At 32.9% G+C, this 125,515-nt stretch overlaps 10 protein-coding genes, 1 long non-coding RNA gene and 1 pseudogene across 18 annotated transcripts in view; 7 read left to right on the top strand and 5 right to left on the bottom strand.

Moving 5' to 3' along the window:
• Positions 1–7,569: 7,569 nt before the first annotated feature.
• On the bottom strand, positions 7,570–14,065 carry LOC127243969 (uncharacterized). The gene is made up of 12 exons (XM_051264238.1): positions 13,914–14,065; positions 13,420–13,525; positions 12,730–12,857; positions 12,483–12,636; positions 12,199–12,308; positions 11,254–11,337; positions 11,121–11,169; positions 10,935–11,026; positions 9,884–10,019; positions 8,786–9,776; positions 8,593–8,703; positions 7,570–8,308 (listed from the first exon to the last, which is right to left on the bottom strand). The coding sequence occupies exons 2-12, from the start codon at positions 13,513–13,515 to the stop codon at positions 7,737–7,739; spliced, it is 2,523 nt and encodes an 840-aa protein (XP_051120195.1). The 5' UTR covers positions 13,516–13,525; positions 13,914–14,065; the 3' UTR covers positions 7,570–7,736.
• An 8,381-nt stretch (positions 14,066–22,446) lies between these two features.
• LOC127243972 (protein RETARDED ROOT GROWTH-LIKE) lies at positions 22,447–27,504 on the top strand. Its single transcript, XM_051264239.1, has 7 exons — positions 22,447–23,024; positions 23,128–23,239; positions 24,541–24,700; positions 25,388–25,536; positions 25,619–25,770; positions 26,438–26,552; positions 27,185–27,504. Exons 1-7 carry the CDS (start codon positions 22,615–22,617, stop codon positions 27,323–27,325), a joined length of 1,239 nt encoding a protein of 412 aa, XP_051120196.1. The 5' UTR covers positions 22,447–22,614; the 3' UTR covers positions 27,326–27,504.
• Positions 27,505–31,407: 3,903 nt separating this feature from the next.
• On the top strand, positions 31,408–37,762 carry LOC127243967 (uncharacterized). Its single transcript, XM_051264228.1, has 3 exons — positions 31,408–31,552; positions 31,703–35,626; positions 37,275–37,762. Exon 2 carries the CDS (start codon positions 31,765–31,767, stop codon positions 35,611–35,613), a length of 3,849 nt encoding a protein of 1,282 aa, XP_051120185.1. The 5' UTR covers positions 31,408–31,552; positions 31,703–31,764; the 3' UTR covers positions 35,614–35,626; positions 37,275–37,762.
• A 3,462-nt stretch (positions 37,763–41,224) lies between these two features.
• Positions 41,225–41,504, top strand: LOC127243750 (hydrophobic protein RCI2A-like). The gene is made up of 2 exons (XM_051263915.1): positions 41,225–41,305; positions 41,418–41,504. The coding sequence occupies exons 1-2, from the start codon at positions 41,225–41,227 to the stop codon at positions 41,502–41,504; spliced, it is 168 nt and encodes a 55-aa protein (XP_051119872.1).
• Positions 41,505–43,191: 1,687 nt separating this feature from the next.
• LOC127243968 (pentatricopeptide repeat-containing protein At5g55840) lies at positions 43,192–50,231 on the bottom strand. Of its 8 annotated transcripts, none has more exons than XM_051264236.1 (5): positions 46,711–50,231; positions 46,055–46,207; positions 45,875–45,978; positions 44,332–45,169; positions 43,192–43,647 (listed from the first exon to the last, which is right to left on the bottom strand). In XM_051264236.1, exon 1 carries the CDS (start codon positions 50,107–50,109, stop codon positions 46,831–46,833), a length of 3,279 nt encoding a protein of 1,092 aa, XP_051120193.1. In that variant the 5' UTR covers positions 50,110–50,231; the 3' UTR covers positions 43,192–43,647; positions 44,332–45,169; positions 45,875–45,978; positions 46,055–46,207; positions 46,711–46,830. The 8 variants fall into 8 exon arrangements, with proteins under 8 accessions (XP_051120193.1, XP_051120192.1, XP_051120189.1 ...); XM_051264235.1 differs by having other exon boundaries at positions 44,332–44,423; XM_051264232.1 differs by having other exon boundaries at positions 45,875–45,963.
• Positions 50,232–58,667: 8,436 nt separating this feature from the next.
• LOC127243975 (uncharacterized) lies at positions 58,668–59,852 on the bottom strand. The gene is made up of 2 exons (XM_051264243.1): positions 59,490–59,852; positions 58,668–58,830 (listed from the first exon to the last, which is right to left on the bottom strand). Exons 1-2 carry the CDS (start codon positions 59,793–59,795, stop codon positions 58,822–58,824), a joined length of 315 nt encoding a protein of 104 aa, XP_051120200.1. The 5' UTR covers positions 59,796–59,852; the 3' UTR covers positions 58,668–58,821.
• Positions 59,853–67,867: 8,015 nt separating this feature from the next.
• Positions 67,868–69,442, top strand: LOC127243970 (3-ketoacyl-CoA synthase 12-like; annotated as a pseudogene).
• An 894-nt stretch (positions 69,443–70,336) lies between these two features.
• Positions 70,337–73,210, top strand: LOC127243974 (uncharacterized). Its single transcript, XM_051264241.1, has 5 exons — positions 70,337–70,470; positions 70,826–70,897; positions 72,187–72,353; positions 72,521–72,632; positions 72,720–73,210. The coding sequence occupies exons 1-5, from the start codon at positions 70,432–70,434 to the stop codon at positions 72,942–72,944; spliced, it is 615 nt and encodes a 204-aa protein (XP_051120198.1). The 5' UTR covers positions 70,337–70,431; the 3' UTR covers positions 72,945–73,210.
• A 13,819-nt stretch (positions 73,211–87,029) lies between these two features.
• LOC127243973 (aquaporin PIP2-2) lies at positions 87,030–89,904 on the top strand. The gene is made up of 4 exons (XM_051264240.1): positions 87,030–87,427; positions 87,515–87,810; positions 89,336–89,476; positions 89,728–89,904. Exons 1-4 carry the CDS (start codon positions 87,139–87,141, stop codon positions 89,845–89,847), a joined length of 846 nt encoding a protein of 281 aa, XP_051120197.1. The 5' UTR covers positions 87,030–87,138; the 3' UTR covers positions 89,848–89,904.
• On the bottom strand, positions 87,299–88,141 carry LOC127243977 (uncharacterized). The gene is made up of 2 exons (XR_007837072.1): positions 87,929–88,141; positions 87,299–87,847 (listed from the first exon to the last, which is right to left on the bottom strand). It is a non-coding gene; the product is annotated as an uncharacterized LOC127243977 (long non-coding RNA).
• Positions 89,905–90,651: 747 nt separating the features above from the next.
• On the bottom strand, positions 90,652–94,010 carry LOC127243976 (molybdopterin synthase sulfur carrier subunit). Its single transcript, XM_051264244.1, has 2 exons — positions 93,803–94,010; positions 90,652–91,162 (listed from the first exon to the last, which is right to left on the bottom strand). Exon 2 carries the CDS (start codon positions 91,131–91,133, stop codon positions 90,852–90,854), a length of 282 nt encoding a protein of 93 aa, XP_051120201.1. The 5' UTR covers positions 91,134–91,162; positions 93,803–94,010; the 3' UTR covers positions 90,652–90,851.
• A 27,272-nt stretch (positions 94,011–121,282) lies between these two features.
• Positions 121,283–125,515, top strand: part of LOC127243982 (caffeoylshikimate esterase-like) — a 4,239-nt gene continuing 6 nt past the window's right edge. The window contains exons 1-2 of the mRNA XM_051264249.1: positions 121,283–122,025; positions 125,014–125,515. The exon at positions 125,014–125,515 is cut by the window's right edge and continues 6 nt beyond it. Of these exons, the coding sequence (XP_051120206.1) occupies positions 121,372–122,025; positions 125,014–125,361 (1,002 nt within the window). The 5' untranslated portion in view covers positions 121,283–121,371 and the 3' untranslated portion in view covers positions 125,362–125,515. The remainder of the gene's footprint in view (positions 122,026–125,013) is intronic.

Raw genomic sequence — 125,515 nt, 5'->3', positions numbered from 1 at the left:
GACCTAGTCTGGAAGACCATTCTTCCTACATATAAGAAAACTGATCAATTGGGAAAGTGGTCACCGAATTGGGAAGGACCATACATTGTTCAAAAAGATATTGGAAATGGCGCGTTCATTATTGTAAATCATGAAGGTAGAAGAGTACATGATTGTATTAATGCTAAATATCTGAAGAGGTATTATCCTGCCTTTTCAGATAACAAAACTGCCTGAAACCACATATTATTCAGAACCCATTTATGGGGGTTCGAACCTACTGGAAGGTTCATTTCTGTTAGTCATCGTGTAGTTGTGAGAAATTTTCTGTCTCTGAATCAGACTTTTCATCCCAGTGAGTGGATATTAGCTCTGGTTCTTCTTCAATAAGATCTTCCAAGTCTGGTCGGTACCTTTCCCATTGGCTTTGCATGTCATCTAGATCTTGGTGGGTACGTGCTTGCATGTCTGTTAGGGCTTGATGTTCACGGTCAACAATGGTACGCAATCTTGAAAAGACTTTTCGTTGATTGGAAAATATGTTATCCCAACCAAGGTCTGGAAGTATGGTTGCTGCATGATTTTCAATCATTTCCATGTGATGATGGAGATCAGGGATGCGGCTGAGGATGTCACGAAGAGGTTCATACCCCTCAATGACTTTTTCCATCAGGCGGATGACGCGATGAATAGTTCTTCTACCTCGTTGGGAGAATCGGAATTTGAAGTCTAGTTGCTTGAGTATATATAACAAGTCTTCTGCATGGCCTCCAATAGGGTGATTACCTACAAAGAAGGGTTGAAGAACACCCTCCCAGTTGCTTGATGGAACATGAGGTCGGTCATTCGCCATGTTTGTTCACACTTTCAGTGTTTTGATTTTTAAAATATGCCTGGGAATATGTTTCTTAAAATGTGAGAAACAGTGTGCTTTTAAAGAAGGAGTTTGGTTCGTTTCCTATAAAGCTGGGAATTGAAAGGTGATCCTTGTTTTGAGAGAAGAAAGAAAAAATGGATTACTAAGTCAGTTGTTGTTACAAAGGGGGAAATATTACAACAGTGCCCCTAGGGCAGTTTTTATCTGTGTCCATTTGTTTTCATCCCTGGATAGCCTTCTGGTATTGGCAGCCGTCTGATATCTTCTGATGAATTGGGATCGGGCTTGGGTTTTCAGCTCTTGATCCAATTCAGCCTCATTTTTGGTATACTTCTCAAGCAGATGCTGTTCATTGATAATTTGCTTATCCAGGGTAGACTGTTCTTTCCTCAGCTCCCGCAATTCTGCCTCCTTTTTCTGAATGGCATCATCAACCAGAGCTTTCGTGCTAAGGAGACCACCCAGTCTTCCAGTAGTATGCTGAAGGGATTCTCGAGTCTTGGCCAAAGAATTCTCCAGCGTTGTTTGATCGAAGTCGGGCTGGGGGGTTTCGGCTGACAGAAGGCCAATGACTACCACTTCAGTCTTGAGCTCTGTAAGTCTTTCCATCAGCCGATGCAGAATGGGGACGGCTGGTGATTCCGTTGGAGTGTAAAAAAGAAGGCCACCAACCGTCTGAATGAGTTTGTCCAATAAGTCGGACCTTAGTTCGGACAGGGGACGGTTAATGGCCTCAGTGAACACAGTCTGGGCCTCCGCTGGAACCGGAACAGTCGATAGGACGGCTAAGTCCGAAGGCCCCTGCAAGTCCTACAATGTCAATAAATATTCCAAGGGGGTTGCAAATTTGTTCAAAGAAGATATGTGGTACCTCTGGGCGGACTGTTGTCAGTGAGGGGGGTAGCAATGAGGTCGGTCGAGCTGGGCAGACAGCTGGTATAACAGCAGCCGACTCGTCGGCTGCTGCGAATGGTCGCTGAGGTGCCGACCTGGGTCCCTATGGAAAGTAGTATTGGAAACAGTTAGTGTTTTTCGAAAGAAAAGTTATGACCTGGATTGGTTTAATCTTACCAAATTCACAGAAGTCTCCGAATCGGATGAAGACATTTCTTCCATTTCTGGAGGTTGGGCTGCCACAGGTGGTTCTTCTGCCTGCCATTCAATGGCTAGGGGGGGCGCCGCTGCTGGTAGGGCGGTTGCAGGTTGGATGGCTACATCTAGAGCCACTGCAGCCAGGATCTCTGGGGCACCTTCGATTTCGGGATCAGCAGCATCAGGGATGTCGTTCTGAGGGTCAGCTTCGGCGAGGGCGGCTGGTTTTTCCTTTGATATAGATGAGTCTGATGCCATGTATGACGGCCGACCCATCTGGGAAGTAGTCCCCTCGCTGTCAGAAGAGACCCCTGCTGCTGATGGGATGGGTGAAGGTGTCTATGGAAAAATCATGAAGATGTTTGTTGTTAAATATATTAAGGTTGATCATCCGAATCTTAAGTCTTGCTGATAAGGAACTTACTGGTTCTATAGGCACTGTTGGTAAAGATTGTTTCCTGGTCGGGGGCCTGGCCCGACCACTCCTCGGTACGGGAGGAGGGGTTTGCCTCCGCGTCGGGTCCTCCGCCCGCTGCTCATTGGCAAATTGGTCTGGACCAAAGGCCCGATTGAATGGTCGGTTGGTGCTGGCGTCGGTTGCTTGGTCGGTGTCACCAAGGTCGGTTCTGGGGAACGAAATGAGTGAAATCAAAGTTATGATATAGTGAATTGGTTCACGGTGTTAAGAAACATTACCAATTCGGGGTCGGGTCCTTGCTGACGTCCTAGTTATTCCAAGGTCTGCTAGTGTTTGCTGGTCGGTCTCCGAAGTCGGGGGTGTTTGCAGCTGGGAAGTTTTTCTTTTGCGCGTGGGACCCCCAGATCCGATTCCCGGGGCGGTTGTTTGTTTTTGGGTGCTAGTATGTATCGCCGCCCCTAGAACCAGTCCTTGGGGAGGGAGGAGTACGTTCAGCAACCGACCCTCATCAGGGGATATCAGGGACCATACGACCGACCACCATTCATTGAAAGTATCTACACTCTCAGGGTTGGAGCGGAAGGGAATATAAGAATTGGAAATTATATACGTGGTAAGCTGGGAGATATAAGAAGGGATTGAATTAGGAAGGACTCGTCGGTCGGGATTTTGAAAAATTATTTGGGGACCCGCGACGGGTCCGGGGATACCTTGGCAACAGCCGAACTGACGCGCCATGAATTGAGGTTCATAGTTAAAAGTGTAAAAAGTTTTCTGCCCTTTTTTATCAAGTTTCTTGCTACTAAAAAGAGACCTGGGTTTGAGGGCGACGTCCCAGGCGAAAGGATAGGTGGGATGAGGACAAGGCTCAGGAGTCGGAAGCGGGTTTGGTACTGGAAAGGGCCAAAAATGGTCAGGAGCATAACCCGCATACTTTTTATACATAGAAAATCGAGAGTTACTGCGGGTATCTGTTAAAATGGCAGTTATTATTGGATCGGATGATTGGAGTTTATTGCGTCCTGAGCAGAGTCGGTTGAGGACTAATCCTAAATGTTTTTCAGATGTTGGCATAGTGGGCGGAGATCCTAAGTTAAACGCGTTGGGAAAGTAAAGACGGAACCAAAGTTCTAAAAACCAAAAAGGACCCGACGCGGCAGTGTCTAATTTCCTATTATCGTTATCTGTTAAACGAAGGCTAACCCGGGTGAGTCCTTCAAACAGATTGGCTAAAAATAGGGTACCAAGGGAGAAGAACCGACCTGACGCAATATGAATGGCCAGGTCGAGGTGAGAAGGAAGAACACTTTTGGAAGGAGAAACAATGATGTACCTACAAAGCCAGAACAGAATAAAGGCAGTGTGCTCCCGGTCGGTTACAGGAGTCCCTGGAGCCCCTTGCTGGTCGGTTGCGAACTTTGTCCAACCCCATTCCTTCACACCTTGTAAAGACCATCCCGGATGGTCTTCTGATGGCTCCTGCCCATCTAGGGCTCCCATTACAGGGTCTTCACCCACGACTGGGAGATGTGCGATCATGGCCACGTCCATAAGGGTTGGGCCAAAGGGGGCCGAGGGCAAAAGGAAAGTCCCATTTTCCGCATTCCAGAAGGCGGACATGGCCAACAACACCTTCTCATGCAGGTTGATAGGCATGGTAGACAGTAGTATTGCTTGGTCGATCTTTTGGGATCGCCATTGGGTCTGGAAGTGTTCTGCTACTCGTCGATACCAAGCACGATACAGATCTTTTGGGTCTGTGAGATGGGTCTTGATGCTGTCTCGGATGCGAACTGCTTGGTAGTTGGGATTGTTGATAGCCAAGGCGTTGCGAGATTCCAAAACTTCCCTCATCCGATTTGAATCTTCGGGAGTAGTGCAATATGGACGGATCGTCGGAGTTAGTACTTTCGAGGCTGAAAATGGACCTTCTGGAAGGGTTCCGTCGAAAGGAAGGGCAGGAATGTATTGATTCGCCATAGTTAGAATGTTTTGGGATTGTGATTCACACAGGCTTGTATTGCGAAGAAGGAATAAACCAGGAGTGTTGCAGTAACTGGTGTAGTTGCTAAGGGAGTTTCTCGAGAAGGTAGTGCTTTATGAACTTCCAAACATTTATTGGCGTTTGAAAGTCCCTTGGCGGCGGGCAAGTTGTTACGTACGAAATTTAGAATTAGGTTAAAAGCCCAAGGTAAAACGAGGAATGGGCCTGGCAATAGGGTTGATTGAACTGGCTGAAGGACACCGTGAGGAAATCAAGGAAAATAAATTTATTTATTTATTTCTAAGAAAAATTCAGGACGGAAGGTCTTCAGGTCGAGAGGTCCGCAAGACGGAAAGACCTCAAGTCGGAAGGTCTTCAGGTCGGGAGGCCCTCAAGATGAAAGACCTCAAGTCGGACGGTCTTCAGGTCGGGAGATCCGCAAGACTGAAAGACCTCAAGTCGGACGGTCTTCAGGTCGGGAGGTCCGCAAGACGGAAAGACCTCAAGTCGGAAGGTCTTCAGGTCGAGAGGTCCGCAAGACGGAAAGACCTCAAGTCGGAAGGTCTTCAGGTCGGGAGGCCCTCAAGATGAAAGACCTCAAGTCGGACGGTCTTCAGGTCGGGAGATCCGCAAGACGGAAAGACCTCAAGTCGGAAGGTCTTCCGGTCGGGAGGTCCGCAAGACGGAAAGACCTCAAGTCGGAAGGTTTTCAGGTCGGGAGGTCCGCAAGACGGAAAGACGATGAGTCGGAAGGTTTTCAAGTCGGGAGGTCCTCGAGACGGAAAGTCGTTGAGATGGGATATCCGCAGGTCGGGTAAACTGTAGGTCGGATAGAAGGAGGAGTCGGACAAACACGGAGGCCTTTGATCAAAGACAGGGGGCGGTTGATATGGAGGTCGGCCCAAGTGGGGTCGGGCGAAGAAGTAGGTCGGACGAAGGACGAAGTCGGGCCAAAAGAGCGGAAGGTCTGTGGTCGGCTCAAGGAGTGAAATATAGGGAATTTTGGTCTGCTGGGGACACGTGTCAGCATAAGAAAGGTTGGAAGACGGTTGAGAAGGAGACGTTGTAACCGTTCGGGTGACGGTTTTCAGTACGGTTTCCCAGGGAATATTTAAGGATTTGGATCATCATTTGGCAAGGCATCTTCAATCAACTTCAACAAAGCAAAGTCAGATTTGGGGATCACCACTTTAAATTTCAGTCTTTTATTTTCCAGTTTATTTTCTGTACCATACAGTGTTTAGAGATTCCTAATCTCAGGCACTAATTAATCAAGTTTAAGGATATTTTCTATATCTTTGAATTTTACTTTATTTTTGTTGAAAAATTACATCAACAATATATATATTTTTAAAATCCACCTATTTTTATTTGATATCAATTTATGCTAATTATATATATACCGGCTCCGGCTGTTAAGCATTTTTAGATAAATTGATTTTTTGTGTATGGTATGAAAAATTGTGTCAAAATATAGGGAATAGTTACGGTGTTAATTTAGAAGATTAAGCACCGTGCTGATTTTTCAGCACTTATAATATATAGAAACAACACATGTTCTTATTACACACAATACATGTGATGTTTGTTCAGAATTATATGGGTGTTATATAAAAGTATATCACGTACTAAAATCAATTATAGCATATATTGTTATTTGTATTATATTAATATAAAAGATGTGCTGAAAAAAATAATTCGGTGCGTTGTTTGTTATTTTGACTTTGTAACTTTTTGTAACGAGTATTTGAACTTTTTTTTTTATTTTTTACTTTTATAAGAGGCATGTCACGTCAATATAATAATAATAATATGTGGGACAAATATTTATAATTCCTAATCAATTATTTTTCACTTCTTGACTTGACCCATGACTCTTTTGAGTCCACTCTAATTTATATTTATTAATTTACAAAATTGTTGTCCTATATTGCCTTCCCTAGACTTTGTAGTCAATTGAATAATATAATAATATTAATAATAATAATACAATTTGAGAATTCTTTCTTCGATCTTAGGTATAAGTATAACGTTATGATTTAGAATTTAATATGATTTTGAATAATAAAAAAAAAATATTGATATACTTTTGAATTTTTTGGTATTATTAATTTTTTTTTAAAAAAATATTATATCAAATATACAATTTTTAATGTTTTGAAAATTTTGTAAAACTCAAAACAAAATTCAAACTTTTTATCTGGAAGGACTCGAATTTTTTGTGTAATATATTACATATTATATATATATATAGTTTTTACGAAAATAGAGAAAATAATGAATAATTGAAAATCAAACTGATTTGTTTGTTTTTTCAATAGCTAATACGTCATTCAAATCTATGTTCACTTTTCTTTTTGGGTTGTCATTGAAAAATATTCTCGTTTCTCTTTTAAGTACAAAATTATTACATTTTTGTTTTTTTTTTTACTATAAAAAGAAAAAGTAACAATTATTACTCACTTTTGTTAGAATCTGTGTCCAGTCAAATAAGCACACATTTACACGACGGAGGGAGTAGTATATTGCAGCTATTTAGGCCTTAGGGGTTGAGTGTTTTTAATAATTTATATTTTGGGTTTTGATATGCTTTTGAAGTGTAATAATTAATAGACACCATGTTTTATAAATAGATTTATATATATATATATATATAATTGTATACATGTTAAAAAGCTCTAAATCTCATGCACAATTATATGAACTTACAGTACATAATAGCAACCTATATGCTCTTACTATCCTAAGAGCATCTCCAAATGGTGCAGGGTTGGATTATTTGGGTCGGTTGTCTCCAATCGATGCCAAATCTTACGCCACTTTCTGGCATTAGCACTGTAGCTAACTCCAAATTGGAGTTGCTCTATATTTTTTTTAAAAAGAAAAAACTTTTAAAATTTTAAATTTTAATTTTAAAATTTATTTTTTATTTTTCTAAATTTTTAAAAAGATTATTTTAAATTATAAAAATAAAAGATTATTTAAAATAATATGAAAATTTGAATATTTGAAAAATAATACTGAAAAATAAAATTATGGTCGAAATAAAATTACTATAACAACTGCATATTTAGAGTTAAAACTAGATAAATAGAATTACATGGTAGAGATGGCCTAATAGAACTCATAGCAATCACTGACTAACTCTAACGAGCACTTCAATCATTCTCAAATAAATAAATTAGCTAATCAATCTATCCCCAAAACACAAACATCAACCAAAATGTTTTTTCTTTTTTTTTTTTTTTTCATTTCATTTGCTTCTCAGAACAGGACTGCACAGAAAGATTATATGTATCATTAAAGTTTTTGGAAAAGGTGAGTGTATTTGAAGCATAGATCAGGCCTCCCAACCTGTTTTTTAGTCACCACAGCCAACTAACTCACTACAGCCCGAACACTCGGGGCGCATAAACATCGCCCCTATTCAACACTACATCGCTATACCTGGACAAGTATGTGTTCCCGCCTCCTAATCTCTCGTTGCTTCCGAGCTCTGCTGCTTCCCCTTTATGTCGCTGCACTTCACCCATACTCGGATACCTCTCACCATTCGACATGTCTGTGAAGAAAGATTGGTGTTGATCCACTGCTCTTGAAGATAAACCGCCGTATATATCATCAAACCCGGGCAGCCGGTTATTCCTCAGGTGCCCTGTGTAACTTTCAGGAGTTATAGATGGGGTTTGGGAAGGGAACATTTGCAAGAAATTCGAGTCCTGGTTGGATGATTTCTGCTGCATCATGAGCCAAAGTCTTGATTCATTCTCCTCGAACGAGCTCAACCTCGGATTTCCTCCCAATGGCCAAGCTCCATAGCCCCCCGGGTTACTAAAACCATTTGTTTGTTTACCATTGGCGAAACTTAAAATTGTAGGATCGAATAAATCGGAGTCACGGTAGTTTGAACTGGCGTTAAGCCTGGTGGACATAGACGAAGTGTTTGTCAAAGGAACACCTGCAAAAGACAATGAGACAAAAAGCTCGGGTTTAAGCATTCATAGCACATTTTCTCGGAAAACAAAAAAACTAGAAACAAACAATCCACACTAAACAGGTTCCCAAAGTTATAGATACTCAGTAAAATAAGTAACTCTACCCAAATCTTAACCAAAAATCTGATATTCCGGTGGCAAGATTTGATCATTTCATAATATCTTACATGAGACACAGTATGCATTTCAAATAAACGTTTTGCCATCACTACTGTTCAGATTAACAAAAAAGAAAGAAGGCACAGACCTGACGAGCCACGGGGTAAAGAGAGACCTCGGTCAGTATTAGAAAACCCGGGGGGTGGATCCCTAGAGGGCACCGAGAATCCAGGTGGCGCTAAACATTGGGCCCTGTTTACTGTAACAACAGACAATGAAGAGGATTTGTTAAAAGAGCAATACTATATACAAGAAACAAAAATGAAAAAATGGACATCTACCTGGATACTGAGACTTGTGTAGATACAGCTCCTTTTTATCACTATAATCAGGAAGGATAGACCCGGCCTTTTGAGTTTGAAAGCCCTCTTGTTTAGCATAAGAATAACCAGCCTGGTCAGTATTTTTGGAACTCCAGGAAGAACCACCATAGCCATAGCCATAGGTTTCATCAACCAACTCGGATACACGATTAGGCACTGTCATGGAATCTTCACATGAATCAAAGTCAAGTGACATTATATTAGAAATTATACTACTTTCCACAGCATCTAAAGCAGGATTTTTCACGTTGTTGGTTGATGTGTCATCATCGTCTATTCTTCGCAAGTGCTCAACTATTTCTTCATTCGAAAATGACCGAGAACTTCTATAGACTCTATCAGACTTAGCAGAATTCTGAAACCTTCTTTCCTGGAAAGAATCATTTAATATGGAATTTACATTTCTGAAAGGTAGAGAAGCCTCGTCCTCATGATTATTTACACTGTTCTGATCAACGGTAAAATCATTCACAGACTGTGTCTTCTCAGGTAGCAATGATGTCAATGCTTGACGATCTGAATGTTCTGCAAGATATTCGGGATAGGAAGGACGAAGGGAAAAGGTATGACTTGAGCCACAGGTATCCTTCGATCCCTGCCTGTTGGATACTAAAGCACCATTCTGCAGTGGTTTGTCCGAACTATTTGTATACAAACCATTCCCATGGCAACCAGATGCAGACACTTCGAACAGGGAAGAGGCAGAGTACGATTCTCCTGACTGTACATCTCCGCTAACTGTTAGTGAGGATAATTTAGAACACATGTCAAGGAACCTTCTATCTTCAGGACTACTTTGATCTTGTTCATCATCAACACGATTAGAACGCCCAACAATATCTACAAAACTTGTCATTTTGTGGGGCGTCAAAATGGCCCCTTCCTTCTCTCGACAAGGAAGAGGGTATGTTATATCACATGTGCTATTTGCAGAACCATGGGCAGCATCCTGGTCGATAAAAGCAGAAGCAATGAAGGAACAAAAACAATAAAATATGGCAAATATTTTAGGACCTACCCAAAATTGATGCTAATTCTAGGTAAAAGGTTACTTACTGATATGCTACATATCATAGTAGATTTGTCAGTCGAAGAGAAGATACAATTGTAGGCATCATCAGCTGGGGGCAGCGTGTTGCCAGAGCGTTTTGCTGCAGTGTTTGTAGCACCAGCAATTTGTTGGACTCTACTCCTATTAAAAAAAACAACCATAGCAGTTAACCAGCAATAGGTCGGTACAACATTGCAAAAAATTGTTTCTGGAGCCACAGTACATGTTTCCCAGAGCATTGCGCACTATATGAGAGCTTGGTGTGGTAACTAGTAATTTTCATAATAATAAAGTTTATATATATATATATATATAAGTTTTGTACAATAAATAACAAACATAAATAAGTTTCATTATTTTTTCTTGTATATATATAAGAAAAGGTAAATGATGTTTGTGGGACAAACCAATGGTGCACTTTGATGCCATGGACTAATTTAAATGCCATGGTTGCACCACACACAAATATGATCAAGAAATAATCCTAGAAAATGTTCTACCTTGCATCATTTGATGAAAAACTATTTATGATACCAAATAAAAAAAAAAATGAATGGCCAAACCCAAATAATACGTATGTGTGTGTGTATGTATGTGTTAAAAGTGAAAGAGAGAAAGAAGCATAGATGACCACAGCTTCCAAAGAAAGCAACAACTGATCCACTAAAGGGAGAAAGGTACTCCAGTAAAGATTGCTTAATACATTCCGCATATCCTCTTATTCAAGCACATTGCTATTTATCAAACTAATAGACAAGTTTACTCATTTCCTTGAAGAAATCAACATTTTTTACATACATATTAATCGATTTCAGATAATTGTCAGCCAGACAAACAGAATTCAGGGAATGATCCATCAACCATAGCTACAAGTCATGAATGATGACTAACATAGCGCAACTTTGCCCATCGCATACTTATTGTGGATAGAGCATATACAATCTTGTTTAAATTTAGAACTAATGAACAGATTAATTTGGTGCAGCAACAATTATATACAAGTCTAGTAAGCAAGCAGTTGAATAATTTTTAAACCTTGGCTCTATCAAATGATACCTTGTATGAACCGCAGCAACCTCATCTTTTCCAAAACTATCTTCATCAGCCCCAATACTATGCAAATACAAACAAGAAGGGTTGTTGCAAGGCTGAAACACAATAACAATTATTCATCACTCATTGCCAGGAATGTTCTGCAAGAGGGTGTCAAAATAAAATTTAAAATGCTGTAATAATATATACCATGTTTTTCAGCCAAGCATGACAATATTTTGCAGTTCCGAATGATGCTCTGCACAAGCAATGTTCCACTTGCTCGTATCAATTCCAAAATAGCACATTATGTGGCAAAACCAAGGAACAGAAGATTGCTTACCTCAGATATCTACCTTCCAGGAAAAAACCATGAACTGATTGAATACATCGCAGGGCCTCTTCCTCTTTTGAGTATGTTATGTATCTGAATGGTGACAGTAAAGACAAGAAGGGGCAGACATATAATCAAGAACCAGATAAGAAAATGTTTGTTAATTGTGCCAGCATAAGACATTATAAAATTATGGTAGTGTTACTTGATGATTACATATTTTAATAACTTCATCAGTGGTATTTGCATTTCCCTCAGTAGAACGACTACCATGGAGATATTAAGAAAATGCTATATTTTGAAATTATCAGTGAGCATTCGAGGCGTCAAGATTCATCTTATTTATCCACTACTATAAAATTTCCATATCGGTGTAATTGTAAGATAAGTACACATTACAAAATTTTCAATGCATTGATAGGAAGTGGGCAAGTGCGTAAAAAGTAATATAAGTAGTTGAGCTTTTTCTTTATAGAGTAACCTCCGTGTCTAATACAATAAAAATTATACACATATAACACAACGCAAACAATTACACCGAAGGAGCTGAATTCAGTATCACATGAATCAATTTTTCTAAGATTTACGCCGTTGCACTTTACCTTTGGAGTTCTACGAAGAACATATAACATCACCAAAATAAATACAGAATAATCAATGCAACCAAGCTACTCCAATAGACTACGACGATAAATTCTTAGCTTCAGCAAGCCAGTTCACCGCTTATTTTACTATTACTTATGAATCCAGTTTATGTTGGTCGAGAATATACAATACATTACAAAGAAAAGATGGTTAGATGGAACTAAATCAAAATGCTGAAATTTAAAATTTTAAGGCCTAATTAATTGATCAGTCAGCTTAATTTCAGGGTAACATATTTAACCTAAAATGAAAATAATCACTTGAAACGAGTCACTTTCAAAAAATTAATTGGCAGATGTCAACACTCACGCGCTGCATGTGTCGTTGACAAATTGCTGAATGGCCCCACCAGCAGTCCTTGAAAGTGAAACTTTTGTCACTTTCCCATACTGACCAAAATAATCCTTTCGCAGCAACACCTGTTCCAAAAACATTTCCTCCTTATAACTGAAGAATGAAATCATCCATATTTGTAACTGTGATCATGATCTGAAGCAAATAAAAGTAGTTAACAGGAAACTTAATTATGAGAAATAAAAAACAAATCCCGACAAGTAATCCAAATCAATCAAACTAACAAATAAACTACCCACATCTTCATCAGCTACACTAAGAGGTAGCCCAATCACATATGCCATTTTCCGTTGAATCACTCTAACATTTGTCAAATCCTTCTTTACATCATTTGCCTTCGGCTTCGCTGCCTTTGGGGGTTTCGATTTCCTGTTAGATATTTTGGTCATCGTCCTATAAAAAGGCTCAACCAAGTGTTAGAACCGAAACTTATTTCAAATAATATATAAGGATTCCCAAAAAAAATAAATAAAGATAAGACACTACTTTTCGCACTTTGCTTGCATCGCCACAATTTTCTCCTTTTCATAAATTGTCCGACAAGCTGGACAGCGACCCTCTGATGTATCTTTCTCCGCCATATCTATTATGTGATGCCAACACCAAACACAAATCTGCAGAATCAGCAAACACAAAAAGTGCAACTCAGCCATAGCTTTCTTCAGAATAATTTAACAACACTTAACCAAAAGTGATAATTAAGCCATCTTATAAAGAATATTTCAATAAAGGAGAATCATGAGTTTAAAAAGAAGATTTCAATTAATGAGAAAGGCAAAATTCTATAATCTTCGGCGTCAATCTCCATCCAAAAACATAAGAATCCCAAACTTGTTTCATTCAACTTAAGAACTACCACAAGAGCAAACATCTACATTTACAAAACCGAAACCAAATGCATATCCCAAGCAAAGACAAAAGTGACTTATATGAAATTATGAACATAAACCCTCTTCACATCCAACCTAACCTTATACACAAAAACACCCCCACCCCTTCCTAATTTCATAAACCACTGCTGAATCGTATAACTAAGCATTAAAAAATCATCACAACACCATACCATTCATTGCCATAAATTACAATCTGAAAGAAATTTCAGAAACAAACACAAAATCATTCAAAATGCAGATAATATAAACAAAACAACAAACGAGTTCAGAGTGAGAACACAACCTGATAACCACATTTACAAGGCATGAACTGCTGGTCTGTCCAATCCATCTCCTCCGCACAGAGCGGGCATCTCTTCTCTTCTTCGTTGCTCGTCATTTCTTTCTTCCTTCAAATCCCAACAAAAAGAAGTTACAAACAGCAAAGGAAGAAATAAGCCAAAAATCACACCAAGAACTTAAACAGTGCCACATTTCGCCCAAACTCTTACACAAACATGCAAACACATTAAACCCCAACAGCATTGACAAACAAAAATTAAAAAAAAAAAAAAAACCAAAAACCTAAATACAAAGTAAAAAAAAATCCAAACCCTAATGCCATACAACACAAAGCAAAATTCCCCAACAAATGGCTGAAATCTTCATTGATTTTCAGATCAGAAACTCATCCCATTCAAGACCATAAACCCAAAAAACCATCCACATTACAGGCGAGGAGGGCATGGGAGAGCAGACAGTATAGAAAGGAACAAAAATGCAAGATTCAGAAATTACAGTGGTGGAAAGCACCAGGCTGTACCCAACCAGCCCAGACAAGCTATGCAGGCAGCAGACTTCTCTGAAGAAATGCAGAAAGGGAGAGAGAATGTAGAGAGAGAGAGAGAGAGCAGCGAAGTGAGACGAAGAAGTTTGTACGGGCACACCACAAAGCGATGATTGAAAGCCAGAGGATTAAGACGCCCTTTTTTAATGGATGGCCTTCTAATTTTTATTATTATTATTATTATTATTATTATTATTATTATTTTATTTTGTTTATAAAAAAATAGTGGAATTAAATAATATATATATAATAATAATAATAATTTTCTCACACACACACGTGCGGGTGTGTGTGGGTATTTGTGGTTGTGGAATAGTAATAAAAACTCAAAAGAAAGGCGGGGAGATGGTTGACGACGAGGATGATGATGATGATGATGATGATGGTGATGTAATCAATAAATAAATGTTTTTAGGTGAACGTTTGGAAATTGATTTGAATTGTATTTTAATTTTAATAATTATTTCATACTTGTTCCATAAATATAGTTTTAATTGGATTTGGCATAAAATTTAAAGAATATTAATATTATACTAATAGTTTGTAAAAAATATGGATAAAAGACTTTTTTTTGTCTTTGTGAGTGTATTAATGTAAAAAGTAGTGACAGTTGTGTAATAAAAATGAAAAAATAGAGGTAATTTTATGGTAATATAGATATTTATGAAAATAAAATTATTGTTTCGGGACGGACAAAAATGGTACACAAACTATTTTATTGAGACGGAATGAATATAATATAAATAAATATTACTATCTCGATAGAGATGAATCATTTTATTTGGAAATATGGATTTAGACAATATAGATTATTTATTTAGACAGTAAAGATCAATTATTAACTATTAAAATATGTATTTAAATATTTTATTGTTATATCTCAGTAAAATATATATTTTTTTTGTAACTAATAAAATTTATATAATACAAATAAAAATTACCAATAAAAGAATTTTGAATGGTGCTTTGTGTGAGAGATTATAAATTAATTAAATTAATTTATATTTATTAAATGTAATTAAAATAAATAAATTTATCAAAAATAGAAAGGAGCGTGATATTTTAAAATTAAATATTATTTTTAATAGAATATTAATAATAAATACTCTTTCGGTTCTATAAGAATTATTATTTTTCATTTCTATTTGTTCCAAAATAAGGATATTCTTTTGCTAAAATTGAATAATGGTATTACCTAGCTAGTATACTCTATCTGTCTCTAATATCGTATCACTGTTGTTTTAGATACAAAAATTTAAGCGAATATGATTAAAAAATAATTTAAAAATATATTAATAAAATCAATTACAATATAATATAAATAATTATTAATTAAAATTAAAAACAACTTATTAATTTAATAAAAATTTAAAATATATATTATATAATTTAAAATATAATTGAAATATAAATACTTTCTCAAAACAGGAAATGGGCATAATATAAAGAACGGCAAAAATAGAAAGTGTGACATGATATATGTACCAATTGAGTAATAAATATTCTTACAACTTACTTTTTCCGTCTCATAACAAAGTATCTATTTTTCATTTTAGTATGTCTCATAACAAAATATTCATTTCTTTTTTAGTAATTGTATTATCTAACTAACATTACAAATACATTTACAACTTACAATATATTACACAAATGTCTTGATAGTCGGTAAAAAGTATGGATAAAAGACTTTTTTGCCCTTGTGAGTGTATTAGTGTAAAAAGTAGTGGCAATTGTTTAATAAAAATAAAAAAATAGGGATAGTTTTAATACTATTGTTTTGGGACGAACAAAAATAGTAAATAAGACTATTACATTGAACGGATGGAGTATATCAAAATATTGGGTTTGTTTGTTTAGTGTGATTTGAAATTTTTTTATATAAAATAATGTCATAATATAAAAAACAATACTCAATCTTTCCGAGAAATTTAATCTCACCTTTTCATAAAAATGCAAATGAATAAGGCTAAATTTTCCGTAATCAAACATATTATTTAAATAAAAATTTAAATATAACATATTATTTTCAAATAAATTTTAAATCACAATTTGATTCGTGTTTTATTTTTAATTTTTTTTATGTAAAGTATATGAAATTATTTCAATAATATAAAATATATTAATATTTTATGTAGAATATTAACTTTGTGCTAAGATACAATATATATATATATATATATTAAGAATCATATAGAAAATATGAGTTCAATTTTTTTAAAGGGAATGGAGGCAAATTGTACACATTTTTCTTTTCATTAAAATTTTGGAGAGAGAAAAATTTTATTGAAATATTTTTAATTTAATTAACTATTTACTCCGTCTCAACTAAATTATATTATTTAGCTTAAATACAGAGTTTTAGGTATTGTATAGTTAGTAAATAATTAAGAAGTTTATTAGTAAAAATAATTACGATTTGATAAAAATAATTATAGATTAAGATTAAGATAACTAAATAATTTAATTAAAAAAATTTATAAATTATGAATTTTAAAATTAATTAAAGTATATAATTATATTTTCAACAAATGAAATGACCAATTATATGGAATAGACGGAAATAAAAAATATGAAACATCAAACACCTATTTTTCATTTTTTATATTATACTAAAAATCAATTTTACATTCAAAACATCACATCAAACCCTATTTATATCACATCATACAACTATTCAAATTCAAAATTTTTACTATTCAAATCCCAACTCAAAATCCAAACCCCCAAACAAACACACCCTTGAAAAGTATTATACTCATTATGTTTATTCTTCAAATTTCAAAATATTTATTTATTTATTTTATTCTACTGAATATTAAAATTTAGAATATTAATATATAAAAAAATAGTATGTTTCTTTTATTCAAATATTTAAATTTTATTATTTAAATTCAATAGTTTGTGAAAAAAAAAATTTTTTTATAAAATGTTCAATCTAATATTATTAAGGCTAAATTGCACAAAATCCATATGTAGTTTCATGAAATTGCACCAAATCCTCGTACTTCTAAAACTGCGTCAAACTCCTTGGTAGTTTCATAAATTTTGCGTCTAACTTCCTCAGCGGTTCTTATTTAACGGTATTTGACCTAAATGTGCTCAAATTGCGAATAAATTTTAGAATCTCAATTTCTAAACCCCTAAAATTACAAATATATTTATTTTTATATATTTAGCCTAAAAAAATAGTAAAAATAAACTCTTAAAACCTGAGAAAAATAACTATTTTTTAGTATATTTACTATTTTTTTTAGAGTAAATATAAAAATATATATATTTATACTTTTAGGGGTTTATAAATTGAGATTTTAAAATTTATTCGCAATATGAGCGCATTTAGATCAAATACCGTTAAATAAGGACCACTGAGGGGGTTAGACGCAAAGTTTGTGAAACCACGAGGGAGTTTGACGCAGTTTTAGAAGTATGGGGATTTGGTGCAATTTCATGAAACCACACGTAGATTTTGTGCAATTTAGCCTATTATTAAATATCAAAGTTAAATCAAAATGTTTCAAACAAACAAAAAAAAAATAAAAATCCATATTATATATATATATATATTTAATTTATATATCTAATTATACAACTATATAATTTAAAAGTTGAATATTTTAAATCAGAGTTATTATAGTATTTTTTATATCCGTTACAAATGACTCACTTTTCTACTTTTTAAAATTTATTCATCTTAAATATAATAAAAAACATAAATTAATTTAATAAATTTTTAATTTTTTAACTTATTTTTTTATCTATCATCAATAAACAAATATTTTTATTTATATTTAAAACTTTTATTTTTTATAAAATTAGTTTTAAATTAATTATAAAGAAATAAATATATTAGTTTATCTATTTATATTATATAAAATTTTATTATAAAAGATTATATTTATATGCATATATGTTATTAAGCTATAATCCGAAAAATATTTAAAATACCAACAACACTACTAATACAAAAAATAATATCATAATTTATCATTAATAACTTACCAATTTATGCTACTTAAAATACTGTATTTTTAACCAAACGAGTCATCCTTAATGGGACGAAGGGAATATATTTTTAAAAGTATTATAAAACAAATACTCCCTCCGTCCCATATCTATCTATTCATTTGTTTTTTCACGGAATTTTAGAAATATTAATATTGGAATATAGTAGAATTAAAAAAAAACTAAACTAACTTTATTAGTACAAATGTAATTGTTGATGTAATTTTTCAACAAAAATAAAGTAAAATTCAAAGATATAGAAAATATCCTTAAACTTGATTAATTAGTGCCTGAGATTAGGAATCTCTAAACACTGTATGGTACAGAAAATAAACTGGAAAATAAAAGACTGAAATTTAAAGTGGTGATCCCCAAATCTGACTTTGCTTTGTTGAAGTTGATTGAAGATGCCTTGCCAAATGATGATCCAAATCCTTAAATATTTTTTGAAGAAAACGTTCAGAACCGTCGCACTGTTTCACCAACCGTTCCCACCAGTTACAGAACTCAGAACTGCCTCTTTCATTGACACATGTCTTTAACCGCCTCGCCAACCGCATAACCCAACGACCGACCAACCGACCAATCTAGATACATAATCGGTCGCCAGATCAAAAGACTCACTGGTCGCCCCATCAAACGACCACTATTTGGTCTCTTCAATCGTCTGACCTATCAACAGACCTTTCTTCGCCCGACTTCCTTTTTCGACCGACCCCCATAGCAGCCAACCTTTGTATCAACCGACCCATTTATCCGACTGCGGATAATCCGACCTGCTTGCCCGACCGCGGACCATCTGACTTGCTTATCTGATTGAGAACCAACCGACTGAGAACCCACCGACTGACTCTGGATACCTTATTATTATTATTATTATTATTATTATTATTATTATTATTTGTGCGTAACAACATGCCTCCTCCTCAAGACTCCTAAGCATCATTTCTTATGATGTTTTAGGAGTTAGTAGGTTAGCATCCGAGGCTACATCAGCCTCAGATCCGACCTCCATCCTTTGAGGCTACGTTGGACCCGACCTCCATTTATCGCGGACTGGTGCTGGCCTGGACGTTGGTCGATCTTGCACTACCATTGTATTCAGACTCCCGTCCGACTTATTCCTCCTTTCGGCCACTGTTGTTCTGTCATTCTTTTGCTCGCCTGAAAAGTTATGGTCGGCGACCTGACCCGTGTCCGTCCATTCGGCGGGGTCCTCCTGACCTGTATCCGTCCATTCGGCGGGGTCCTCCTGACCTGTATCCGTCCAGGTTACGTAGTCCTCTCGATTTTTGTCCGTCCAGTCGACGTGGTCTTCCCGATCTGTATTCGTCCAGTCGGCGTGGTCCTCCTGACCTGTATCCGTCCAGGTTACGTAGTCCTCCCGATTTTTGTCCGTCCAGTCGACGTGGTCTTCCCGATCTGTATTCGTCCAGTCAGCGTGGTCCTCCCGACCTTTGTCCATCCAGTCGGTGTGGTTGTCCCGACTACGGTCCGTCCCTTCGGTGTGGTCCTCCCGACCATGGTCCGTCCAGTCGGTGTGGTCTTCCCGACCATGGTCCGTCCGGGCGTCGTGATCCTGCCGACCTGTCTCCGTCCATTCGGTCGTCCCTGGTCGGGCTTGTCCTCCTGTTTGGTCCTGTCTCCAGTCTGTCTGACTGGGTATATGCTCAGGAATGGTGTTGTCCGTTTGGGGGCATGACATTTCTGGCGGTGCAGGAACCGAATTCAACATGAATTTTGATTGCTCCATCAAGTTTTGCATTGCGTCATGTATTGCCTGCAGATTTGCTATCTGCTGGTCGTACATTTGCCGAAAACCTGCTGTCAATTCGGCCCGTAGTTGGGAAGCTTCTTCTGCCGTGATAAAGCCAACGGCTGTACTGTGGAATTGAAAATTTGCCATATGGATCAGCAATTTTCTCCCACTGTGGTCGCCAATTTGTTGATGTAATTTTTCAACAAAAATAAAGTAAAATTCAAAGATATAGAAAATATCCTTAAACTTGATTAATTAGTGCCTGAGATTAGGAATCTCTAAACACTGTATGGTACAGAAAATAAACTGGAAAATAAAAGACTGAAATTTAAAGTGGTGATCCCCAAATCTGACTTTGCTTTGTTGAAGTTGATTGAAGATGCCTTGCCAAATGATGATCCAAATCCTTAAATATTTTTTGAAGAAAACGTTCAGAACCGTCGCACTGTTTCACCAACCGTTCCCACCAGTTACAGAACTCAGAACTGCCTCTTTCATTGACACATGTCTTTAACCGCCTCGCCAACCGCATAACCCAACGACCGACCAACCGACCAATCTAGATACATAATCGGTCGCCAGATCAAAAGACTCACTGGTCGCCCCATCAAACGACCACTATTTGGTCTCTTCAATCGTCTGACCTATCAACAGACCTTTCTTCGCCCGACTTCCTTTTTCGACCGACCCCCATAGCAGCCAACCTTTGTATCAACCGACCCATTTATCCGACTGCGGATAATCCGACCTGCTTGCCCGACTGCGGACCATCTGACTTGCTTATCTGATTGAGAACCAACAGACTGAGAACCCACCGACTGACTCTGGATACCTTATTATTATTATTATTATTATTATTATTATTATTATTTGTGCGTAACAGTAATGACATTTTTGTAATATATTGTAAATTTAAAATGTATTTGTAATATTAAATAAATAGTACAATTACTAAAAAAAAAATGGATATATTTTTATAGACGGATTATAATGAAAAAAATAATAAATTGTTAAGGAACATACGAAATATATAATTATAATTTAATATTTTTGTCGTCTCCAAACAATTGACATCTTTATGACAAAATATTTAAAATAATAATATTTAATTAATTAATAATAATAAATTATGATATTATTTTATTATTTTTTATGTGATTAATATTATTGATAATTTAAAATAAATTTAATATATAAAATTAAAAAATTTTAAAATATGTATTTAAATTTATAAAAATTATATCGCAATAAAATGTAAAATAACATAAATTTATTTTATATAAATCCTCATTTTGAGTTTGTACTTTTATATATTTATATATTGTATATTGAATTTCAAACCAAAGCGCTAGTTTTAAATAAAAATATTGTATTATTCTTTTATAAAATATTATATTAAAATACTATTTATATAAATAAAAAATATTAAAACATCAAATTCAAATAAAAACGAGACAATTCAAGATTATTTAATTTAATATTTTATAAAATAATTAATATATATATATATATATATTGAGGTCGAGAATTTGCATTTTTAGTTTGAAGATTTTTTTTTTTCAATATAGGGTATAATTATTTATGTCGATAATATAAATAATACTCTATCTGTTCTATAATAAATTATCTATTTTTCCAATTTAGTCTGTCCCATTAAAAAAGTATTTATTTTTTTTTAGTAATTGTATTATCTACCTATCATTACAAATATTCTTACAATTTACAATATATTACACAAATGTTATTACCTTTATATCACACAATACTAATGGGGTTATTTTAATCATTTTTATTTTATTCCTAATAGTTTGTTCACTATGTATTTTTAGATGTAAGTATTTTTTACTTTAGCATGAAGATTTGCATTAATAATTTAAAAATTAATATTTTATATTTAATTATTGATTTTTGCGAGTAAATAAAATATATTATATACTCTCTCCGTTTCAAAATTATAGTTTTTGTTGTGTTTGAAGAAATATTGATATTATATTGACAGTGGATAAAAAGTACGGTTAAAAGACTTTTTTACCCTTGTGAGTGTATTAGTATAAAAAATAGTAGCAAATATGTAATAATAATGAAAAAGTAAAGGTAATTTTACAGTGATATGATTATTTATGAAAATGAGACTATTATTTTGAAACTGACAAAAATGATAAACATAACTATTATTGGAACGGATGAAGTATATTGCATTAATATGCGTGTAGATATATTTAATACTAATATTTTTAGAGAATTGTTCAACCTCAAAATATTAAGCGAAAAAAATATCTTAAATTTTTGTTTTTTTTTTTAATATCTACACAATTTATTTAATATATCTAAATATTGTTCCCTCTATTTCAATTATGGTGTCATATTTACCGCAGACAAATAAATTTAGAAGGAATATAATTAGTAAATAATTAAAAATATATTAGTAAAATTAATTACAATATAATATAAATTAGTATAAATTAAAAAATTATATATTATAAAATTTAAAATATAATTAAAATAAAAAAAAAGTGATATAATATGTTAGATGAGAGAGTATTTAAATACAAAATTTAAATTTCCACAAAAAAAAAAAAAAAAACACATATAAACACACACTTAGAAACGTGGGGACCAACTCTAAACTATCGTTTAGGGTAAGGACTAAAAAAAAAAAAAAAAAAAAAAAAAATGAACTACAACAAAAATTTGAACGAGTTTAGGATTTATCTGCAAAATTCCTAACTTGGATACAGTGATCGAGTCAGAGAAGACGCACCGCATATATTTCCTCGGCTCCAAACGCAGGTTTCCGCCGCCGTCCGCCGCCGCCGCCGTCGCCGATTGCATTTAAGCAAAAGTGAGCTGTTAAATGTACACAAAAGCAGCAGAAGCATAGCAGTAAACCAATGAGGCTAATTATTTTCTCTCCCCGCATGGCAAAAGCCATCTTCAGCTCCCCCTTTCGCCCTTCCCCGCGGAATTTCTCCACCGTCTGCCGGAAACCTATCTCCGGCGCCAATTTTTCATTTTCAGTCGTTTTCCACCGCGAGTCTAGTGCGTCTATGTTTATGCCCGCGCGTTCGGTGAGTGCCTTGCGTGCGTTATCTTATATGCAGGGGAGATCCGGCTTGCAGCTGTCGAAATGCTTATCATCGATTTCGTCACCTGCTGCTAGTACTTTGGATTGGAACGACGCCGTTTCAGGCTCGGAGGTTGATAATCGAGTGGCAATGGAGGAGCTGGAGGAGGAGGATGATGAAATTGGCGATGCCCCCAACACTTCAATTCCTGTTAGGGCATTTTTCTTCTCCACGAGGTTTCAGTTGTTGGTTTAGCTTCTACATTTTGTTAATTATTTTTTTGTGCTTTTCTAAGGATGGATTAAATTATTGGCAATGGGTATGGTGATTGTGTTGCAGTGTGGATTTAAGGAGCTTGGTTGAGCAGAATAAACAGAGTTTCATCCCTCCATCATCTAGAATGACGAATTATGTTGTTTTTAGATTTGGTGATTTGAAGCCTGACCCGAATGTGAGTTTTCTTTTATAGTGAAGTTCTTGCTGCATGCGGTTAATGGAGTATTTGGTTTATGAATTTATATGGGTTTCTCTTAATTGCACAATGCAGCCTTATGATTTTGTACTATGAAATTGATGTGCATAAAAGTAAGTTTTGAACTTACAGCATGAGTAGTCTGTTGTCAATGGTTGTTTACTTGTTGAAGCAGTAAGTTTTAGTGATAGAAGTGAAATTGTATGTTTATTTAAGTGTTATCACATCAAAATAATAGAACCTCATTGTTATATTAAAAGTTTAGTGAAGAATCAGATCAAAGTTTCAAATAAGACTGATGCTTGTTTCATTGTTGATCTAGACTTTATTCACAGAAAAGAACATTGTGTTGTTCTTATTCACAAAAAGCTATAGTGTTGTTCTTTGCTATTACTTGCAGAGAGTGATACCTATTATAGTATTTTTCTTTTGCCTGCCATAGCTCTTCTCAGAGAAGAGCATTTAACAGATACATGAGGAGGGAGATTCAATCGAAAGAAGAAAGCAAGATCTTCAATTATGTGAATTTTTAAAATTTTAAAATTTGAATTAATTTTAATTCAGGTCACAAAATATTGACAGTGTTTTTAGTTTGTACTTATATATGCGAGAAGTTACTTGGTTGGGTTTACATTTTTTTTCCTGAGCTTCTGTGAACTCTTGACCTGTACTATTATCATTATGCTTAGTCTTTACTCTTTAGAATACTCCATTATGAGGATCAATGTTCATTTCTGTAGTTTTATCTTCATAAATAAGGCATGTGGTTCTAGAATCAAAAATTTAGGTTGAGGTTTGCTTAAACAAATCTTGAAATTTACTTTTTGGAGAAATTCAAAGAGCTTGTATTATGTACAATTTGTTGTGCCTTTTGCTGTAAGTGATGCAATCACTAAATGCTGTCTTAACTACACTGCAGCAGGGACTACTGCCACTGAAATGTTTACTTTATAGAAACTGGACTGCTTTTTTTGATTGGGAATTTTGTTCAATTCTAAGTTTATCTGTCAATGATTATTGAGTGCTGGAAGCTGATCTATATGAGTAAGCGGTTTCTTTGATCTGACAGCGATATAATATATGCTTATCTGATCGAAAAATTTATAAATCCCCTTTATTAATATGCAGCTTATATACTCTGTGCCATTTTTTATTTCATTTTCCTTAATAACCTTGTTTCAGTAGCTAGGTTCATGTAATGTTACACAATTTTAGTTCCAACATATGCCTCTTAATTTTTATTTTTATCACATGATTATTTGTGCATGTGGTTTTCTCAGGGTTCAGGTTCTAGTTTAGGTGGGAATGATTGCTGTTACATGGTAGTTTTCCAATATGGCTCCATTGTTCTATTCAATGTTCGTGACCATGAAGTTGATGGATATCTAAAAGTTGTCGAAAGGCATGCCTCAGGATTGCTTCCAGAGATGAGAAAGGATGGTAAGTCATATCCGAGCCCAGGTTTAAATTTGTAAGCCAATCAGGTTCTCTCTTGTGTTTGATGTATTATAATATGTAATGTGAAGGAATCTGGATTGTAAATCTTGAATTGTGTGGTAAACATGACTGATCACTATGAAATTGTGAACCTGCAATACTGTTAAGATGCCCCATGCAACTGCTATCAAGTTATCCTTGGGAAAATAATGCACAAGAAAATTCAGTAAAACTTGGTTTGCTCATCTGGGAAAGAAGAACATCATTACAGGAGTGGTGCTAATTTATGTCAAATCTGTTAAGTGTTATCGAGGCAGCATATGGAAAACAATGACAAAATATATTGTATAACTGAAAATATCTCTTTGTTAATTTTGCTCGTTTATATGTTGACTGAGGGACCTTGGCAAAGATGCAAAGATAGCTTAGGAACACATATCCTTATTTATTAATGTTTTCCTAACCCTTTTGTTTTCGAAATTTTAGGTGTATTATTACCATTTATTTGTCCAATTATTTAACAAATATAGATACAAGGCACATTAGATTTCTTTTATCTTCTAGTTTCCACTTGGGTATGTGCTATATAGTCTTATCAATATAATCATACACGTCGCCGTGTGATGCTGCCATTTTTATTTTTTTCACTCGTTTCCTCTATTGCGGCTCTAACTTGTGTTGGGAAATCAGAATATGAGGTGAGAGAGAAACCAACTTTAAACACATGGATGGAAGGTGGGCTTGATTACATTATGCTGCAATACCTAAACATTGATGGAATTCGTACAATTGGTAGTGTTCTTGGTCAAAGTATTGCTCTTGACTATTATGTCCGTCAGGTGTGGATTCCGGTTTACTTTTCTATTTAGCAGTGTTCCTTGATTTTGAGATTGACTTTTGATCTATTCCTGTTCATTTTAGGTTGATGGAATGGTTGCAGAATTCACAGACATCAACCGAGGGATGGAGAAAACTGGGACCTTTACTATGGAACGAAAAAAGCTCTTCCAGCTGGTTGGGAAGGCAAATTCAAATCTTGCTGATGTGATTCTTAAGCTTGGACTTTTCGAAAGGTAGATCTTTCAGCTTATTTTGTTTGAAAAATTGAGATATATACTGATTTATGTCTGTACAGTATTGAGTCACATAAAATTGCTGTGTTGGTCACACCAATATATTCTAAATAATTTTGCTTTGAATTTAAGTTTGCTGCTTTGAGGGGGTTATACATAAGTATACGAGAATTGCGGTTGTGTTCCTTTAAGGCTTGGGAATAGTTAATATTTGAATTTGAAATAGTATTTGGTGTGACGTTTTAACGGAAAATTCTGTGTTATATATTAAATGAAAAGAGATGTTTTGATTTGATGGTTTTGAGGGTCAAAATTTTGATGAATAGTGCCAGGCCAAAACCAGACCTTATATATAAGCTATGAATAAAAAATTTGAAATAATTTCAAGAATTTGAAGTCACACCAACCTTCCAAGATCCATTCTTGTTTTCAAACCATTCAATTTCCAGATTGAGAAACATATTTATCTTGATTCTGTGCTGGGTTTCAGTTTGTATTGCCATGCAACTCCTTATGCTTCCATTCTTTTGCAGCATGCACCTCAAATGTTTGCTAGTTAAATCAGCATTATGCCTTACATTCTATCCGTGTGTGCGATTTACTTTCGTATGTTTCTACTTGTTTGTTTATTCTCTTATACTGAGACGACGCCTTCTACCTAATCTAGATCGGATATTGCCTGGAAGGATGCTAAATATGCACAGATTTGGGAGTATCTGAGGGATGAATTCGAATTAACTCAGAGATTCGCCAGCCTTGATTTCAAGTTGAAGTTTGTCGAGGTATTTCTTCTTGTCTATTCTTTCACAGATAACTATAGATTTTGTCCTTTTGGAGCTTGGTTTCAGTTTTTAACTATGCAACCATTGCGATTTTCTATAAAAAATATACTCCCTCTATCTAAAAGTATACACAACTTTATTTTGAATTATCCAATTACAAAATAATTTTCTTTGTTAATAACTATGATTCCACCCTTTTTGTACAAAATACTCAGAATTTACCATCAGATTATTACTTTTACACAAAAAAGTAAGAGTAAATTTGTTTTTACACTACTTTTAACTACCCATTACAATTAAAGCACTGCGTCCTCTATCCAGCTAAAAAATATTTGTTTATTTTTGACACGGAGTTTAAGAAATAATATTACCTCCGTCCACTCACAAAGTATACATATATTTTTTTGGTTGTCCAATTACAAAGTAATCATTTTGTGAGTGGATGGAGATAGTAGTATTTCTTAAGTTCCGCACCAAAAATAAATGTATATATCTTTAGAATGAACGGATGGAGTATTATTTTTTTCTCACAAAACATTACATTTGAATCTCCAAAAAGACTACACCGTTAATGTTTCCCTTTTGTGGCATGGTGCACTTGGTTAAACATTTTCACCCTTCGATGAATGCAGCACAATATTCGGTTTCTTCAAGAAATTATGCAGAACCGGAAATCAGATTTCCTCGAGTGGCTGATTATCATCTTGATAGGTGCCGAAATCCTCATTTCTGTCTACGATATTGCTCATAAGTCATCGATTACGTCCCTGTAGAACACACGGCTCGATCATCTCAACAATGTGAATATCCTCCTGATCATTATCTGGTAAAAAAGTTTGATGTTCTTTATATGCAAGATTAATCATAGTTTTCTTCATAAATTGTTAAAAACTTTCAACATGACAGTTGTTTTAGGATATTAAAGATTTGAATTTAGAAATTGATTTATATACATGACACGGCTTGGGATTGGGATGGGGAGATTATTTTGGGAGGTTATGAACAAGATATGGAGTACTTTTTATTTTTGATGACGTGGGAATGCACCGGGTAAACTCCGGCCGACCTAATACCCTGCAAACTAGGTTCGACAGACAAGTCATACTAGGCGAACCATGTGTGGCAGGTGACTTGAGGCGAACCCATGACCTCACGGCCACATGTCTAACGTCTACACCACCAGGTCATCTCTTACGAGACAAATTTCGAGTATTTTTGCTTTATGTTTGCGTGTGTTATTTTTCTAGTGGTCATATATAATGTTTTGGGAAAATATGTTAGAAAAATTTTAGTTAAAAGAATACACCCTATTTTTGGGAAAATATGTTATAAAAATTTTAGTTAAAAGAATACATCTTAATAATTTAATATAAAATATTATTTTTTATATTAACTGATATAATTCTACATATTCAATATAAAAAAACACATACAAATAAATTTTAGAAGAACTATTGTTTTGTTGTGATTTAAGTTTTAAATTACTACTTCCTCCGTCTCAGCTTGTTTCATTTAGCTTGGGCATAAAATTTTAGGTATAATATAATTATTAAGTAATTAAAAAGTGTATTAGTAAAAATAATTATAATTTAATAAAAATGATTATAAATTAAGATCAACATCACTAAATAGTTTAATGAAAATTAAAAAATATAAATTTTAAATTTTAAAATATGATTAAAGTATATAATTTGAAATGACAAATTCTGCCGGACGGACATAAATAAAAAGATGAGACAAATTATACATGACAGAAGGAGTAGTATTCACTTCGTGCAATTTTCAATAAAAATATTTTATTTTTTATAAAATACTACTTAAATAAAAATTTAAATCAACATCATATTTCAAATCAATTTTAAATTACAGTCAAACAAATCGATGTAATCTTATTTAAACATCACATATATGTTATACCAAATACTATTTCAATTAAAGAATTTTCACTTCCCAAACCTTAATCTCAAGTATAAATTAAAAAGGACTATATTGAGAAAGCGGTGTGCTAACAGACAATATACGATGTTATTACAAATATCACATTATTTATATTAATATAATATAAATATACATCATATCAACTAACAACATATATAACAATTGATTTTAATACATATGATATATTTTTATACAACTTATGCACATTTGAATATGTTTTTATTTTATTTAGTCTATGCTATGTGAAATAAGAGCATGAACAATCTGTACTTTTTATAGGTGCCGATTTCTCCAAATAAATGAAACAAATTTAAAAAGTGTTGTCTTTGTATTTTATTTATATTTGTATTACACAACATTTTATTGGAAAAAAATGCATCTATTTGCTTGGGGAGTACAAAAATTGTTTAGCAATAAATTTTTAAAACAAATCCAATCAAATCAAAATTTGTAATTTAAAAAAAAAATTATAAAAAAATTACTCCCATTCCCCAATAAATTATTTATAATTTTTATTTTTTTTCAGAAATATAATTATATATTTTAATCATATTTTAAGTTTCATAAATTATAATTTTTTAAATTTTAATTAAATTATTTAGTTATTTTTTAATGTTAACTTATAATTATTTTTATTATATAATATTTTTTTTACTAATATATTTTTAAATTATTTATTAATTATTTTTTACCTAAATTATTGTAAGAACGAAGTGAATAATATGCTATTTTTTCGTTTTTAAAATTATCAATGAATAATCGTTAGAAAAGTTCAAAATGATACTCATGCAGAAGTTTGTTAAAAAAAACTGCAAATATGCACATGGTATATTTTTATAAAATATAAAATTTAAATATTAACAATAATAGTTTTACATATATTATTTACTTTTGATCTGTACTGTACTTTTGATCGATGTTAATCAGAAAAATAAAAAATGTGCTAATACTTTTATTTCACATAACATATATTATTTAATATTTTTTTTTATTTGTACCGTACTTTTGATCGATGTTAGGTACAATAGTGCTTTTCAAATAGCAGTTACGATCACCCCATTTGAAGCAGTTTATGGGCTGTAGCCACCGGATTTACGCCCTACCTCCCAGGGGAATGTAAGGCAGTGGCTGTGGCTGAACTTCTATTTGGTCAATATGCAATGCTTCGGTTGTTACAATTCAACCTAGAATGGGTGCAGATGCGGATGCAAAGGTGCGACAATACGAACCGTTGAGAGGTAGAATTTGATGTTGGGGATGCGGTATTCTTGAAGGTTCGACCATAAAGGCAAATATCGATTTAGACCACATGCCACCACAAGTTATTTATGGCATTTTCCGAGTAGAGAAGCGTATTGGTGCTACAGCCTATCGCTTGCGACTTCTGGAATCCAGCCGAATTGACCCTGTTTTTCATGTCTCACAACTAAACAGAGTAGTCAGGGATTTTCCGGTAGAATCCGATCTGCCCTATGGCTTATATATTTCTGACATCCTTTTATTTAAACCGGAGTGAGTGTTGGGGAAGCGAGTACAACACCAGAAAAGAGTGAGATGTAACCCAAATTTTGGTCAAGTAGCAAGGGCTTTCTGAGGATAATGCCATCTGAATGGATATTGAGGATTTGCATGACCAATTTCCAAAATTTCATCTTGAGGAGAAGACTTTTTCGGAGGGAAATAGAGTTGATATGGAATAACCGCAAGTGCAAGCACCATAAAACAATGGCTTCGGTACCTTTGCGTGTCTATACATGACACGGAAAAGGGCATTTTGGTCTAATCGCTCTATTACCATACATATTATTATATTAGCATTGCAAATTAGTCATTTATCTTATTTATAATCAAATTTATAAGTTGATATAAATAAATGGAATTAAGGTTAGAAAAGTTTATCCAGAAAAAATTACTGTAAACGGCTACTGTTGGGCGAATATATCAATCTTATTTCTTCTAAGTAATAAAATTAGTTCTTATTCCTATTAAATTGTGTTGTTGTTTCTATCAAATTGTGCTGATTTATTTTTATAAAGTACATATTTTAAATATTAAAATACTTTTTATTTCACATAACATATATCATTTACTTTTGATTTGTACTCTACTTTTAGATCGATGTTAGTTAGAAAATCTAAACGATGTTGATTTATTTTTATACAATATATATTTTAAATATCAATATCAATAAAAATACTTTTCTTTCACATAACATATATTATTTACTTTTGATTTGTACTGTACTTTTGATCTGAATTAGAAAAATCAATACTCTGCTGATTTATTTTTATAAAATATCTTTAAATATTAATAGTAATACTTTTATTTTATATATTATTTCTTTATGATTTATACTCTACTTTTGATATGTACTGTACTTTTGATATATATATCAGTTAGAAAATCTAAATGGTGCTGATTTATTTTTATAAAATACATATTTTAAATATTAATAGTAATACTTTTATTTCACACGACGTGTATCAGTTATTTTTTAATTTTTATCTGTACTCTACTTTTGATCGATTTAATTAAAAAAATCAAAACAGAAATATATAATTTATTTTTGATATGTACTCTACTTTTGATCGATTTAATTAGAAAAATTAAAACTGAACATATATCATTTATTTTTTTTATCCGTACTCTATTTTTAATCGATTTAATTAGAAAAATCAAAATTGAAAATATATATCATTTATTTTTGATCTGTACTTTACTTTTGATCGTTTTAATTAGAAAAATCCAAATGGTGCTGATTTGGCCGAACCTTCGTAAAATAAAATCACCTAAATTCCTTACATTAAAGTCACGGACCAATATTGAGGTCTTAGATGACGGTCGAATCGGCAATCGCCACACTGCGGATTTCGGTGACGGCTCCGTTACGTTAGCAAATCCTCCAAACTCACCAGTAAAGGACAGGCCCTCGTTAATTTTCTGCTTAAATTTTCTTTTATGGTACTTCGAATCTCAGCTCACACACTGCCCCTCCTCACTCTTTTCCCTCTGAGAAAACCCTCAAAAAATCTCAGCTTTCTCAATCTTCCAAGGACCGCCAGGTAATCTTGCTGCAATCTCACGATTCAATTGCACGTTAATCGAATCTTACTTGAAGCAAAACACATTATTGGTTTGCGAATTTCCTGAATTTATCTTTTTTCCTTCGGTTCTGGTATTAGGATTTATGTTTATGTTGCTTTTATTTTTAGGAATTTTGTAAGGTTGGAGCTTGTTTGGGCGATTAGTTTGGATTGATCCAGATTTATTAGTTATGGAAGATGAGCAAGGTGATTTGGGTGGGGTTTCAGCTTCGTCTTTGGGTCATAATTCACCCAGTGGAAGAAATCAGGTTGAGGGGTCTTATGAAGAGGGGGAAGATGGTGGGGAGATAATGGTGGAAGTTGTGGGTTCAGATGTGTTGGTTGATGGCGTTAGTGGGAACAAAGAGAGTGAATTAGGGTTAGGGTTAGGAGGAATTAGGGATTTGGAGAGTGGTAATGTTTGGGAGAACAGAGATGAACCTGATGGGACTCAAAATTTTTTGGAATCTATGGATGTGTCTACCAAAGAGGATGAGTATAAGATGGTGGAGAGTACTGAGTTGAAGCTCTCGGTGTTGGGAGACGAGAGAAGTGTCGAAGCTGTAAAAGAAGTAGATGCTAATTTATCTGAATTTGCTTGTTCTGAAGCTGTTTTGGGTTGTGGGTTGCCGGCAGGAGGGGTAGATATTTCTGGTGATGTGGTTGGGAGTCAGTTGCCGGCTGTGGATACTGATGTAGGTATGGAGACGGTTCCTGCCGTGGTTAGTGAAGATGGGGGGGAATTAGATGAAGGGGTTAAAGATCGTGGTGATGTTGTGAAGCTTGTAGTGTCGAATTGTCCTGTGGAAGCCATTGATGATGAGGAAATTGGTGTTGTAGAGAAAAGAGAGGTATTGAGCTCCACAGATCGTGATTTTTTGGGTGTGGATTTGGTGGGTTGTTCGGCAGCAGATGGAGGTGAGGTTATGGCTTCTAAGGTTTCTCTCGACTGTAGCCGAGAGGAAACTAAAGATGTTCAGGTTGAGGGTATCAATATTGTGGTTGGAGGTGTTGGTTCGGATAATAATAATGTCGGGGAAGAACTTGTCGCTGAAGATAGTAAATTTGTGACAGCTGATGAATTGGTAACAGATGACGGTGCTTGTGGAGACGCGGCGAAGCTTAGTGATCAGCAAGAAAATTCTGCTGCAGAAATTAAATCAATTGTTGATTCAGATGCCGTAGTTGCTGATGTTGTGGATGAGAGCCAAGGTTACGTACACAAATTTCATCGTAAGAAACTTGAGTCTGCTAATGAGATCAATGATGTTTCACATACTAATTCTGAATCTGTGGTGGAGAAATCTGTCGTTTTTGAGAAAGTGGAAGCTGTTGTTGCAGAATCTGGCGCAGATAATGTGGCGTCAGATGTTAGTGTAAGAGATTCTAGTAGTATGGGCGACGAGAAATGCATCATGACTGAAGAAGATTTAAAGTCTGATATAATCCATCAAAGCCACGATCACGAGCACGAACCAACACAACTCACCGATGGATTTGATACTGCCGAAGCAAACAAGGACGACAGCCCAAGTGTTGTAAATGGAGTCGAGACAGTGGAAAATCAACCGCATATGATAAGTTCAAGTTGTTCAGGAGATGATAAAATTGCAAAAAACCATACGGTCGATGCTGCATCAGAAGGCGAGGCAATGGACTGCCAAAACGAAGCAACCGTCCACGTTGATTCTAAAATGTCGAAACAGTCTTTAGATAGCCATGTAGGTGATGAAATTCCGACGCTCGACCCATCTACAGAAAATGTGGAACTTTCTTCATGCGTGAATGTTGAGATGGGTGATAGAACAGCGACTGAGAGTTATCCTACTGTAAATTCTCAAGCTGACTCTGCGGATATTGCAGAATTTGGTTCGTGTCAAAGTATGGAGCTACAGATTTCTACAGAAGTAGTTGAAACACCAACTGACGAGGCGCAAAAGCACGAGAATATAAATTTAGCGACAAATGAAACCAGTCAAATGAGCATGCTACCGGACATAGCCGAAAAGGCGGAGTTGCCTATGTCTGAAAGCGTCGACAATCCCACATGTGAATTAGTGACTTCTATCGAAAAAGGTAGTGATTCAATGGAAATAGATGATAGCTGTGTCAGGCCGGATGGATTATGTTTTGTGGAGGATCAAAATCCCGATGCCCAACTCATGGATTTTGAGCCGGACAGAGCATATCATGGTGGAATGACGGAATTAGAATCGGAAGGGGCTGTTCCTGAAAATGAAGACATGATTTTTTTCAATGAAGATGAATTGGTGAAGCCCGATAACTTTTCGAAAATGAACATATCTTCGTATCTGTTGCCAGAAGACGAGGGTTATTTTTCACCGTTGGATTTAGTTTGGGGTAAAGTTCGTAGCCATCCATGGTGGCCCGGGCAAATATTTGATCCAGCGGATGCTTCAGAGAAGGCTGTAAAGCATTACAAGAAAGATGCTTATTTGATAGCATATTTTGGAGATCAAACGTTTGCGTGGAACGACGCGTCTGAATTAAAGCCTTTCAGGTCGCATTTTTCTGAGATCGAGAAGGAAAATAATTCCGAAGAATTTCAAAATGCTGTGAGCTGTGCTTTGGGAGAGGTTTCAAGACGGGTAGAGCTGAGTTTATCATGTTCGTGTATGGCGAAGGATGCCTATGGGGAAATCGGAAGCCAAGTTGTTGAAAATGCCGGGATACGGGAAGAATCAAGCCGAAAATATGGATTGGATAGGTGCAGCCAAGCGACTTATTTTTCGCCTCATAGCCTGCTCGATTATATTCAAGAATTGGCACGCCATGCACCTTCCGGGGCCGATCGATTGGATCTGGCGATTGCTCAAGCTCAGCTATCTGCATTTTGTCGAATGAAAGGGTACCGTCTCCCGACTGGATTTCCTACTACCGGAGAACTGCTGGAAAATGTTGAGGATAGCGAGCAAATCGACGCAATGGATGATTCCCTAAAATGCAAAAATATTCTAGAAAACGATTCTGAGTCGAGGAAGGAGAAAAGCATGGCAGAATTAATGGGGGAAGGGGAATTCTTCCCGGACGCTGAAGACGATCCTTTATCTTCCGGGAGAAAACAGAAAGCACTCGATTCTCTAGACGATGGGTCAGATAAGAGGATGAGTTCCTCTGCTGCAAAATATCCGGCAGCAAATCAACCTCTAAAGCCTTCGTTTAAAATTGGCGAATGCATTCGAAGAGTGGCCAACCAGTTAAAAGGAAACAACGATGAAACAGCTCCCGACGGTTCTCCGATGGTATACGAGCATTCTGAAAGACGAAGTATTCTTTTTTCTGCAGAGTCATATTCTTCGGATGAGATCCTTTTGCAGCTTCAGCTGTTGGCGTTGGATCCGAAGAAAGGAGAAAACATTCTAAATACCGTTCATAATTTCTTCATGGGGTTCAGAAGTTCGATTGCTTTAAACAGACGAGGTAGGAAGAAGAAGGCAGATTCGACAGTCGGTGGATCCGGCGAAGAATTCGAATTCGATGATGTGAATGACTCGTACTGGACAGATCGGATCGTCCACAACTATCCTGAGGAGCAGGTTGTTAACAACAGCTCCGAGAATCGAGAAGGAACACATCAAGTATTATCATTCGGAGAAGAAAGAATGGTTAAACCAGGGCGTAAATCTCGGAAGAGATATTCTACCATGAGCTTCCCGACAGGAGAGTCTGAAATCGAAGAGAGTGCTAAACGGAAGAAGCAGGAGTCGTCGCCTGCCGAGCTTATATTAAACTTTGCAGAGAGGAACTGTTTGCCGACTGAAATCAAACTTAATAAAATGTTTAGGCGATTCGGGCCACTGATGGAATCCGAGACCGAAGTTGATCATGACTCTGGCCGTGCCAGAGTGATCTTTAAGCGCGGGTCTGATGCTGAAGTTGCTCGCAACAGTTCTGAGAAGTTCAACATATTCGGACCAGTTCTTGTTAATTACCAGATCGGCTACTCACCTCTGATTTCGGTAAAGATTTCACCTGTTACATTACCCCAGATGGAGGAAGATGTGACGCTATTGATATAGCTCCAAAGTACTGGTAATTTATCTACTTGTTACTACTGATGTTCTACTTGATGCACTACCCGTATTTCACTTTTTACGTTTCGTAACTCTGATGATTATTTTTATATGTTCATAATAGGGTTAAAAATTCACATAGTATATTGTATATAGCATAGTTGTCAATACCGCGCTAATAGCGGTGTAGCGGAGCTGACAGGTTGCCGCTACACCACTTCGCGAAGTGGCTTTTAGCTGTGCGGAGCATCTTTTTAATTAAATAATTTATTATAATTTTTATTGTAAGTAGGTTTATATAATTAAATTTTATAATATGATATTATATTCATGATTTGGTAAATATAGATTTATACTACTTCCTCCATCTCGAAGGGAAGTATCTGTTTGCTTTTTGCATGTGAATTTTTTAATTTTAGTATTATATATGTATGTAGTACAAATGAAAATAAAGTGACATTCATATTCCTGTTAGTGAATTAGTCGTATGATATTGATTAAATAAAACTAATGACATTTGTGTTAAATATTGTAAGTTTGTAATATTATTTTTAATGTTAGATAGGTAGTACATACTACAATTATTGAAAATGGAAACGGATATTGTCTTGGGACAAATCAAAATGGAAAGGCGGATACTTTTTTATGGGACTGAGTAGTGAGGATGATTAAAATGAAGAAAAAAATAAATAAACTTAATCTACTTTGATTATCTATCTATCAAAGGAGTTGTGATCTAATTATTTTGCGTATATAGTTACTTACGAACTATGATTATATATTATTTTTGTAATATTATTGGTTTGAATGATAATTATGAAATTAAACTATAGATTTTTCTTATGCATTTTTATGGTAAAGTTGTAAATATAATAATTTTTATATGTGCACTCTTAAAATTTTAATAGCGGTTATCCTACTTTCCAGTAACCCGCTAATCTATAGCATTTTATAGGTTGACCGCTATGTATCAATCCGAAACTGACTACTATGGTATAGAGTAAAACTTATTATTAGTAGAAAAGAATAAAAAAGCTTACTTTTGGTGGGTAGAATTTGGAGTCCATTTAGGGTGTGTTTGTTTGGGGTTTTGGATTTTGAGTTGGAATTTGAATAGTAAAATTTTGAATTAGAATAGTTGTATGATGTAATATAAATAGATGTTGATGTGTTGTTTTAAATGTAAAATTGATTTTTAGCATAATATAAGAAATGAAAAATAAGTATTTAATTTGATGTTTTTTGAAATTTTTTTTTAATGAATAGTAGAAATTTGGAGAAACTGTTCAAATGAACACACCCTTAGTTCGGAGGTATCTCTTATCATTGGCTTTGATAATTGTTTGGTAGGACGCCTGCGGTAACGGCAGAGATGAGATTTGAGACTATGATCGATGCTTAATATCATTTGGTCGTAATCTTGGTTTACTGTTTGTTAAGTTGTTCGTTTTGGCCACTTTATTCGTCTAACTTTTAGCTTCTACCCTACATTGACTCGATATTTATTTGTATTAAACAGTCTAGCAATCAAGAACTGTTAAATAGCAAATGCTCTGAATCAAGATTACATTTTAGGAATCAGATTATCTTCAGACATCTTTTCTTGACTATTTTTTGGCAGTTTGTTGTAAATTGATGAAAAATAATGGCTTTATTTGTTTCGAAAGGTGTTCTTCTAAACTATCGTGGCTCCATGGTGAAGTCGGAAGATATTACAAAATGGAATTGATGAAGCAGTTTCAAAATGGCATTCCGAGTCGCCTGCTTGAATGAGTTAAGCCAAACATGTTTTTCATTTTCCTGGTGGTCAACTTGTTAATTTACCTGTGGTAATTAAAGCGCGATGCTACGAACCTTGTTGTAGTCTGTGGAAGAAACTCTAGAAGGGAATGTGTATGATGTTCCATCATTCGCCTCTTTATGTTTTCGCCAGTGATGTTTCTTGTTGTGTTTCTAATTCTTGCACATACCGTAAAAATTCTTCGGGTTTTAGTCTCTCGGCCTTAGGCTGTTTGTTGTATTGATGATCATCGGCGTGAATTTGAGTTAGTTTGTCATAGCTGATGCTGATTATGGCGAGGGAAAAATAGACGGTGTTTGAGGTTTAAGTTCAAGAATTGAAGGAGTTTTATTAGTTCATTTTGTTCTTTTCGTATTTTCTATTTTTAATCGTATGTTTTGTATATCGTTAGCATGTGTCCGATTGTCTGGTGTGTTAACATGTGATATATCTTGAAATTGGTAGTTACATGTGTGAAATATTATTATGTACTTCCTCCGTCTGCCCTTAAAGTCACATTTACTTTTGCCGTCATTGTACTTTTGGCGTTAAAGTCATATTTACTTTTGCCGTCATTGTACTTTTGCCGTTAAAGTCACATTTACTTTTGCCGTCATTTTAGCAGTGTTCTACTCCCTCTGTCCCATTAGAAATGATACATTTGGGTAGGGATACGGTTTTTAAGATGATGATGTTTACTTAGTTAATAAAAATATGTATTTAAATATTTTTAAAATTATATCTTATTAAAATACATGCAATATGATATAATATAGTATTTATTTATTTATAATTAATATAAATTAATTTTATAACAGATATGGAGTTTTAAATATATATAAAAATATTTGTTTATTGATGAGAGAGATAAAAATAAAGAGGTTTTGAGTATGATCTTATATATTATAAAGTTAATAGTTGATTTATATTTGTTAAGAGTATATTAGATTAGTAAAATTTACCTATATTATTTGTTATGGAACAGATTAAAATGAAAATGATATCATTTGTTACGAGACAGAGAGAATATATATTGTATTTGTATTATATTAATATAAATAATGCGGTCTGAATAATCAATCACATGAATGTGTGTAGCATATGTTTTCAATTGAGAAGGAAAAGAAAAGTAAATTGTTATGTGTGGTTTTGGTGTTTTTTTTTTATTTTTTATTTTTTATTTTTTATATGATGACGTGGAACCCGCAACCGTTACTCGAAATAGTTTTGGTGTTTTTGGATGTGATATTGATGTGGATGCATTGTGTTAAATAAGATGGGTATTAGATGTTGTGTTTCGAATTATTGTCAAATTGTTATTGTGATATTTTAGATATAAATACTTTAAATTTAGCACATTTTGGACCGATACGGAGATTAAGTAAAACAAATATTTTATTGAAAAAAGTGATAAAAAGTTAATGGTTAATCGGGAATATTTATAGAAATTTCGTTATAAATTAAAGTAAATGAAATAGAGAATTAAATAAAATTAATGATATTTGTTTTAAATAAGTGTTAAATCGATGGTAATGTAATAATCAAATATTGAATTGTTCTAAAATAAGCCGATGGAGTAAAAAGAAAAATGAAAATAAATTTGAGGACAGAGGGGGTATTATGTATATATTCTCCATTCTCACTTCAATTTATACAATGTCATTTTTGTCGGATTTATGTCGTGGGTCATCTAGTGGTGTGAAGTGAATTTGTGATATTTAAAATTATACTTCCTCTGCCCCAATACAATAGTCTTGTTTATTATTTTTGTCTGTCCCAAAACAATAGTCTCATTTTCATAAATAACTATATCACTATAAAATTATTCTTACTTTTTTATTATTATTACACAATTGTGAAGACTTTTTATACTAATATACTCGTAAGAGCGAAAAAGTTATTTATCTTTACTTTTTTATTAACTATCAATATAATATTAATATTTTTTAAATCTTGTGTTCAAGATAATAAGACTATATTTTGGACGGATGGAGTATTGGATATGATTTTTTTTGGACAATTTTTTAGATGTTACAATAATTATTATTAAAATGGTAGCTTTGATTTTAAAAGTGCCCCTCAAAATTGTATTTAGCTCAAAAGTTGCTTTTGTTTTTTTTTTTGTTAAAAGCCAAGCAAACAGATCCTCTATCTAAGTGGGATTTGTACTTGCAAATCATAAATTTGTTAACAATTATATACATACATCAATAAAATATTATTTGTTGTCGTACATCAAATTTATTATTATTATTTTCGGTCTATTTGTTATATTTAATTTATTTCAGTATTTGGAAAAAATAATATTTAACTCACTTCTTAATTAATATTTCATTCGTACCATATCTATATATTTATTTGCTTTTTGCACAGAGTTTTAAAAATATTAGTATTATATTGAGATAAAGTAGAAATAAAAGTTAAAATACTAAATTAACCCTATTAGTATTGTATGATATAAAAGTAAGTAATGACAATTGTGTAATATATTATAAATTGGAAAGGTATTTATAATGTTAAGTAGATAGTACAATTACTAAAAAGAAAAGAAAAAAGAATTGAATACTTTGTTATGGGACAAACCAAAATGAAAAAATAAATAGATTGTTAAGGGACGGAGGAAGTATTTATTTATGAATTTTATTATATTTTCTCTTTATTTTTATTTTTTTTTATTATTAGCTCATTTTTAATAAAAATTTTATCTCAATTTGTTCTTAATCCCAATTTTCAAGTTGCCATTCAAATTGTCCAATGGTTAGACCTATCATAGTAATTTTAGCTTGGTTCAAGACCAAGCCTAAGATAATAACCTAGGGCTTGCTCCAATTTTAGGTCAAAATATGAATTTTAATGAATATAATATCATATTACTTGATACGAATGTAAAAATAGTTATGATATATTTATAAATAATTAATTGTAATATTAAAGCTTATAAATTTAGTATATATTTTTTATAAATAAAGAGTACAATTTTCAATTTTTTATTTTTTATTTTATACACAGACACAATTAGAGACACACACAAATTTGATAGACGAAAGAAATATTCATATTTATATATTTTAATTTTGTAAAAGTTAATTGGCCCATCCAATTCTCCCAGGTACAATTCTGGATTTGGGCTTCCAAATATTTTTTTCCCCGATTGGATACAATAGTTAATTTTTATTTGAGTCCACGCTAAAGCGGGCCTAGATGGTCCAATCGACATACTAAATAAAAATATAGCTATAATTTCAATATTTGTAATTATTTGGGTCTATATAGTTGGAATTGTAATTGAATATTAAAACAATATATTTGTGTATATATATATATATAGGACTGGTCATGGGTCCGGGCGAGAGGAGCGTCCGTCCAAGGTCCATGGTAAACAGGGGGCTCTATTATATATTTATGTTATATATGTATAATTTATATATATATATATTATTTGATATATGTAAATGTAAAGATTATAGTTTGATGATATAGAGATCAATTTTTAATATTTAGGTTTAAGTTCAAATTCTATATGTTTCATATATTTTGTTTATATACTATTTTTCATTTTAAAATATTAGAAAATTATTTTATTTAATTATTTATTATAAATAAAAATATATTTCGGAGCCCATATATATTTTTTTTGCTCCGAACACTTCGAAAGTGAGGACCGGCCCTGTGTATGTATATATATATATATATAAAAGTTAGAATTAACGTATGCATGCAGCCATGCATCTTCCTATTTCCACTCTTTATTATTTCTTTCATTCTCTCTCCTCTCTTCATTCTCTCTCTCTCTCTACATGCAAATCTTCTCTTAGAAAAATAAGAAAATAATTAAAAATGGGTTCAGACACGTTCATACAAGTGATTCTGGCGATAATCTTGCCTCCCCTTGGCGTCTTCTTCAAGTTTGGATGTGGTGTATGTTATTGTAATAATTATTATATATATATATATATATTGAGAAAAAAATATGAGATTATATTTGATGTGATTGAATCATTTCTTATATTTAAAATTTTATTGTATGCAGGTTGAATTTTGGATCTGTCTTGCCCTGACATTCTTGGGGTACCTACCTGGGATAGTCTATGCAATCTATGTCTTGGTGATGCAATGATTGATTTATATATATATATGTATGTATGTATGTATGTATGTATGTATATTTGTGTTGATTAATCTGTAGAATGATCATACGTTCTGTAGTTTCGAAATATATATATATATATATGCATGTATTTGTATATGTGTATCTTGGTTTTTGGGGTGTTTAATTGTGTAAAGAACTTTTTGTTTTTTGTGAGATTTTGTTTGGATGTGGTTTGGTGATTTGATGATCCCATTTTCAAACAATCGAAGAATTTTCGGAAATTTGATTTAGTTTTTATTCGTGTTTAGGAATTTTGCATCGACGAAGAGTAGAGCTGTTAACGATCCGAGCCGAGCCAAATTTTAAGTGTTCGTTAACGTTTGCGAAAAAGGCTCGTGTTCGTTCATTAAGCTTTCGAGTTCGTTCGTAGTGTTCGAGCTCGGCTCGTTAAGAATTTTTGTTGTTTGAGCTTGTGTTCGTGTTTGGCTCGTTTAGGCTCGATTAAGCTCGTTCGAGTTCGTTTGTCTTATTTTTTAAAATTTATATATATATTATAAAGAAAATTTAAAATTATTTTATTTATATATTTTAAATTAATATTTTATTTATTTATAAATTATAATTTTATATGTATATATAATATTTATAATAAATATATTATTTAAACGAACGTTCGCGAACAAAGCTCGGACTCGTTCATTAACCAAACGAGCCTGTTTATATTGTTCGGCTCGGCTCGTTAACATTCGCGAACGAGCTTTAATCGAGCCGAATTCACGAACGGCTTGATTTGTTTAACAGCTTCAACGAAGAGTTGCTTTTTTGTCTTTTAAGTTTGGATGATTTTTATGGTCTAAACAAATACATATGCCATTGTTTGATTCAAAATAGTTCTATTTAAATAGTTTTTAGGGCATGGTTTCGATGTTGATCGATGTATGGATTAGTCATAATCAGCGGACAACATATTATAATAGGTCACACAGGGTGTATTTGTTTGGGGGTTTGAATTTTGGTAGTAAAAATTTTGAATTTAAATAGTTGTATAATATGATATAAATATGTATTTACTTAATATTTTGAATGTAAAATTAATTTTTAATACTCTCTCCTTCCACCCAAAAAGTATAACTGTATCTATTTTGGGACGTTCAATTGCAAAATGACTATTCCAAAAGAAAAAAAAAAACTATTATTTCTTAAACTACGTATTAAAAGTAAATATTTATTTTGTAGCCGGATGAAGAAAGTACAATATATAAAAAAAAAATAAATGTTTGATTTTATAAAAGAAAAATTGTAATGAATATTAAAAGTTGGGTAAAATTCGATAAAAAATTGTTAACTTAAAACAAATACTCTCTCTATTCTAACTCAAAGCACTATTTTTACCATTTTCGTCCGTCCAACTTCAAAGTATCAATTTTATATTTTTAGTAAAAATAATCATATACCAATATCAAAATATCATTTACTTTTACCTAAATTACGAACATACCAATTACACATACAATTACTTTTTACATATAAAGTCAAAAAAACCTCTTACACACTACCTAATAAAATATTATTATATTTTTAATCTACTATAAAACCCGAGGGCCCTTTGAACCGGAACGGAGGGAGTATTTAGTATGAACTAACAATATACGATAATACTTCAAAATAATAAGTATACATAAATATAGCACAGATGCATGATATGAACGGAAAACATGCCGTAATAATCCACACAACACACGTTGATTTAACTCCAACACATATATAGAGAAGTAATTGTTCACGTGCTGATTAACTCTAATTAACACGTTAACCTCCCGTTTCTTAGACAATTAAATAAATTTACGTTGTAGTTCAACATTCTTTTTCTCTACAATTCCATACATATTGCAATTTCGATCACACTTGCGGTATTTTAGTAGAACTTTAGCTAAGCTCCAGATACAACCATGGCAAAACCTGGAAATGTGTCCCCCCTACGACATCCCCCAGATACAACCATGGCAAAACCTGGAAATGTGTCCCCCCTACGACATCCCGATGAGTGAAAGAACATACTTGTCACAAAGAAAATGCTCGTTTTTGTCAATATTTGAAAACCGGTCACTACTTGTCAAGACTCGAGACTTTCTCCTCTATGGCTCATCTTGCTCGAGTTTTTTGTCCAATGCTGCATAAGAACAAGGAATTATGCATCAGTATAGCTTCGCTTTACATAAGCCCGGAAAAGAAATGCAAAAAAAAAAAAAAAAGAGGCGAATTGAGGTTTACAATTTCCCACAGCTAACCAGATCTTTCATTTTATCGAAAACTACAGATACATTATCTAAAATCAAAAGCTAAGACAACGGTTGAAATGCCGGTGTATGACCATTCCCATTAGAAAATAAATTGACTAGGCCAAGTTGTTCCATGACTATGTTTTGCGACTCCAATAGCTTAGGATGAATCAAATAGATGGAATTTCACATGTGTTTATGATCCATCTCGCTAATTTTGAAAGAAATAAAATCTAGATAGCGATAATCTAAGATCCAAATTTAGGTAGAAAATCCATGCCAAAGTGATTCTCCAATCTCCGGAACATAACAAGAGTTGGAGAAAGAACACCGTGCAGAATTTGATAGCCGGAAACAAGAAAAATCTAATTGTTCTTTTTACGGTAAATGCTGTCTTTAGCTAACTTAAACATAAAAGGTTAAACACATACTGTTATAGTCCTATTCATACTCATCATTCATTTGGATTTCAATTTACCTCATATTTCATTTCGAAACTTTTAGCTTCAATAGACATATCACTAAAAAATTAGATACAGATAGCGAAAGGAACAACTGCAATAAGAAGAAATTACCATCTGTTCACGGCTCAAAATACTACCGAAACAGGCAAATTGTATAATGATCAGTCCTTGAGGTCAGTAGGTACATTTTGCTCCAAAATAATCTGTTTTCAGTCACATATGCAGCGGATTGCAGGTAAAAAAATTTTACAATATCAAGTAACAAGCGCATGTCGCCATTGACGAATCAAAGTAAACCATGAGCATGCCGACTTGCTAAACATTGTCAGTACAAGAAAAGAACAAGTATATAATAAAAATCCGGCAGTAAGACGAATCAAAGTAAACCATGAGCATGCCTGACTTGCTAAACATTGTCAGTACAAGAAAAGAACAAGTAAATAATAAAAATCCGGCAGTAAGAGTCTAAATACCAATTGAACCAAGAAATAAAAAATCCGAAGTCTATATGTAGATATCTAAAGTATACATAACATGAAACTGAACATAGTGATATTTTAAATCCGGAGCCACAGTTGGAGTGATTAATCCAACAGCAAGGAAATGCAGGATAGCAAAAAACTACCATGTTAAGTCGATCAAATAGTTTTTGTTGGTACAGTTTGATAAACAACATGAAGTATGAACATGGGAATAACTAATTAACTATTCAATTCAGATGAAGAGGTCGGGTACGAACTAGCTGGGAGTTAATTCCCGAAAACCCGAAAGCTTTAAACAAAACAAGAGCATGCATTGATGCAATAAACATATTTACCGGGTATGGCTGAGAGAGAATAACCCAACAAGAACATATCTCCAAATACCCAATTTTGGGGTATTGGGGTGGGGGTTTCACCCAAATTCAAGCAACAAACAATCCGTTGACGAAGATTCACTGATAACCTATCTACAAAAATTCAGGAAATGAGCACCTACGATGACTCTTGACAGAGAATGAAGAGATTTAGTGGAGTGAAATTTTTTTATTTTTCAAATACACAAGAATTAAGTTAGAAGTTCAAAGATGTTTAGACTCGGATATGGTTTATATTTAAAGCATTCCTTATTTCAATTTTTGTGCATATGCATATCTAGGCTAGGCCATGGTTCCCATTGGAGCTCAAAACCAAACAGTTTTAGAACTAAAATATAAGTAAAATTGCCCATAATTCTCTTGTGATTTTGAAACTCAATGTAAATTTCACTTTTACTATAAAAATTGCGTGGCATCCTCTTATATTTTCAAAAATGTTGCATGAAACCCCTCTGTAGTTTTGAAACTCATATAAATTTCCACTTCACTTTAAAAATTGCATGGTGCCCCATTATACTTTAAAAAATGTTGCATGAAACCTCCACCATGCAAAAAAATATAGATAGAAATCATTCTCATCACACAAGGGAAGTTTCATGGGAATGGGACTTCATACAATATTTTCTAAAGTATAAGAGGTGCCATGCAATTTTTATAATATAGGAAAATTTTATACTGAATTTCGAAACCATAGGGGAATTATAAAAAACTTTACCCAAGAATAAATAACAAATACAGAACAACTTGGCAGCACGCAGAAAGGGAAAATTACGGAACTTATGTTTTAATTGTCATTACCAATTTCACAGAGACTGAACGTTCATGCTGAAACTTGAGATCATGTATGAATTTCAAGCTTTCAATATAGCACCCTTCTTGCTTTCTTCCTGCAAATGAAAGTGCTGAAATCAATGGATGTTACAGATACAAGGCGATTTAGCTTCATTTCAGGAAGAAATATAATCGTAAGTTGCTTACAGTCAGCTGTCTAGAGGATGAATTCGCAGCCACTTTTCGCATTTTTGGTGTGTTCTACGTCAAGATACGGATATCATTCTTTCATCATATCTACGTAACTCCATTCATTAAAGCACACCTTTGCCAGAACAAAACTCATGGGCATGCCGCATACTGCATAACCAAGCCAACAGATCTGTCGGTAAAACTTAATTAAACACTCTCAAGACTCAAGAATGATACCATATGTTCAAAATTATTATACAAAAATCTCTTAACTCTTGTTTTATAAAATTTTCACATGTTGGTGGCCATACTTGGCTTAGTCAATAACAGGCACACCTAAATCAGTATATTAGGCACGTTTGATGCCGAGGACCAGCAGTTTGAACAAAGTGATATATATCGAACAACTGTTTTATTTGGAAAAGAGTCACTCAACATGTACTAGGAACATCTATGGATTGCATATAGAGCAGGCACACCTCGATTGTATTGTCCTAAACAGTTGCACAGTCTAAAATAGGGTCAAATTCAAACATGAATATCACGAATAATCTCACCATAAACAAAACCCGTAGGGAACTCAAATAATGATCATCAATATTATATGAACAAAGATACTAGGATTCTGACATTAAGACTCACATAAGAAAAGCAAAGTGTTTTACTCTAACCTGTATGAACGTTAAGCTTTATCGACAACACAGCTTCGTTTCCAATGCCAGTAGTTAAGTAGCCAAACCCGTCAATCCCCATAATTTGATGAGCGGCAAGACATTACATATCGAGCAATCTCAACTAGCATGTTTAGCTTCTTTCTTGCGGCCTTTCTTTTTACGTCTTATTAGGTCAATATACCCCATGGCATCAGTCAATCTTCTATGCCAATCTAGGGAAGCTGTATCTCGATCAACTAATCCTCTCTCCTCCAAGTAATTCAATATCCTTTCACCCTTTGCCGAATCATTTTCAACACAGATGGCATCGATGAGAACAGACAATGTAGTGATGTTGGGACAAACACCCCTCTGTTTCATCTCTTCATAAAGTGTGAAGGCGTGGTCAGTATCACCAGTTCGACACAGGGCAGATATAAGAACATTATAGCAAATGACATCCGGCCTAGCTCCATTACGTTCCATCAAAAGTTTCATATCCAGTGCCTCAGTCAGTTTAGATTCACTGCAAAGAACATGAATTACAGTAGTGAAAGTTGGAACAGTCGGGACAAGGCGGTTCCTCAGCATAAAATTAAGAACAAGCACTGCATCCTCTATCTTCCTTTGTTGCACAAGCCCCCTAACCAGAGCGCTCTCAGCCTCAGCGTCGGAGCTAATACCGAATGCCTTCATCTCATCTTTCAATTTAAATGCTCCCTTTACATCTCCAGACTTGCACATACTCACTACCAAACTGCTGTATTGCCGGGCAGTTGGAACAAAACCATTTTGCAGCATCTTACGGAGGAAAAATTGAGACTCTTGAAACAACGAGATTCTTTTGAGCCCATTAAAAACATAATGTAAAGTGTCTTCGCCCGGTGAAATTCCTATCGAATCCATGATGTTCAGAAGATCAAAGGCTCTTAACATGCTACCTTTCTCACAGTACATTGCGATAAGTATATCAAATGTCGACAAATCTGCAGGAATCCCCTCCATAACCTTCACTTTCAAAAACTTAGCAGCAACATCCAACATGCCAGACTTACAAAGACCAAGAATTAGAGAATGGCAAATAAGTTTATCGGGAACAAATCCTTTTCTCAAGATGGTTCTATATAATTCAAAACACCTATAAATGTTCTTCCTCCTTGACTCACCATGTAAGAGTATATTATATGTAACCAAATTAGGGGATATACTTTTACGAGCCATCATTGAAAGAATATCATTCAACTTATCCGTCAGTCCGGCTCTTGAGCATGCATCAAGAACAGTGTTAAAAACAACTATATCAGGATCTACACAGCTTCTTACCATATCATCGAACAGGTAAATTCCAGCTTGTGTTTGACCAATCCTAACAAAACCATTGATGATAGTGGCATAAATAAACCGGTTTGACGAAATGATTCCTTTTTGCAGTACCCGTTCCAATAAAAGCACTGCAGTAACAACCCGTCCAGTTCGACATAAATGAGAGATGAGACAACAGTATGTATGACTATCAGGGAAGACACCAGATCTTATCATCTCAGATATAAGGACGAGAGCTAATTTGAAATTTCCACGACTACATATCTCGGCCAGCATTGTGTTATAGACAATGCTATCCATAGCACAAGGAATGCCACGAAGATTTTCAAAGAAACACATAGCCTCCTCAAAATTCCTGCTGTTGCACGGTCCTTTCAATAGAAATCCATATGTATAGGCATTAGGCTGTAAACCAAATCCAACCATTTCATCAAATAGCTCGAAAGCTCTTAATCTATCGCCAGCACTTCCATATGTGCCAATAATAGAGTTGAAAGTAACGGAATTTGGAGGAACACCAATACTACGGAGATAATGCATGAGAAACTCTGCCTCTGCCACATTTCCACTTCTGCAAAGCGTAGAAACCAATAAATTACAAACAAAGAGATCTACAGAATGACCACTCCGAAGCATTGCATTATAAACCTTGATCGCTTCATTGACATCCCCGATCTTGCACAAATTGTAAATCAATGTAGAGTATACAATTCTGTTAGGTCCGCTTCCTAATCTATACATCTTACATAACAGCTCCTTCGCCTTTTTCATTTTTCCAACTCTGCTGAATCCGTTCACAAGAACTGAATATGTAACAATATCGGCGTTTACATGGTCCTCGAGCATCTTATCATGCAATTTCATTGTTTCTGTCATTTCTCCACTTTTGCACGACCCATCCATTACAACTGTATACATTGTACGATTCAAATTCATACCATCCAGCTCTATCCTCTCAAGTAGCTGTTTTGCAGAATCAAGCTTTCCATATTTACAAAGTCCATTCAAAAGAGTTCCATAAGTAATCTCACTCGGTCTCAACCCATTTCCTTCCATTTCACGCAGAAGTTCAAAAGCCTCGACAAAATTCCCAGCCTGGCAATTCCCATAAATCAATGCATTATAAGTGATACAATTCGGCGAAATATTGACCTTACACATCTCTTCACAAAGTTTTTCAGCTACCGAAAGCTTCCCCTCTTTGACGAATCCATTTATGAGTGTATTATAAGTCACTTCATTTGGAACAACTATTCTCTTTCGCATCTTCTTCAAGAGCAAATAACCTTTCGCACTTTCTCCATTTTTACACAAATCATTCACAAGCACATTGTATGTAAAAACATCGGCTTCAATACCTCTGCAACTCATTCGATCCAACAATGGCAAGGCTTCTTTATACCTTCCCCTTTTGCAACACCAATTAAGCACTGTGTTATAACTAACTACAGTCGGCGCACAGCCACTCTCCTCCATTTTCATCAACAAATAATTAGCTTTCTTCACATTCCCTTCGGCGCAAAGTACATTCAACAATATGTTAAATGTCCCAACATTTGGACAAATTTCTTCACCAAGCATTTCTTCAAAAAACAACCAAACATCCTCAGAGTGCCAATTTTTCGCCATTGCAGCAAGAATCATATTACAAGTGTACACAGAAGGCTTAAATCCCCTAAAACACATCAAACGAAAAGTCTCTACAGCATCATCAATTGCTCCCTTCCTTACATGAACTCTCATCAACACATCAAAAACAGCAGGGCTTGAATTGCACAATCGATATGTATTCATAAATGCACAGAAAACAGCTTTCGACCCTAAAGGCATCTCCAGCAAACGCCGCAATATCAATTTGGCGGAATCGTACATTCTTGCCCTAACCAGAATGTGAGCTGTGATACAGTACAAGTGAGTGAGATGATTGAATTCCAAACCTGGCTGCTTCACAATCCACTTCAGGAAGTTCATAGCCATCCTTCCATGAACTGCTCTCAACGGCGCCGTTTTGTATCTCATCCCATTCAACGACTCCCACCGGTCGATTGTCAGGAGTTTATATACACTTTTAGCCATATCTTCACCCTTCTTCATTTACAAGTGATGATTTCGCACGGAAGTCATCAGACAGCGGCGGAAGCCGGTGGAGAGGCGTTTTCCGGCGAAACGACGTTATTGAAGGCGGACGCCGCCTAGAGTGGTGGCGCACAGCAGCGGTGGTATGTTTGGATGAGATTTATAAATTTTTTATCAATAAATATTTAAAAATATAAATTAATTTAATTAAATTCTTTTAATTACTAAATATTTTCAGTTAAAATTTGTCATTTATTTACAAAAATTAATTGTCGTTAAAAATAATTATATATTGCAAAAATTAATTTTGTCTATAAATTTTTTGCTACAAATTTGTTTTTTCAAAAATTTTAATTACAAAATTATATTTTTATAGTTAAAATAATTTGACTATAAAAATCATACATTTTTATTAATAAAGTTCTTTTTTTTTATAAAATTTTATCTTTATAGAAAAAAAACTTTAAATAAAAAACTGTACTATTTTTATTGTTATATCTTATTTACATATTTTCATAAAAATAAAAAATAAAAATATTTTGTTACAAAAGTCAAATTTGTTATAAAGATATTTATCAATACGGTTTTGCTATTAAATTATTATGTTTTTTTACTACTAAATTTGTCCTTATATATTTGTTTATTATTTTTGTTAATCTCAAAATAATAATATAATTTTCATAAATAATTATAAAATTATTTGTGACTAATACAATTAAAATCATAGGTCCGAGACAAATGAAGTAAAATATAATACTAAAAGAATTATTTATTTAAATATTAAGTATTTTAAATTTTAAAAATTCTAATAAAGATGATAAAACTATAAATTTAATTAATATAAATGATTATATATAATAGTATTAAATTTTATAATAAATAAATTTAAGCAAGTTCGGGACGGAGCCGAGTTTGAGACGAGTTTTTTTTATCAAATCCATAATATGCTATGGATTTGTTGAGGTGCAGACTCAAGTCTCATATTGAAAATTTTGAATAAAATCTAACACCTTATAAGTTTTACGAGGCCTTTCGGAGAAAATCAAATAACAAATTTGTGCGGATTCAGTCCAAATTGAACAATATCATACTAGTGATAAGTAGGTCTATTTGTTGGTCCTTGGGTTTGAGGGGAGGATTATTGGAATGCAAAGTTAAGTTCCATATTGAAATATTTGAATAAAATTAACACCTATAAGTCTCGTATAAACTCTATTAGTACGAGACTTTTTGAAAAAAATCCAAAAATAAATCGTGCAGACTCAGCCTAAAACGGACAATATTATATTAGTGTTGAGTTGACGTGCCCACTTGAATCCGAGCCCACCCTATTAACATGGGGGCTGAGTGGTCCTGAGTTACAAATACTATTTTGATCATTTCTATAGCTTTTATTGGAATAATAATAATGATTATGTAAGGTATGTTACAAGCCCTTTTCTTTGGCAACAGAGCAACAATCAATATATATATATATATATATTTATAATGTCGAAACTCGCAGCCTATTTTTCGAGTGTTTTGGTAAATTTTTGAGCGATTTAATATTATGTCAACTAGATCCGATAAAATAAATCACACTTAACGAATTATGTATGACAAGTAAAATCTGGAGGCATCGCGGTTTGAACCATGGTTTTACGATGACGAGTCTACCTTCTTTACCCCTATTATCCATTATGAGAACAATCAACAAATTTTGAATTATAATCTTTGGAATATTTTTTGCTATGACTCAAATATATATATATTTTTATTATCCTATTTCAATTTCAACATATTTTAAATTATTAATTTTTAATTTAATCAGATAGTTTAACCTTTTTGTACGTGAAAAAATTGTAAAAATCGACTTGTGGATTCACTTTGATTAAAAAGAAAAAAAGAGAAAAAAAAAATATAGTTACAGTAATATTTAGAATAAAATATTATATTTTAATATAAATATTTATATTAAAATTATTATATAGTATTGTAAATCAAAATAATAAAATGAATTACATAATTAAATTTTTTTAAAAAATGTATTTTATATTTAAAAAAAATGGGCTTGGGTTGCTCCAAGCCCATATGTCGTTCCAAAAGTTTGTTCTAACACTTAGTTTGTTGATTTATTATGTAATTTTTATATCTATATTGAGTATATTTATGCTGAATTTTATTGAAATTAATAATGACAAAAAAATATTTTGGTATTTAGTTAGAATGTACTTTTACTAACAAAACAGATATATTTGACTTTGATCAAAAATAGCTAAATGGAAAATATAATTTTAATAATTAAATTATACTCCCTTCGTCCCATAAATATAGTTTTAATTGGGCACGATATTTAAAAAATATTGATATTATATTGGTAGTTGGTAAAAAATATGGACAAAAGAATTTTTTTGTCCTTATGAATGTATTAGTGTAAAAAGTAGTTACAATTGTGTAATAAAAATGAAAAAGTAGATAAAATTTTACGGTGATATGGTCATTTATGAAAATAAGACTATTGTTTTAAAACGGACAACAAGACTATTTTATTCGGACGAATGGAGTATAAAATCTACATAGGTTTTACCCGGCCATGGTCGGAGCTATATACATCAAGGGGAATAATTTAATTATTAAATAATGAAATTAATCACGTGCCTGAAATACGGGTTTTGTAAGCATTTGTTGAATGCACATCATATATTTGTCCAATTGTGTAAATTTAGTAGGGGTAGTGTTATAATTTTAGTTTATATATATTTATATTATATTATATATATAACGAGGGTGTTTGAAAAATAATTTTTTAAACAGTTGTTGGAAAAATTGCAAAATATATCTTATATGTATACTTCATTATCACTTTTGTCTTGTATTTATCTCGATGGTAAAATATATCTCATATATTTACAAAAGTCATTATTTTTATCATTTGGCCGTGCGTGATCGCATATACGGGCCCGTGGTGTGAATGTCACGCGCGGGCAAATGATATAAATAGGCGACTTTTGTAAACATGTGAGATATATTTTGTCAGCGAGATAAATACAGGATAAAAGTGATAATAGAGTATAAGTGTAAAATATTTTTTACAATTATCTCGCTTTTAGTTTCTTGAATTACTTTATTGTTTGACTAATAAAAAAAAATAATTCAAATGTTTAATAAATTAACTTTCCGAAATAACTTATTAGACCTAAAACAGTAATTTTAAAAGCATTTCATAATAGTTTTTCCACTCTTATTTTTATTATTCTCCTTTTGCCATTAATAATTAAATATTTATTTCACATCTATTAATATATTTTTTATTAAAATATCTATTAATTATTTATTATATTTACTCAAAAGACTTATAAATTTAATTTTACTCAATCCGTCCTCTAACAAAGTATCCATTTTTCTATTTTAGTCCGTCTCCTAACAAAGTATTCATTTCCGTTTTTAGTAATCGTACTATCTACCTAACATTACAGATACCCTTACAACTTACAATATATTAGACAAATATCCTTACATTTATATCACACATACTAATAAGGTTATTTTATACTTTATTCATATTATATCTCAATATAATACTAATATTTCTAAAATTATGTGCAAAAAATAAATGGATATTTATTTTGGTGCGAATGGAGTATTAGTTTAAAGTAATTGTAATTATTATTTTTTATATTGAAATCATTTTATTTTTAAGTTTGTTAAAATAAAGATAAAATAAAAATAAAAATATTATTAATTTATTTTATATATATCTTATGATATAATTTTTTATGAAAGATAAATATATTAAAATAAATTTATTTAAAATTATAAATTTAATAAAAGTAAAATTAGTTAAAAATACATATACAAATAATTTATTCTCTTATATTTTACACTATTTTAGTGAAAATAAACTCATATTTTTTATTAAAAATATATTAATTTTTTAAAAAAATATTTTTTTTAAAAAAAAAATCAATTATTCTAATATAATTTTTATAATTTTCAATAACTAATAATCAAAATTCTAAAACGTCATATCCACCGAAACGATGCAATTAAATATTTTTAAAAGTATATAAAATGTCATTAATTGTTATTTTATGTATAAATAGTTAATATCAAACGACTATTTTACCAAACACTTTAAAACAAACAACTAATACGTTCAACTAGTCAAACCAACTAATCAAATCAGCTAACAACTAACAAGTAATCGAATTAGCTATCAACTAAAAACTAACGTCTAATTGCCAAATATTACACTTATTTGACTCAATCAATATATATAATAAAAGCATACATCATATATTTTTATTATAGGATAATAGTAATATTTTAATAATAAAATAAAATAAATAAAAATGAAAATGAAATATTATGAAAATTTTGTTAAGAAGATAAAAAAAAAAAAAAAAATTAGAAAAAATAGTAATAAAATTATTATTATTATTTGTTAAAGTAGAAAATATAAAATTGTAGATGAATAAAATGTTTTGTTACGGATAAATTATATATAAATTTAGCTAACAATTCAAAAAAAGAAAAATGATACAATTTTAGCTGATATAAAATGTTGTATTTTAATGGTAGTTAAAGATAACAAATATATTTATTTTGTCTTTTTAATTTAAAGATTGTTTTATATTAGATAAAAGGACAACATTTTAGTTTGAATTTTTGACTTGGTGAGTAGATAGTATATATTATATTCTATGTCGACATATGTATTTTTTATAATATTAATTAAAAAAACGTGTTAATTTTTTTTTTTATCTTTTTGTGGAAGAACACATTATTTTTTTTTAAAAAAATTAATTAATGCAATTATATTGATATAAATAAATATAATCTTGAATGCATATTTATTCAAAATGAAAATGAATTCTGATAAAATAGTAATGCATAACTTTTTATTTGTGTTTACCACTATTTCTTATCATATTTGCAAAGATGACCATAAGAACATCCTGATTTATTTATTTTCCATTTTTTATTATTAACTTTAGTAGTTTTCAATAAAAATATGTTTATTTTCGTATAAAATATTACATTCAATTAGTATTTTCCTTAAACCATATACAGTAGTGAGATAGTTGTCGTTCTTTTTTTTTCTTCAAAAAAATATCAAATCGAACAAGCACTTATATATATATTATACTACAAATTTATTTACGTTCAAAACATCGTATCAACATCTATGTATATTAAATCAAGCAACTATTCAAATTCAACTTTTATTATTAAAAAATCCAAACCTACAAACAAACACACCACTAGAGATTTTCTAGCAAAAATAAATTTAGAAAAAAAAAAAGCATATGGAATATTGAATATAAGAGGAAAAACCTTCAAAATTTTCAAATCTCTAATTATCATTATCATTGACATTCAAATCTTCAATGATTTTTTATTTTTTATTTTTCAAAATAATTTTTCAATAGCAATAATGCACTATAATTATACAATTCTACGATAAAAAAAATCCTCTATCGAGCGAAAAATAGTGTCGATTTACATACTTATCCCTCGACTAATCTCAAAAAAGTAGCTCATCCAATGGATTGGGTTTGATTTGATTGAACAAAGATGAAATGCGCGCACTCGAAAATGATCAAACACGACAAAAACAATACATCAAGAAAATATTGATGACAATTTATACGACGAGTAGAAAAGTACAAAGTATACCAAAATAATGTTAAGAAGGTGAGGTGAAAAACGTGGGATGGACCAGCGAATTATAGAAGATGTCGGGACCATTTTTTAATCGATGCAAGATACTTTAGTACTATGTTCGTCTCATGTGCAATTTCTTACCTATAAAACAACTATAATAATTGAACTCGCCACACAAGAAGAAGAGAAAATAATTCACTCTCGAAGATGGCTAAGAAGTTTGCGGCTTTCTTCTCCCTCATTTTGCTCGTCGCTTCGGGTAATCTCCATAACTCTTTGTCGCTTGAATTTTTTGGAATTTGAAACCATTTTCGTCTTTTTTTCTTCTTTTTTTTTTTCCGGGGATATTTAGATTAATTTTGAGTATAATTATAAGTGAAAATTTTATATATATGGTTTCTAACAATTATACAAACATTTCAAATTCTTGAATTTTTTATTTTTTGGAAATTAGTTTTGTGTATACGATTAATTATTACTGTCGTCGTATATATCTCATAGAATGTATGATTGTCGTATATTTTGCAAGAATAAAATAAAATAAAATAAAATTGCTCGTTTTGTCCTTCAAATGGCAAAAAAAGGAAAATATTTTGTATGTGAATTTAAAGTTTAAATGATGGCAAAAAATCAGGTCAACTATCTCTTTTGTCCTGTATAATGTATTCAATGTATTGTAATCATATATCTTATAGAAAATCACTTGTTTATCATTTAAATGACAAAAAAAAAAGTCTTTTTTTGCATGTGAATTCAAAGTTCGAATGACGAAAAATTGAATTTTTTGGATATAAAAGACAAAAGCAATCATTGACTATATATACAGTTAAATTTGCAACTTTTTCAAATTTTTTGGACTAAGTATGAACCCCGAAAAAATTGTAAAAAATATCTCATATATATATATTAAATTATCACTTTTGTCTTGTAAAAGTCGCTATTTCTATCATTTGGCCGCGCATGGTGTGACGTCACACGCACGGTCAAATGCCAAAAATAGCGACTTTTGAAAACATATAGGATATATTTTGTCAGCGCGATAAATATAATATAAAAGTGATAATGAGATATACGTGTTAGATATTTTTTGCAATTTTTCCTATTAACAACCCCACGTAGTTAAGCACTAAAATGGTTTTTTTTCGTTTGTTAAAGTATAATTTCAAATTTTTCTAGCGTACATTCATTATAATTTTTTATAAAAATATACTCCCTCCGTCCACAAACTAATGTCCTACTTTCCTATTTGGGACGTCCAACAACTATTGTCCTATTTCTTTTTTTTAAACACAAATTTTACATTTTTACCCTTCATTCATTTATTACTTTTAATCCCTACCATACGTTAAGGGCAAATTTGTCCACTCATAACAAAAAGACAATCACTTAAAAAACCGTGTAAATATACTTTAGGACAATAGAAAATTGACGGAGGAAGTATTATTTTATCTCACAATTATTTCACCGTATATAAAGTGGCGGTGTTGCCGAGCGTGAATGGACAAAAACCTCTTTGCAACCTCGTCACGTGTTCGATACCGGACCTCAGTCCCGACCCTTGTTCGGAAGCCGGTTGCGGCCAATGTCTTTTTCCGGTGAACTTTACCGGCCCCGGGAAGTGCGTCGACGTGCCGCCGCTAGCGGCAAACGGTGCCGAAGCGAATGTGTTGCAGATATAACTTGTGTGGCTACTGTTCATTGTGGCACGAACATATGTCGTACAAAGACAAAATTATTATTATTATTATTATTATTATTATGTGTTAAAAAGCTCGTAGCCGTCGGCAATAAGTCTTTGCCCTTCATGTTCGTGTGGGATTAATAAAAAGATTGTGATGTTGTTGTAATATTTTCATGATTCCAATCTTAGTATGTAGCTTTTTGCAATAATGTGGCTTAATGTATTTTGTACTTGTTAAATTTATTTATTTTATTATTATTATTATTATTATTATTATTATATTTATTATTCCCTTCGCCAATTTTCTAATGTCCTATTTGATATTTACAAGCATTTTTAGCCATTAGGATTTTTGTTATAAAATGATAAATTTACCCTTAATCTTGTGTATAGAAAATGAAATAGTAAATAAAGTAAAGGTAAAATAGTAAATTTTGTGTATAAAAATAAAAAAAAAAGATAATAATTGTTAGACATTTCAAATAGGAAAGTAGGACGTTAGTTTGTGGACAGACGAAGTATTATTTTATGTTTTACAATGTAGTACTGTAGTTTATTTTCTCGAATTTTTTTTTCTACGTTATGTTTACTAATTTTTTACTAATATCGTAGAATGATGTTTTGAGTTTCCTGAATTTATGTTTCTAATTTATCAATAAATTTATTATTTTATTTAATATAAATTGTATTTTTATACTATATTTTTTATATAAATTAATTATTTTTTAATATAGATAATTTGATATTTAATTAAATAATGAATAAATACTTATAATTTAATCATTTTAATAATATAAATATATAATATAAGGTATATATATACTTCATAGTTATTGAGATACATATATTTTAGAATATTCTAATTATATATTTATGTGATGAATAAGTTTTGGACACATATCCCTATATTAATTTTTATCGATTCCCAAATAATAATAATAATAAAAAATAAAAATCCCGCATGATTTTTTTTTTATTTTATTTTCTTTCTAAACTCTATGTGACAGGTTATAATAGTAATAATTCAATTTTAAGTCTTGTATATAATGTGTAGTAATTTTCTGACAGGTATGTCGTTGGAGTTTAAACCTATGATTTGAAGATCACAAGTGCGCATATGCTATACAATCTTGACTACTCTTGTCAGCGTTTTTTGTCTTCTTTTTATTTGAATATGTGCGCGCCAAAATATAAAATGATACGCTAGATAAAGTTCCAAGAGAAGCAATTTTCCGACAATGACTTGATGCATAATATCATAAATCTTATAATGATAGAATATAGACATCAACAATTGCACAATTATCATCACTTATTGAAAAGAAAGATACAATAAACTTGAAACAAATAATACACGGTGCAAATGGCTTGAAGAGAACATATCATTTTGTTATATTTCTTCGCTAATTTACCTGAAAAATATAGAGACAATTTATTAACATAAAATTCAACGAGATTTTTTTATAGCTAGCCCAAATATGCAGTAATATATTTTTATTTTTGCTTATAAAATAGACACATACAGGAAAAAATAATTAAATTATATCTCCAGTGTATTGTAAAAAATGTAAAAACTTTTTTTTAATTTAGCTATATATCTTCGTGTCAATTTTCTATTTAGAATGATTTTATAAAAAATGTTTAGAAGAGTAAATAAATACATATATTCCCTCTGTCCCAAAAGAGGTGTCATAGTGAGAGTGAATACGAGAATTAAGGAATAATAGTATCAAATTGAATGCATGTATAAAGTAGAATGTAAAATATTAAAAAGGTAAGTTATATAGTAATTATGGGTAGTTTTGAAAAAATAGAAATAATTTCGTTATAATGTGGGAACCACAGTTACTAAATAAAGAAATAAGACAATTATTTTGAAACATACCAAAATGAAAAAGTAAGACAATTCTTTTAGAACGGAAAGAGTATATATAAATAAAAAAATGTGATAAAATTTTCGAAACCACCTCAAACTAAAAATATTTTATACCGAACCCTGAGTGAGTTTTTTTACCTTGCCCAGGGCCGGCCCTGGATATGCATAAAATATTAATTAATCAACAAGACTTACCGTAGGCAAAGAGTTATTGCAGACATCCGGAAGTTGGTAAGAACAACTTCTTCCCATATTAATCAAGGTTCCCGGATCGAGGATGCCCGGAAGGTTAGTTGAGGTGCACAAGCAAGCAAAGTCGACTGTCGCTAAGTCACAGCAAAATATCTCAAATCCGCGAGCAAGAAGCCTTGCGCACCGTGTAGTGTTGGTGCCCGGCAACGTGCACGGCAGATTTTCATCTTGTGCCGCGCCCTGTCGAAGGAGGCTGCAAAAAAATGCAACGGCTAAAATTATTGCTAATTTTTCCATAGGAGTTTTCATGATCTTCACAATTAATCTCAAAACTATCAATTTGTGATAATATGAAGTGTGTTTGTTTAGGTCTCTCTGTGGAGTTATATATATACAAAAATGTTTTGAAAAGTCATAAATAAGAAAAGAAAAAGATGATAATGAAGTACAAGGTTTGAGTACCTAAATTTGCCAATAAACAAATAAAGTCAAATTACATCAAACAATTAAATTAAAAGTAAGATCAAAATTCCGACCCAAATAATCACATTATGGATTAGTTTTTTTTATCCAACAAAAAAAAAAATTAAAAAAATCATCGGTATTTAATTATAATGTCGCGAGCCTAATTAATCAAGTCCAAAATAAGAATAATTACAAAAAAATTTGGAAAGAAAAACGGCATTTAAAACTCTAAACAATCTTGAACTGACGAGGATTTCAAATAAATTGTACGAATTTCATATAATTATGAGTCTGAATAGAAAAAAACAATTAAAATAATAATAATAATAATAATAATAATAATAATAATAATAAGTAGATAAGATTTAATTATAAGTAGAATTTTGATGACGTATCTAATTTAGATTAGCCCTATAGATCAATACGATTTCTTTCCGGACATTTTGCCTTCACTCACAAATATCATATTTTCAAAAAGAAATATACGCATTATTGATATAAGTAGTCTATTCAATTTATTTAATATCGGGATATCGCGTACTCTTCGACTTTATCAATTCGAGGGTATCACAATATATATATATATATAATAGAATTTTGAGTGTAAATGAATGAGTTGAAATCAATAAGAGTCAGCCAAATACATAATATTAAAACAAGAATAGTTAGGCTAGATTGAATACACACTTGTAGTATATTTTATTTGCAAGTGTTAATGTAGATGTAATTAAATTAAATTTTCAATAGAAGTACTTTTATGACTTCTCCATAGAGAAGAGCACCAAGTTATACTACTTTCATATTATATATATATATATATATATTTGTTTTTTTTAAAAAAAAAAAAATTAGAATTAGTTTCATGTAATATTTTGTGAAAAAAAATATAAAATATGAAGATTGCATAATGATTAAATAGAAAAAACAAAATTTCTGTTCATTTGGGTTTTTTATTTGAAAAATTTTGGTTTAAGTTACGTATTTAAATAATGCTTAATAGAATATTTTGTGAGATGGTTTTTTTTTTTTTTTGAAAAATGCATAATTCAAATAGTAAACTTTGAAGATTTTTGAATAAAAATGTATTTATGTATATATATATATATATATTTTGTGAAATTTGGTTTATTAGTCTTATTTTTTTTATGTACAATTTTTGTAATTTTAAGTAAAAATATATTATTTTTTCTTACAAAATATGATATTTAAATTATTATTCAAACAAAAATCTAGCATCAAATTCCACAACCAAACTTCAAAAGAATACATTGATTTTATTTAAATTGTTTCTCCCCTTCATTTTTAATAATAGGAAAACCTTATTTGAAATAACACATTTTCTTATTGGGCTCTTTGGACTTAGATCCATTATATAAATGATTTCACATAAAAATTTAAACGATTAAAAATACGTATTATCTATTTATTTATTTGAAAACGAAATTTAATACAAACATATTAAATAAAAACAAATACTTTATTTGATAATTTTGGAAAAGAAAAATAGAATAGTACAAGAACAAATTCAAATTTTAAAATATCCATTAAAGTTTAGATTAGGGATTTAAAAATACTAAAAGCATTAATTAAAATAGTACTATGTATGATAGATATAGATATTTGGTGTTATGTCTTTGATGAAAATTTAATTTTGTGTAATATAGGATGTGTTTAACTTTTATATATATATATATATATATATATTTAACAGTGGATTAAATGTAACTATTTTGGAGAAAAAATAATATATTTAAATGAAAAAAAAAATAAAATTAATTTGATTATTTTAAAAGAAAAATTTTCAACAAATATTAGTACAATTTGTAAGCAATACCTTAAAAATATATAAATAGTATTTATTTCATTCACGTCTGAAATTTATATTTATCTTTTCTGTGTCAATATTTAAATATTAATTATTATATTAAAAAAAATAAAAATATTTTCATTAGTATCTTATTATACACATATAAATATATTTTTAATATTAAATACAATGACACAAAAGATATATATAAATCACAGAAGAATTATATGATATCTTCAAAGTTCATCTTTAATAATAATAATAATAACAATTAATGTGATATTACTCCATCCGTCCCATAAGTAAATATCAATTTATTTTTTGCACGTAATTTTAGAAATATTAATATTATATTAGGATAGAAGAAATAAAGTAGAAATGACTAAAATAACGTTATTAGTACGTGTGATATAAAGGTAATGACATTTATGTAATATACTGTAAATTGTAAGAGTATTTGTAATGTTAAGTAGATAGTACAATTACTTAAAAAAAGAAATAGATACTTTGGGACAAATTAAAATAAAAAAATAAATACTTTGTTACGAGAGGGATGAAGTATTATAATTCAAATTCAATATATATCAAAGGCATTTATTAAAAGATTATTCAAATAAGTTTGACTTTTAAATTAATTGAAAACTACTACTACTACGTAGAAACCCAATCCATATAAATTAAATAATTAATAATATGAAATAATTTATTTGATTAGACATGTGTGCATATCTTTAAACTTTTGTCAAGTCAATAGCCGTCATCTTCTTACGCGGAAGACTTTTTATAATTAGGGTGTGTTTGTTTGAATTTTGAATTGAGATTTAAATAGTAAAAATTTTGAATTAAAATAGTTGTATAATATGATATAAATAAGTGTTGATATGTTGTTTTAAATGTAAAATTGATTTTTAGTATAATATAAAAAATAAAAAATAGGTGTTTGATTTGATATTTTTGAAAAATAAAAATGAAATGAATAGTATATTTAAATTCAATCCCCAAACAGACCGCATCCTTAATGTACATTTGTCCTTGAATGTATTTCCTCTTTTATCTCATATAATTTGTCTATTTGGGTTGGGCGCATAATTTAAATATGATGTAATTAATAGGTAATTAAAAATATCAATTTTTATTTTATTATTTTTATCTACTTTCTTTGTCTCATATTTATATATTTATTTGCTTTTTGGACGGAGTTTTAAAAATATTAGTATTATATTGGGATAAAATAGAAATAAAGGTAAAAAGACTAAATTAACTCTATTAGTATTGTATGATATAAAGGTAATGACATTTGTGTAATATATTGTAAATTGAAATAGTATTTGTAATGTTAAGTAGATAGTACAATTACTGAAAAAAAAAAAAAAAAAAAAAGAAATGGATACTTTGTTATGGAACGGACCAAAATAAAAAAATAGATAGATTGTTAAGGGACGGAGAGAGTATTTTATTCAAAAATATCAATTTTTAATTATTGTAAAAATAATCATATTTAAGATACTATAATACAATTTTTACATAAACATTCAATTTTTATTTTTTTTTAAAAGCAAAAATATCAAAATAATTTTACATATTCTCACTAACAAATAAAATATTATTATTATTTTTTAATTTATTAAAATAAATAAATACATTTAATTAGAACAAAGAGAATATTATTTGTATGAAGATTCTATTTATTAAATTTAAAAAATATATATATACAATTTGAATGGTTTCAGAAAAATTATAATAAAAAAATAATAATGTTATATGTATGAATGAATTTTTGTAAGAAAAAGAAAAATTAATAATCTCTTTAAATTCATAAATTGTAAAAGTGGTGAAAATTAAACATAGTAACAAGTTTGTATTGTTTGTATAATTCAAATGTGTTTAACGATGAAATCGTTAATTTCTCTAATTCAACACAGTAACCAGACCGATATAAATATATTTATATATATTTAAAATTTTCTATTTTTATAAATTAATTCATTTTCGTTATATATAACTATAATATACTCCCTCCGTCCAGTTAGAAAGTATACATATTTCTATTTTGGAACGTCCAATTACAAAGTAACTATTTCATTAAATACTTCATTTTTTCCACAAATACCCCTACTTTACATCACATCGTTACTTTTATACCAAAAAGGTAAGGGTAAAAGTGTCATTTCACTATTTTTACCTACCCACTATAATTAAAATACTATTATTCCTTAATCTCCGCGCCAAAAATAATTGTATACTTTTGGCTTGGACGGAGGGAGTATATTATATTTTTGTGCATTGTATAAAATTTTGTTCTATTTTAAAATAACAATACACTCACATTTAAGTATCATTTCAAAATCTTTTTCAAAATATTTTAAATTTATTTTTAATTAAATATATATTACATTATAACATAACTTACAATAACCAATATTTCATTTCTCGATAATAAAATAAAACACAACTTCCAACTACAAACCGATTAACATAAAAACACTCTTTAAGGTGGATATATATATATATATATATATATTTTAGTTGGTGCAACTTGGAAAATTGAAGTCATGTCTTGAGATAATCATTTTTTCCCCCTAAGCAACAAAAAATTGTCAAGTTGCAATTTTTCTATATATATATATTTTTTATTTTTTTATAACGTGGGAATCCGCAGCCGTTACCCGAAAGTGTGTACTTGATAAATTTCCGATCAAACCTAATATCCTGCTGCAATTTTTCTATATTTTTTAGAATGAAAAAGATTGAGCGTGCTTTTTGTAAAACAAATATACATCATTTTCAAAAAAAATAATAATAATATATTACTCTTGTCATTCAAATTTATGCTCAATTCATTTGTCAAGTAGAAAGAGAATGAACACAGTTTTTTTTATGACGAATGGAGTATTATATATATTTATTATTTTTATACTCCTTCCGTCCCAAAAGTATAGTCTTATTGTATTGGAGATGAGATTTAAGGAATATTGATATTATATTAGTAGGGGATAAAATGTAAGGATAAATAACTTTTTTGTCCTTGTGATTATATTAGTGTAAAAAGTAGTGACAATTGTGTAATAATATAAAAAAAATAATGATAGTTTTATGGTGATATAGTTATCTATGGAAATGAAACTATTGTTTTGAGACAGACAAAAATGATAAACAAGACTGTTGTATTGGGACTGAGGGAGGATTATATATATGAAAATATTTTTATGAAAAATCTAAAAAATTGCATTATTTGATTATTAAAATAAAGGCATAGACACTATAGACTCGATAAATTCAAATTTAAATAACCTAGTTTAACAAATATGATGAAATCTAAATATAAACCTAACAAATTTAAAACTAAATATATAAAATTTCTCAACATCCCCGTACTAATTTCATTTAGTAAACATACTCTTAATATATAATATTTTGTAAAAACTAAAATTATATACAATATAATCATATAAAATATCGATAAATTTATACATACTTAAGTTTTTCTTTCGATTTGGTTTGAATTTGGTATTAGAATAATGTTTGATGGGATATTTTGTGAGAAAAATATGTATATCTTTTTTATAAAAAAAAAAATGTACCGTGTAAATAGTAAAAATGTTTTTAAAAAAATGACAAGAAAAATACAATTTAAATATATATATGTGTATATATATTTATCTATTTAATTATTTATTAAAGTGATAAAAATATAAATTTATGATTCATTCACTATTTGAATTATTTGAGATGATAATATTGGAGACAAAGAGTATTTGTTCTTTTGAATGAATGTATACTTTATAGTACCTATGAAAAATTGTATTGATAGTATAAAAAATAATAATTTATGTCGAAGTATTAACTGTTTTATGAGTAGATAAAACAAAGATTAGAAACAGGGAGATTATTTATATTATGTACTTTAAAATAATATTTATAAAAATTTGTATAAAAAAAAATACTAGTTGAACAAACGCTAGTGTCGTCATTTAAAATTCCTCATAAAAAACTTATATATATATATACTCCCTCCGTCTTGTAGAAAAGTTGCCGTCTACTTTTTGCACATAGATATTTGAATATTAGTATTATATTGGGTTGTAGTTAAAAAAACAAAAATACCTTTAGGCCATCTCCAACCTGTCAACTCCATTTATCCAGTTTTAACTCTAAATATACAGTTACCACATTAATTTTACTCAAACCATAACTCCATTTGTCACTATTATTCTTCAAATATTCAAATTTCCCTATTATTTTAAACAACTTTTTATTTTTATAATTTAAAATAATTTTTTTTAAAAATTTTTAAAAAATAAAAATAAAAAATAGAGCAACGCCATTTTTTTGCGTTGCACAACGCCAAAAAGTGGCGCAAGATTTGGCATCGGTTGGAGACAATATAGTGTAAATTGGAAGGATATTTATTATGACAATATAGTGTAAATTGGAGATGCTCTTATTAATATTGTGTAATATAAAAGTAATAATATTTGTGTAATACAGTGTAAATTGGAAGGATATTTATTACGTTAGGTAAATAATACAATTACTAAATCATGAAATATTAACCTTATTTTGTGATGCACATAAATAAAAATGACAACCTTTCAACGAGACGGAGTGAAATTTTAAGCATGAATCATGCTCTCTATATTTAATGAATAAATTTCAAATTTTTTGAACCAAAATCTCCCGAACTAGATCGAGTTCAACATTAAATAAATAAATAAATAAATTGATTCGGTTTTAAATATGTAAATTGAATTCGATCGAATAGCCGCCATCGAAGTCAAATGATTTTTTTTTGACGGACTACGCTGTCAAGAAAATGAGAAGTTGATAATAAATAGGATCGAAACAGAAAATTGGTTGAGGAATAGGAAAACTCGAAGGAAGTAATTAATTAAGAGTGGCCAGCCAACTGCTGCCTGTAAGATGAAATCGAAGAACCAACTCTACAACAAGAATTTATTTTGTTTTCTCAATTTCCTCAACTAACTCATTCATAAATATTATTCACACCCATCCACAAACAACTTTATGAACAAAAACCTTCTACCAAGTTTGCTGTCATATTTTGTAGATAATAAAATTTTGATTTAAGAATGTATAATTTTTTAAATAAAAATAAGTATTTGATGTAATTTTTTATCTGAATAAGTTATTTTGTTGATGGAACAAAATGGATTTAATTTTTTTTTTTACATAAATAATAGTATTTGATATATATATATATATATACATATCTAGTGCCAAAATTTGAAATAATTTTCAACAAAGTATTTTTAATAATAGTGCCAAAATTTAAAATATATATAAATAGTCTTAGGTATGTGTTTATGATTATGTTTATTTATGTTAACGGGTGTGTTTGTCTGGGCGTTTGGATTTTAGTTGGGATTTGAATAGTAAAAATTTTATATTTGAATAGTTGTATGATGTGATATAAATAGGTGTTGATGTGATGTTTTGAATGTAAAATTAATTTTTAATATAATATAAAAAATAAAAAATAGGTGTTTGATTTGATGTTTTTGAGGAAAAAAAATTAGATAAATAGTGTAAATCCAATCCAATCCCCCAAACAAACACACCCATTATTTATTCTTTATATATATATATATATATATATCATTCTAGTTCATCGTATGGTTACATGTAGAAAGAGCAAGAATTTTTTAAAGTTATAATAATAATATTATTATTATTATGTGTTTGGATAGATAATTTAGAATTGTGATCCAAATTGAAAATATTAAAATTAAATATACTCTTAATATTACTCATTTTGTCATGTAAAATTATATCTATTTGATTTGACATGAATTTTAGAAAAAATGAAAAAGTGGTTATTTTACTGTATAAAAAGAGAAATAAAAATAAATTTAGATAACAATTCAAAAATAAAATAAAATTTATTTATATATCAAAAAAAAAATTACTATATAAATAAATATTCAATATACTATTTTGAATAAGAAGAAATAAATAAATAACTAACTTGGGTACATAACTAAATTCACAAATTTTCCTCGAAAAACACAAACAAACAAACCCAACCCTCAATTTTCTTCACGTATAAATACAAGTTATAGCCACAAAGAACAACACTCACAATCAAACACAAAAAAACCTTCGATTTCTCCTCTCCATTTCCTCATTCATAGTAAAAATGGCGTCTTTCGTTCTACTTATCGTATCCACATTCTGTTGCCTATTCCTCATTCACAAACTCTACGAACTTGTCTCTCGAAGAAAAGATCGACATTGTTATCTCTTACACTACGAGTGTCACAAGCCGTCGAACGATCGAAAAGTTAGCACGGATTTTAGCGGCGAAATCATCGCCCGAAACAAAAACCTCGGCCTCAACGAGCACAAGTTTCTCCTCCGCGCGATAGTGAATTCCGGGATAGGCGAGGAGACCTACGCCCCGAGGAACATTCTAGAAGGCCACGAGTGTTCCCCGGCTCTAAAAGACGGGATCGACGAGATGGAAGAATTTTTCATCGATACATTGACCCAACTATTCAAGAAAACCGGCGTCTCCCCGCGAGAAATCGACGTCCTCGTCGTGAACGTCGCGTTGCTCGCGTGCGTGCCCTCGTTGACATCGAGGATCGTAAATTATTTCAAGATGCGCAACGACGTGAAGTCGTTTAATCTCACGGGTATGGGGTGTAGCGGGAGCTTAATATCGCTCAATCTCGTCGAAAACATCTTCAAAACGCGTAAAAACGCGTTTGCCGTCGTCGTCACGTCCGAGTCGATCGCTCCGAATTGGTACACGGGAAATGATCGATCGATGATCCTCACGAATTGCCTCTTCCGGTCGGGGGGTTGCTCGATTCTCCTAACGAACAACAACGATTACAAGCGCATCGCCAAATTGAGACTCGAGTGCCTCGTGCGCACGCACATAGGCGCGAGCGACGAAGCGCACAACGCGTGCTTACAAAAAGAAGACGACGAAGGAAAGCTCGGGTTTTTCCTCAGCAAAAATCTTCCGAAAACGGCGACAAAAGCGTTCACCAAGAACATCGCGAGCCTCGCAACAAGAGTGCTCCCGATAAAAGAGCTCGTTCGATACGTCGCGATTAAGTACGTCGGGGCGAAATCGACGTCCCTAAATCTAAAGACCGGGATCGATCACTTTTGCCTCCACCCGGGAGGGACGGCGGTGATCGAGGAGGTGCGGAAGAGCTTAGGGCTAAGCGATTACGACGTGGAACCGTCGAGAATGACGCTTCATCGATTCGGGAATACGTCGGCGAGTAGCTTGTGGTATGTTTTAGGGTATATGGAGGCCAAGAAGAGGTTGAAGAAAGGTGAGAAAGTATGGATGATAAGCTTTGGATCAGGTTTCAAATGTAATAGTTGTGTTTGGGAAGTTGTTAAGGATTTGGAAGATGGGAATGTGTGGGAAGAATCCATCAATGGCTACCCTACTAAGAACACTTCAAATCCTTACATGGAGAAGTATGGATGGATCAATGATTGATGTCTTGGAACCACCTCAAGGTTTCATGTTGGATTGACGATGATTTCTTGTTGAAAAAAAATAATGTTGTAGTATGATTTTATTTTATTTTTTTTTTGTGTTGTAGTCGATATCTAATGTTCAAACTCGATTCGAATGTATTGTTAGTGTATATTCGATTCGGTTTATTTAGGATTCAAGTTAAAATAAAAGTTCAAGTTCGCCTTAAAACTCGCAGCCGTTACCGAGGGGTTTGAACCCATGAGCATGAGCTCACAGTCACAAGTCTAACCCGTATACGACCATACGCGACTTTGTTCTAATTTAATCATACGAACTAAAAATACTACACAAAGGAACCCCAAAGTCAAAGCAAATTTTAGGTTTGTTTGGTTTACGATTTTTGACTTAATTTTAATTTAAATTTTTCATCTTAATTTTAATTTAAATAATATTTTATATGAAATTAATAATATTTTCTCCTTCCACGCAATATTTAGTTTTCGATTGTGAAATTTTAGATTGACTGATTAGATAAAATAAATTTGAGAATTAGATAAAGTAACAAGAAAAAAAAAAAGAATATATTTATTTGACCGATGTGATGATATAAAGTGTAATTAATTACAAATATTAATTTACATGGGACATATCAAAATAGGAATAATTGTAAAATACTTGACAATATATTTTTATGTAAAATCATAAATAATACTTCTTTCATTCAATATAAAATGTTCACTTTTTCTTTTTATATCAGTTGTTGTATAGTAATTTATCATTTTTGTTCTTAAAGTGATTATATACTTTAATTATATTTTAAATTGTATAATTTATAATTATTTTTATTAATACATTTTAAATTACTTATTTGGTTATATTTTTCTTTTTATTCTTGTAGTGTCAATAGTAAAATGGACAAATTTTTTGGATTGGAGAGAGTAAAAATTGTAATTTCCAATTGAAACCAAACCTTTTATTGCAAAATTTCTAATAAACCCAAATCAATTTTGGATTAATTATTGAAATTTACTGTTCGAAGGTCCAAATCTAAACGATGAACTGAAAGCCCAAATGAAAGCCCAATCCAATTTGTTCAAGTGAAACGTAAATCTTCACAAAACCCCTAACCTCTCTCTATCTGCTCCGCTGCGATTCCCCTTTTCTGCGATTGCCTTTGCCTGCTCGCCGGAGGAAACTGAGGGATTATGTCCACTGCAGCGCAAGCTTTCAACGGAAATCTCAAGGTATGAATCAGCTCCAGTGATTCTTGTCTTCCTTTTCTAACCTAATTTGAGGTATTTCTGAGATTTATTGAAATTCTGTGACCTACTTACTGTTAAAAGTGATTTCACGGTCGTTTTCGGAGAGTATCGAAAGATTCGTCTGTGATAAGTGTTTTATGGAGATAAATTTGCTCCTTGAAACGGAGAAATCAGTAGTATTCACCAATCGCCACATTGTTTTAGATTGCGATTTTGGGAAGGAATTTTTGAGCTTGCGAAGAAACTAATTAAATTCGGAAGTACATTTTGTTCATTTATACGATGTATGAAATGAAATTCATCGCTGCTAATGTCAACACGGTTAGTGATTTCACAGAAAGCACTTGCTGGATTGAAGCGAATCAATTTGGAAGGGCTGAGATGGAGAGTTTTTGATGCGAAAGGACAGGTTCATATACATCTTTAGATTCCTAGAGCTTGCCATGAAATTATTTGGTTGTGCTTTTGGTGTTTTGTTCTTTTGAATTACTTGGTGCTTGTTTAGAAGAAAAACAAAAGATGGCATTGGATGTGATTATATTGACAATAGTGGGAATGTAGTAATATATTATAATCTTTATCGGTTTAAATTTTACAATTTAGTAGAAGTATTATAATATTTATGTGGTAAAATGTAGGGTGAGGTATGAACAATTGTATAGATAATATAAAAATAAAGAGTGTGTGTAATATATTAAATTTTTTTTTTTTGGAAAAATGTGTTAAAATTTTTGTTGGAACAACAAAGCCGTAGATTTTATACTATTATAGTATAATATACTCCAACTACTTCTAGCTCTAAGAAGGGAAATAAGTGTGAGGTTATAGTTCAAACCCCACTTCTCTGGGTCTTGTCTGGAGGGCTCTCAAAGAGTATAAAATGTAGATTTTATTAGATTCTAAACTTGATTAACTTTGATTATCTAAGTAATTGTGATCTAATTGTTTTAGCCGATATAATTAGCTATGAATTATGATTGTATATCTTTTACAACTTTATTGGTTTGAGTGATAATCATAAAATTAATCTATAGATATTTCTTATGTATCTTTATTGTAAATTTTTATATATAATACTCCTTCCTTCACACTCCATATGGGCCTTTTGGTTTATAGTAGATTAAGAAATAATAGTATTTTATTGGTTCGTGGAAGTATGTAAGAGGTTTTGACATTTATATTCTTTGACTTTATATATGAAGTAATTGTATGTGTAATGATATATTTGTAATTTAAGTAAAAGTGAAAGGTATTTTAGTAGTAGTGTATAATTATTTTTACTAAAATAGAAAAGTGATACTTTGGAGTGAGACGGATGAAAATGGTAAAAAAGATACTTTGAGTTGGGACTTAGGGAACAATCCTTATATGTATAATTACTCCAAAGTAATACTTTGGAGTGACACGGATAAAAATGGTAAAAATGATACTTTGAGTTGGAACGTAGGAAACAATCCTTATATATATATTCTTAAATGTTTAAATAGGGTCATTTTGCTATCCGTTACTCAGCTATAGCATTTCAAGGAACTCTATCTAAGATTGAAAACTATTGATGTGATACTTTTTGAATCAAAATTAGGTTTTTGATGTAATGTTCTATATATGATGAATATAGAAGAAAACCGTTTGAAAATGCAACCAAACAAACCCTACCCGCAAAGCGCTTATAATTTATTATATTATCTTCTGTTATAGGTTTTAGGAAGGCTAGCATCGCATATATCGACCGTGGTTCAGGGCAAGGACAAGCCGACATATAGACCCTATCTGGATGAAGGAGATATGTGCGTCGTTATAAATGCCAAAGATGTATGCGTCACCGGGAGGAAAATGACCGATAAGTTTTACCGCTGGCACACAGGGCAAGTACTTCTTGACTATGATTTACTTTTGCTTTAATCGGTGGCATATTTTCAACGGTACTTCTTCATTATATTCTTTCTTTCGAATTTGAGCTTCTGTGATTTATGGAATCCGAGTAAAGTCGATGTAGCCGTATGGTGAAATTTCACAACTTTTTGGCGAATAGGTACATTGGCCACCTCAAGGAAAGGAGTTTAAAGGATCAGATGGCGAAGGATCCCACGGAAGTTATTCGAAAAGCTGTTCTACGAATGCTTCCAAGAAACAAATTGCGCGACGTGGGTCTTTTTCGATTGATATAATTTTTTATTATCCGTTGAATTCAACCGATTGTGCTAAAATTTTATGGGCGTTTGTGCGCGCAGGATAGAGACCGGAAGTTGAGAATATTTGCAGGCGACGAGCATCCTTTTGGAGATAGATTACTCGAACATTATGTAATGCCTCCAAGAAAAGTCCGCGAAATGCGGCCTCGCGCTAGGCGAGCTATGATTCGTGCTCAGAAGAAAGCCGAACAAGAACAAGAGAAGGATGGCGCGAATTCGAACAAAGGGCAAAAATGGAAAGAAGCGGAACTAGTCGACGCTTAAAGGTAAGAACTTTATAGGTGCGTTTCTTTCGAGTTTCTACTCAGGTTTTTACTATTTGAATATGCTTTTGAAGTTTAGATCTAGACTGTTTCAAAAAAAAAAAAAAAAAAAAATTACGTATGCGCGCCCCGAATTTACTACAAGAACATCGGTTCGGGTATGGTGTCGAATTTAATAGCCATGAAAATTGTTAATTTTTGGGGGCCGATCATAAAACATTGTTGCGAAACTTAAAAAAGTTGCTCTATTAAGGCTTTTAAAAGTTATATGCTTTCAATATATTTTATTTATTTATTAGTATTTAAGTGATATGATGAGAAAAAAATTATATATTTATTTGAATGATTAGTGAGATAGAGTGTGATTTATGAATTAAATATATTTAATTATTTTTTATTTTAGAAATATTGCATGCTGAATGGATAAGTTAAAAAAATGTTAAAAATATATATATATATATATATATTGAAGAAAATTTGGAACGAATGAAGCAAATTGTATTATTAATTGTGTTTTTGTGGATTTTGACCCTGTTATTAATATTATTTTTTAAAAAAAATATATCAAATATTAATTTTATGAAAAAGAATATATCAAATATTTATTTTTTTCTCATATATACTATATTAAATTTAGATTTTTATTATTTCTAACATTTTCAAAATTTTAAAATTAAGCTTAAAAGTTAAAAATTTTGACATTATTGTTTATTAATAGTATAAAAAAATATAATATTTACGGCACACTCATACAATATTTATAGTATATACGCACTTATAAAAAAAAAATCAATAATTTAAGTGCAAAGGATTTGCTCTTTCAATATATTTTTACGATATAATTTTTTATAAATATTATAAAAATACAATATATACTCATATTAAAATAATATATATAATACATATAATTTATTCACTCACAATCAATCTAATAATTTAATGTAAAATATTAATTTTTTATATTATTGATATAATTTTTTATATGATAGCAAAAAAAATTATGTCAAATATTTCAAATTAAAAATATTAAACAAACCAACAATGAAACAAATATCTTTAATTTTTATTTAAATTACAAACATATAATTACATGTACAATTATTTTATACTCTTTCCGTCCAGTTGGAAATCATACATATTTTTATTTTGAGACGTTCAATTTCAAAGTAAACATTTCATTAGATATCCTATTTTTTTCACAAATGCCATTACTTTATATCACATCATTACTTTTACATCAAAAAAAGCAAAGGGTAAAAATATCATTACACCATTTTTAACTACCTACTATAATTAAAATATTATTATTTCTTAAACGCCGTGTCAAAAATAAATGTTTACTTTCTATGTGGACGGTGGAAATATATAAAATCGAATGGCGAAATATTATTTTATACAATTATTTTTTTGCGATACAATTTTCTATAAATATAATAAAAATACAATATATATTCCTCCATCCCATAACTAAATATTCATTTTTTTTTACACTTAATTTTAGAAATATTAGTATTATATTTGGATATAGTAGAAATGATTAAAATAATTTTATTAGTATGTGTGATATAAAGGTAATGATATTTGTTTAAAATGAAAAAATTGATATTTTGTTATGAGACGGAGGGAGTGTTTATATTAAAATAATATATATAATACATATAATTTATTCACTCACAACCAATCTAATAATTTAATACAAAATATTAAATTTTTATATTATTGACACAATTTTTTATAGTAACTTTAAAGAAAAATTATGTCAAAATATTTCAAATTAAAAATGCCAAAAAAAACCAACAATGAAACAAATATTTTTAATTTTTATTTAAATTATAAATATATAATTACATATACTATTATTTTATACATAAAATTAAATGACGAAAAATATTAAATTTTTTTACATATTTTCATTAATCAACAAAATATTATTATTTTTTAATCTACTGCAAAAATCATCGAGGATACTTCCGGTCGGGTTAGAGAGAGTAATATTCTTTAGTGAGGTAAAAATAATTTGTTTGGGCTCAATCACATCAATTAAAAAAAAATAAATATTTTATTAAAAAAAAAGAATAAAAGTTGAAAATATTTTTGAATTTGTATTTAATACTCTCTCCGTCTTAGATACTATGTCCACGTTGCTGTTTTGTCTGTCCCATATATCATGTCACTTTCATTTTTTGAAAAATGATTACACACTTTAATCTCATTTTAAATTTTTTAATTTTATTTTTTTAAATATTAATTAAACTAATTAATTATTTTAATTTTAATTTATAATTATTTATATTATAGGATAATTATTTTCATTAATACATTCTTAATTATCATCTACTAATTACAGCCCTCCTAAATTACGGTGTCTACAATGTAACAGATACGATATCTGGAACGAATGGAGTAATTAATAATGATGAAAGACAGAGAATATAATAAATACAGTGATAATGATATATAGAAAAGTTAATAAAGAATAATAATTTAATATTTAAAATCTGAATTTATGAAAATTAATAATGGAGAAACTAGTTTGAAAGTGTGAAGGAAACAATGTATAGTGGCAAGCATATGATTGGGATTGGGTGGAACCGTACTCTACAGTGATGGCCGGTGCGGTTCTGTGCAGTGCGCTGCTTTTTTTTGCTCTCAATACCTCCTCCATTCTCTTAATATTTTGTAGGGTTGGCAAAATTAAACATAACTCGAAAATTCGGACTTTGTTTACGCAATATATTTTTACTTATTTGGTACTATTTAATTTTTTTTAAAATATCACATTAAATATTTTTTTCTATAAAATATTAAATCAAATATTAATTTTTTATTTTTTCAAATTTCCAAAAACTTCTAAAAATTTTTATCTAAATAAACCCCGAATCTTTTGACTAGAAAATGTTTTAAGTTTGGGTTTGGGTGTTTGCAAAAAAAATCAAGTCGATTCGAACTTGAAACAAAAAAAAATTGTGTCATGCTTGAGTCGAATTTTAGATTTATCTAATAACCCGAAATATAAAAATTAGGTTCGGATTTTGGGTTGACCTGAAATTATTTATTATTATTATTATTATTATTATTATTATTATTATTATTATTATTATTATTATTATTATTATTCATATTTATATTATATTACATATAAAAAAATTAAATTAAAAATGGATCCTTTAGATAGATTTATATTTTCTTTAAATTTTCGGGTCTGTTTCATATTCGTGTTCCCGTCGAGTTTATTCGGGTTTCGAGTGACCTGAACCCGACCTGAAAAATTTTGTATCATGTTCGGGTCGAATTTCGGATTCGTGTTAAAAGTTCTTTTGTTACACTTATGGCTCAACTCGACACGAACACGACCCGAAAATACGAATTCATAAATCCTCCTTCTTTGTTCGGACAAATGATCCCATTTTTTTAAGTCCATCTTAAAATAGATGATTTATGTTTTATTTTTAATAAATTTATCAATTCTAAATATATTTAACGAATATAAATTAATTTAATTAAATTTGTAATATATTATATGTAGAACGTAACTCTCAAAATCTTTTTATTCTTATATTTCTCAAAAAATAAATATTTTTTTATCTATAAAAATCTTCTTTTTTTTATAAAAGTAATTTATTAATTCATATATTAATAAATATATACTTCATCCGTCCACATAACATTAAAAATATTTTTATATTTATAAATTTTATTATATTAATATTATAATACACTAATAAAAATATTTTTATCATTTTTCTTGATTTGATATAATAATTTATATTTAAAAATTAACACGTAAAAAATAAATATATTCTTCTATGAGGACAGATGGAGTATTTTTTTATTTATTTATTTGTGTGATATAAAATTTTATTTTTACAAAATAATATCTTGTATTTATTTTATTAAGAAATCTTAAAAATATTTAAATACATATTTTAATTTTTTAATCAAATATTTTAATTCGTATTTTAAAAGTGTCAAACATATCACTCATATAAAAAAAATAATAAAATAATATCAATTACTCTAATTTGCTTTTTTATAAGTAAAAAATAATACTTTTGTCCACCGCCAACCTATTCATTTTATCATTTTAGTCTGTCCTTCGCAAATATATTCATTTCTTTTTTTTTTTTTGTAAATGTACTTTTCACTAAAATATAAAATTACCCCGCCTTTTATATAATATTACATAAATGTCATCAAATAACACCATTTAATACCATAAATGTTAAGGGATATAATAGTTTTTATATATATCAATTATACCACATATCAATATAATATTAGTATACTAAAATTTATGTGCTAAAAATAAACGGATAGATAAGTTGTGGCCGGAGGGAGTACATTTATATTAAGAAGTATGTGGGCTCAATAATAAAAATAAATTAGGATATATATATATATTTAAATAGATATTTTTAATAAATTTTGACACTATTTTTTTCTTTTTTAAAAGAAAAAATGTACTCATCTCGGATGAATGTATTTATTGGGGGTTGATGAAGAGATAATGACATTTTTGTAATTTAATTTTATGTATAAAGTAATGATATATTTGTATGTTTGATGATATATTATTAATTTAATTAAAAATTAATAGTATTCTGTTATTAGTGTATGATTATTGTTATTGAAATATGAAATAGATATTTTTGAATGAGACATACAAAAATTATAAAAATAGTATTTTGAATTGGAATAGAAAAAATATTAAATATTTTTTTTACAAAAAATTATATTTCCTCTATCCCTTAACAATCTATCCATTTTTTCATTTTGGTCCGTCCCATAACAAAATATCCATTTCATTTTTTTTAGTAATTGTACTGTCTACTTAACATTAATAATACCCTTTCAATTTATAATACTCTATTACACAAATATCATTATCTTTATACTCCATCCCTCCCAATACAATAGTATTGTTTACTATTTTTGTCCCTTTCAAAACAATACTCTCATTTCTATAAATAATTATATCACTATAAAACTACTTTTATTTTTTTTATTATTATTACACAATTGTATTACTTTTTACACCAATACACTCACAATGGCAAAGAAGTCTTTTACCCGTACTTTTTATCTACTACCAATATAATATCAATATTTCTTAAATCTCGTGTCAAATACAACCCAAATTATAGTTTTGGGACGGAGGGAGTATCATATAATACTAATAAGATTAGTTTTGTCATTTTATTTTTATTTATACTGCATCCAAATATAATACTAATATTTTTAAAACTACATGCAAAAAGTAAATTGATAGATAAATATGGGACAGAGGAAGTATTAAATACTTAATTTTATATTATTATTAAAATATTTTAAAACCTAAATTTTTTATTTGAACGGAACTTTAGTTTGGAGTTGAAACCAAACAAGTTTAATTGTGTGATTATTTTCAAATCTAATTATGCTTTTGTTTTATTCACTCAAATTATTTTGGATGTCACGATTTTTCGTAAATATTATTCAAAAAATATATATAATATATATACTAACATAATATATACAAAATGATTTTATATTTCAATATGATTTTACATATCTAACATAACAAATACATTTATATATTTTAGTGTATTTTGGGAATCATAAAATTTGAAATCAAAATAATTATTTAATATGATAAAAGTAAGTATTTAATATAATATTTTAATTAAAAATAAACTTAAAGTATAGTATATATTAACTATAAAATAATACTCCCCCGTCCCTTAACAATCCATCTATTTTTTCATTTTGGTCCGTCCTATAACAAAGTATCAATTTCTTTTTTTTTTAGTAATTGTACTGTATGTCTAACATTACAAATATCTTTCTAATTTATAATATATTACACAAATATCCTTACATTTATATCATACAATACTAATACGATTAATTTAGTCTTTTTACCTTTATTTCTATTTTATCCCAATATAATACTCCCTCCATCCCATAACAAAATATCCATTTTTCCATTTTAGTCCGTTCCATAATAAAGTATTCATTTCTTTTTTTAGTAATTGTATTATCTACCTAACATTACAAATACTCTTACAACTTACAATATCTTACACAAATGTCATTACCTTTATATTACACATACTAATAAGGTTATTTTGGTCATTTATATTTTATTCCTACTACATCTCAATATAAAACTAATATTTCTAAAACTACGTGCAAAAAACAAATAGATATTTACTTATGGGACGAAGGGAATACTAATATTTCCAAAATTTCATGCAAAAAATAAATAGATATATAGATATATATTTCTAAAAGTTAGTAAAGTATATAGATAAATAATAAAAATATAAGTTTGAACATATAATCAAGCAAAGTACTTTTTAATGTTTTATTAAAAACTAAAAAGCAATTAAGCAAGTTGGTTTAAAGTAATTGTTCTTTTGGAAAGGAAAATAATAATCTTAAAAAATATTTGGATTTATTACTTGTCTTGCTTAGTTCTGTGTCAATAATTTAAGCTATACTAGAATATTACATGTTTTAACATTTTGTTTAAGGTTTCAAATCAATCCAATTTGCATTATTTTACTTCAAAGCTATTCAATAAAATACTTTATTTTTTTAATTTAAATAAATATTTATTTTTACTAAAATATAATCTTTACAGTCTCGATAAGGTGTCTAGGTTACTATAATTATAATAATTTAGAAAATTTATACTTTCTCCCGTAAAAAATAGAACATTTGGATCCGGAATATATATTCTCTCCGTTTCATAATTAAATATTCATTTATTTTTTACACGTAGTTTTAAAAATATTAGTATTATATTTGGATGTAGTAGGAATAAAGTAGAAATGACTAAAATAATCTTAGTAGTATGTGTGATATAAAGGTAATGATATTTGTGTAATATATTGTAAGTTGTAAGTATATCTGTAATGTTATGTAGATAGTACAATTACTAAAAAAAGAAATTGATACTTTATTATAGGACGGACTAAAAATGAAAAAATTGATACTTTATTATGGGACGGACTAAAAATGAAAAAATTGATACTTTATTATGAGATGGAGGGAATATTATTTTATATAAAAAATGATACAAATAAAAAAGTAGTAGGAGGTACTATTGAAATTTAGTTGGCAAGTAAAGAAACGATGACAAAAAATTGTAATAAAATAGTGTCATTTGTTATAAATATGAATTAAATAAAGAATAATAGTTAAATGTTGACTTTATCAAAATTAGTAATGAGATAAAATTAACTGAAAAACAGAAAAAGGAAAATGAGTAAATTTGGCAGATGAAGAGAGTAATTAGTAAGTAATTAAAAATATTTTGGTAAAAATAATTATAGTATAAAATAAATAATTGTAGATTAAAATAACTAAATAATTTAATTAATTATAGAAAAATTATAGATTATGAAATTTAAAAAATAATTAAAATATTTTTCTGAAAAAAAATAACAAATTATGTGGACGGACCAGAATAAAATTATTGCACACATTAGGTGGAATGAAGAAAGTAAAATTAAACATTTATTTATATCGTATCAAAATTATATTTAAATATTTACATTTCTAGGATATTTTTTCACTAATTTAATTTTTTATTTTTTATTTTATTTTTGAAGGGATAATTATTAAAAAATGATATTTTACGAGAAAATTAGTATATTCTATACAGGACCGTATTAAATTTTTTGTAAAATAAAATTCAAATAAAAATTAGCTGAAATGAACATATAAATCTCAGGTGGTATCAACTGATCAATTTTTGTATCGAATTTTATTTATTTTGGACCACGTCATTCTTAGTTGGACATTAATAATAATAATAATAATAATAATAATAATAATAATAATAATAATAATAATAATAATAAATAAATAAATAAATAAATAAATAAATAAAATAAATGAGAGACAAAAAGAATGTGTGCATGTGCACCACAACAGAAAGTGAAAATAGACAGAATGAAATGCATAATGCATTTGATTGTACTTCGATATTTTTCAATTTTTTTTTTTAAAATTTTTTTAGGTAAAAAATAATTATTTAATTTAATATTTTAAAAACAAAAGAAATATGATAAATTATACTACATTCGTCAAACTCTAAGGGTTTCATTTACTTTTTTGCATATTGATATTTGAATATTAATTATTATATCAAAAATTGGTACAAATTAAGAAGAAATTACAAATACTTCCATTAATATTTTATAATACTAACAGAATGATATTTGTACAAAAATATACAAATGTAAAATTAATTTTAATATTAATTATAATGACGTAAAAGATAAATATAACATTTACACGCGGACGGAGGGAATATAAAAAAATATACTCATTCGTTCATAGAAGTGTGGTTAAAACTTTTAGATACAAAATGAAAAAATAATAATATTTTTTTGTACAATATTTTTGGAAAAAAGATTATAAGAGTATAGAATTGAAATTGTTATAAAATCAATAATTTTAAATTAAAGGAGGTTGAACGTAAAATATGTAAAGTCCACCAATAACAATAGTATAAATAAATGACAAATGATGGGTAAAAATTAAAAATTTTAAAGATAATACTTTTTATTTTTATTAAATATGATATGATTATATTTTGGATGGATAAATTAAACTAATAAAATTAAGTACACTTTTGATGGATAGATAAAGTAATAAATACTTTCTCCGTCTACACATAAAGTAAACATTAATTTTTGGCGCGATGTTTAAAAAATAATAGTATTTTAATTATAGTAGATAGTTAAAAATAGTGTAATGATATTTTTCTCTTACTTTTTAGTGTAAAAGTAACGATGCGATGTAAAGTAAGGATATTTTTGGAAAAAAGTGAGGTATTTAATAAAATATTTACTTTGTAATTAGACGTTCCAAAATAAAAATATGTATACTTTCTTTCTGAACAGAGAGAGTAAATATCATAATCTCATCGTTTTAATAAAAACAAAGGGTGTGTTCTTTTTGTTAAAAAAGAGTACCATATATTTTTTAAAAAAATAATATATTATTTATTGTTTTAATATTATTTGTATAATTTTTTATATTTCATTTAAAAAATATTTTTTTAAATTACTTCACAAAATAAACACTTCCTTTTTGCGGTCGTAAGTTTATTTTTATTTTAATAAAAATAATTATACAATAATATTAAAATATTTTAGTTTTTATTCAAAATACAAATATATCATTACGCGTACAATTATTTTTTAATATATTAAAAAATATTTTTAAAAAATTATTCGAGACGAATAGAAAATTTATTTTTATAAGAAAATCAAATTAAATAATTTTAATTTGCATTTGAAACCCAATCGAAACGCACCCAGTAAAAGTAGAAACTTTTACTATTGAAGAAAAGAAAAAATGGCCATTGGTCAATTTTGTAAGACTCATCATTACATAACCATTTAACTTTGCGTTCCCTACACTTCTCACTGTCTTTTATTTTATTTTATTTTATTTTTTTTACATTTTAATTATATTTTAAAATCTATAATTTATAATTTTTTATTTTAATCTTAATTTATAATTATTGTTATTAAATCATAATCATTTTTATTAATATACTTTTTAATTATTTACTAATTACACAATACTTAAAATTTTATGTTTAAGCTACATGAGAAAATTTAGCTGGGACGGAGCGAATAATATTTTATTAATTAGTGTAAGTGTATACGAGATTTTGATAGTTTAAAATCTTAGTATAGTAAAAATAAGAAAATATATATATAATATAATATTTTTCGAATATATATATATATATATATATAGAAAATATTTTGAAACCCCGCCAGCAAACCATAGAATCTACAAAAATAAAAAATTTTGTATTTAACTTAGGGTTTTCAACATTCCTAATAACCACTTTTACATATAAAAGTAAAATATGTTATTTATTTTTCATTTTTTTATAAAAATATCACATTAAATTACTATTATACAAATTAAAACTACACTTTTATATAAATTATAAATATACAATTACACATATAAATAAAATACAAATGATAAAAATATTTATAGTTTTAAAGTAATTTAATATATATGAATAAAAAAATTAAAACATATGTTTAAATATTTTAAAATTATATAGCAATTAAAAAATATATGCAATATGAATATCAGAATAACATTTTCTATAATACAAGTAAATAAAAAATATATATATTTCTTTATTTATAATTAATATAAATCAATTTTATAAAAGATGTGTAGTTTTAAATATAGATAAAAATATTTATTTTTTTGAGGAGAGAGGTAGAAATAAAAGGGTTTTGAGTGGGTCCTACGTCATTTATGATATTGTATGTTATGTAGTTAATTAAGTTGTTTTATATTTGTTAAATATATTTTGATTTAATAATTTCTACCAAAAATAGAAAGATGTCAATTATTACGAGACAAACAAAAATAAAAATAGAAAGTATAACATTAAATATATAGTATTCTTTATAATTTTTTTCAAAAAAAATAAAACTCCAAAAATGCAATACTTTGGTATAACCCGTAATTATTTTGAATAAATTACAAGGATGCGGTTAGATGTGAAATAATAATAATAATAATAATAATAATAATAATAATAATAATGGTGATGATGATGTTAGTAGTTGAGCAATTTGAATATTTAACAACGACCATTTGCGGCAAAAGGATTTCCAAATCCAACAATGATTCTAAACCCCATCGTCATCATGTGATGCATCACTGTAAAATGAACCCAAACCTCAAATAATAATAATAATAATAATAATAATAATAATATCCGATCAAAATAATACTACATCCGTCCCACATACAGTGACACTGTAGATATGGTATTTTAGGAGGGTTGTAATTAGAAGATAATTAAGAATATATTAGTGAAAATAATTATCCGATAATATAAATAATTATAAATTAAAATTAAGATAACTAATTAGTTTAATTAAAATTTAAAAAAGAAATAAAATTTAAAAGTTTAAAATGAGATTAAAGTGTATAATTATTTTCCAAAAAAAAAGTGACCTGGTATGTAGGACGGACATAAACGACAACGTGGATATGGTATGTAGGACGGATAGAAACGACAACGTGGACATGGTACGTGGGACGGAATGAATAATAATAATAATATCCAATGATGGAACAAGCCATAAAATTATGGGAGGGCAAAATATAGTTTTCTTTTTTTTAGCGATTCAATTTTTTTATTTTTTTTACTTTTTCAACACAGTGAAGTAAAAAAAAATAAAAATAATAAATAACTTAAAAAAAAATTTAACAAAAATATATAAAAATTACTCCCTCTGTCCCAGATACCGTGTCTGCTACACTGTAGACACGGTATTTTAGAAAAAATATAATTAGTAGATAATTAAGAATGTATCAGTGAAAATAATTATCCTATAATATAAATAATTATAAATTAAGATTAAGATAACTAATTAGTTTAATTAAAATTTTAAAAAAATAAAATTTAAAAATTTAAAATGAGATTAAAGTGTGTAATCATTTTTCAAAAAATGAAAGTGACATGGTATGTGGGACGGACAGAAACGACAATGTGTACATGGTATCTGGGACCGATGGAGTATTACTTTTACTATTATTATTATTATTATTATTATTATTATTAGTTTTGAAAACTCAACGGCACAACACAAATGTTCTTTTCTGATGCAACGGTAATGTTGAATGAGTAACGCATAAGTTTTTTTTTTTTCTTATAAATTAATTATATAGTGGAGACTTTAATCTGATTAATACAAATTTGAATGATGAATAAAATATCATTTTTAATGAATTATTTAAGACTATTATATTTTCTCTGAGTTTTACTTTATTTTATTACTTACTTTGCTATTTTGATAATATTTTGAAAAAAAAAATTATTATTTTTTGTTTAAAAAACATTATATATAAATAAAAGAGATAAATATCAGCAAGAGATAACTTGATGGTATTATTTCGGAATTTTCACTTGAGCATATACAAAACAGATAAATAACATATTTGTCTATTTAATACAATACATGTTGGATTAAATAAAAATATACAATTATATTATATAAAAATATTTAATGGCTGAAATCAACTTCAAATTGTGCTATATATACTCTCTCCGTCCACTTACAATGTTTATATTTATTTTTGGGACGACGTTACAATGAGTAGTTAAAAGTAATGTAATGACATTTTTGCTCTTACTTTTTTTTTGTGTGTAAAAGTAATAATGTGATGTAAAATAAGGGTCTTTGTGAAAAAAAATAGAGTATTTAATGAAATATTAACTTTATAATTGGACATTCCAAAATAAAAATATATAAACATTGTAAGTGGACAGATGAAATATATTATTCATTTATGTCTCGTATTTCTATTATGTTAAATATAGAATAAACAATACAAATTATAATTGATTTTAACGCATTATATTCATTCATACAAAATAGTTTCGCACATTTATTCAACAATTTGTATGTTGTTTTTGTTCCTACAGTGTATTATTAACACATATTATGTGCTAACTATCCATATATTATGTATTTTTAGTTCATATGTTAGCTGCATTGTACTCTCTCTCCGTCCTATATAATTTGTTTTTATTTTTTATTTTCGTTCGTCCTACATAATTTGTTTTTTTTTAAGAAAATATAATTATACACTTTAATCACATTTTAAATATTATAATTTTTTTAATGTTAATTAAACTATTTAATTATCTTAATTTAAAATTAAATTTACTATGCAATAATTATTTTACTAATACATTTTTTAATCACTTACTAATTATATTTTACCTGAATTCTCGTATTTACAATAATGCATCCATATTACATGGGACAGATAGGTTATTATATTAATATAAAACAAACTACATATGTTATAATATTTTATATTTACAATCAAAACAATTTTAAAATGAATTCAGCGTATTAAATGCATTCATACAACATAAATACTTATTATATATATATATATATTTTATAACATTTTGTATTGTTTGTATTCGTTATTTCCCTTTATAACATGTAGTTAGCACTATATTGGTTTTTTCTTTTAATTAGTACCCTAACAGCCATTATATAATACTCCCGGCGTCCCGGAAGAGATGTCTCGTTGAGAGTTGACACAAAAATTAAAAAATAATAGTATTTAATTGAAAATGAGTATAAAGTAGAATGTAAAAGAATAGAATGCACTTAGCTTTTTTGAAAGAATTCAAAAAGTAGGTTAGAGTAATAATTAGGGGTAATTTGAAAAAGTATGAATAATTTTGTTATAAAATGAGGACCACAATTACTAAATAAGGAAACAAAACAGTTGTTTTGGGACGGACCATAATGGAAAAACAAAATAACTCTTTTGGGACAGAGGGAGTATATTCTGTAACTATGTATACGGTGTATTACTCTATCCGTCTCGACTATCATGTTATTTTTATTGTAAGACTCAAGAATTTAAGAAAGATATAATTAATAAATAATTAAAAATATATTAATAAAATTAATTATAATAAAAATAATTTTAGATTAAGATTAAGAAAATTAATTAGTCTAATTATAAATTAAAAATAAAAAATAAAAAATGAGATTAAAATGTATAATTATTTTTTTTTTAAAAAGTGACAGAATAAGTGGGAAGACGAAAATGCAAAGATGGACATGAAAAATGAGACGGAAGTTTGTTTCTTTTGTAAAATTTTTTCAAATTTTTCAAATTTTACAATTTAAACTCTGTATTTTTTTAAAAAAATATATATATACTATTTATTTTTTTACAAAATATTTCATCAACTATTATCTTAATATAAAACTTAAATCAATTTTTTTCAAACTCAACCACAATAAACACATAATTACAATTAGCTACATATATATCGTGAAAATTTTGAGGGCAATTGAGTAAATATACACCAACTTACTAGCCGTTCGACACATATGTGGTGGGCCCGAGTATCGTGGGTCGGCGAAAATGCAATCTATCCTATGGGCCCATTGACAGCCCAATTATCAATTTAAATTTAAAAATAATTTAACTATTAATTAATATTATTTCTAATTTTATTTTATTCTAATTTTCGCACTATAAATACCACCCCACCCCGTCTTCCTCACTACAACTGCTCAACTGCAGAAATCCACAGTATACGTACGGACACTGTATAAAATACACTATACATACAGAACGCTGTATCTATACATTTCTACGCTACCACGATGACGAAGGAGGTGAGCGAGCACGGCTCCTTCGGAGCGAAGGACTACCACGATCCGCCGCCGGCGCCGCTGATAGATGCGGAGGAGCTAACCAAGTGGTCGTTTTACAGAGCTTTGATCGCGGAATTTATAGCGACTCTGCTTTTCCTGTACGTGACTGTTTTAACGGTAATCGGTTACAAGAGCCAATCGTCGGCCGACGAGTGCGGCGGCGTGGGGATCCTCGGCATTGCGTGGGCGTTCGGAGGCATGATCTTCGTTCTCGTCTACTGCACCGCCGGAATTTCAGGTCCGATAGCCTCAACCCTAATTTCGAGATGAATTTCAGTTTAGGAACCTTTTTTTTGAAACTTGAGTGCGTGCTTACCTTGTGCAGGTGGTCACATCAATCCAGCTGTCACGTTAGGGTTGTTCCTCGCGAGGAAAGTGTCTCTGGTGAGAGCGGTTATGTATATGGTGGCGCAGTGTTTAGGAGCGATTTGTGGAGTCGGTTTGGTGAAGGCGTTTCAGAAATCGTACTACAAAAGGTACGGCGGAGGCGCTAATCTCCTCGCCGACGGCTACAGCACCGGCGTCGGACTAGGCGCGGAGATTATCGGCACGTTTGTGCTTGTATACACCGTCTTCTCCGCCACCGACCCCAAAAGGAGCGCCAGAGACTCTCATATCCCTGTGAGTACACCGAACTTCATTCTACAAAGCTTAATTCCTTCAACAATGGAGTAAAATCATGTCTAGCATAAATTATATGTTCAATCGCAACATAGCAATAATTAGCACATATACATACGTTTCCTCCACGTGAATCGATTGTTTTTCAACTGCTGTTGGCGAAATTGCGTAGTTAGATGAAGGAAATCACGTTTTTGTTCGTCATTATCTGCAGTAACTGCTCACAGTGTTGGTTAGGTGGAAAATCCGATCTGATGATATATGAACAGTAGTGAAATAATGAGACATGAGATCTGGTGTACAGCTTAGCTAAGATTGGTTAGGTTTTCGAAAAAACATGTGGTGGTTGCAACTTTAAGAAATTCATGATCGAAAAGTGACATGGGAATTAATTTATTGCTCTGCATAACTTCAGGGATAGGCCATGGCCCAACCTCAATTTGAACTAGTGAATTTTCAAAAGGATCATAATAATACACATAGCTCTTTTATGAATCTCACATTAAACTATTGTTTGTCTCTCTCTCTCTATATATATCTATATATATATATATTTATTTGTTGCAGCGATTTAGCCCCTTTATGTTGATATTAATTATCTTTGTGAATTTTTCAAAAGGATTATATTGTATGTTTCTTTTGCTAGGATTTTATTACTTCGATGTGCGTTTTTCGAAAAAAATATATATTTTTTAATAAAATATCACATTATATATTATTTTAATACTAAATTAAAACATTTTTTTTTTAAAACCTATCTAAAGAAACATTATACTCTTTTAGGAATCTCACGTTAAACTTTATATATATCTTTCTCTCTATATACATTCATGGGTATGTTTGTTTGGAGGTTTGTATTTTTTATTTTTTTTTATTGAGATTTGAATAATAAAATTTTTGAATTGAAATAGTTGTTGATGTTATATAAATATGTGTTGATGTGATGTTTTGAATGTAAAATTAATTTTTAGTATAATATAAAAATAAAAAATAAATGTTTAATTTGATATTTTTGGAGGAAATTTTTTTGAAGAATAATAAAAATATATGGATATTTGATAAAAGAACACACCCATTATGTATTTATGTATTTATATTTAAGGGTGTGTTTGTTTGGGGTTTGGATTTTGAATTGAGATTTGAATAGTAAAAATTTTGAATTTGAATAGTTGTATGATGTGATATAAATAGGTGTTGATGTGATGTTTTGAATGTAAAATTGATTTTCAGTATAATATAAAAAATAAAAAATAAATGTTTAATTTGATATTTTTGGGAGAAAAAAATGGGATGAATAGTGTATTTAAAATCCAATCTCCCAAACAAACACACCCTTAATAATCTTTCCTCAATTAAAACTAGTGAATTTTCCAAAAGGATCATAATTATACATGTAACTCTCTTATGAATCTCACATTAAACTATGTATCCTTTTGCTAGTTGTCTCTATCCCTCTATCTGCATATATATGTTGATATAAATGTAGTTGTGTAACCTGTCTTTTGGATACAAATACAACCTGCAGGTGCTGGCGCCGCTTCCGATCGGATTCGCGGTGTTCATGGTGCATCTGGCCACCATTCCGATTACCGGCACCGGCATCAATCCTGCAAGGAGCCTTGGAGCTGCAGTCATCTTCAATGATGACAAGGCTTGGGATGATCAAGTACATATTCACATCCTTCTATAGATCCTCCTATAATAGTTTAGTTCCGTAAATAGAGTTTGTCGCAAACTAAGGACTAAAAATGCGAAAAATTTTCAGTTATGAAACCAGTTTGCGACAGACTCTAGTTACGGAAGTAAAACAAAAAAAGTAGACAAAAAAATCGGTTTAGCTCTATTATATATACTATATAATTTGAATGAAATGAGGAATATATAATTGAACTGATGGTATGATATGTTTTTGGGCAGTGGATATTCTGGGTAGGACCATTCATAGGGGCAGCCATTGCAGCATTCTACCATCAGTTCATATTGAGGGCTGGTGCAGTTAAAGCCTTGGGATCATTCAGGAGTGCTTCTCAGGTTTGATTTATTATTATCATTTGAAGAACCAATCTGTTTGTCCTTTTTGCTTTTTTTTTTTTTTTTTAAAAAAAAAAATAAAAATTAATTTCTTGCCCTATTCATGCTGAGCAGAAAATATAGAGGGCAAGAAATGAGGGTTGTATCATTTTCGTCTTATGAGTAATTTATGTTACTTTAATATTATTAATATATATATATATATATTGTATTTATTGTGGTTGTATGTTGACCTCGAACTAACTACTTTAAATAAATAAAAATAATACAAATAAAAAGCAAGATATAATGGCTTCCGGACGTAAAGAACGATTTTTTTATAATACTAATAATTACTTCTTATTATATATTCTCTCTGTGTTGCAAATATATACTTATTTAATCGAACATAAATTTTAACAAAAGTGAATAATAATAACTTCTTTTATAGTAAAAAAAAATACAAAAATATAATAATTTTTTACTTAAAAAAACAAGAATATTTTTCAATAACAAAAAATGAAAAAAAAAAATGAATAGATTTAAATGACCTCTTATTAATCTCTTCCTTCCATATCTTTTTGTTTTTCTGGTATAAATTTTGGAGTGCAGAATAAAGGTAAAATAATTAAAATATCTTCAAGATAAAAAATTATTACAGTAATATATTTGTAATAAGTGTAAATTTAAAGGTAATTTTAATAGTAAGTAAGTATTAGAGTTATAAAAAATGAAATAAATATTTTGTTTTAAAACAGAACCAAAATACAAAAATAAATAGATAGTTAAAAATTTTCTGGCAAATAATTTAGATTCAAATATTTTCGACCAAATGCAACATGATACGTGACATTATTGAATAAGCAACCGGGGATTTCCCCGGGCGAGTAATTCAATTTTTTCCCTCCCATACAAGGGATGATTCACATATATACGATCAAATCAAATGCAACACAATACATAGCTCAGACAATCCATTCGATTACACAATGGCACATATATAATCGTATAATTTCCATCGAAGTATTCTTCTACCCGCCGCTTATAGGAGGTATGATTGCCAATTCATCTTTATGTTCGACAAGAGTCGATTCCGAGGCGTATTCCTCGTTCACAGCTATGACCATACAGTTACGAATCTCTTCCAAGCCTGGAAATATAGCAATAAGCTTATTCAAACAATCGTGAGCCGTGGTACCTGGTGAGACTTCCAATGATGTGTCGCTCGTCCCGGTCACATCTCTGGCTCGAGCGAAGAACAAAATCTTTACTACAATGGGTGTGTGATTCTCTTCCTCGTTGTTATTGTCCATTTCTTTGGCGCAATTGTTGCCGGACTATCCTGCGGTGTACATACACGACACTTTTTTAGTGATCAAGAAACTCGTCAAATTCGCAAGTTTGATGTTAATACGGCTACAAATGTTCGAACAAGCTAGGTACTCTTTGCTTTCGACTTATAGTTAACATCTAATAATAGAAATTAATAGGATTATATAAAATAACAATAATAATATGCCTCCATACCACACACACTCGACCATCCTTTACAGGGCAAATGAATTTTGTCTAAAAATAAGAGAAATGACTAGGACAAATATAAAGTGTGCAAGAAACAACCAAAAAGAAAAACAACCCCATAAAAGACAAGGGTTTTATTGTAAATGACTGAGGATTACTGATAGAAAGCAAAATCGAAAATAGCATAAAGTTAAGATTAAAAAGAAAGAGGAGTCTTGACAAATGCTTGTGTATTGACGACGGGGATGGGCTTAGGCCTGCTGTTCGCGGATTTAAATTTTATTTACTTGTTTTTCTATTAATATATTATATTTTGAATTGGGCTTGTCTTTTAGCTTTACATTGGTTACACATTTATCAAATTATCGTTTAAATTTCAAAAACCAAATTCCTGAATGATAATAGTGCGTCGTATCTGGAGAGACAACCAGAGAAGGCAATTTAATACAGGGTAAATTATATAACACTTCCTTGTATTCTAGTAAAAATGCACAAAACACCGTATTTTATATATTGCGTGAAACCCCTTTGTGTTTAATGTAAAATTTGCACGAAACATCATTCTTGTCAAAAAAAAGACCTACATTACTAAAGTTTTATACAAATAAAAAATATAAAATATTTTAAATAATTATTTTGAATAAAATAAATAAATAATTTGATCATTCATTTATTTTTCTAGTTTTTGTAAAAATCAGATGATAATATATTTTTAAAAAACTATAAAACGAAAGATTAATCAATTATTTATTTATTTATTTCATTCAAAAAAAATTATTTAAAATATTTTACATTTTCTATTTCTATAAAACTTGCATTATTAGTTTCATATTTATAATCAAATATCATTGGACAAGGAGAATGTTTTGTGCAAACTTTACATTACACAGGGGTTTCACGCAATAAATAAAACGAATGTTTTATGCATTTTTACTAAAATACAAAGGGGTGTTATATAATTGTGCCTTTAATACATTAAAGACCTAACCACAAAAACTGAATCTATAGCACAACAGAAAATTCGACTAATCAATTAAACTTTCGACCATCTCCTTGGAACTAAATTAACTTGAAGGAAACGAGGCAAATGAATTCTTCATTTCTAGTAAATTGGGATGAAACCTAAATAACATGAAGCCTATAATTCTTTTTCATTGTCATTTTTCAACTTCGATGTTTATGGCTCGGTTAGGTGTGATAGCTTCACCGTACCAATCTATAGAAAACCACTATTACACGAATACAACACTTTTTACTACATAACACCTTTGGATTATTCAGCTACTATCTTCACAGAAGCAATAACCGAAAAGGGACCGGAGCTGCTAAGTAAAGTATACCTTAAAGCTAATTATATCAAAGCTATATATCGGACTCGGGTTTTTTTAAGTCACTATGCAACACTATATTAAAGTTCACAATTTATCTCCAAGAAAGGCCATCTCAGTTCGAAGTTTCTAGATAAATAGTGAAGACTTCTTCCAAGTTTCTCATTTGTATTAACCGATTTCCCAATCTATTATAAACAAATCATTAAATTAATAAAAAGTCAATTTTTGGCAGTGGAGAAATCCAATGGGAGAGCGATAAACCAAGAAACCAAAAAAGAAAGTGGTTCGAATATTGTAAACCAATCACACTCTTCTATCAAAACACTCTAAATTACAGAATCGTCATGATTATTGAACAATTGGCTACAAATTCAAATACAACACTAATACATGGGAAAAATGGAATTCTACTTCCTCCAAATCTCCCATTGTTGAATAGTCTCGCGCCCATGAGTATTCTCTACCTATTAGCGTCAGTTTTCGGTTCAATGAATCAAAAATAATATTTTGGAGTCGTAGAAGATATACTATGAAAATGAGAAGAACTTCTGCCTATATCCCCAAATCGATCCGGTTATATATATATATGTATTATCTACTAATCACCAACTCATATTCAATTCCTTTTGAGTTTCATCCTCTCTAACTTACTCTTTTTGCCATTTTTAATATAAATCAACATGAAAGAAGCTGTGTCCATTTTCGACTGCTTATTTCGAACTCCTGGATGCTTCTCACTTACACTGTTGATTTTTAATGATCAACACTACAGGCAATCTATTTAACCTATTTAGCTTCTGAAAACACCAATTTACTTCACAGACAACCGTAATTATATTCAGTCAAGTTTAATTTCCGAAACAATCAAGCTCCAAAAGACAACAGCCATAGCATCCATGGAAATCCAAGCAAAAAGTACAGTGATAGCTGCTATAGCCACGTGAATCTCTCCAGAAGAGCAAGAAACATAAACGGCTGAATAATCACAAATGAAAACTAAACTAAAGCTCTCACTTCGTTATCCGATAAAGCTAAGAAATTAATCGAATTCAAGAAAATTAGATGCGTGTGCTGTCAATTATCGAATCCACACACAGATTTATGCTTCAAAATTGAAAACCTAAGCTTACTCTCAGTTTCACTTAATCGCAGAGATGAATCTGAATTTTCCCCGTGAAATTGATTCGAATCTCGGCCAGTGGCCTGGTTTCGCCGGAAATATCCTGTCGCCGCCGGTTAATTCTTTGGTCGGAAATTGACGAGCGGAGTGATCGGATTCTAGTGAGGAGAAGAAAAAGAAAGAGGGAGAAATTGGGGAGGCCGGCTGTGGATGATAAAATATTTGTATAATGATATAGAGTGAAATTGATATTTAAAATAAGTTTAAACTATTTTTTTGATTCGAAGTGACCCCTTTATCATTTTAACTAGTTTCATAAGATAGAAATTTTCGTTGTTTTAGTCCTCCGGAATCGGAGACGCCTGCGTGACTCGACAGAGGTGATGTGTCCGTCAGGTGTCCAGCCAGGTCAGCAACATTTGGCGAACACGTGGATTTATTTATTTATTTATTTTTAATTGGATCAAATAAAAAATAAAAAAATACAAATAAAATTAAAAATAAATTAAAAATAAGTTTTAAAAAAATTAAAAAAATTTAAAAAAAATCCACGTGTCCGCCAGGTCAGCGACATCTGACGGACATGTCACATTCGGCAAGCCACGCGGGCATCTCCGGCGCCGGAGGACTAAAACAACGAAAATTTTTCACTTATAGAATTAGTTTGCGATAGGCTCCACTTACGAGACTAAAATGATAAAGGAATCCAGTTACGGACCAAAAAACAGTTTACCCTTAAAATAATATAGAAGATGAAAATAAATATTTGATTTAATATTTGAGAAAAAAAAATATTTTGTGAAGTAGACTAATAAATGGTTTTTGGTAGTTACGTAGTAAGTTAAGAAATAATACTCTCCTCCGTCTTTCATTCAGTATTCATTTCATTTTTGTACATAGTTTATAGTATATTAGTATTATATTATATATATATATATATAGTAGGAATAATATAAAAATAATAAAAATAACTTTATTAGTACATTATAATATAAAAGTAATGACATTTGTGTAATATGTTGTAAGTTGTAGGAGTATTTGTAATTTATGTAAATAATACAATTACTAAAATAAAAAAAAAAGAATACTTGGGACAGACCAAAATAAAAAAATTGATAGTTTATTACGAGAATGATGGAGCAGTTTTATTAGTCAATAAAAATGTGTAAATTTTTTTCACATTCTTGTCTTTGACTTAATGTATAAAGTAAAGTAATTATATACATAATGATATGTTTGTAATTTAAATAAAAATTAAAAATATTTTAATATTAATGTATAATTATTTTTTTTTTTCTAAAATAAAAAATAGATACTTTAAAGTCAATATAAAAAAATAGTAAAAAAATATTTGAATTAAAACAGATAGAATAATTATCTTGTGTTGGGACAAATTGAAATATCAAATTTGTGAAGTTAAATTCAATATATACTAAATATACATAAATGAGTGACCATAGGCTAAATTATACACATTTCAAATATTAAGAAAGTAATTGCGATGATACACCGTAGGTGAATAGAGATTAAGTGAATCAAATAGGCTATTTACGTCAATAATGTGCATTTTTTTCCGAAACCCACATGAGATAATTTTACCGTTAAACTCTTGATCTAAAATAATTTCAGAATCTGTGACCCTGATGTGTGTAAGAACAAAATGCACTGAAAAAACTCATATTTACATATAAGATCAGTCTAATTCTGACAAGTCTGATCTGCGTGACTTTCGGATTGGAGTGTTAAAAAGTAATTAAGGAAATGAAAATATACTCCTCAATATAATAAATGTATCATATCTTCTTTAGTTTGGTTTTAGGGCAAAACATTGGTTTTGGGTGTGAGATTGGAACAAAGATATCAAATTGAGGAAAAATCATCTAAGGGATGTATTTTAGAGAAAAATAAAAAAATAGTTGTGCATCTCCAAAGAGTAATTTTTGGAGTTTTAAAATAAATTTAAAAATAATAATAATATTTTATTAATTAGTATAAATATGTAAAATAATTTTTATATTTTTATCTTTTTATAAATCATATAAAAATTTAAAAATATTTTGATATTAATTAGTTGTTATTTTTATTATAATAAAAATAAATACTTAAAATGATACAAGGATAAAAAAAAATTTTTTTTAATCAAAAGTGACAGTATATATAATTGTTGATGTAATTTTTCAACAAAAATAAAGTAAAATTCAAAGATATAGAAAATATCCTTAAACTTGATTAATTAGTGCCTGAGATTAGGAATCTCTAAACACTGTATGATACAGAAAATAAACTGGAAAATAAAAGACTGAAATTTAAAGTGGTGATCCCCAAATCTGACTTTGCTTTGTTGAAGTTGATTGAAGATTCCTTGCCAAATGATGATCCAAATCCTTAAATATTCCCTGGGAAACCGTACTGAAAACCGTCACCCGAACGGTTACAACGTCTCCTTCTCAACCGTCTTCCAACCTTTCTTATGCTGACACGTGTCCCCAGCAGACCAAAAATTCCCTATATTTCACTCCTTGAGCCGACCACAGACCTTCCGCTCTTTTGGCCCGACTGCCAATCTACAATAGTATGGGTCCGACCGCCAATCCTCCCGACTTGCGAACCATCTGGCTTGAGGTCTTTCCGCCTTGAGGACTTCCCGACCTGAAAACCTTCCGACTTGAGGTCTTTCCGCTTTGAGGACTTCCCGACCTGAAAACCTTCCGACTTGAGGTCTTTCCGCCTTGAGGACTTCCCGACCTGAAAACCTTCCGACTTGAGGTCTTTCCGTCCTGAGGACCTCCCGACCTGAAAACCTTCCGACTTGAGGTCTTTCCGCCTTGAGGACTTCCCGACCTGAAAACCTTCCGACTTGAGGTCTTTCCGTCTTGAGGACCTCCCGACCTGAAAACCTTCCGACTTGAGGTCTTTCCGTCTTGAGGACTTCCCGACCTGAAAACCTTCCGACTTGAGGTCCTTCCGTCTTGAGGACCTACCGACCTGAGGTCCTTCCGTCCTAATGACTTTCCGTCTTGAAGACCTACCGACCTAAAGACCTTCCGACCTGAGGTCCTTCCGTCTTGAGGACCTACCGACCTGAGGTCCTTCCGTCCTAATGACTTTCCGTCTTAAAGACCTACCGACCTGAAGACCTTCCGACCTGAGGTCTTTCCGTCCTGAGGACCTACCGACCTGAAGTCCTTCCGTCCTGAGGACCTACCGACCTGAGAACCTTCCGTCCTGTATTTTCCTTAGAAATAAATAAATAAATTTATTTTCCTTGATTTCCTCACGGTGTCCTTCAGCCAGTTCAATCAACCCTATTGCCAGGCCCATTCTTCTTTTTTACCTTGGGCTTTTAACCTAATTCTAAATTTCGTACGTAACAACTTGCCCGCCGCCAAGGGACTTTCAAACGCCATTTAACAATCAATGTTTGGAAGTTCATAAATCACTACCCTCTTGAAAAACTCCCTTAGCAACTGCACCAGTTACTGAAACACTCCTGATAAACTTCCTTCTTCGCAATACAAGCCTGTGTGAATCACAATCCCAAAACATTCTAACTATGGCGAATCAATACATGCCTGCCCTTCCTTTCGACGGAACCCTTCCAGAAGGTCCATTTTCAGCCTCGAAAGTACTAACTCCGACGATCCGTCCATATTGCACTACTCCTGAAGATTCAAATCGGATGAGGGAAGTTTTGGAATCTCGCAACGCCTTGGCTATCAACAATCCCAACTACCAAGCAGTTCGCATCCGGGACAGCATCAAGACCCATCTCACAGACCCAAAAGATCTGTATCGCGCTTGGTATCGACGAGTAGCAGAACATTTCCAGACCCAATGGCGTTCCCAAAAAATCGACCAAGCAATATTGCTGTCCACCATGCCTATCAACCTGCATGAGAAGGTGTTGTTGGCCATGTCTGCCTTCTGGAATGCGGAAAATGGGACTTTCCTCTTCCCATCAGGCCCCTTTGGCCCAACTCTTATGGACGTGGCCATGATCGCACATCTCCCAGTCGTGGGTGAAGACCCTGTAATGGGAGCCCTAGATGGGCAGGAGCCATCAGAAGACCATCCGGGATGGTCTTTACAAGGTGTGAAGGAATGGGGTTGGACAAAGTTCGCAACCGACCAGCAAGGGGCTCCAGGGACCCCTGTAACCGACCGGGAGCATACTGCCTTTATCCTGTTCTGGCTTTGTAGGTACGTCATTGTTTCCCCTTCCAAAAGTGTCCTTCCTTCTCACCTCGACCTGGCCATTCATATTGCGTCAGGTCGGTTCTTCTCCCTTGGCACCCTATTTTTAGCCAATCTGTTCGAAGGACTCACCAGGGTTAGCCTTCGTTTAACAGATAACGATAATAGGAAATTAGACACTGCCGCATCGGGTCCTTTTTGGTTTTTAGAACTTTGGTTCCGTCTTTACTTCCCCAACGCGTTTAACTTAGGATCTCCGCCCACTATGCCAACATCTGAAAAACATTTAGGATTAGTCCTCAACCGACTCTGCTCAGGACGCAATAAACTCCAATCGTCCGATCCAATAATAACTGCCATTTTAACAGATACCCGCAGTAACTCTCGATTTTCTATGTATAAAAAATATGCGGGTTATGCTCCCGACCATTTTTGGCCCTTTCCAGTACCAAACCCGCTTCCGACTCCTGAGCCTTGTCCTCATCCCACCTATCCTTTCGCCTGGGACGTCGCCCTCAAACCCAGGTCTCTTTTTAGTAGCAAGAAACTTGATAAAAAAGGGCAGAAAACTTTTTACACTTTTAACTATGAACCTCAATTCATGGCGCGCCAGTTCGGCTGTTGCCAAGGTATCCCTGGACCCGTCGCGTGTCCCCAAATAATTTTTCAAAGTCCCGACCGACGAGTCCTTCCTAAATCAATCCCTTCTTATATCTCCCAGCTCACCACGTATATAATTTCCAATTCTTATATTCCTTTCCGCTCCAACCCTGAGATTGTAGATACTTTCAATGAATGGTGGTCGGTTGTATGGTCCCTGATATCCCCTGACGAGGATCGGTTGCTGAACGTACTCCTCCCCCCCCAAGGACTGGTTCTAGGGGCGGCGATACATACTAGCACCCAAAAACAAACAACAACCCGGGAATCGGATCTGGGGGTCCCACGCGCAAAAGAAAAACTTCCCAGCTGCAAACACCCCCGACCTCGGAGACCGACCAGCAAACACTAGCAGACCTTGGACTAACTAGGACGTCAGCAAGGACCCGACCCCGAATTGGTAATGTTTCTTAACACCGTGAACCAATTCACTATATCATAACTTTGATTTTACTCATTTCATTCCCCAGAACCGACCTTGGTGACACCGACCACGCAACCGACGCCAGCACCAACCGACCATTCAATCGGGCCTTTGGTCCAGACCAATTTGCCAATGAGCAGTCGGGCGGAGGACCCGACGCGGAGGCAAACTCCTCCTCCCGTACCGAGGAGTGGTCGGGCCAGGCCCCCGACCAGGAGACAATCTTTACCAACAATGCCTATAGAACCAGTAAGTTCCTTTATCAGCAAGACTTAGGATTCGGATGATCAACCTTAATATATTAAACAACAAACATCTTCATGATTTTTCCACAGACACCTTCACCCAACCCATCAGCAGCAGGGGTCTCTTCTGACAGCGAGGGGACTACTTCCCAGATGGGTCGGCCGCCATACATGGCATCAGACTCATCTATGTCAAAGGAAGAACCAGCCGCCCTCGCCGAAGCTGACCCTCAAAACGACATCCCTGATGCTGCTGATCCCGAAATCGAAGGTGTCCCGGAGATCCTGGCTGCAGTGGCTCTAGATATAGCCGTCCAACCTGCAGCCGCCCTACCAGCAGCGGCGCCCCCCCTAGCCATCGAATGGCAGGCAGAAGAACCACCTGTGGCAGCCCAACCTCCAGAAATGGAAGAAATGTCTTCATCCGATTCGGAGACTTCTGTTAATTTGGTAAGATTAAACCAATCCATGTCATAACTTTTCTTTCGAAAAACACTAACTGTTTCCAATACTACTTTCCATAGGGACCCAGGTCGGCACCTCAGCGACCATTCGCAGCAGCCGACGAGTCGGCTGCTATTATACCAGCTGTCTGCCCTACTCGACCGACCTCATTGCTGCCCCCCTCACTGACAGCAGTCCGCCCAGAGGTAACACATATCTTGTCTGAATAAATTTGCACCTCCCTTGGAATACTTATTGACATTGTAGGACTTGCAGGGGCCTTCGGACTTAGCTGTCCTATCGACTGTTCCGGTTCCAGCGGAGGCCCGAACCATATTCACTGAGGCCATTAACCATCCCCTTTCAGAATTGAGATCCGACTTATTGGACAAACTCATTCAGACGGTTGGCGGCCTTCTTTTTTACACTCCAACGGAATCGCCAGCCGTCCCCATTCTGCATCGGCTGATGGAAAGACTTACAGAGCTCAAGACTGAAGTGTTAGTCATTGGCCTTCTGTCAGCCGAAACCCCCCAGCCCGACTTCGATCAAACAACGCTGGAGAATTCTTTGGCCAAGACTCGAGAATCCCTTCAGCAGACTACTGGAAGACTGGGTGGTCTCCTTAGCACGAAAGCTCTGGTTGATGATGCCATTCAGAAAAAGGAGGCAGAATTGCGGGAGCTGAGGAAAGAACAGTCTACCCTGGATAAGCAAATTACCAATGAACAGCATCTGCTTGAGAAGTATACCAAAAATGAGGCTGAATTGGATCAAGAGCTGAAAACCCAAGCCCGATCCCAATTCATCAGAAGATATCAGACGGCTGCCATTACCAGAAGGCTATCCAGGGATGAAAACAAATGGACACAGATAAAAACTGCCCTAGGGGCACTGTTGTAATATTTCCCCCTTTGTAACAACAACTGACTTAGTAATCCATTTTTTCTTTCTTCTCTCAAAACAAGGATCACCTTTCAATTCCCAACTTTATAGGAAACGAACCAAACTCCTTCTTTAAAAGAACACTGTTTCTCACATTTTAAGAAACATATTCCCAAGCATATTTTAAAAATCAAAACACTGAAAGTGTGAACAAACATGGCGAATGACCGACCTCATGTTCCATCAAGCAACTGGGAGGGTGTTCTTCAACCCTTCTTTGTAGGTAATCACCCTATTGGAGGCCATGCAGAAGACTTGTTATATATACTCAAGCAACTAGACTTCAAATTCCGATTCTCCCAACGAGGTAGAAGAACTATTCATCGCGTCATCCTCCTGATGGAAAAAGTCATTGAGGGGTATGAACCTCTTCGTGACATCCTCAGCCGCATCCCTGATCTCCATCATCACATGGAAATGATTGAAAATCATGCAGCAACCATACTTCCAGACCTTGGTTGGGATAACATATTTTCCAATCAACGAAAAGTCTTTTCAAGATTGCGTACCATTGTTGACCGTGAACATCAAGCCCTAACAGACATGCAAGCACGTACCCATCAAGATCTAGATGACATGCAAAGCCAATGGGAAAGGTACCGACCAGACTTGGAAGATCTTATTGAAGAAGAACCAGAGCTAATATCCACTCACTGGGATGAAAAGTCTGATTCAGAGACAGAAAATTTCTCACAACTACACGATGACTAACAGAAATGAACCTTCCAGTAGGTTCGAACCCCCATAAATGGGTTCTGAATAATATGTGGTTTCAGGCAGTTTTGTTATCTGAAAAGGCAGGATAATACCTCTTCAGATATTTAGCATTAATACAATCATGTACTCTTCTACCTTCATGATTTACAATAATGAACGCGCCATTTCCAATATCTTTTTGAACAATGTATGGTCCTTCCCAATTCGGTGACCACTTTCCCAATTGATCGGTTTTCTTATATGTAGGAAGAATGGTCTTCCAGACTAGGTCTCCTTTTTGGAATGTCCTGTGAAGAACTTTCTTTCCATAACTCCTTGCTCTGATTTCACTCTGTTTCACACTTCGATCTATTGCATGGAGACGGTTAACATCCAAATCTTCTAACTGCTGCAACATAATTTGTTGGTATTCCTTTGTAAGATCACTATCAGTAAATTCTGTTCGGCCGGATGACACTCGAATTTCGGCTGGTAAAACAGCATCTTGGCCAAACGTAAGTTGGTAAGGTGAGAACCCTGTGGCCGTATTTCTGGCATTTCTATGTGCCCATAAAGCCTGAGACAATAACAAATGCCACTTTCTTGGGTTCCCTTCAATCATCTTCTTTATAATCCCAATGATAATCTTATTTGCTGCTTCCGCCTGTCCATTGGCTTGGGGATAATATGGTGAAGAATGATGTAACCGAACACCGAATTCTGCCAAGAAATTAGAGAACTTTTCCCCTGTAAAGACCAAGCCTTGGTCGGTTGTTATAGACTGAGGAATACCATATCTGTAAATAATTTGGTTCAAAACGAAGTCTATCACTTCTTTCTGATCCACATTTTTCAAAGCAACTGCTTCCACCCATTTGGTAAAGTAATCAGTCGCGACCAAAATGAAACAGTGATGTTTCGATGAAGCAGGATGTATCTTACCAATAATATCCATAGCCCACGATTTAAAAGGCCATGGTTTTGCCAAGAATTGCAATTCGGTTACTGGCAAATGATTTAAGTTTCCATGTCTCTGACATTCCAGGCAGCCTTTTGCAAATTGTATGCAATCCTCAAAAATCTTAGGCCAGAAAAAACCCAAGCGATGAATGGCCCATCTCATATTGAGACCTGCCCGATGAGCTCCACATATCCCACCATGTACTTCTGTCATCACTTCTAGAGCTTCTTTAGATCCCAAGCATTTCAAAAGTAAACCTTCAAATGATCTCTTGTACAAAATTCCATTTATCAATTGAAAACGTAAAGCCTTCAATCGTGTCGCAATTGAAACACTCGCACCAGGATTCTGTAAATACAGGATAAGCTCTGTTCTCCAATCGGACACTGTTTCGCCATCGGACTTCTGTCCGATAAAAACTTCGTAATCGGGCTCCTGTCCATTATCCTCTTGCTCGACCGTAACCTCGCAGTCGGACTCCTGACCGATATCCTCTTGCCCGACCGCAACTTCGCAGTCGGGGTCCTGTCCGATATCCTCTTGCCCGACCGTAACTTCGCAGTCGGGGTCCTGTCCGATAGTCTCCTGCCCGACCGTAACTTCGCAGATCGGGTCTGTCTTTCCTTCTATGCCCGACTTGACCTCCGACCACATATCCTCCAGAATTCCTTTACATGCCCTTTGAGCCAATTCATCAGCACGTTGGTTTTCTTTCCTCGGAATGAACTCAATTATTACCTCTGAGATTTTTGTCAGTAGCCGACTCACAATGTCCCTATATCTGCGAAGATGAGGGTAATTGCACACATATTGATTGTTTACCTGGTTGACTACTAATTGAGAATCCCCCCTTATGATTACAGACTGGACCTTCCTGGCAATTAAAGCCTCCAAACCCAAAATTAAAGCTTCATATTCTGCCGAATTATGGGTCATGGATTCCAATCGTAGTTGTAAGTTGATCTTTTGACCATCAGGTCCTTGCAAAAAGACCCCTGCCCCCGATTTGTTTCCAGAGGTAGAACCATCAAAGAACATCAACCATGTTCTGGTACTTATATAAGGCACACATCCGACCTGTAGATTATCCAGATATGATGCACAACTAAATGGTCGGACACTATCACAAAGAGAATACCCGACTTGTGAGAATTCTGCCAAGAAGTCGGCTACTGCTTGTCCCTTAATTGCCCTCAGCGGGGAATGTTGAAGATCGAAAGGAGCCAATTTGATGGCCCATTTCATGAGTCTGCCCTTCATAGTAGGTCTCTGTAAAATCAATTTGATGAGATCCACCTTTGATATGACCTCAACTCTTCTGGGCAGCAAATAATGCTCGAGTTTAGTGCAAGCGAAGACCAATGAATAACACATTTTTTCTGGCATAGTGTAATTCAGTTCTGGTCCTGTAAGGGTTTTACTGAGATAGTAAATTGCCCTTTCCTTCCCGTCATCACCATCCTGCGCCAATAAACAACTAACCACTTCATATGTATTTGCCAAATAAAGTTTGAGTGGCCGACCTTGTTTGGGAGGCATCAAGACTGGAGGATGAACCAATGCCTGCTTGATAGCATCTAAAGCCGTTTGTTGGTCGGGACCCCATTCAAAGGCAATTTTTCCAGCTTTCAACAATTTAGTAATGGGTCTGACCTTGCCAGCAGCATTAGAAATGAAACGCCTCAAATAATTCACCTTACCCAACAGACTTTGGATTTCTGTAACCGTCTTGGGTGGCCGACTATCAAGAATGGCTTTAGCCTTATTGGCATCAATTTCAATTCCTCTCTCATGAACTAAGAATCCTAGAAAGCTCCCGGCTGATATTCCAAAAGCACATTTGGTCGGATTCATCTTCAACTTGTACTTCTTCATTCTTTCAAATGCCTCTTCAAGATCTCTCAAATGTTCGTCAAAACTGGCAGATTTAACTATAACATCATCAATATACACTTCCATAGATCTGCCAATTAAATCATGAAAGATTGAATTCATGGCTCTTTGGTAAGTTGCCCCTGCATTCTTTAACCCGAATGGCATGACTGTCCATTCATAAATACCCAAAGCCCCTGGGCATCTGAATGCTGTCTTAGGAATGTCTTCTTCTGCCAAGAATATTTGGTTATAACCTGCATAGCCATCCATCAGACTAAGGATTTTATGCCCTGCTGCTGCATCTATCAGCATGTCGGCCATAGGCATCACGTATTCGTCCTTAGGGGTAGCTAGATTCAAATCCCTGAAGTCGATGCATATCCTTATCTTACCATTTTTCTTGACCACTGGCACAATATTAGCCAGCCACTCCGCATAACGGCAAGGTTGAATGAAACCCACTTTGAGAAGTTTTTGGATTTCTTCCTTGATTTGAGGCATCAGATCTGGACTCATTCGCCTTGGAGGTTGTTTGTAAGGTTTACAACCTTCTTTGATGGGCAATCGATGCTCTATTAGACTTCTTGTCAAACCAGGCATCTCTGAATAATCCCACGCTAAACAATCAATGTTGTTTCTAATAACTTCAAGCATCATTGTTTGTTGCTCTTTAGACAAATAACCACTTAACCTGATCACTTTTGGAACCAATTCGGTTCCTAAATTAAACTCCAATAACGGGTCTTGTGATGAAGCTGTTGGTTCTGTTTTTTCTAATAAGTCGGGCCAACGAAATTGTTCATCTTCTTGGAGGTGAACATCCAGAATCTCTTTATTATTTTCTACTTTATGTAATAACTGCTTTAAATAGAACTTATTAATAAGAGAACTACATACTTCTAAAGTTGTATCTTCCATTACAAACAACTTATACAGAAATGGGTGTGGCTTTATCATGAGCCATACAATAAAGGTGTTCTTTTAATAGAACATCGAGTTCTGGCCAGTGACTTTATAACCCTTGTTTGGGTATTCCCTGGCCATATACAACTGAGACATCGGAGCCAAATGACTAGAATAAAACACTGACTCTTCCACTTGTTCTGTTACGTCGAATGGGTTGTCATTCGCTTCCATTTTAAAGACCTGATTTCCTTCCCAGAACATTAACTGTTGGTGCAAGGTTGATGGCACACATTGAGAGGCATGAATCCAATCTCGTCCCAGCAAAAGAGAGTATGTGGTATCTGCGTCCACAATAAAGAAAACAGTGGAAATTTTCTTTGGTCCGACCTCAATTGTGGCAACCATCATACCTTCAGGCTTGGTCGGCTGCCCTGTAAAACTTGTCATTTCGAATTCCACAGGGGACAGATCATGAATTCCTTTCCCTAGCTTCTTGAGAGTCTTCAATGGCATAACATTAAAGACTGCTCCATTATCCACGAAAACCTTTGTGATTGGTTTCCCACAAATGTGAGCATTAACATACAGGGGTTTCAAATGGGAGTTCGCACCCTCTGGAATAGGAGGAAACACAATTGAAGGTGCTTCCGACTGAGGCTCAGAATCTGTAATCTTTGCCCACTCTGTTTCCTCTAATTCGCCATCTGCCAAGAATGCCCATAAAGGTTCGTCCATAATATCATCTACCAGACTCGCCCACGTCGGTTCATCACTCATCTGGTTAACCTCTGTCATTCGACAAGGGATTCGTGGTCCCAGACGAGATTTAACAGATCTTGAATTTTCCTCTGTAGGCACCACTTCTTCCTTCGTCTCATTTCGAGATTGAACCGTCAAGGATTCAATACGAAATTCTTCCAGAGATGGATTGATGTTGATCCGTTCACAATGTTGGCATCTAAAACCTTTAATTATTTCATCTGCCATTCCCTTACCTTTCCCCTGTCCCGACGAACTTCTTTTGGTATAGTCGGAAGCTCCTAATCCGTCCTTCGGTTGCTTTCCTGACCAGACCCGACTGGACCGACTTATTGGAGACTGAATGGCCGCTCCCTGCTCGTCGGTCGTTTGTTCTGTAAAGACTCTAATGGACTGATCTCCTGTCAAGTGGTCGGCCGCATTTTGTTCGTCGGTTCTTTGTTGCACTGCAGGAACTCGTTTCCCATACTTTGCAGCATACCTGCGTTTGGCATTGCGAATCTGTGTACGATTCATACCTGGGAAACGAGGATCTATATCAACGGGTAAAGGCTTTTTATTTCGAGCCCAATCGTTCCCGACTGAACCCGTTTTTCTGGTCGGGTGGTCTTTCACTAAAACCTTTTCCTTCACTTCCACGTTAAAAGAACCGTCTGGACGGTCCCATTTTTCAGCGACTGGCCTTTCAACAACCTTGAGTCGTTCTTCCGGTCGGCTGCTGTTTGGCTGATTCCCTTTCTTTTTTCCGGGACTAGTTTGCTCCCCTGTTTGTCCACTATTGACCGAACTTTTCCTTGTTTCCGAACTTGGTTGGATGTCAACCATTGCAGTTGTTAGTTTCGGAAATGGTTGCTGGTCTACACCTAAAGTGATGTATTTGAGCCGACCTGTCTTGATGGCTTTTTGAATTTCCTTCCTAAAATGAGTACACTGACTTGTAGTGTGTGTGAAAGAATTATGCCACTTACAATATGGTCTCCCTTTGATTTCTTCTTTAGTGGCAAGTCTTTGGCCCTTTGGAATACGAATCTGCCCATCAGTCAGTAGGATATCAAAGATTTCATCAGCTTTCGAACTATCAAAGGTCGGTTGCTCCTTTCCTTCAGATCCTGGTACTGGCTTCAATTTAGGACATACATACGGTTTTCCAGAAAGGATTTCGGCTGCCATCTCTTCTGACTGATTAAAATCAAAGTCGCATGTTTCTGTTCCCATACTCGCCATATGTTGGCCTCTATTACGCCTGTTATGCTGATCTTCCTCTCTGAACAAAGACTCTAGACGTCCTGCCTTGGATGCAAGATTTGCCAAATCCTCAACATCCAGGGCAGTGAGTGCCTTTCTTAAACGATTATGCATATTCCGGACCACTAAATTGGTCATCTCTTTCTCACTGATTACCGTAGGACATCGTCCCTTCATCAATCGCACCCTTTCTATAAACTGTGAAGCAGTTTCTTCTGGATACTGTCTCAATTCAAGTAAATCAGTTAAAGAAACAACTGGTAAAGGATTAAAGAATCTAGCGTGAAATGCCATTTCCAATCCTTCCCATGTCTGAATTTGTCCAGGAGGTAGACTTACAAACCATGAAAACGCCGTTCTGGTAAGAGACAAACCAAACAGCTGTAACTTATAAAAAGGGTTATTGCCAACCTCTCCTAATTGTGCTGTGAACCGACCAACATGTTCTATGGTGGAAGATCCGTCCTCCCCTGAGAATGCATGAAAGTCGGGTGGTCGAAAATTCCTTGGGAGAGGGTGTTCATGAATGATCCTTTCTGGGAAAGGTCTTTGATATGCAGGGCGGTTAGCCATCTGAGGAGTTAATCCATACTGATCCCTTAATATATGTGCAATCTCATCAGGATCTACATGAAAGCGTTGATGATCAGGAACCTGGAACGGATCCTGCACAGGAATATGAATCGGATCATGTATATATCCTTCAGGCCTGTCCTCCCTTGTATTGTTCGGCTGCGAATTGGTAACCCTTGGTCCCAGTGGAACATTGTTGGGAAAAGTCAAAGGAGTTTTTCCCCGATCCATTCGGTTGGGATTTGTGGCACTTGGGAATGTACTATCCACGAATGATGGCCCTGCGAAATTTGCCTGTGGTCTGGACGGTGACACTCCTGGTGGCGTTTGAGTGGGTTGAAGACTAACCCTTGACAATGCTTGATCTATCATGTTCTGCAACTGACTCTGTTGCTCACGCAACATGTTCGTTTGTTGCTCACGCAACATATTCTGCATAACCAAGGTATGCTGGTTGTTCATTTGTTGAACATAAGACCACCAATCAGTTGGTGGTTGTGGGATGTCCCCGGCATTTGGCACAATGGGTGGTGGAACGGATTCTCCCACCGGTGTCGAAGATGCTTGCGGTTGTGACCCTGCCATATGGACCCTTCCGATGATTCGGCCGGATCTAAGACGTATGAAATTATCGCCGGAATTGGAATGAGCAATTTTGTCTTGCTCCCACTGTGGTCGCCAATTTGTTGATGTAATTTTTCAACAAAAATAAAGTAAAATTCAAAGATATAGAAAATATCCTTAAACTTGATTAATTAGTGCCTGAGATTAGGAATCTCTAAACACTGTATGATACAGAAAATAAACTGGAAAATAAAAGACTGAAATTTAAAGTGGTGATCCCCAAATCTGACTTTGCTTTGTTGAAGTTGATTGAAGATTCCTTGCCAAATGATGATCCAAATCCTTAAATATTCCCTGGGAAACCGTACTGAAAACCGTCACCCGAACGGTTACAACGTCTCCTTCTCAACCGTCTTCCAACCTTTCTTATGCTGACACGTGTCCCCAGCAGACCAAAAATTCCCTATATTTCACTCCTTGAGCCGACCACAGACCTTCCGCTCTTTTGGCCCGACTGCCAATCTACAATAGTATGGGTCCGACCGCCAATCCTCCCGACTTGCGAACCATCTGGCTTGAGGTCTTTCCGCCTTGAGGACTTCCCGACCTGAAAACCTTCCGACTTGAGGTCTTTCCGCTTTGAGGACTTCCCGACCTGAAAACCTTCCGACTTGAGGTCTTTCCGCCTTGAGGACTTCCCGACCTGAAAACCTTCCGACTTGAGGTCTTTCCGTCCTGAGGACCTCCCGACCTGAAAACCTTCCGACTTGAGGTCTTTCCGCCTTGAGGACTTCCCGACCTGAAAACCTTCCGACTTGAGGTCTTTCCGTCTTGAGGACCTCCCGACCTGAAAACCTTCCGACTTGAGGTCTTTCCGTCTTGAGGACTTCCCGACCTGAAAACCTTCCGACTTGAGGTCCTTCCGTCTTGAGGACCTACCGACCTGAGGTCCTTCCGTCCTAATGACTTTCCGTCTTGAAGACCTACCGACCTAAAGACCTTCCGACCTGAGGTCCTTCCGTCTTGAGGACCTACCGACCTGAGGTCCTTCCGTCCTAATGACTTTCCGTCTTAAAGACCTACCGACCTGAAGACCTTCCGACCTGAGGTCTTTCCGTCCTGAGGACCTACCGACCTGAAGTCCTTCCGTCCTGAGGACCTACCGACCTGAGAACCTTCCGTCCTGTATTTTCCTTAGAAATAAATAAATAAATTTATTTTCCTTGATTTCCTCACGGTGTCCTTCAGCCAGTTCAATCAACCCTATTGCCAGGCCCATTCTTCTTTTTTACCTTGGGCTTTTAACCTAATTCTAAATTTCGTACGTAACAATAATATATACTACTTACATCCCATAAAATCAGCACTATTCGTAAATTTACTATATTATAGGTTTACAATGCAAATTTTTTAATGTTACAATATTATAGGTTTACAATGGAGAAGATAAAAATACTGTTATATATATATTGAAAGTTCTAAGAATACTAACTATGTTAGACAGGTAATATAATTATTAAATTAGAAAATAATAGTATATTTTTTTTGTACGAATAAAAATAAAAAACTGTATCATTATTATGAAATTTGATTTTCGATTTTATTATTCCAACGATTTTTTTTTTTTCCAAAAACATCAAACTAAACAAATATTTTTTTTATTTATTATATTACTGTTGATGTAATTTTTCAACAAAAATAAAGTAAAATTCAAAGATATAGAAAATATCCTTAAACTTGATTAATTAGTGCCTGAGATTAGGAATCTCTAAACACTGTATGATACAGAAAATAAACTGGAAAATAAAAGACTGAAATTTAAAGTGGTGATCCCCAAATCTGACTTTGCTTTGTTGAAGTTGATTGAAGATACCTTGCCAAATGATGATCCAAATCCTTAAATATTCCCTGGGAAACCGTACTGAAAACCGTCACCCGAACGGTTACAACGTCTCCTTCTCAACCGTCTTCCAACCTTTCTTATGCTGACACGTGTCCCCAGCAGACCAAAAATTCCCTATATTTCACTCCTTGAGCCGACCACAGACCTTCCGCTCTTTTGGCCCGACTGCCAATCTACAATAGTATGGGTCCGACCGCCAATCCTCCCGACTTGCGAACCATCTGGCTTGAGGTCTTTCCGCCTTGAGGACTTCCCGACCTGAAAACCTTCCGACTTGAGGTCTTTCCGCCTTGAGGACTTCCCGACCTGAAAACCTTCCGACTTGAGGTCTTTCCGTCTTGAGGACCTCCCGACCTGAAAACCTTCCGACTTGAGGTCTTTCCGCCTTGAGGACTTCCCGACCTGAAAACCTTCCGACTTGAGGTCTTTCCGTCCTGAGGACCTCCCGACCTGAAAACCTTCCGACTTGAGGTCTTTCCGCCTTGAGGACTTCCCGACCTGAAAACCTTCCGACTTGAGGTCTTTCCGTCTTGAGGACCTCCCGACCTGAAAACCTTCCGACTTGAGGTCTTTCCGTCTTGAGGACTTCCCGACCTGAAAACCTTCCGACTTGAGGTCCTTCCGTCTTGAGGACCTACCGACCTGAGGTCCTTCCGTCCTAATGACTTTCCGTCTTGAAGACCTACCGACCTGAAGACCTTCCGACCTGAGGTCCTTCCGTCTTGAGGACCTACCGACCTGAGGTCCTTCCGTCCTAATGACTTTCCGTCTTAAGGACCTACCGACCTGAAGACCTTCCGACCTGAGGTCTTTCCGTCCTGAGGACCTACCGACCTGAAGTCCTTCCGTCCTGAGGACCTACCGACCTGAGAACCTTCCGTCCTGTATTTTCCTTAGAAATAAATAAATAAATTTATTTTCCTTGATTTCCTCACGGTGTCCTTCAGCCAGTTCAATCAACCCTATTGCCAGGCCCATTCTTCTTTTTTACCTTGGGCTTTTAACCTAATTCTAAATTTCGTACGTAACAACTTGCCCGCCGCCAAGGGACTTTCAAACGCCATTTAACAATCAATGTTTGGAAGTTCATAAATCACTACCCTCTTGCAAAACTCCCTTAGCAACTGCACCAGTTACTGAAACACTCCTGATAAACTTCCTTCTTTAAAAGAACACTGTTTCTCACATTTTAAGAAACATATTCCCAAGCATATTTTAAAAATCAAAACACTGAAAGTGTGAACAAACATGGCGAATGACCGACCTCATGTTCCATCAAGCAACTGGGAGGGTGTTCTTCAACCCTTCTTTGTAGGTAATCACCCTATTGGAGGCCATGCAGAAGACTTGTTATATATACTCAAGCAACTAGACTTCAAATTCCGATTCTCCCAACGAGGTAGAAGAACTATTCATCGCGTCATCCTCCTGATGGAAAAAGTCATTGAGGGGTATGAACCTCTTCGTGACATCCTCAGCCGCATCCCTGATCTCCATCATCACATGGAAATGATTGAAAATCATGCAGCAACCATACTTCCAGACCTTGGTTGGGATAACATATTTTCCAATCAACGAAAAGTCTTTTCAAGATTGCGTACCATTGTTGACCGTGAACATCAAGCCCTAACAGACATGCAAGCACGTACCCATCAAGATCTAGATGACATGCAAAGCCAATGGGAAAGGTACCGACCAGACTTGGAAGATCTTATTGAAGAAGAACCAGAGCTAATATCCACTCACTGGGATGAAAAGTCTGATTCAGAGACAGAAAATTTCTCACAACTACACGATGACTAACAGAAATGAACCTTCCAGTAGGTTCGAACCCCCATAAATGGGTTCTGAATAATATGTGGTTTCAGGCAGTTTTGTTATCTGAAAAGGCAGGATAATACCTCTTCAGATATTTAGCATTAATACAATCATGTACTCTTCTACCTTCATGATTTACAATAATGAACGCGCCATTTCCAATATCTTTTTGAACAATGTATGGTCCTTCCCAATTCGGTGACCACTTTCCCAATTGATCGGTTTTCTTATATGTAGGAAGAATGGTCTTCCAGACTAGGTCTCCTTTTTGGAATGTCCTGTGAAGAACTTTCTTTCCATAACTCCTTGCTCTGATTTCACTCTGTTTCACACTTCGATCTATTGCATGGAGACGGTTAACATCCAAATCTTCTAACTGCTGCAACATAATTTGTTGGTATTCCTTTGTAAGATCACTATCAGTAAATTCTGTTCGGCCAGATGACACTCGAATTTCGGCTGGTAAAACAGCATCTTGGCCAAACGTAAGTTGGTAAGGTGAGAACCCTGTGGCCGTATTTCTGGCATTTCTATGTGCCCATAAAGCCTGAGACAATAACAAATGCCACTTTCTTGGGTTCCCTTCAATCATCTTCTTTATAATCCCAATGATAATCTTATTTGCTGCTTCCGCCTGTCCATTGGCTTGGGGATAATATGGTGAAGAATGATGTAACCGAACACCGAATTCTGCCAAGAAATTAGAGAACTTTTCCCCTGTAAAGACCAAGCCTTGGTCGGTTGTTATAGACTGAGGAATACCATATCTGTAAATAATTTGGTTCAAAACGAAGTCTATCACTTCTTTCTGATCCACATTTTTCAAAGCAACTGCTTCCACCCATTTGGTAAAGTAATCAGTCGCGACCAAAATGAAACAGTGATGTTTCGATGAAGCAGGATGTATCTTACCAATAATATCCATAGCCCACGATTTAAAAGGCCATGGTTTTGCCAAGAATTGCAATTCGGTTACTGGCAAATGATTTAAGTTTCCATGTCTCTGACATTCCAGGCAGCCTTTTGCAAATTGTATGCAATCCTCAAAAATCTTAGGCCAGAAAAAACCCAAGCGATGAATGGCCCATCTCATATTGAGACCTGCCCGATGAGCTCCACATATCCCACCATGTACTTCTGTCATCACTTCTAGAGCTTCTTTAGATCCCAAGCATTTCAAAAGTAAACCTTCAAATGATCTCTTGTACAAAATTCCATTTATCAATTGAAAACGTAAAGCCTTCAATCGTGTCGCAATTGAAACACTCGCACCAGGATTCTGTAAATACAGGATAAGCTCTGTTCTCCAATCGGACACTGTTTCGCCATCGGACTTCTGTCCGATAAAAACTTCGTAATCGGGCTCCTGTCCATTATCCTCTTGCCCGACCGTAACCTCGCAGTCGGACTCCTGACCGATATCCTCTTGCCCGACCGCAACTTCGCAGTCGGGGTCCTGTCCGATATCCTCTTGCCCGACCGTAACTTCGCAGTCGGGGTCCTGTCCGATAGTCTCCTGCCCGACCGTAACTTCGCAGATCGGGTCTGTCTTTCCTTCTATGCCCGACTTGACCTCCGACCACATATCCTCCAGAATTCCTTTACATGCCCTTTGAGCCAATTCATCAGCACGTTGGTTTTCTTTCCTCGGAATGAACTCAATTATTACCTCTGAGATTTTTGTCAGTAGCCGACTCACAATGTCCCTATATCTGCGAAGATGAGGGAAATTGCACACATATTGATTGTTTACCTGGTTGACTACTAATTGAGAATCCCCCCTTATGATTACAGACTGAACCTTCCTGGCAATTAAAGCCTCCAAACCCAAAATTAAAGCTTCATATTCTGCCGAATTATGGGTCATGGATTCCAATCGTAGTTGTAAGTTGATCTTTTGACCATCAGGTCCTTGCAAAAAGACCCCTGCCCCCGATTTGTTTCCAGAGGTAGAACCATCAAAGAACATCAACCATGTTCTGGTACTTATATAAGGCACACATCCGACCTGTAGATTATCCAGATATGATGCACAACTAAATGGTCGGACACTATCACAAAGAGAATACCCGACTTGTGAGAATTCTGCCAAGAAGTCGGCTACTGCTTGTCCCTTAATTGCCCTCAGCGGGGAATGTTGAAGATCGAAAGGAGCCAATTTGATGGCCCATTTCATGAGTCTGCCCTTCATAGTAGGTCTCTGTAAAATCAATTTGATGAGATCCATCTTTGATATGACCTCAACTCTTCTGGGCAGCAAATAATGCTCGAGTTTAGTGCAAGCGAAGACCAATGAATAACACATTTTTTCTGGCATAGTGTAATTCAGTTCTGGTCCTGTAAGGGTTTTACTGAGATAGTAAATTGCCCTTTCCTTCCCGTCATCACCATCCTGCGCCAATAAACAACTAACCACTTCATATGTATTTGCCAAATAAAGTTTGAGTGGCCGACCTTGTTTGGGAGGCATCAAGACTGGAGGATGAACCAATGCCTGCTTGATAGCATCTAAAGCCGTTTGTTGGTCGGGACCCCATTCAAAGGCAATTTTTCCAGCTTTCAACAATTTAGTAATGGGTCTGACCTTGCCAGCAGCATTAGAAATGAAACGCCTCAAATAATTCACCTTACCCAACAGACTTTGGATTTCTGTAACCGTCTTGGGTGGCCGACTATCAAGAATGGCTTTAGCCTTATTGGCATCAATTTCAATTCCTCTCTCATGAACTAAGAATCCTAGAAAGCTCCCGGCTGATATTCCAAAAGCACATTTGGTCGGATTCATCTTCAACTTGTACTTCTTCATTCTTTCAAATGCCTCTTCAAGATCTCTCAAATGTTCGTCAAAACTGGCAGATTTAACTATAACATCATCAATATACACTTCCATAGATCTGCCAATTAAATCATGAAAGATTGAATTCATGGCTCTTTGGTAAGTTGCCCCTGCATTCTTTAACCCGAATGGCATGACTGTCCATTCATAAATACCCAAAGCCCCTGGGCATCTGAATGCTGTCTTAGGAATGTCTTCTTCTGCCAAGAATATTTGGTTATAACCTGCATAGCCATCCATCAGACTAAGGATTTTATGCCCTGCTGCTGCATCTATCAGCATGTCGGCCATAGGCATCACGTATTCGTCCTTAGGGGTAGCTAGATTCAAATCCCTGAAGTCGATGCATATCCTTATCTTACCATTTTTCTTGACCACTGGCACAATATTAGCCAGCCACTCCGCATAACGGCAAGGTTGAATGAAACCCACTTTGAGAAGTTTTTGGATTTCTTCCTTGATTTGAGGCACCAGATCTGGACTCATTCGCCTTGGAGGTTGTTTGTAAGGTTTACAACCTTCTTTGATGGGCAATCGATGCTCTATTAGACTTCTTGTCAAACCAGGCATCTCTGAATAATCCCACGCTAAACAATCAATGTTGTTTCTAATAACTTCAAGCATCATTGTTTGTTGCTCTTTAGACAAATAACCACTTAACCTGATCACTTTTGGAACCAATTCGGTTCCTAAATTAAACTCCAATAACGGGTCTTGTGATGAAGCTGTTGGTTCTGTTTTTTCTAATAAGTCGGGCCAACGAAATTGTTCATCTTCTTGGAGGTGAACATCCAGAATCTCTTTATTATTTTCTACTTTATGTAATAACTGCTTTAAATAGAACTTATTAATAAGAGAACTACATACTTCTAAAGTTGTATCTTCCATCACAAACAACTTATACAGAAATGGGTGTGGCTTTATCATGAGCCATACAATAAAGGTGTTCTTTTAATAGAACATCGAGTTCTGGCCAGTGACTTTATAACCCTTGTTTGGGTATTCCCTGGCCATATACAACTGAGACATCGGAGCCAAATGACTAGAATAAAACACTGACTCTTCCACTTGTTCTGTTACGTCGAATGGGTTGTCATTCGCTTCCATTTTAAAGACCTGATTTCCTTCCCAGAACATTAACTGTTGGTGCAAGGTTGATGGCACACATTGAGAGGCATGAATCCAATCTCGTCCCAGCAAAAGAGAGTATGTGGTATCTGCGTCCACAATAAAGAAAACAGTGGAAATTTTCTTTGGTCCGACCTCAATTGTGGCAACCATCATACCTTCAGGCTTGGTCGGCTGCCCTGTAAAACTTGTCATTTCGAATTCCACAGGGGACAGATCATGAATTCCTTTCCCTAGCTTCTTGAGAGTCTTCAATGGCATAACATTAAAGACTGCTCCATTATCCACGAAAACCTTTGTGATTGGTTTCCCACAAATGTGAGCATTAACATACAGGGGTTTCAAATGGGAGTTCGCACCCTCTGGAATAGGAGGAAACACAATTGAAGGTGCTTCCGACTGAGGCTCAGAATCTGTAATCTTTGCCCACTCTGTTTCCTCTAATTCGCCATCTGCCAAGAATGCCCATAAAGGTTCGTCCATAATATCATCTACCAGACTCGCCCACGTCGGTTCATCACTCATCTGGTTAACCTCTGTCATTCGACAAGGGATTCGTGGTCCCAGACGAGATTTAACAGATCTTGAATTTTCCTCTGTAGGCACCACTTCTTCCTTCGTCTCATTTCGAGATTGAACCGTCAAGGATTCAATACGAAATTCTTCCAGAGATGGATTGATGTTGATCCGTTCACAATGTTGGCATCTAAAACCTTTAATTATTTCATCTGCCATTCCCTTACCTTTCCCCTGTCCCGACGAACTTCTTTTGGTATAGTCGGAAGCTCCTAATCCGTCCTTCGGTTGCTTTCCTGACCAGACCCGACTGGACCGACTTATTGGAGACTGAATGGCCGCTCCCTGCTCGTCGGTCGTTTGTTCTGTAAAGACTCTAATGGACTGATCTCCTGTCAAGTGGTCGGCCGCATTTTGTTCGTCGGTTCTTTGTTGCACTGCAGGAACTCGTTTCCCATACTTTGCAGCATACCTGCGTTTGGCATTGCGAATCTGTGTACGATTCATACCTGGGAAACGAGGATCTATATCAACGGGTAAAGGCTTTTTATTTCGAGCCCAATCGTTCCCGACTGAACCCGTTTTTCTGGTCGGGTGGTCTTTCACTAAAACCTTTTCCTTCACTTCCACGTTAAAAGAACCGTCTGGACGGTCCCATTTTTCAGCGACTGGCCTTTCAACAACCTTGAGTCGTTCTTCCGGTCGGCTGCTGTTTGGCTGATTCCCTTTCTTTTTTCCGGGACTAGTTTGCTCCCCTGTTTGTCCACTATTGACCGAACTTTTCCTTGTTTCCGAACTTGGTTGGATGTCAACCATTGCAGTTGTTAGTTTCGGAAATGGTTGCTGGTCTACACCTAAAGTGATGTATTTGAGCCGACCTGTCTTGATGGCTTTTTGAATTTCCTTCCTAAAATGAGTACACTGACTTGTAGTGTGTGTGAAAGAATTATGCCACTTACAATATGGTCTCCCTTTGATTTCTTCTTTAGTGGCAAGTCTTTGGCCCTTTGGAATACGAATCTGCCCATCAGTCAGTAGGATATCAAAGATTTCATCAGCTTTCGAACTATCAAAGGTCGGTTGCTCCTTTCCTTCAGATCCTGGTACTGGCTTCAATTTAGGACATACATACGGTTTTCCAGAAAGGATTTCGGCTGCCATCTCTTCTGACTGATTAAAATCAAAGTCGCATGTTTCTGTTCCCATACTCGCCATATGTTGGCCTCTATTACGCCTGTTATGCTGATCTTCCTCTCTGAACAAAGACTCTAGACGTCCTGCCTTGGATGCAAGATTTGCCAAATCCTCAACATCCAGGGCAGTGAGTGCCTTTCTTAAGCGATTATGCATATTCCGGACCACTAAATTGGTCATCTCTTTCTCACTGATTACCGTAGGACATCGTCCCTTCATCAATCGCACCCTTTCTATAAACTGTGAAGCAGTTTCTTCTGGATACTGTCTCAATTCAAGTAAATCAGTTAAAGAAACAACTGGTAAAGGATTAAAGAATCTAGCGTGAAATGCCATTTCCAATCCTTCCCATGTCTGAATTTGTCCAGGAGGTAGACTTACAAACCATGAAAACGCCGTTCTGGTAAGAGACAAACCAAACAGCTGTAACTTATAAAAAGGGTTATTGCCAACCTCTCCTAATTGTGCTGTGAACCGACCAACATGTTCTATGGTGGAAGATCCGTCCTCCCCTGAGAATGCATGAAAGTCGGGTGGTCGAAAATTCCTTGGGAGAGGGTGTTCATGAATGATCCTTTCTGGGAAAGGTCTTTGATATGCAGGGCGGTTAGCCATCTGAGGAGTTAATCCATACTGATCCCTTAATATATGTGCAATCTCATCAGGATCTACATGAAAGCGTTGATGATCAGGAACCTGGAACGGATCCTGCACAGGAATATGAATCGGATCATGTATATATCCTTCAGGCCTGTCCTCCCTTGTATTGTTCGGCTGCGAATTGGTAACCCTTGGTCCCAGTGGAACATTGTTGGGAAAAGTCAAAGGAGTTTTTCCCCGATCCATTCGGTTGGGATTTGTGGCACTTGGGAATGTACTATCCACGAATGATGGCCCTGCGAAATTTGCCTGTGGTCTGGACGGTGACACTCCTGGTGGCGTTTGAGTGGGTTGAAGACTAACCCTTGACAATGCTTGATCTATCATGTTCTGCAACTGACTCTGTTGCTCACGCAACATGTTCGTTTGTTGCTCACGCAACATATTCTGCATAACCAAGGTATGCTGGTTGTTCATTTGTTGAACATAAGACCACCAATCAGTTGGTGGTTGTGGGATGTCCCCGGCATTTGGCACAATGGGTGGTGGAACGGATTCTCCCACCGGTGTCGAAGATGCTTGCGGTTGTGACCCTGCCATATGGACCCTTCCGATGATTCGGCCGGATCTAAGACGTATGAAATTATCGCCGGAATTGGAATGAGCAATTTTGTCTTGCTCCCACTGTGGTCGCCAATTTGTTGATGTAATTTTTCAACAAAAATAAAGTAAAATTCAAAGATATAGAAAATATCCTTAAACTTGATTAATTAGTGCCTGAGATTAGGAATCTCTAAACACTGTATGATACAGAAAATAAACTGGAAAATAAAAGACTGAAATTTAAAGTGGTGATCCCCAAATCTGACTTTGCTTTGTTGAAGTTGATTGAAGATACCTTGCCAAATGATGATCCAAATCCTTAAATATTCCCTGGGAAACCGTACTGAAAACCGTCACCCGAACGGTTACAACGTCTCCTTCTCAACCGTCTTCCAACCTTTCTTATGCTGACACGTGTCCCCAGCAGACCAAAAATTCCCTATATTTCACTCCTTGAGCCGACCACAGACCTTCCGCTCTTTTGGCCCGACTGCCAATCTACAATAGTATGGGTCCGACCGCCAATCCTCCCGACTTGCGAACCATCTGGCTTGAGGTCTTTCCGCCTTGAGGACTTCCCGACCTGAAAACCTTCCGACTTGAGGTCTTTCCGCCTTGAGGACTTCCCGACCTGAAAACCTTCCGACTTGAGGTCTTTCCGTCTTGAGGACCTCCCGACCTGAAAACCTTCCGACTTGAGGTCTTTCCGCCTTGAGGACTTCCCGACCTGAAAACCTTCCGACTTGAGGTCTTTCCGTCCTGAGGACCTCCCGACCTGAAAACCTTCCGACTTGAGGTCTTTCCGCCTTGAGGACTTCCCGACCTGAAAACCTTCCGACTTGAGGTCTTTCCGTCTTGAGGACCTCCCGACCTGAAAACCTTCCGACTTGAGGTCTTTCCGTCTTGAGGACTTCCCGACCTGAAAACCTTCCGACTTGAGGTCCTTCCGTCTTGAGGACCTACCGACCTGAGGTCCTTCCGTCCTAATGACTTTCCGTCTTGAAGACCTACCGACCTGAAGACCTTCCGACCTGAGGTCCTTCCGTCTTGAGGACCTACCGACCTGAGGTCCTTCCGTCCTAATGACTTTCCGTCTTAAGGACCTACCGACCTGAAGACCTTCCGACCTGAGGTCTTTCCGTCCTGAGGACCTACCGACCTGAAGTCCTTCCGTCCTGAGGACCTACCGACCTGAGAACCTTCCGTCCTGTATTTTCCTTAGAAATAAATAAATAAATTTATTTTCCTTGATTTCCTCACGGTGTCCTTCAGCCAGTTCAATCAACCCTATTGCCAGGCCCATTCTTCTTTTTTACCTTGGGCTTTTAACCTAATTCTAAATTTCGTACGTAACAATTACACTAAAATTAAATTTTATATTCAAAACAATACATCACTACATATTTATATCGCATCAAACAATTATTTTAATTCAAAATTTTAGTATTAGAATTAAAATCCAAAACCAAAATCTTACAAATAGGCGCACTGATATAACATTGACAATTGGTGTGTTTGTTTGAGGAATTTTCTCCCAAATACATTATTCATCCATTTTTTTTTTTAAAAATATCAAATTAAACACCTATTTTTTATTTTTATATTATATTAAAAATCAATTTTACGTTCAAAATATCACATCAATACCTATTTATATCACATCATACAACTATTCAAATTCAAATTTTTTACTATTTAAATCCCAATTCAAAATCCAAACCCCCAAGACAAATACACCCTGAGTATTTTTGGATTTTTGCACACTCCGGGTGTGTTTGTTTGGGAATTTGGATTTTGAGTTAAGATTTTAATAGTGAAATATTTGAATTTGAATAGTTGTATGATGTGATGTTTTAAATATAAAATTGATTTTTAGTATCTCTCCGTCCCACTTCTCATGTCCACATTTTCATTTCCGTCCGTCCCACTTATTTTGTCACTTTCCTTTTTTAAAAATAATTATACACTTTAATCTTATTTTTAAAAATTTAATTTTTAATTTTAATTATACTAATAAATTATTTTAATCTTAATCTATAATTACTTTTATTATACGATAATTATTTTCACTAATATATTTTTAATTATTTACTAATTATACCATTTATAAATTTCCGTATCTAGAGTAACGTGATCAAATTATCCAGAACAAAAAAAATATAATATAAAAAGTAAAAAATAAATATTAAATTTAATTTTTTAGGAGAAAAAATTTTGATAAACAGTGGGAGTGGAAGTTGAAGAAAGTCTCCCAAACAAACACACCCGAATTCAAGTCTTCAACCTCAGTCTCACACCAATATAACCGGAGAACACGATGTTACAGTGCACCCGCGCGCAGGGAATAATAACCCAACCCCATCAACAAATAATGCCTTGTACCCAACCAACCCAAGTAATTCACATAATAAATGCAACGCCCATTCTCACCATCTTCACCCCAACTGTACTCTACAGAACAGAACCTTCCAGACCTCCAATTCCCCTTCCATGGCGAAATTCAAGCATCCAATCGCCGAAGCCAGCGAGACCAGTCCGTTCGGCGCGCTTACCGCCGAAGAATTCTACGCTCGCCACGCCGTCGTCCACGGCTCCGCCTACATCACTAGCACCAACCAGAATCTGAAGCTCTTCACGCAGTGGTGGATTCCGGCGGCGGCGGCGGAGGTTAACGGCGTCGTCTGCGTGGTCCACGGATTCACCGGCGAATCGAGCTGGTTCGTGCAGCTGACCGCCGTTCACATCGCCAAGCACGGATTCGCCGTCTGCGCCGTCGACCACATGGGGCACGGCTTCTCCGAGGGGCTAATTGCGCATATTCCGGCGATAGATGCCGTCGCCGACGACTGCGTGAGGTTTTTTGACGAATTCCGGTCGAGGTTTCCGGCGGAGCTGCCGGCGTTTTTATACGCGGAGTCGCTCGGCGGCGCGATTGCGCTGCTGATAACGCTCCGGCGGCGGGAGGGGACGGTGGCGCCGGCGAGGAAGTTCGACGGCGTGGTGCTGAACGGAGCGATGTGTGGAATTAGCGAGAAGTTCAAACCGCCATGGCCGCTGGAGCATTTTCTGTCGATAGCGGCGTTTCTGATACCTACGTGGTGCGTGGTCCCCACGCGCGGGTCGTTGCCCAATGTCTCCTTCAAGGTACCCCTAACGCTGTCACTTTTCGTTTCTCATAAATTAATTTAATGAGATATTTTATTTTATTTTATTTTTACAATATATAAAAAGTAGACAAAATAACAAAAATAGGCTCCTGTTTGCAAATTTGCTAAAAATATTTTTTGATTTTAATGTGTTTATTTTGTGAAAATGTTGATTTTTTTTATTTTTTATATGAGATGTATAATCGTGTATAAAATATAAAAATAATGAATATATGTAGCATATTAATATTTTTTCGAAATCGTGAGAGAAAGAAAAAAGGAAGTACAACCATCGAATCATCTATTCCCATTTCCTCGGTTTCTCCTTATCTAAATTTTTTTATTATTTTATTTACTTTCTAATTTTTCTAAAATAAAATAAAAATTATATTTTATCTCAATTTTTATTATATTATTTTCTTGTAAAAGTTATTATTTTTTCAAGATATCAAACTTACTATGGGTGTGTTTGTTTGAAGGATTTTGGTGGATTTCCACTATTCATCCAATTTTTTCCCCCCAAAAACATCAAATTAAACACCTATTTTTTATTTTTTATATTATACTAAAAATCAATTTTACATTCAAAATATCACATCAAACCCTATTTATATCACATCATACAACTATTTAAATTCAAAATTTTTACTATTCAAATCCCAACTCAAAATCCAAACCCCCAAACAATTTGGTATTTACATAATATTTAAAAAAATTTATTTGAATTTGGTATTGATTTTTATTTTGGATATCATATTTTATATTTGAATAATAATTATTTTTTGAAAAGTAACGTAAGAAATAAATTAAATTAAAATTTCATACATTATTTTTTATTTTATTTTTGAAGAAAATATTTTAATAAATAAAGCAAATGTCTAAATCATAAATTTTAATATTTGTTCATAAAATTTTATATAAAATATCATTATAAAATTGTGCTTAAACAACATCTTTTGAACATTATATTTTTAAAATATAGTAATATATTTTTTTATGATAAAATAAAAATCAAGATAGAAAAATTATGAATAAGATTTTATTAAAGATTTTTTTTTTTAAAAAAAAATGATAAATGATAAAATTATAGTTAAAAAAAATATACTCCCTCCGTCTTACTCTTCATATCCACCTTTCAATTTTCGTTCCGTCCCACTTATTTTGTCACTTTTTTTTTTTTAAAATAATTATACACTTTAATATTATTTTTAAAAATTTAATTTATAATTTTTTTAAATTTTAATTATACTAATCAATTATCTTAATTTTAATTTATAATTATTTTTATTATACGATAATTATTTTTACTAATACATTTTTTATTATTTATTAATTATACCCCTCTTAAATTTCCGTATCTACGGTAACGTGGTCAAATTATTCAGGATGGAGGGAGTATAAATTTTATTAATGTTCTCTCTCATCCATGTAACTCTATTTCATTAGAGGGAATAGAGAAAATTGGGTATAGAGGAGTTGATGCAAGAAGAACAAAGCCTACAATATTATTATAAAAATTTTCTTAGGGTGTGTTTGTTTGGGGGATTTAATTAGATTTTTACTATTCATCCAATTTTTTTCCCCCCAAAAATATCAAATCAAACACCTATTTTTCATTTTTTATATTATACTAAAAATTAATTTTACATTTAAAATATCACATCAACACCTATTTATATCACATCATACAACTATTTAAATTCAAAATTTTTACTATTCAAATCCCAACTCAAAATCCAAACCCCCAAACAAATGTTATTTATGATTTTGTAAGAATACTTTTAGGGTGTGTTTGTTTGATGGATTTTGACAAAATCCCATTATTCATCCAAAATTTTTCTCCCAAAAATATCAAATTAAATACCTATTTTTTATTTTTTATATTATACTAAAAATTAATTTTACATTCAAAACATCACATCATCACCTATTTATATCACATCATACAACTATTCAAATTCAAAATTTTTACTATTCAAAATTCAAACACCAAAACAAAAACACCCTAAGTTTAAGTGCGACTTGTTATAATCTCCGTTAAATACGAAGATGGTGTTTTTTTTTAGTATTATCTAAATCACCAATAGGTAAAATGAAATTTTATAACCAAAATGTTTTAAGCTAATTTAAAAAATCATAAGGAGTTTTTTTCCTATCTTGCCTAAAAAAGTATGATATTTTAAAGATGGTAATACTTCCTCCAAGAAATGTGTTTATTTGTACATCAGTTTTAATAAATTTGTTGCATTCGAGTGATTGTGATATAAAAAATAATACTTTTCAAAATATACGATTAAGTTACTAATGTGATGGAAAATATTTAATAAATTAAATAAGTAATAGTGATATATTTATAAATAAATATATAAGAATTATTTATTATCAATAAAAAAATATATATATATTTTGTGTGAAAAAAAATTATATATAGATTTAGTTGACGTGGTGTTATATAATAAAATTTTGTAAAGAACATAGCTGCCTTTTTAGGCACACATCTTATTTGTCTTATAAGTATGGAGAATTAAGTAATTTTTTTTGTCCTTTTAATTAACTTTTGTGTAAAAATGATTGGTCTTGTCTTTCAGGTCTGTTTCTTTACCTCAAACCACTCCCTTTTTTTATTATTTGGTCCGTACAATTTTTTTTTTTAAAAAAAAATACTATTTTTATGTTAATTTTTAGATTAATTATTATATCAAAATATAAAAAAAAAAAATTTCATTAGTGTCTTATAATACTAATAAAATAAAATTTATACAAATATAAGAATATTTTTAATATTAAAAATAATAACGCCAAATACAAATTGATAGATTGGTGATGGACGGAGGTAGTACAATTTTTCTCTTAGAGACATTCATTAAACATTACTTTAATATCAAATTCAAATCAAATTTTTTCACAAACTAATCAAAAGAAACACACAAATGTTAAAAGAAGAAACTCTTATATTTACAATGTGCCCATTTTGTCGGCAAAAAAGGAGGAGTGGAAGCGGAAGTTGGCGGTAGCGAGCCCGAGAAGGCCATTGTTGAGGCCGCGCCCGGCCACGGCGAAGGAGCTGTTGCGCGTTTCCCGAGAGCTCCAGTCGAAGTTCGAAGAAGTAAATGTTCCGTTCCTTGTGGTCCACGGAGGGGACGACGTTGTGTGCGACCCGGCATGTGTGGAGGAGCTCTACAACCGCGCGAGCAGCGAAGACAAGACCCTGCGGATCTACCCGGGCATGTGGCACCAGCTGGTGGGCGAGCCCAAGGAAAATGTGGACCTTGTGTTCGGGGAAGTCGTGGATTGGCTCGTCACTAGGGCGAAGAAAGCCCGGAGCCGTGGCTGAGCCGAGGCGGCAGGCGGCGGCGGAGTGAGTGGTGGTGGTGGAGAAGATTGATGGGTTTGTATGTAAGTTTGTTGTGAGGGATTATATATGATGTATTTTCTCATCAAATATTCAATAATTAATTTATGCATGAAATAAAAGTATTTAATTTTCC

Source organism: Andrographis paniculata, unplaced genomic scaffold (genome assembly GCF_009805555.1).
Source record: "Andrographis paniculata isolate CXL003 unplaced genomic scaffold, ASM980555v1 Contig98END, whole genome shotgun sequence".
NCBI lineage: Eukaryota > Viridiplantae > Streptophyta > Magnoliopsida > Lamiales > Acanthaceae > Andrographis > Andrographis paniculata.
Note: the sequence above shows the minus strand (reverse complement) of the source record. Positions and strands in the feature narration are given on the sequence as shown.

What these genes read in the sequence shown, in the direction of transcription:
- LOC127243967 (XM_051264228.1), top strand. Translation starts at nt 31,765, where the DNA reads ATGGAAGATGAGCAAGGTGATTTGGGTGGGGTTTCAGCTTCGTCTTTG.
- LOC127243975 (XM_051264243.1), bottom strand. Translation starts at nt 59,795, where the DNA reads ATGAAAACTCCTATGGAAAAATTAGCAATAATTTTAGCCGTTGCATTT.
- LOC127243976 (XM_051264244.1), bottom strand. Translation starts at nt 91,133, where the DNA reads ATGGACAATAACAACGAGGAAGAGAATCACACACCCATTGTAGTAAAG.
- LOC127243974 (XM_051264241.1), top strand. Translation starts at nt 70,432, where the DNA reads ATGTCCACTGCAGCGCAAGCTTTCAACGGAAATCTCAAG. An exon ending in CTTTCAACGGAAATCTCAAG is followed by an intron (nt 70,471 to 70,825) that starts GTATGAATCAGC and finishes GTGATTTCACAG; the next exon opens with AAAGCACTTGCTGGATTGAA. An exon ending in TTTTACCGCTGGCACACAGG is followed by an intron (nt 72,354 to 72,520) that starts GCAAGTACTTCT and finishes TTTGGCGAATAG; the next exon opens with GTACATTGGCCACCTCAAGG.
- LOC127243750 (XM_051263915.1), top strand. Translation starts at nt 41,225, where the DNA reads ATGGGTTCAGACACGTTCATACAAGTGATTCTGGCGATAATCTTGCCT. An exon ending in TCTTCAAGTTTGGATGTGGT is followed by an intron (nt 41,306 to 41,417) that starts GTATGTTATTGT and finishes TATTGTATGCAG; the next exon opens with GTTGAATTTTGGATCTGTCT.
- LOC127243973 (XM_051264240.1), top strand. Translation starts at nt 87,139, where the DNA reads ATGACGAAGGAGGTGAGCGAGCACGGCTCCTTCGGAGCGAAGGACTAC. An exon ending in CCAGAGACTCTCATATCCCT is followed by an intron (nt 87,811 to 89,335) that starts GTGAGTACACCG and finishes TACAACCTGCAG; the next exon opens with GTGCTGGCGCCGCTTCCGAT. An exon ending in ACAAGGCTTGGGATGATCAA is followed by an intron (nt 89,477 to 89,727) that starts GTACATATTCAC and finishes GTTTTTGGGCAG; the next exon opens with TGGATATTCTGGGTAGGACC.
- LOC127243972 (XM_051264239.1), top strand. Translation starts at nt 22,615, where the DNA reads ATGAGGCTAATTATTTTCTCTCCCCGCATGGCAAAAGCCATCTTCAGC. An exon ending in GCATTTTTCTTCTCCACGAG is followed by an intron (nt 23,025 to 23,127) that starts GTTTCAGTTGTT and finishes ATTGTGTTGCAG; the next exon opens with TGTGGATTTAAGGAGCTTGG. An exon ending in TTGACTATTATGTCCGTCAG is followed by an intron (nt 25,537 to 25,618) that starts GTGTGGATTCCG and finishes TGTTCATTTTAG; the next exon opens with GTTGATGGAATGGTTGCAGA.
- LOC127243969 (XM_051264238.1), bottom strand. Translation starts at nt 13,515, where the DNA reads ATGACGAGCAACGAAGAAGAGAAGAGATGCCCGCTCTGTGCGGAGGAG. An exon ending in CTGGAAGGTAGATATCTGAG is followed by an intron (nt 11,170 to 11,253) that starts GTAAGCAATCTT and finishes TTGCTTGTGCAG; the next exon opens with AGCATCATTCGGAACTGCAA. An exon ending in CTATGATATGTAGCATATCA is followed by an intron (nt 9,777 to 9,883) that starts GTAAGTAACCTT and finishes TTTATCGACCAG; the next exon opens with GATGCTGCCCATGGTTCTGC.
- LOC127243968 (XM_051264236.1), bottom strand. Translation starts at nt 50,109, where the DNA reads ATGAAGAAGGGTGAAGATATGGCTAAAAGTGTATATAAACTCCTGACA.